Raw genomic sequence first — 121896 nt, forward strand, 5'->3', positions numbered from 1 at the left:
TACACTTTACTGTAGAAAAATAATGATAATAAGGTTTCATGTACACTTTACTGTAGAAATAATAATGATAATAAGGTTTCATGTACACTTTACTGTAGAAAAAATAATGATAATAAGGTTTCATGTACACTTTACTGTAGAAAAAATAATGATAATAAGGTTTCATGTACACTTTACTGTAGAAATAATAATGATAATAAGGTTTCATTTACTGTACATGTACACTTTACTTACTGTAGAAAAAATAATGATAATAAGGTTTCATGTACACTTTACTGTAGAAATAATAATGATAATAAGGTTTCATGTACACTTTACTGTAGAAATAATAATGATAATAAGGTTTCATGTACACTTTACTGTAGAAATAATAATGATAATAAGGTTTCATGTACACTTTACTGTAGAAATAATAATGATAATAAGGTTTCATGTACACTTTACTGTAGAAATAATAATGATAATAAAGTTTCATGTACACTTTATTGTAGAAAAATAATGATAATAAGGTTTCATGTACACTTTACTGTAGAAATAATAATGATAATAAGGTTTCATGTACACTTTACTGTAAAAATAATAATGATAATAAGGTTTCATGTACACTTTACTGTAGAAAATAATAATGATAATAAGGTTTCATGTACACTTTACTGTAGAAATAATAATGATAATAAGGTTTCATGTACACTTTACTGTAGAAATAATAATGATAATAAGGTTTCATGTACACTTTACTGTAGAAATAATAATGATAATAAGGTTTCATGTACACTTTACTGTAGAAATAATAATGATAATAAGGTTTCATGTACACTTTACTGTAGAAAAAATAATGATAATAAGGTTTCATGTACACTTTACTGTAGAAATAATAATGATAATAAGGTTTCATGTACACTTTACTGTAGAAATAATAATGATAATAAGGTTTCATGTACACTTTACTGTAGAAAAAATGATAATGATAACAAGGAAATTTCATAAGTACACTTTACTGTAGAAATAATAATGATAATAAGGTTTCATGTACACTTTACTGTAGAAAAAATAATGATAATAAGGTTTCATGTACACTTTACTGTAGAAATAATAATGATAATAAGGTTTCATGTACACTTTACTGTAGAAACTTTAATAAGGTTTCATGTACACTTTATAATAATGATAATAAGGTTTCATGTACACTTTACTGTAGAAAAAATGATAATAATGATAATAAGGTTTCATGTACACTTTACTGTAGAAATAATAATGATAATAAGGTTTCATGTACACTTTACTGTAGAAATAATAATGATAATAAGGTTTCATTTACTACACTTTACTGTAGACACTTTACTGTAGAAATAATAATGATAATAAGGTTTCATGTACACTTTACTGTAGAAATAATAATGATAATAAGGTTTCATGTACACTTTACTGTAGAAATAATAATGATAATAAGGTTTCATGTACACTTTACTGTAGAAAAAATAATGATAATAAGGTTTCATGTACACTTTACTGTAGAAAAAATAATGGTTTCATACACTTTACTGTAGATGTACACTTTACTGTAGAAATAATAATGATAATAAGGTTTCATGTACACTTTACTGTAGAAAAATAATGATAATAAGGTTTCATGTACACTTTACTGTAGAAAAGATAATGATAATAAGGTTTCATGTACACTTTACTGTAGAAAAATAATGATTATAAGGTTTCATGTACACTTTACTGTAGAAAAATAATGATAATAAGGTTTCATGTTCATTTTACTGTAGAAATAATAATGATAATAAGGTTTCATGTACACTTTACTGTAGAAATAATAATGATAATAAAGTTTCATGTACACTTTACTGTAGAAAAATAATGATAATAAGGTTTCATGTACACTTTACTGTAGAAAAATAATGATAATAAGGTTTTATGTACACTTTACTGTAGAAAAATAATGATTATAAGGTTTCATGTACACTTTACTGTAGAAATAATAATGATAATAAGGTTTCATGTACACTTTACTGTAGAAATAATAATGATAATAAGGTTTCATGTACACTTTACTGTAGAAATAATAATGATAATAAGGTTTCATGTACACTTTACTGTAGAAAAGATAATGATAATAAGGTTTCATGTACACTTTACTGTAGAAATAATAATGATAATAAGGTTTCATGTACACTTTACTGTAGAAATAATAATGATAATAAGGTTTCATGTACACTTTACTGTAGAAATAATAATGATAATAAGGTTTCATGTACACTTTACTGTAGAAATAATAATGATAATAAGGTTTCATGTACACTTTACTGTAGAAATAATAATGATAATAAGGTTTCATGTACACTTTACTATTAGAAATAATAATGATAATAAAGTTTCATACTGTAGAAATAATAATGATAATAAGGTTTCATGTACACTTTACTGTAGAAAAAATAATGATAATAAGGTTTCATGTACACTTTACTGTAGAAAAAATAATGATAATAAGGTTTCATGTACACTTTACTGTAGAAATAATAAGGTTTCTTTACTGTAGAAAAGAATAATGTACACTTTACTGTAGAAATAATAATGATAATAAGGTTTCATGTACACTTTACTGTAGAAAAATAATGATAATAAGGTTTCATGTACACTTTACTGTAGAAAAGATAATGATAATAAGGTTTCATGTACACTTTACTGTAGAAATAATAATGATAATAAGATTTTATGTACACTTTACTGTAGAAAAAATAATGATAATAAGGTTTCATGTACACTTTACTGTAGAAAAAATAATGATAATAAGGTTTCATGTACACTTTACTGCAGAAATAATAATGATAGTTAGGTTTCATGTACACTTTACTCTAGAAAAAATAATGATAATAAGGTTTCATGTACACTTTACTGTAGAAATAATAATGATAATAAGGTTTCATGTACACTTTACTGTAGAAATAATAATGATAATAAGGTTTCGTGTACACTTTACTGTAGAAAAGATAATGATAATAAGGTTTCATGTACACTTTACTGTAGAAATAATAATGATAATAAGGTTTCGTGTACACTTTATTGTAGAAAAATAATGATAATAAGGTTTCATGTACACTTTACTGTAGAAATAATAATGATAATAAGGTTTCATATACACTTTACTGTAGAAATAATAATGATATTAAGGTTTTATGTACACTTCACTTCAGTCCGTATCTCAGAAACAGCTTGAGAGAAATAATACACTTCAACTCGCTGAGTTGACAAAACCTGATGTATTATGATAATTTAGTTCTTACCTCAGAAGTCATTCCAAACAAATAGACTTTAATTAACTAGCCGAAATGATAAAACCCGAAATAACATAAAACTCCTGTTCTTAACCAACTGCGTAATATGGTTTTTATCCCATTTTACATTACAAGTTACAAAAGCTAAAAAATGAAGTGAATGGAAGCACAAAGCTACTCGAGGGCTATCTGTGCTAGCCGTTTCTAATTTAGCAGTGTAAGACTACAGGGAAAGCAGCTAGTCATCACCACCTACCTCTAACTCTTGGGCTACTCTTTTACCAACGAATAGTGGGATTAATCGTCACATTATAACGCCCCCATGGCTGAAAGGGCGAGCGTGTTTGGTGCAACCGGGACTCGAACCCGCGACTTTCGAATTACGAGTCAAACGCCTTAACACGCTTGGCCATGCCGGGCCACTGATTAGAGAGTTTAGAATATTTGTTTTTCTAATATGCTATACGCCAAAGTTATTGTTAGTGTCTATGGAAACAGATAGTATTCAATCCACTGCCATCTAGATTTTGTTAACACGTTGTGGTAAAACATTTCATCTTTGTCCTAATGTATCAATCATTTGCAACATTTACTGTTTATTATAGCAATGAACACTTTTCGTTTTAACTACGTGAAATGTTCCTTTGAAATATTTCTAAGTAAATAAAAATAAAAACCTTAGTAACATTTTCAGATGACGTATTCACAAATGTTTATATCAGGTTTTTACATCAGCCTGAATATTTTCTTCGTGAAAAACACTGAAACGCAACAACTCAAATTATATGAAATGTATGGTATCTAAATCACAAAGAATATAAATAAAAAAGAGCACATGTTAAGAACAAAATCAAAGGTTTGTTTTGCCATTATATCAAGCATTACTATTACGTTTAGTACGATGGGCTACACGGTAGGCCATCGGTGTTTTCGACCTCGAGTATCGAAACCTGGATGCTAGCGTTGTGATTCTGCGGACACACCGCTGTGCCACTGGGGGGGGGGGGGTGAGCTTATCTTGATAGACTTAGAGATTTCCTACCTCCCCTGTCGTTTTCTATTATATATTCTTTATCGGAAGAGGAGGGTATCTGTTCTACCACGTAACTGTCAACTCATGAGGAGTAAAATAAGCTCTATATTCCCCAAGCGTCTACTCAGCTCAGATTGATTTCGTTAGTTTTGAAGTTCGTGCAAAGCTACTCGATGGCTGTTTGTGCTAACTGTTTTTAATTTTTCAGTGATATACAAGAGGGAAGTCATCACCATCCAGCACTTGTGCAGCCCTTTTATCAAAGAATAGTGAGACTGACAATCCCAATATAACGCCCCCACAGTGGAGAGGGCACAAATGTTCGGTTAAGTGGATTCCAATGTACAACTTTCATATTGCCAATCATATGCCGTAATCATCTGGCTAGATTTCAGCTTTCAAAGCTGGTAGATGTTCGTGACGTCATGAAACACACTGGTGCCTCCTGATGCCAAAAATATTTGGTTTAAGGTAAGTAAAGTGAAAGCGAGCAAACTGTAGAAAGTCAGAATATCAAACTGTGTTTAAAATATAATCATTCTGCGTGTATAAAGTAGGTATACCTCAAATATAATTTATTATGAATATACCGCATATATAATAATAATAATACCATCTGAAGAGGTTAAGTTTTTTCTTCTAAACTGGTTACTGAGAGAAACCTTACTCTAGCAAGAACGACATTTTTTTATCAACAAAACTACTATTCCTGAAATAATTCAAAATACAACCATTTATATTTTCATGACCTTTTGTAAAATTCAAGATTTCGTTATTTTCTACTGCAAACTTTTTATTCTGATGTTTTAACTTCCAGTGTATTGGCAACTAGACCCACTGTTGAGCCAGAACATGAAAAAGGGCAGTACTAAACTAATAAACAATTTAATTTGACCAATCATAAACTACTATATCCACGTGGATCTAACGTGGTCTCATTCAAGAAGAAGCTCAAGAACGCCCTCTATAGCTATATAATAATAAGAAGAAATCGAGAAGTAGATCTAGCTTGCGTTGTTATATGCATTTAGACTCAATCATTCGACTCAATCATACGAGTTAGATTGAATAAATACCATTGAACTGACATGATTCTGTGGAATTGCTGAACCATTTCATCATTATTGGTCAGATTAATTATATGACATTCTGTCTGATGTAGCGTTTCACCCCACATGCAACAAAATGCTGTGGACAACAGTCTGTATTAGAAAACTAACAGAAAGATAGACAGTCTTTCTCTTTTAGCACCAGTGACATTTCTTTACCTATGTGTGGAGAATCTTAACTCAAAATGACCTCCCTACATTACACCTTATATGTTTGCATACTCACTGAGAACAATTTGTACTAGACAAGCAAGAATTCTCAACTCTATAAACAAATGTAATTCAAATATTACATTAATGTTTTGTTCAATTGTTCCCCACAATTTTTCTCCCCAAAATCATGCATTTGGGTTTTTTTATAAAATTTTGAAAGCTACACGAGGGCTATCTGCGCTAGCCGTCCCTAATTTAGCAGTGTGAGACTAGAGGGAAGGCAGCTAGTCATCACCACCCAAGGCCATCCCTTGGGCTACTCTTTTATCAACGAATAGCGGAATTGACCGTCACATATAACGCCCCCACTGCTGAGAGGGCCAGCAAGTTTGGTGTGACGGGAGTCGAACCTAGACCCTCGGATTACTGATCGGTTGCCTTAACCACCTGGCATGTATCATGCATTTAAAGTGGTGATATGCTTTCATTTATCATATCAATAGTTTCCCTGATATACTTCAACTATTTTAAGCTGTCTCGTGCCATGATTGGGCAGATTTGTTTGAAATTATAGACAAAACGTTTTTCGGCAGTTATATGACAGAAGTATTCAACAACTGGATAACTTTGGATGTTTCTTGGCAAAATACTGGAGAATATTTTTACAAAGAATTTTGGAAAAAGGTCTATCATGATACTTTGACATATATCAGCACAAAGTAATTAGTAACCCTTTTGCTGAAACAAAATTTACTTTCCAAACCCATAATTCAGCATACGGCCTGTTACAGTAACCCAAGAATTGGCTGCAGGTGGTGTTGATATGCAACTTTCACTCTTAAGTTAGTGAATGGTCTATTAGAAGTAACCACGCAACGAGTGAATATGATAAACTACCTTCACTTTTAAATTAGTGAGTGATAGCGTAGATAACCCTAGAGGAAGTTTTTACGACGTTAAACAAGACACGACCTGACATGGCCAGGTGGTTTGTACGCTCAACTCCTAATCTCAGGGTTTCAGGTTCGAGTCCACGTCACATCAAACATGCTCACCCTTTCAGCAATATCGGCATTATAATGTGACAATCAATCCTACTATTCGTTGATAAAAGAGTAGCCCAAGAGATGGTGGTGATGACTAGCCGCCTTCCCTCTAGTCTTACACTACTAAATTGTGGACGTCTAGCGCAGGTAGCCCTCGTGAAGCCTTGGGCGAAATTCAAATCAAACAATAAGCGCAGATTTGTGGAGATATGCAAGAAAATTTTTCAAACAACAGAGACGAACATTCTAGTATTTAAAGTGTGGTAACGAAAATGAAGTTACGGTTTATGTCTCTCGTGGCTAAGTCTATGTGAAAACGTTAATTCAAAAAGCACTGTCTATTTTGATTTCCGTTTTCATTTGGAGTGTAAGCCTTGTTTGGGAGACAGAGAGAAAAGCTGTGATAACGAATGAACACATTAATAACATTTCTGGCTGATGTCACCATCCGATGGGCCCGGCATGGCCAAGCGCGTTAAGGCGTGAGACTCGTAATCTAAGGGTCACGGGTTCATATCTCCGTCGCGCCAAACATGCTCGCCCTCCCAGCCATGGGGGCGTTATAATTTGACGGTCAATCCCACTTTTCGTTGGTAAAAGAATAACCCAAGAGTTGGCAGTGGGTGGTGATGACTAGCTGCCTTCCTCTAGTCTTACACTGCTAAATTAGGGACGGCTGGCACAAATAGCCCTCGAGTAGCTTTGTGCGAAATTCAAAACAAACAAATAAACAAGTCACCATCCGCTGAAATTTTAAATGTAGACCTTACAATATAGATGAGTAAATGAAAGTGAAGGGTGGGAAGTTAGGAAGTGCTCTAAGACGGACGAGCTGCCATAAAATAATGGTGTCGTTATTTACTTAAATTCAAGCTGTGTTTAGAATACTGTTATTGCTTGTCCTTGGTATTAATACTGTAACTGACCTGAAACCTAGCCGAATTTTGAAAATGACACATAATGATAATACGAATTAAACTTTATGAAACATTTCAAAACTACAAATAACAAATATTTTTTTGTGTTTAACGTCGGTGACTCTAGAACACATGGAAGCAATATATGTTATGTAGGGTACCTGTAAAAATTACGTAATTTACTGTGTCAGATAAACCTATTTCCCTACTAATGCATAACTACTTCAATTACCACATACAGCTTATCAACTAAATATAATTATGACCTGTAGAGGGAGCAGTACGGAATGATAATCGGTTTTCAATTCTTTCGGGGCAGCAGGATGTGTTTTATATGTGCATCTTATTATATTTAAATTATGTTGAAATATTTCATGTTTTCACTGATGAATTAATATGTCTAAAAACATTGCAGCGTATTAAATATCTTCAAAGATTTGTTTTTGTTTGATAATACACTTTCAACGAAAGTTCACGTCCGACTGAACGTTCTTTAATAATAAACTGACATAGAAATTTCATGACTTACTAAACTTTTCACAATAATACATTAACAATGAAACTTCATGGTATACTAAACTTTTCTTGATAATACACTAACAATGAAACTTCATGGTACACTAAACTGTTCTTGATAATACACTAACAATGAAACTTCATGTATACTAAACTTTTCTTGATAATACACTAACAATGAAACTTCATGTATACTAAACTTTTCTTGATAATACACTAACAATGAAACTTCATGTATGCTAAACTTTTCTTGATAATACACTAACAATGAAACATCATGTATACTAAACTTTTCTTGATAATACACTAACAATGAAACTTCATGGTATACTAAACTTTTCTTGATAATACACTAACAATGAAACTTCATGGTATACTAAACTTTTCTTGATAATACACTAACAATGAAACTTCATGTATACTAAACTTTTCTTGATAATACACTAACAATGAAACTTCATGGTATACTAAACTTTTCTTGATAATACACTAACAATGAAACTTCATGGTATACTAAACTTTTCTTGATAATACACTAACAATGAAACTTCATGGTATACTAAACTTTTCTTGATAATACACTAACAATGAAACTTCATGTATACTAAACTTTTCTTGATAATACACTAACAATGAAACTTCATGTATACTAAACTTTTCTTGATAATACACTAACAATGAAACTTCATGTATACTAAACTTTTCTTGATAATACACTAACAATGAAACTTCATGTATACTAAACTTTTCTTGATAATACACTAACAATGAAACTTCATGTATGCTAAACTTTTCTTGATAATACACTAACAATGAAACATCGTGTACACTAAACTTTTCTTGATAATACACTAACAATGAAACTTCATGGTATACCAAACTTTTCTTGATAATACACTAACAATGAAACATCGTGTATACCAAACTTTTCTTGATAATACACTAACAATGAAACTTCATGTATACTAAACTTTTCTTGATAATACACTAACAATGAAACATCATGTATACTAAACTTTTTTTGATAATACACTAACAATGAAACTTCATGTATACTAAACTTTTCTTGACAATACACTAACAATGAAACTTCATGGTATACCAAACTTTTCTTGATAATACACTAACAATGAAACATCATGTATACTAAACTTTTCTTGATAATACACTAATAATGAAACTTCATGTATACTAAACTTTTCTTGACAATACACTAACAATGAAACTTCATGGTATACCAAACTTTTCTTGATAATACACTAACAATGAAACATCATGTATACTAAACTTTTCTTGATAATACACTAACAATGAACTTCATGGTATACTAAACTTTTCTTGATAATACACTAACAATGAAACTTCATGTATACTAAACTTTTCTTGACAATACACTAACAATGAAACTTTATGGTATACTAAACTTTTCTTGATAATACACTAACAATGAAACTTCATTGTATTCTAAACTTTTCTTGATAATACACTAACAATGAAACTTCATGGTATACTAAACTTTTCTTGATAATACACTAACAATGAAACTTCATGGTATACTAAACTTTTCTTGATAATACACTAACAATAAAACTTCATGGTATACTAAACTTTTCTTGATAATACACTAACAATGAAACTTCATGGTATACTAAACTTTTCTTGATAATACACTAACAATGAAACTTCATGGTATACTAAACTTTTCTTGATAATACACTAAAAATGAAACTTCATGGTAGACTAAACTTTTCTTGATAATACACTAACAATGAAACTTCATGGTATCCTACACTTTTCTTGATAATACACTAACAATGAAACTTCATGTATACTAAACTTTTCTTGATAATACACTAACAATGAAACTTCATGTATACTAAACTTTTCTTGATAATACACTAACAATGAAACTTCATGTATACTAAACTTTTCTTGATAATACACTAACAATGAAACCTCATGGTATACTAAACTTTTCTTGATAATACACTAACAATGAAACTTCCTGGTATACTAAACTTTTCTTGATAATACACTAACAATGAAACTTCGTGGTATACTAAACTTTTCTTGATAATACACTAACAATGAAACTTCATGTATACTAAACTTTTCTTGATAATACACTAACAATGAAACTTCATGTATACTAAACTTTTCTTAATAATACACTAACAATGAAACTTCATGTATACTAAACTTTTCTTGATAATACACTAACAATGAAACATCATGTATACTAAACTTTTCTTGATAATACACTAACAATGAAACTTCATGTATACTAAACTTTTCTTGACAATACACTAACAATGAAACTTCATGGTATACCAAACTTTTCTTGATAATACACTAACAATGAAACATCGTGTATACTAAACTTTTCTTGATAATACACTAACAATGAAACTTCATGTATACTAAACTTTTCTTGACAATACACTAACAATGAAACTTTATGGTATACTAAACTTTTCTTGATAATACACTAACAATGAAACTTCATTGTATTCTAAAGTTTTCTTGATAATACACTAAAAATGAAACTTCATGGTAGACTAAACTTTTCTTGATAATACACTAACAATGAAACTTCATGGTATACTAAACTTTTCTTGATAATACACTAACAATAAAACCCCGTGGTATAATAAACTTTTCTTGATAATACACTAACAATGAAACTTCATGGTATACTACACTTTTCTTGATAATACACTAACAATGAAACTTCATGGTGTACTAAACTTTTCTTGATAATACACTAAAAATGAAACTTCATGGTAGACTAAACTTTTCTTGATAATACACTAACAATGAAACTTCATGGTATCCTACACTTTTCTTGATAATACACTAACAATGAAACTTCATAGCCTACTAAACTTTGCTTAATAATACATTGACAATGAAACTTCATGGTATACTAAACTTTTCTTGATAATACACTAACAATGAAACCCCGTGGTATACTAAACTTTTCTTGATAATACACTAACAATGAAACTTCCTGGTATACTAAACTTTTCTTGATAATACACTAACAATGAAACTTCATGGTATACTAAACTTTTCTTGATAATACATTAACAATGAAACTTCATGGTATACTAAACTTTTCTTGATAATACACTAATAATCAAACTTTGTGGTATACTAAACTTTTCTTGATAATACACTAGCAATGAAACTTCATGTGTACTAAACTTTTTTTGATAATACACTAACAATGAAACTTCATGGTATACTAAACTTTTCTTGATAATACACTAACAATGAAACCCCGTGGTATACTAAACTTTTTTTGATAATACACTAACAATGAAACTTCATGGTATACTAAACTTTTCTTGATAATACACTAACAATGAAACCCCGTGGTATACTAAACTTTTCTTGATAATACACCAACAATGAAACTTCCTGGTATACTAAACTTTTCTTGATAATACACTAACAATGAAACTTCATGGTATACTAAACTTTTCTTGATAATACATTAACAATGAAACTTCATGGTATACTAAACTTTTCTTGATAATACACTAATAATCAAACTTTGTGGTATACTAAACTTTTCTTGATAATACACTAGCAATGAAACTTCGTGGTATACTAAACTTTTCTTGATAATACACTAGCAATGAAACTTCGTGGTATAATAAACTTTTCTTGATAATACACTAACAATGAAACTTCATGGTATACTACACTTTTCTTGATAATACACTAACAATGAAACTTCATGGTGTACTAAACTTTTCTTGATAATACACTAAAAATGAAACTTCATGGTAGACTAAACTTTTCTTGATAATACACTAACAATGAAACTTCATGGTATCCTACACTTTTCTTGATAATACACTAACAATGAAACTTCATAGCCTACTAAACTTTGCTTAATAATACATTGACAATGAAACTTCATGGTATACTAAACTTTTCTTGATAATACACTAACAATGAAACCCCGTGGTATACTAAACTTTTCTTGATAATACACTAACAATGAAACTTCCTGGTATACTAAACTTTTCTTGATAATACACTAACAATGAAACTTCATGGTATACTAAACTTTTCTTGATAATACATTAACAATGAAACTTCATGGTATACTAAACTTTTCTTGATAATACACTAATAATCAAACTTTGTGGTATACTAAACTTTTCTTGATAATACACTAGCAATGAAACTTCATGTGTACTAAACTTTTTTGATAATACACTAACAATGAAACTTCATGGTATACTAAACTTTTCTTGATAATACACTAACAATGAAACCCCGTGGTATACTAAACTTTTCTTGATAATACACTAACAATGAAACCCCGTGGTATACTAAACTTTTCTTGATAATACACCAACAATGAAACTTCCTGGTATACTAAACTTTTCTTGATAATACACTAACAATGAAACTTCATGGTATACTAAACTTTTCTTGATAATACATTAACAATGAAACTTCATGGTATACTAAACTTTTCTTGATAATACACTAATAATCAAACTTTGTGGTATACTAAACTTTTCTTGATAATACACTAGCAATGAAACCCCGTGGTATACTAAACTTTTCTTGATAATACACCAACAATGAAACTTCCTGGTATACTAAACTTTTCTTGATAATACACTAACAATGAAACTTCATGGTATACTAAACTTTTCTTGATAATACATTAACAATGAAACTTCATGGTATACTAAACTTTTCTTGATAATACACTAATAATCAAACTTTGTGGTATACTAAACTTTTCTTGATAATACACTAGCAATGAAACTTCGTGGTATACTAAACTTTTCTTGATAATACACTAACAATGAAACTTCATGGTATACTAAACTTTTCTTGATAATACATTAACAATGAAACTTCATGGTATACTAAACTTTTCTTGATAATACACTAATAATCAAACTTTGTGGTATACTAAACTTTTCTTGATAATACACTAGCAATGAAACTTCATGTGTACTAAACTTTTTTTGATAATACACTAACAATGAAACTTCATGGTATACTAAACTTTTCTTGATAATACACTAACAATGAAACCCCGTGGTATACTAAACTTTTCTTGATAATACACTAACAATGAAACCCCGTGGTATACTAAACTTTTCTTGATAATACACCAACAATGAAACTTCCTGGTATACTAAACTTTTCTTGATAATACACTAACAATGAAACTTCATGGTATACTAAACTTTTCTTGATAATACATTAACAATGAAACTTCATGGTATACTAAACTTTTCTTGATAATACACTAATAATCAAACTTTGTGGTATACTAAACTTTTCTTGATAATACACTAGCAATGAAACCCCGTGGTATACTAAACTTTTCTTGATAATACACCAACAATGAAACTTCCTGGTATACTAAACTTTTCTTGATAATACACTAACAATGAAACTTCATGGTATACTAAACTTTTCTTGATAATACATTAACAATGAAACTTCATGGTATACTAAACTTTTCTTGATAATACACTAATAATCAAACTTTGTGGTATACTAAACTTTTCTTGATAATACACTAGCAATGAAACTTCGTGGTATACTAAACTTTTCTTGATAATACACTAGCAATGAAACTTCGTGGTATACTAAACTTTTCTTGATAATACAATAACAATGAAACTTCGTGGTACACTAAACTTTTCTTCATAATACACTAACAATGAAACTTCATAGCCTACTAAACTTTGCTTAATAATACACTGACAATGAAACTTCGGCCCGGCATCGGCATGGACAGGTGGTTAAGGCATTCAACTCGTACTCCAAGAGACAAGGGTTCGAATCCCTGTCACACCAAACATGCTCGATCCTCTTAGCCGTGAGGGCGTTATAATATGACGGTCACTCCTACAATTCGTTCGTAAAAGAGTAGCCCAAGAGCTGGTGGTGAGCGGTGATGACTAGCTGTTCTCCATGTAGTCTTACACTGCTACATTAGGGACGGCTAGCTCAGGTAGCTCATGTGTAGCTTTGTGCGAAATTCAAAAGCAACCAAACAAAACGCCATAACCTAGAAAACGTTGATTGATAATACACTAACAACGAAACTTCATTATACTAAACTTTTCTTGATGATACACCAACAATGAAACTTCATGTATACTAAACTTTTCTTGATAATACACTAACAATGAGACTTCATGTATACTAAACTTTGCTTGATAATACACTAACAATGAAACTTCATGGTATACTAAACTTTTCTTGATAATACACTAACAATGAAACTTCATGGTATACTAAACTTTTCTTGATAATACACTAACAATGAAACTTTATGGTATACTAAACTTTTCTTGATAATACACCAACAATGAAACTTCATGGTATACTAAACTTTTCTTGATAATACACTAACAATGAAACTTCATGTATACTAAACTTTTCTAGACAATACACTAACAATGAAACTTCATGTATACTAAACTTTTCTTGATAATACACTAACAATGAAACTTCATTGTATTCTAAACTTTTCTTGACAATACACTAACAATGAAACTTCATGGTATACTAAACTTTTCTTGATAATACAGTAACAAGGAAACTTCATGGTATGCGAAACTTTTCTTGATAATACAGTAACAAGGAAACTTCATGGTATGCGAAACTTTTCTTGATAATACAGTAACAAGAAAACTTCATGGTATGCGAAACTTTTCATGATAATACACTAACAATGAAATTCATGGTATACTAAACTTTTCTTGATAATACACTAACAATGAAACTTCATGTATACTAATCTTTTCTTGATAATACACTAACAATGAAACTTCATGTATACTAAACTTTTCTTGACAATACACTAACAATGAAACTTCATGGTATACTAAACTTTTCTTGACAATACACTAACAATGAAACTTCATGGTATACTAAACTTTTCTTGATAATACACTAACAATGAGACCCCGTGGTATACTAAACTTTTCTTGATAATACACTAACAATGAAACTTCATGGTATACTAAACTTTTCTTGATAATACACTAACAATGAAACTTCATGGTATACTAAACTTTTCTTGATAATACACTAACAATGAAACTTCATGTATACTAAACTTTGCTTGATGATACACTAATAATCAAACTTTGTGGTATACTAAACTTTTCTTGATAATACACTAGCAATGAAACTTTGTGGTATACTAAACTTTTCTTGATAATACACTAACAATGAAACTTCGTGGTATACTAAACTTTTCTTGATAATACACTAACAATGAAACTTCGTGGTATACTAAACTTTTCTTGATAATACACTAATAATCAAACATTGTGGTATACTAAACTTTTCTTGATAATACACTAGCAATGAAACTTCGTGGTATACTAAACTTTTCTTGATAATACACTAACAATGAAACTTCGTGGTATACTAAACTTTTCTTGATAATACACTAGCAATGAAACTTCGTGGTATACTAAACTTTTCTTGATAATACACTAACAATGAAACTTCGTGGTATACAAAACTTTTCTTGATAATACACTAACAATGAAACTTCGTGGTATACAAAACTTTTCTTGATAATACACTAACAATGAAACTTCATAGCCTACTAAACTTTTCTTAATAATACACTGACAATGAAACTTCATGGTATACTAAACTTTTCTTGATAATACACTAACAATGAAACCCCGTGGTATACTAAACTTTTCTTGATAATACACTAACAATGAAACTTCCTGGTATACTAAACTTTTCTTGATAATACACTAACAATGAAACTTCATGTATACTAAACTTTTCTTGATAATACACTAACAATGAAACTTCATGTATACTAAACTTTTCTTAATAATACACTAACAATGAAACTTCATGTATACTAAACTTTTCTTGATAATACACTAACAATGAAACATCATGGTATACTAAACTTTTCTTGATAATACACTAACAATGAAACTTCATGTATACTAAACTTTTCTTGACAATACACTAACAATGAAACTTCATGGTATACCAAACTTTTCTTGATAATACACTAACAATGAAACTTCATGGTATACTAAACTTTTCTTGATAATACACTAATAATCAAACTTTGTGGTATACTAAACTTTTCTTGATAATACACTAATAATCAAACTTTGTGGTTTTACTAAACTTTTCTTGATAATACACTAACAATGAAACTTCATGTATACTAAACTTTGCTTGATAATACACTAACAATGAAACTTCATGGTATACTAAACTTTTCTTGATAATACACTATCAATGAAACTTCATGGTATACTAAACTTTTCTTGATAATACACTAAAAATGAAACTTCATGGTGTACTAAACTTTGATTGATAATACACTAACAACGAAACATCATGCTCTACTATTTGTTTGTTAAATATATGCTGTAATGAGGAAATGTGTGGAGAATGTGAAGGAATCGTTTGAATAGTATTTTTAACGCGTGCACTTTGGAGCCTGCATTGAGCACCATTCAATTTTGCCATACTTTATTCTAGTAGTTCCCAAACAGGGGTGCGAAATTACATTTGTTTTGGCCACCTTCACCTTTATTCTTAAATAAATAATTACTGTGAGATGTGCGAGAACATTTTAAAAGTTTTTAGAGGTGCGGAGCGTAAAAAAGGTTGGGAACCATTGCCTTATTCTTACAAAAATGTATTTATGAATTCATTAAAGAATGCATTTTTTATGTTTTTGAGCGTGCTGGGTGACAGAAACCATTTACTTTATAAAATGTTATAATTTGCACATGAAAGCAGCCGCGACAAATATTTGAATATGACTTATGTTTACAAATAGAAAGTGAATTAAAATGTCATCTTATCCTTAGACATATATGTTAAAATAGCCCAAATTAAATGGATATAAATTAAAATCACTCAGAATCGATATTTGAGATCACTCGAAAATATTCTGAACTTTTCGAAATTTAAACATAAAAATGAGAATCCAACGATAGGATTTCCTGAATATATTTTCACAAATTTATTGCCAATCTCAAAAATCACTGGTGCACTTTATTGAATCTCTCATCAATTTCACATCCTCGCTCTACTTCAAAGCTTTTTTTCGCTCCAATAGGATCACTGCTTCTTCACTTCTTCCTAGTTTATAATACTCACTTCATTTAAATTCCTTTTGTTATATCATCATTCTTACACTATCTTCTATTCTTCGGCTCGCCCTTCTCAAGTCTTCACTACCTTTATTTTTAACAACCACACTACTGAAAACACTTAATGCTTGTCTATTTTTGGAAGGGTTTCTCAAGTTTATTCTTGTTGGCTCTTTGAGAGTTTTGTCGTGTTACTCTAGTCTTAACGATTTCAAGTAATTCGAATGTTTGTTTTCTTGAGATGAACTGAACTTTCCGTATTAATTTAATATTGCACAAATTGAAAATCTTTTGTTCTTCCCCAATCAATATTTGCTCTGAACAGCCAAAGATTGTCTTTCTTTAATTAAATATTGACATTTTCCAGGAACAAACAGTTTCACTTCTAAAATCATAGGACATTAAACACACCAGTGGAATATGCTCATTACCATAAGAACAATGAATTTTAGTGAATACCATTTTACATAAGAATAAAAGATCTGGAGTCATTATAACTTTATATAAAACAAATGATCTGAAGTCATTACCATTTTATTTTATAAATGATCTGAAGTCATTACAATTTTACATAAGAACAAATAATCTGGAGTCATTATCAGTTTACATAATATAAATAATCTGAAGTCATTACCATTTTACGTAAAACAAATGATCTGGAGTCATTGTTATTTTTTATATAAGAACAAGTGATCTGAAATCATTACCATTTCACATAAAACAAATGATCTGGAATCACGACCGTTTTTACATAAGAACAAATGATCTCGAGTTACTACCATTTTACTTAAAACAAATGATCTGGAGTCACTACTGTTTTACATAAGAACAGTGATTTGTTTTCTATTTTAAAATACAAAATGTCAGTATCTGCGCATTTCATATTCTCCGATATACTTGTCTTATTCCTTTCCACTCTCACTGCGTCTAAAATTACAGTAATCATCCATAACTGTTTCTCTTTGACAATCACAAATATTCGAGCTTTTAACACGATCTCTTGTAGTCGTTCAGTTTCTTAATTACACCAGTGGCTTTTATTAAAATCATTTACTACACGTTCAAACAACATCTTTAAACCTTAAGCAGGGGGAATGTTAAATTGACGGATAACAGCCGCCGCTTAAGGGTTAACCTTTCTTTGGTATCTGTTGAATGTCTTATGGTTAACCTTTCTTTGGTATCTGTTGGATGTCTTATGGTTAACCTTTCTTTGGTATCTGTTGGATACCTTATGGTTAACCTTTCTTTGGTATCTGTTGGATGTCTGATGGTTAACCTTTCTTTGGTATCTGCTGGATGTCTTGCGGTTAATCTTTCTTTGGTATCTGCTGGATATCTTACGGTTAACCTTTCTTTGGTATCTGTTGGATGTCTTATGGTTAACCTTTCTTTGGTATCTGTTGGATGTCTTATGGTTAACCTTTCTTTGGTATCTGCTGGATGTCTTACGGTTAACCTTTCTTTGGTATCTGCTGGATGTCTTACGGTTAATCTTTCTTTGGTATCTGTTGAATGTCTTATGGTTAACCTTTCTTTGGTATCTGTTGGATGTCTTATGGTTAACCTTTCTTTGGTATCTGTTGGATGTCTTATGGTTAACCTTTCTTAGGTATCTGTTGGATGTCTGATGGTTAACCTTTCTTTGGTATCTGCTGGATGTCTTACGGTTAACCTTTCTTTGGTATCTGCTGGATGTCTTACGGTTAATCTTTCTTTGGTATCTGCTGGATGTCTTACGGTTAACCTTTCTTTGGTATCTGTTGGATGTCTTATGGTTAACCTTTCTTTGGTATCTGTTGGATGTCTTATGGTTAACCTTTCTTTGGTATCTGCTGGATGTCTTACGGTTAACCTTTCTTTGGTATCTGATGGATGTCTTACGGTTAATCTTTCTTGGGTATCTGCTGGATATCTTACGGTTAACCTTTCTTTGGTATCTGTTGGATGTCTTATGGTTAACCTTTCTTTGGTATCTGTTGGATGTCTTATGGTTAACCTTTCTTTGGTATCTGCTGGATGTCTTACGGTTAACCTTTCTTTGGTATCTGCTGGATGTCTTATGGTTAACCTTTCTTTGGTATCTGTTGGATACCTTATGGTTAACCTTTCTTTGTTATCTGTTTTTTATATGTCTGATGGTTAACCTTTCTTTGGTATCTGTTGGATATCTGATGGTTAACCTTTCTTTGGTATCTGCTGGATGTCTTACGGTTAACCTTTCTTTGGTATCTGCTGGATGTCTTACGGTTAATCTTTCTTTGGTATCTGCTGGATGTCTTATGGTTAACCTTTCTTTGGTATCTGTTGGATGTCTTATGGTTAACCTTTCTTTGGTATCTGTTGGATGTCTTATGGTTAATCTTTCTTTGGTATCTGCTGGATGTCTTACGGTTAACCTTTCTTTGGTATCTGCTGGATGTCTTACGGTTAATCTTTCTTTGGTATCTGCTGGATGTCTTACGGTTAACCTTTCTTTGGTATCTGCTGGATGTCTTACGGTTAATCTTTCTTTGGTATCTGCTGGATGTCTTACGGTTAACCTTTCTTTGGTATCTGCTAGATGTCTTACGGTTAACCTTTCTTTGGTATCTGCTGGATGTCTTACGGTTAATCTTTCTTTGGTATCTGTTGGATGTCTTATGGTTAACCTTTATTTTGTATCTGTTGGATGTCTGATGGTTAACGTTTCTTTGGTATCTGCTGGATGTCTTACGGTTAACCTTTCTTTGGTATCTGCTGGATGTCTTACGGTTAATCTTTCTTTGGTATCTGCTGGATGTCTTACGGTTAACCTTTCTTTGGTATCTGCTAGATGTCTTACGGTTAACCTTTCTTTGGTATCTGCTGGATGTCTTACGGTTAATCTTTCTTTGGTATCTGCTGGATGTCTTACGGTTAACCTTTCTTTGGTATTTGCTGGATATCTTACGGTTAACCTTTCTTTGGTATCTGCTAGATGTCTTACGGTTAACCTTTCTTTGGTATCTGCTGGATGTCTTACGGTTAACCTTTCTTTGGTATCTGTTGGATGTCTGATGGTTAACGTTTCTTTGGTATCTGCTGGATGTCTTACGGTTAACCTTTCTTTGGTATCTGCTGGATGTCTTACGGTTAATCTTTCTTTGGTATCTGCTGGATGTCTTACGGTTAACCTTTCTTTGGTATCTGCTAGATGTCTTACGGTTAACCTTTCTTTGGTATCTGCTGGATGTCTTACGGTTAATCTTTCTTTGGTATCTGCTGGATGTCTTACGGTTAACCTTTCTTTGGTATTTGCTGGATGTCTTACGGTTAACCTTTCTTTGGTATCTGTTATATGTCTGATCGAAACATATTCAAAACATGATTTAACTGAAATGATGATTCCTATCGATATACCAAAAGACATTTTAATCTACAAAATATTTATTTAACTATTTTTAATAGATTTGTATACCAATACGATAAAATCCGTCCAAACAATATTAAATAGTAAATATACGCGTTACAACCCATACTGACGAAGATATTGTTGTACATTTAAAATTTAAACGAAAAATACTGCAAAATCCGGCTATTTCTAACAGTTTTACAACGTGAATAGATAAGAGTAGATTTGTTAAGTCCGTACCTACGCTCTCTCAGTGCTGTGCTCACCACGGGTATCGAAACCCGCTGTCTAGCATTTTCATTTCACAGACTTAGCGCTGTTCTATTGGGGTGGAGTAAAGAGTGGATGTTATATTTAAAAAAAAAAGTTAACAATAATAGAGTCAAATAGAAAACAGATTCAAACATTACAAAGTTGTTTGTTTGTTTTCTGAATTTTGCGCAAAGCTAATCGAGGGCTATCTGCGCTAGCCGTTCCTAATTTAGTAGTGTAAGACTAGAGGGAAGGCAGCTAGTCATCACCACCCACTGCCAATGCTTGGGCTACTCTTTCACCAGCGAATAATGGGATTGACCGTTACATTATAACGACCCCACGGCTTAAAGGGCGAGCATGTTTGGTGCGACTGAAATTCGAACCCGCGACGTTCGGATTACGAGTCAAACGGCTTAACCCACTTGGCCATGCCGAGCCCATTACAAATTTAAAATATATTAAATGTGCAGATAGCATTGTGTTTACAGATACGTTGAATAAACAGCGCTAAGCTAATAATGAACGGATTTTACCACGAAGTACCTAAGATATTCCACTCGTTATTTATGTAGTTACTGAACATAAACTACCGTTTAAAACCCATGTTAACTTGTGTGTTTTCTTATAGCAAAGCCACATTGGGCTATGTGATGGGTCCACCGAGGGGAATCGAGGCGCTGATTTTAGCGTTGTACAAGGGGGGGAACTCGTGTTAACGTACAAACAATACATATTTGTGTGGTACCTATCAAAAGCATGGATTAAACGAAGGACGTTTGGTATCTCAAGCGACTTCAGAAGATGTGGTTTTCAACGTATTTCCTAAGGAAAAAGAAACTTGCGAAGAACATTCGAGTTTTCAGGTATCTTTAATTGTAGTTTATCTACCTTTTGATCGAGCGTATCTTCTCAAGTATCTTGATATAAGTAGTTATATGAGACAGGGAAGTATCAATGACAAAGATTGGCTATAAAATGGCATTATTTCATCAAGATAGACTGAGGTCTGAAAATACCCAGATAATCATGGATTATATTCGATTACCCATTTTTGTTTGTTTGTTTGTTTGTTTTGGAATTTCTCACAAAGCTACTCGAGGGCTATCTGTGCTAGCCGTCCCTAATTTAGTAGTGTAAGACTAGAGGGAAGGCAGCTAGTCATCACCACCCACTGCCAATGCTTGGGCTACTCTTTTACCAACGAATAGTGGGATTGACGGTCACATTATACGCCCCCACGACTGGGAGGGCGAGCATGTTTAGCGAGACGCGGGCGCGAACCCGCGACCCTCGGATTACGAGTCGCACGCCTTACGCGCTTGGCCATGCCAGGCCCACCCATTTTTGATTGTTTGTTTTAAATTTCGCGCAAAGCTACACGAGGGCTATCTGCGCTAGCCATCCCTAATTTAGCAGTGTAAGAGTAGAGGGATGGTGGCTATTCATCACCACCCACCGCCAACTCTTGGACTACTCTTTAACCAACGAATAGTCGGATTGACCGTCACGTTAGAACACTCCCACTGCTGAGAGGAAGAGCAAGTTTGGTGTGACGAGGACTCGAACCCGTGACCCTCAGATTACAAGTCGAGCTCCAAAACACCCTATCCATGACAATTGACATAATTCGGAATTTATTTGTCAGCCATAGAAAAACACAAATTACACCGAGCCGATGTCAAACTGTCCAGATTATTTGTTAAAGTTGTTAAAACACTTTACGACGTTAATTACTGTTTAGGCGTTTGGAATGGCAGTTTGATTAATATTTGTGTGCAATATTGAATCGTTTGAAATCAGAAAAAATATGTATGGATTATCTACAACGTCGATGTTTATGTATTCCGGAAGTAAACTGCATGATTAGAGTATAGTATAGAACAGATCGTTCTGAAGGTTAGATGAAAATATTCTATCAAATTTTATAAAAGCCTCTGATTGGGCATTTACTTCTAAAACCGGGTTTCAAAGTAAACCTTCGTAATGAACATAATCTTAGAAAATTACATCACTTTTATGAATCGACAATTGGACATAATGTATAGTGATAGAAAACGTTTGGTTTCGTTGCTTCTATACTCATATATGGAAAACGTCAGTGAGAAACAAAACATAAAATAGAAGTTAAATTTTCTTTAAATGCATGAAATGGAACATAAAACAGCTTAAGATGAAATGCAAGGTTTTCTAAGTGAACCATGTCGCCATCAGACACAGATGTTACTAGAAGTTTACAGTTCTTGTTATAAGTGAAAACATCAAGGTTGACACTGGTACACACTGGTACATGCTTTAAATGTGCACGTCTCCTCAGGCCAAAAAGATAAAACAACTGGTATTTCTTGTGGTGCTATAAATACACCAGTGTTCAATTCTCCAACAATTCAGCGGCCTTCTGTGAAAGCAAGAAGATTGATATATCAAAGGAAAACAGGGATTTTTTTCCATAAAATAAAGGCAGAATATATTGAATTATCTAAAAGAGTCAATAATGTCAAGTTAACGTTCCAACTGATAAAGTGGTTCTTATTTTCTTTAATGCAATGAGTAACTTTAGAATAGTAAAAGTAATAGAATAGTAAAAGGAGAAAAAAATAAGCCAACAAAGCTATTCAACTTTCGTCTGGTTACAGTATTTCAAGGAAGCTGTTGTAAGGTATACTGTGTGTTTTACCTTTTGGTAACGTCTGCATTTGAAGGTACTGAAGTAGAACATTTCTTTAATAAAACATTTTGTTGTAGTGTAACTAAGCAGGAGATTCTTATTGTTTTTGGCAACTTTATGAATCCTTCCCATGAGGACAAATGTTACTAGTTGTGGTGAAGAAGGTGTATATTTTACATGAAAGAAAAACAAAATGTTACATATATCCTGGAAAGGAGTTAGAGAAAAAATAATACGTTCGTATTTATGACGCTATGTGTCGCCACCTTTAAAGGCACACAATTCCCACATTCCCATCTCCATTTCTGTTAAAGGATTGACTTTCACTCTTATAACCCACCCACAGCGTAATGTGAGGAGAATATTTTGTACTATCGCCTGTATTCGAAGCAGGGTTCGAAACCTGGAATTATATCCTGGAGCGAACCCGCTCTCTATTCGAAGATAAAAACATCGTAGAAAGAGCGAATCATCATGATATAAATACATATTTGGAGAAGTAAACGTGTCTATACAAGCACAACGTGTTTCTATTCAGTCAAACTATAAACATCTTACAAAGAAAATTCAGTATTCTACCGAGCTTAGGGTAAAGAACAGTTATACAAATTTTTCTAAACTAAACTGAAAATGGAGATTTATGATCAGATAACGTTTAAAATTGTATTTGGTTTGAAGGTTAGTTTTATGGAGACAGTTTTAAGATGGTTCGATCCAGTTTACCCTTAAAATCCCAAGTTTTCCTCTTTCTAATTGGTGCTGGGGGTATAAATAAAACTAGTGGAGAAAATATGGACGTGGTTCGGTGTGAAAACTTGGTTGAAGTGAAACATGTACTTTGGTTACAAAAAATCAAACTGTTGTACAGAGAGCTTTTACGGTTGTTTCATTTGTGCATTCAATATTGAAGGAAAATCAGCTGTCTCTTAGAAGCACATGAACAGTTTGTGTGTTAGAACAAATGTTCATTTTTTTTAAATTTTATTTTATTCTGAGCAAATCCATAGTAGTCATCGGTCCTTGTGACCTTTCCTTATCCGTCATGTGTTATGTACACAAACGTCACAGCTAGGTTGTTGATAAAACCTTATGACGTCAATGGCTCGACGGTTGAGCTTACTCAGTGGGAAAACAGCCAGTTGTCGCTATAGAAAACCCGTTTGCTTTATACAAATTAGCTTCCAAATCAGGCACAGATTCGAACATACAAAATCCGTATTCAACAATTCGCTTCCTTTTTTTTGTCTTGATTTTTCTAAACACATCGTTGTTCTCCCTGAAAAAAAATAAAAAACAAATGTACGCAACAACTGGAGGTGTATCCTAAATTCTATAATGTTTACTCAAGTCTTCACTTATTCTGTATAACGTCTATAGAATTTTTGTCTAGTTAGTTTCCGTTTAAAGTGTGATAAATACAAATCTGCTTGTTTTTTGTTGTTGTTTTTTTGTAAATCGAAGAGGAAAACATGCACAATATTTCTGTTTTTCTGATAATATATGTTTTCTCTTTTTTTACAGTATCTTTATTATGAAGCTACCTACTCTAAATATAAATTGTATTGATCAGTGAGTAGCTTCTACGAAGTTTATTTTTGAATCACAATAAACGATTGCTTCAGTTTTATTTCTATAGTGTTCAGTGTATGGATAAACACACTCGTATATAAATAAAACTTATTCTGGTTTGTATTAATACACTAAGCACTAAGCCTGATGTGGCTTTATTATAAGAAAACACACACATAGTTGCGTTAACATTGAAAACAACGTAACACAGAAGTAGCTCCCTCTACCTCGATTTATTATATTTTATTTTTCGGACAGTAGGTTTTGATTTTTTTTTTAACTTCGCGCAGAGCTACACGAGGGTTATCTATGCTTGCCGTTCGTAATTAAGCAGTGTAAGACTGGAGGAAAGGCAACTAGTCATCACCACCCACCGCCAACTCTTGGGTTACTCTTTTACCAAAGAATAATGGGATTGATTATAACATTATAACATTTCTACAGCTGAAAGGGCGAGCATGTTTGGTTGACGGGAATTCGAACCTGTGACTCTCAGATTACGAGTCGAGTGCCTTAACCACCTGGCCATGCCGGGGCCCTAGACAGTAGGCCAAAGACGTACAGAATATTCGTGTTGAAACTGGAGTGAAAAAACAAAAGATTCGGAAAAAGTATTCAGGACAAGGTATTATCTGCAATGATGGAGATACACTGCCTATCATATTTATTTGCTATTCGAAAGTTTCACACGTAAGTTGAAATTTGATACTAAAAAAACATTAGAGAGAGACTTACGAGCCCTTATTCTTTCTTGTCTAAGTTGTGAAAAGACAGTTTACTTTGGTAAAATAAAAAAATGTTGTATAGTGTAAACTAATAAAAATAACACTACTAGTGGTAATAAAAAAACTCTTCTATGTATCGCTGACAAAAATATCAGATTTTTAAAAATGAATATACAGTATTAGTCGCAAAACAAAAACCATTATGGATAGTTTTCATGCCCTTAGCTCGAATTTTCCTTATTCTATCATTATGATGCACGTTCTTTTAAGCTGCACTTTCTTGTAGGCTTAATGTGTTATGCCTATACATCCTGGTCTATTTGAAAACAAATTTACGCAGTCAAATAAACAAACTCAAGTAGACTTAACTTTATATAATAAAACTGCACGTACAGTAAACAATATAGCATATTAGTGGCATTTATAATAGTGTACGTAATGTGAAACACTTATGAGCATTCAGTGTGTGACACAATTTTAAAAGCTGAAATAAAACATTCACACAAACGAAGAATAAAACTTAAATTAACCAAAAAGTAGCTAAAAGATATTTTATAGCATTATATGAAACGAACCGAGACTAAGTTACTGCAAAGTAACGTAAATATAAAGTTGTAATAAAGGCAAACATAACTGAATATGCAGAAGCGTCTGTATCTGTGTTCAAAAAAAGATAAGCATACTTTAGAACGTAAGTCGAGAAAACTCATAGCAATTGTATTTAGTGTAAATTTCATTTTTTTTGTACAAAATTACACGTGGGTTAAGTGTTATTTGCAAATAAAAACAGGAGGGGAATCCTCAATAGCCGCGGCTGTAAATGGATCTCAAAACGGTCAAGAGATGAAGGTATGAAAAAAGGTTTGTAACTTAAAAAAAAAAAACAATAAAGAAAACAACTCAGAGCCATCTTATGAGTCGCTAAAGCTGAAATCAAAGCCATTTGAAGCCAGTCGTCGCGTGATGAAAGCAATCTCGTGCCGTCGAGCAACATATTGGTTGCATTAAAAAGTTTAACTAAACTAAAAAAAGCCAATTTGCAAACCAAACTCCCCTCACATTGGTCTTTCTAACGATGTAAGAGTTGTAGCGAGAAATTTGCGAGAAAAGTTCCGGACACACAAACAGAAGCATATTATCTATATAAGTTTTTTATAGAAGTATTTCCCAAGTGTGAGGGCTTGAGAGAATACGAGTAGAGTATTGACTCTCAATAGAGTGAACATGCAAAATTAAGTCTTTTGAAATATTGATTTCAATAACGAAAATAATAACTCATTACTGCAATACATAGTGTTTTAATGTGTTTGCTTATTTGAAGTTAAGCACAAAGCAACACAACGGGATATTTGTGCTATGATCAAAAACGAGGATCGAAATCCGGGTTATAGCGTTGTACGTCCACACATATACCACCGTACCACTGGGCACGGAAGCATTGTAATGTGTATCCTGTATTGTATTTTGTCATTAACTAATATTTTCACTCATAAAAAAAATTGAGAGAGAGAGAGAAAAGCGGGCTTAAGAAACTGTGTTTATTAAAGGAGATCAAGGGTTACAAATGTTGGGGATACATCAGTATAAAAAAGTACATATATCCTCTTTTATACCACATTGCATTATTACATTCAGGGGCGTAGGTCCTTGGGAGGATGGGTGATACATCCCCCTTTATTTTAGGTGGTGGGTATGGTGCATACAATCATCCCCTCCTACAGTTTGGTCTGTTGAATTGTTTTATTGCATCATAAGCCTACAAATTGTATGTTTGTTCTTGTGATTCTCGTGTTCTTACCAATCGAATTACATAATTAGGCCTAGATGTAGGCTTTTTCAGTAGCCGAAATGTACATTTTTAATATAGGCGTACTTCTAAGCTTTTCGATCTAAGCGATAGTTCGTAAGTATCAGTCAGTAGGCCTAAGTATGCATGCAAGGCTTGCAAGCACTATCACAGAATCTACCTACGTCTTGTACGTAGTGTAAGATTAAGTAAAATTTTCATCACAACACATTAAACAGAACATGAAATTCGAAAATATTACTCCCAAGCGTATACTCCTGTGATCTAGATCTGGCAGGCCATTTGTAGCTTGTAGCTGCATCAATCTTACGTGTATATTGTGCGGTTTTCTTACGCCATTTGTTCTTATGCATGTCTAGCCGGTTTTATTGTCAAACGCCACCGGTTTTTGCAACTGGAAAAAGGCAAAACAGAAATTCAATGAACACCAATCTTCCTCTCAGCACAGATTCGTTATATCTCCAGAAAGTTCACTTGATGTAACTCCAGTGACTGTCCAGCTACATGATGGTAAAAAGAAGCAGCAGGAAGAATACAAAAGAAGTCTAGCAAAAATATTCAAAATTTTACCTTTCTTACGGCGTCGAGGTTTAGGATTACGTGGACATACTGATACGGAGGGGAACTTTCTGCAGTTATTGAAGTTCCTGGAAGAGGAAGATCCTGAGTTGACGGCCTACTTGTCAAAGAAAACCACATTCACATCACCCCAGGCTCAAAATGAAATAATGGAGATGTTCAGCCATCAAATACTGAGGAACATAGCACACAAAGTGCAGCAAAGTAAAATCTTTGCATTAATGGTTGATGGAACTCAAGATGTTATAGGTGTCGAACAGGAAGCAATATGTGTACGATACGTAGATGAGAACCTTGACGTCCATGAGACATTTCTTGGTTTGTACAGTGTTTCCAATACAACTGGTGAAACAATATCCTCGACCATACTTGATGTACTGACTAGACTCAATTTACCACCGTCAGGATTAAGAGCACAAACTTATGATGGAGCCTCTAACATGAGTGGTGCGTACAGTGGATGTCAGGCAAAAATAAAAGATAAGTAACCGTTAGCTTTGTTTTTTCACTGCGGAGCACACAAGGCTAATTTAATAATGGAACATGCAGTTGAAGCTTGTGAATGTGTTCGAGATTCTATCCAGTGGGTACATGAACTTGGTGTCTTGCTTCAGAAGTCAGGCAAATACAAGACGATCTTTGAAAATATTGTATCGTCAGACAGCCACAATGGTCCAGTTAAATATATCCACCCACTGTGTCCAACACGTTGGTTGTGCCGCCTATCTGCAATTGCATGTTCTAATGATCACTACAGTGACATTGTTGATTCTTTATCTGAATTAGCAAATGAAAATTTAGATGTAACAGTGAAAGCACGAGGTCTGCTGGACAGATTTGACAAAGGAAAGACAGTTTTAGGATTGTTGATGGCTCAGCATCCATCAGTTCCATTAAAGGAACTAAACCGTGCATTCCAAGCAAAATCAGCGACAGTATCTGGCATGATTGAAGCATCTGCAATGACAGTTGAGCAATTGCGGGTATTGCGAACAGAGAAAAATTACAACAAGATATTTGATGAAGCTGAGAAAAAGGTATTGCCTATTGAACTATCACGCATTCGCAGACACCCCAGATGGATAACAGATGATGGCTCAGCACACCATTCTGCAACAGCTAGAGATTACTACAGAAGCCAATATTTTGAATTTGTGGACACAGTCATAGAACATCTGACCACTAGATTCAATGCAGACAACAATGACTCGAAGCAATATCTGGCACTTGAGAACATGATCACATCTGGCAAGATTGAGAACTCGGTTATAAACTTCTATCCAGAAATCTCTGTACAACGGCTCGAGTTTCAGTTGCCCATGTTCAAAGGAACAACAAAAGCAGTGTCTCTGAAAGGTGCGAAGGATGCTTACTGTAAAATGCATGAAACACGCCAGCAGATGTTTGGTGAAGTGTTTCTTCTCATGAAAAATTTGCTTGTATGTCCAGTATCCAACTGCGAATGTGAACGCAGCTTTTCTGCATTAAGACAGTTGAAGACGTGGAGGTCAACTATGTCTCAGTGTCACCTCAACCATGTGGCAGTTTGTCACACTCACAAAGATGAAGTTGACAAGATAAATATAGAAGAGCTTATGAAAGAATTCATAAACAGATCATCACAAAGGAGGTCTACGTTTGGGAACATGTAGACTAGAGGACTAAATGAATCTTACTTTGATGAAAAGTATGAATAATTATGTGCTACATTGTATTGATGTGTAATTTTCAAGAGTTTGCAAAGACATTTTAATTATTTTTATCAAACAACATGAACAGTTTTTCAGTAGATATAAACTTATCAAGAATAATTACTAATTTTATTAATGTTTGAAAACATAATTCATGCAATGAAAGTTATTAGTAGCTTTGTCAAGTATAATGGCCATCTTTTATACTGTGTAGTGTGCAGGAATAAATTCGTGTAGCAGTTAATTTGTGACACATTTGTTTTTATTATACTAACATTTTGAAAACTGTTCACAACACCTCACTTATACAAACCTACATGGAAACCTTGAAGGTTTTGTGAACCTTGAATAGCATCAAATCGTGGCAACAAGATTACTCTGTGACTGCATGTTTACAGCTTTCAGATTTACCTAATAAGAAATTACCAATTTGCAAACTGAAGAGTCCACATAAGTGGTTATAAAAATCACCCTCCCCCCATCGGGTGTAAAAAATCTACGCCCCTGGTTACATTCACGTACGTCATGGGATTTGGAAGATCATTCATTGTGTTGGCCATCTGTACCTGCTTTTAATGTTTGAAATAATAAAACATTACTTCAATTTCGAAAGTTTAAATCTGATAGACGGTTTATCCTTACTGCTTAGTGACTACTGCTTCATTTCTCTCTAGGATACATTTTATGAATAGCATCAAATGGACACCCCAGTAGCACATTGGTGTGTCTGTTGACTTTTACTGCTAGAAACCGGATTTCGATACCCGAGATGGGCAGAGCACAAAGCTACACAAAAGAATATCTTTCGAATTAATGTATTATGTCGTAATTTTAGTAGTTTTTTTTCCTTGATGTTCTGAGGGTCGCGGGTTCGCGCCCGAGTCGCGCCAAACATGCTCGCCCTCCCAGCTGTGGGGGCGTTATAATGTGACGGTCAATCCCACTTTTCGTTGGTAAAAGAGTAGCCCAAGAGTTGGCGGTGGGTGGTGATGACTAGCTGCCTTCCCTCTAGTCTTACACTGCTAAATTAGGGACGGCGAGCACAGATAGCCCGTGAGTAGCTTTGTGCGAAATTAAAAACAAAACAAAACAAACCTTGATGTTATGTAAAACAAGCCGGTAGATTCCTATAGTTTCAGACTAGTTGCATCCATAAAACAAGTTTACAACTTCGTAGAAAGAAAGAAATATTTTGTATGTTTGTTTCTTTCACAAAACAATATTTGTGTTTTCGACGTAGTTACGGTACTGTTGAGTCTTCCACCACCATTTGGGTAACAGTTAGCTGTATATTTGATGGAAACATTTCTGTTACGACTAACCGATCCCTGTCGGAAGTAGACATCCGGTGGTTCAGTAGTAAGTTTACTTGCTTTCAACGCCGAAATCCGAAGTTTAATTTCCTACGATAGACAGAACATAGACAGTGTGACTTTACAATAGAAGAAACAAATAAACCTATACCTGGGGTAATCTTTCCGCTTGCGACTGAAAGTCCAATAGAATAAATTATCTGGTTGTGATTTAAGACACTAAAGAGCTGATTATTTACTAATTATAAACCATCATTAATTGTGTTTAAAAGGAAAAATGTTAAATTATAAACAAAAAGTGTGGAAAGAAACATAATAACACAAATAATGAAAATAAATTTATTTTCATTGAAAAATTCGTAAACAGGATCTCTCAAAAAGGTAGTAACTGTTTTCAAACGAGACCCAAAACTCGAGCACCTTCGAATAGTTCACTATTCTTCAGTAGAATAACGTAAAAAGAACAGTGAGCTATTCGAAAGTGCTCGAGTTTTGGGTCTCGTTCGAAAACAAATAAAATATTCCAATAATCATTTGTGTTTCGGCATTTAATCATATTTAAACATCTTGTAGAGTCGAAGCTTAGAGGAGGACTTGTCCAAGAGCTAAGGTGAATTTTCGCAACTGACTAATATTTCCACGTAATTTTTTTTTTTACTTTTATGTTGGTATGTACGTCAGAATGACACCTAAATACAATATCCATTGCTTTTTGTAGATCCAAGTAACACCTAAATACAATATCCACTTGCTTTTTGTAGATCCAAGTAACACCTAAATACAATATCCATTGCTTTTTGTAGATCCAAGTAACACCTAAATACAATATCCACTTGCTTTTTGTAGATCCAAGTAACACCTAAATACAATATCCATTGCTTTTTGTAGATCCAAGTAACACCTAAATACAATATCCATTGCTTTTTGTAGATCCAAGTAACACCTAAATACAATATCCATTGCTTTTGTAGATCAAGTAACACCTAAATACAATATCCATTGCTTTTTGTAGATACAAGTAACACCTAAATACAATATCCATTGCTTTTTGTAGATACAAGTAACACCTAAATACAATATCCATTGCTTTTTGTAGATACAAGTAACACCTAAATACAATATCCATTGCTTTTTGTAGATCCAAGTAACACCTAAATACAATATCCATTGCTTTTTCTAGATCCAAGTAACACCTAAATACAATATCCATTGCTTTTTGTAGATACAAGTAACACCTAAATACAATATCCATTGCTTTTTGTAGATCCAAGTAACACCTAAATACAATATCCATTGCTTTTTATAGATCCAAGTAACACCTAAATACAATATCCATTGTTTTTTGTAGATACAAGTAACACCGGCACGACACTACTGATGCTGTTGACGGAAGCCTCAGCTAATGGAAAATGGATAAATAAGTCATTATTCTATATCATTCAGAAAACTAACGCTATTTTTAGTAGTTTCTGATGATAGAAGAGCTAAAGAAATAAAAACAAAATAGACCATTTCTTGTTACGCATGTGACTCCTTCCTTACTGTAGGGTCGTGATAATTGTATATAGAGAAACTGAAGGAATAAAAACATTATACTTTGTTGTGTATGCGACCCATTCGTCATTATGGGTATGAATCTGAATAGACGGTAGATAAGTTGGTGTTTTGGATCACAACGTGTATTTTAGGTAAAGTAATCTAAAAGCATAAGGCTTCCTATTGTCAAATAAATGACCAGTACGATGGTGTTGGTTTTCAAAACATGAATTTTAGGTAATGTAACCTGACGAAAGCACAAAACGTTCCTCCATGTCAAGTATATGACCTGGTCTGTGGTAGTGATGGTTACAGCATGAACTTTAGGTAACGTACTTGATGAAAGCAAAAGACATTCTTGCATGTCAAGAATATGACCCGTACTTTAGTATTGATGGTTATAGCGTGAACTTTAAATAATGTAACTGATGAAAACACAAGACATTCCTCCTTATCAGGTTTAGTAGGTTTGGAATTTAATTTTGGTTAAAAATCGTAAGAGTTGATTCATTTGGTCTGCAACCTAATATTGGTAATTTAGTTATAAACCCACATGATATAATTGTCACACTACTGAGAATGATATAAAAAATAAAGTTTACTATGGGATGCTGGTTGAGGAACACTTATTGAATACGTTTACTACTTAATACTGGTTGAGGAACACTTCTTTGAATACGTTTATTACTTAATACTGGCTGAGGAACACTTCTTTAAATACGTTTACTACTTAATACTGGTTGAGGAACACTTCTTTGAATACGTTTATTACTTAATACTGGCTGAGGAACACTTCTTTAAATACGTTTACTACTTAACACTGATTGAAGAACACTTCTTTAAATACGTTTACTACTTAATACTGGTTGAGGAACACTTCTTTAAATACGTTTACTACTTAATACTGGTTGAGGAACACTTCTTTGAATACGTTTATTACTTAATACTGGTTGAGGAACACTTCTTTAAATACGTTTACTACTTAATACTGATTGAAGAACACTTCTTTAAATACGTTTACTACTTAATACTGGTTGAGGAACACTTCTTTGAATACGTTTATTACTTAATACTGGCTGAGGAACACTTCTTTAAATACGTTTACTACTTAACACTGATTGAAGAACACTTCTTTAAATACGTTTACTACTTAATACTGGTTGAGGAACACTTCTTTAAATACGTTTACTACTTAATACTGGTTGAGGAACACTTCTTTGAATACGTTTATTACTTAATACTGGTTGAGGAACACTTCTTTAAATACGTTTACTACTTAATACTGATTGAAGAACACTTCTTTAAATACGTTTATTACTTAATACTGGTTGAGGAACACTTCTTTAAATACGTTTACTACTTAATACTGGTTGAGGAACACTTCTTTAAATACGTTTATTACTTGATACTGGTTGAGGAATAATTCTTTAAATACGTTTACTACTTGATTCTGGTTGAGGAACACTTCTTTAAATACGTTTATTACTTGATACTGGTTGAGGAACACTTCTTTAAATACGTTTACTACTTAATACTGATTGAAGAACACTTCTTTAAATACGTTTATTACTTAATACTGGTTGAGGAACACTTCTTTAAATACGTTTACTACTTAATACTGATTGAAGAACACTTCTTTAAATACGTTTATTACTTAATACTGGTTGAGGAACACTTCTTTAAATACGTTTATTACTTAATACTGGTTGAGGAACACTTCTTTAAATACGTTTATTACTTAATACTGGTTGAGGAACACTTCTTTGAATACGTTTACTACTTAATACTGATTGAAGAACACTTCTTTAAATACGTTTATTACTTAATACTGGTTGAGGAACACTTCTTTAAATACGTTTATTACTTAATACTGGTTGAGGAACACTTCTTTAAATACGTTTACTACTTAATACTGATTGAAGAACACTTCTTTAAATACGTTTACTACTTAATACTGGTTGAGGAACACTTCTTTAAATACGTTTACTACTTAATACTGGTTGAGGAACACTTCTTTGAATACGTTTATTACTTAATACTGGTTGAGGAACACTTCTTTAAATACGTTTACTACTTAATACTGATTGAAGAACACTTCTTTAAATACGTTTATTACTTAATACTGGTTGAGGAACACTTCTTTAAATACGTTTACTACTTAATACTGGTTGAGGAACACTTCTTTAAATACGTTTATTACTTGATACTGGTTGAGGAATAATTCTTTAAATACGTTTACTACTTGATTCTGGTTGAGGAACACTTCTTTAAATACGTTTATTACTTGATACTGGTTGAGGAACACTTCTTTAAATACGTTTACTACTTAATACTGATTGAAGAACACTTCTTTAAATACGTTTATTACTTAATACTGGTTGAGGAACACTTCTTTAAATACGTTTACTACTTAATACTGATTGAAGAACACTTCTTTAAATACGTTTATTACTTAATACTGGTTGAGGAACACTTCTTTAAATACGTTTATTACTTAATACTGGTTGAGGAACACTTCTTTAAATACGTTTATTACTTAATACTGGTTGAGGAACACTTCTTTAAATACGTTTATTACTTAATACTGGTTGAGGAACACTTCTTTAAATACGTTTACTACTTGATTCTGGTTGAGGAACACTACTTTAAATACGTTTACTACATGATACTGGTTGAGAAACACTTCTTTAAATACGTTCACTATGGGATGCTGGTTGAGGAACACTTTCTTAAATACGTTAAATATGCCAGTAACTAATTACTTATATTGAAAATTGAATATACTAAACCAGAACTATTGTTGGAGCCTACATTTAGATTTAGAGATAAGTCATAATTCAAATTATGGATAAATTCGATGGTAGAATCCAAACAACTGATTGATAATTAAAACTGGTCGTCTGTTTGTAAAGTCACTGTTGTCCTAAGACAAATCTCTGCTCACTAGCGTTTTAGTTTGACTCTCTAGAATCATTAGAGTAATTTCGATATTATTTACAAGACTTTTTGAAGAGGCGCCTTTAGTGCAAAGCGTTTTGATGTTTTATTTGTGGAATAATCACACGAACTGTTATTTTGTAAACTAGATGAATTAATACACGAACTGTTATTTTGTAAACTAGATGAATTAATACACGAACTGTTATTTTGTAAACTAGATGAATTAATACACGAACTGTTATTTTGTAAACTAGATGAATTAATACACGAACTGTTATTTTGTAAACTAGATGAATTAATACACGAACTGTTATTTTGTAAACTAGATGAATTAACACACGAACTGTTATTTTGTAAACTAGATGAATTAATACACGAACTGTTATTTTGTAAACTAGATGAATTAATACACGAACTGTTATTTTGTAAACTAGATGAATTAATACACGAACTGTTATTTTGTAAACTAGATGAAATAATACACGAACTGTTATTTTGTAAACTAGATGAATTAATACACGAACTGTTATTTTGTAAACTAGATGAATTAATACACGAACTGTTATTTCTAAACTAGATGAATTAATACACGAACTGTTATTTTGTAAACTAGATGAATTAATACACGAACTGTTATTTTGTAAACTAGATGAATTAATACACGAACTGTTATTTTGTAAACTAGATGAATTAATACACGAACTGTTATTTTGTAAACTAGATGAATTAATACTTTTACCAAGTTGTTCTTAAAATAAATTGTCACATATCTATCCCAATTCAGATAGAAACTGTTACGATACTGTTGGCTAGTGACTGTGAAATATTACCGCTGCTAATAAGTGACTGTGAAATATTACCGCTGCTAATAAGTGACTGTGAAATAATACCGCTGCTAATAAGTGACTGTGAAATATTACCTCTGCTAATAAGTGACTGTGAAATAATACCGCTGCTAATAAGTGACTGTGCACTATTCATTAATGATCCTCTTTAGTGACTCTACAATATCTGGCCAGTGGTTGTATCATACCAATGCTAGTGAGGCTGGGAAACTAGTGTTAGTTAAAAGACACTAGTAACACTGTCTGACGTTTTAATCATATCTGAGATACAATCAATCAAACTGAACATTCATCTGGATGTTTACATTCTGTGTGGTGGATTTAAAAAGTACTCAAACATATTTTATAAAGTTATTCTGATCGAACGTAACAAATCGACTTATGTGAATCTTTGATTTGAAACGATGGGCCAGCTCTACCGATAAATACACTGATTAGCTGATTATTTTTTACTTTACGACGAAATTAAAAAATAAATCAGGACTAACTTTTTTTTTGTTTAAATAATTCCTAAAGTTGAGATAACATTTGGTATACGTACACCTGGAATACAAATCAAAACTAACGTAACTAGTTTTCACCACAGATATATGTAATATCACTATAAATATTAGATCCCAATAATACATTGCGTCTTTTCACGAAGACGAAACAATCTGATTTGTGTCACGAATGATAATATATTTAGTTCTCTATGGTTTCTCTCCCAACCGTCTCTTTACGCGAACTGAAGACTTTTCATTTGTCTGTAAGATTGGACTTATCGACCCAGGGTTTGCTTCAAAAACCACCCTATAAGTTTTAAAACACGAGTCATCTTAGCTGTCACTTTCTAAATAACCACTTAACTAGAAATATCAAGCTTATTTCCTTTAGTGCTCTGTTTCCTAAAATAGAACTTATTTTTAAACTGTTATCTCTCAGTATAACAAATTACATGCCAGTTGTACCAAATAAAAATATACCCAAAGAAATTAAAGACCCATCAAATATATATATGTGTGTGAATGTATAAAAATATTTATGAAAACAAGTATTTGACGTTACAAGTATTTTTCTTGGGCAGATCACATGCACTTTACAGTGTAAGTCTACGACAATACAAGCAATATTAAAAAAACAACCTGATATATCAAATTTAGCACGTGCATTGCACCTCGTGTGTACTGCAAATATGTAATAACAGTTAAATGAGAACCAACGAAAAAATAAAACTAACTGAAACTGCTGAGTTTTTAGTTGAACGGAATTTATTTAAGTGCTTTCAACTTTATGTGGTGTATGTATAAAACTATGTATGTTAGATATTGTTAGAACTCAACTGAACACACAGTAAATTATATATCTGGAACCACATCTATTAACAGACGTAAGAAAGACTTATCTGAGATAAACCTCTTTCATAAAGATTTAGATTTAAGTTTGTCTAGTTCATAATTAAAAGTGTATACGTGATCAACTAATCACATAAAACCTTAATTTAGTCGTTAGCACTTCGCCACTGTCTTCATCAGGAGAACACGATAACTTGATTCCAAGAAACCAGACAATTGCATGCTCAGACATGCTTAAACGCAATAATCATGTCGTCCTCTGGAAACAGCAAATGGACGAAATGCTCAGAAAACTAAAATAAGGTAAGTTTCTTTTCTCGTAAAATTAATCGAAATTAACAAATTTCAAACTATGATGAAAGAGTTTGCAATGAGACAAAAACAGATGGATGGACGGTTACACAAAATTCACGACAAAAAACTTGCACGAAGAGAAATTTCAAGCCTAGAACTGTAACTGTTTGTTTTGAATTTCACACAAAGCTACTCGAGGGTTGTCTGTGCTAGCCGTCCCTAATTTAGCAGTGTAAGACTAGAGGGAAGGAAGCTAGTCATCACCACCCACCGCCAACTCTTGGGCTACTCTTTTACCAACGAATAGTGGGATTGACCGTAACATTATAACGCCCCCACGACTGAAAGGGCGAGCATGTTTGGCGCGACGGGGATGCGAACCCGCGACCCTCAGATTACGAGCCGAAAGAACTGTTACTAAAGTAGGGATAGATAAATAGTCTCTCGTCTTATTATGAGAACTAATAAAAAAAATAAGTATTTGGTCCTGAAATGGGCTGAAATAAGCAGCTGAACACTCGTTTGAAAATAATAAATAACATAAATTTACATATATATTTGAAATATGTAATGGCGCTATTGCGTATTCATTAGTTAAATATAAAAAAAGCTGGTGCCAACAAAAGATTTTTTGTAAAGGATACGTTCGTCAAGAAAGCATTGGACTGTTTGTCCGTAACTTCAAAATAATGAAAAATACACTTGATGTGTTGCTTGTCCAAGTCATGATGTAAACAACTGTCTTAAACTAAGATTGCTTGATTACCATGTAACCTATATGTATGTTACTCAGGTTGACACATAAACTCTTCTCGAGATGCTGTTTGTTTTATTCATGACACAAACAGCAGCCTTAAACTAGAAATGCATGATGAAACAAATCCAATGTTGTTTCATACCTAAAAAAATCCGCAGGTTATGCTTTAAGATTCATTTTCAAACTTTTCGGAAGAGTAAAATTGTCTGTTTTTAAGTTCGGCGTTTCGTTGTATGTCAGCAGTAAGTTTGCGGATTTGCAAAGCCACAATCCTGGGTTCGAGTCTCCACGGTGGCGAGAGCAAAAAAATAGTCCGTTGTGTAGCTTTGCGCTAACCACAATATTATGCACTGATAATTTAATAATTTTCGAAGGTTTAAATGTGGAAAATTTTCTTTTCAGTGACTGAGATAGGGGTTACCACTTTCGAATTCCAAAGTTTATGTTAGTACAGGTCCGTGGGGACATTACAGTTTGATAACAGGAGCCGAAGTGCGGAGAATATTGAGGTAGCCTTCCTCTAGTCTATCACTTCAAAATTAGATTGTCCTTTGTGCGAAGCCGATCAAATAAACAGCGATACCGGCTTGACGTCACAGATACGCTATTTATAGACAAACCACATAACGTTTCATTCGATAATAACTTTATGACGTAGCTACAGGGTCCACAATGGTATATCATGAAAGAAATTGGACTTTCACGCCACGTTTTTATTCCGCGAGCGCGGCGTCTTTTTAATGGAAGCCCACAAGAATTAGACAGCTAAGCCTAAAAACACTTTTCAATGGAAGCTAAGCCTAAAAACACAATCATGCTGTGATTTAGGAAACAAAGACACCATGCTGAATACGTTAACGTTAAATGTAGGACTAATATAACTGTATATTAGTCTGACTATATGAAACTGACTAATATATAACCGTGGTATAATAATTTAGGCTTATTGTCTTGAGCTGTCTCATAGTGTCGTAGGCTCAAATACAATGGCTTTAGCCAATCTAAAATATCTCTAAAATATTCAAAAAATCTATGCGCTAAAGCAAAAAAGAGTGATTTATATCACATGAAACACACCACATCCGTCATATCTTGTGCATATGAAGCACTTGTTCATCAGGCCGGATGGGACAGGACAGACATATCAGTGGTCGATACGCCGTACACAATATTCATTTAGTTGAGTTTAGAGAACATTAGGATGTTATATATATAATATTCCTACGTGTACACTAGGGGATGTAGTAGAACAAAATATGTCGCCTTTTAAAAATATAGATTATTCTAAAACATTTTCAGTTATAAGGGACTTATTCGTTCAAAGGAAAATAAAAAAAATATTGATACGAAAACGAATCACGAACCGATCGTGATACAAATAACAACCAATAGGATGGGCGTCGAAGTTGTTTGTTTGTTTAAACAGTTCTCGTCTTTCTTGGCAGTAAAGAACATTTATACTTGACGAGAAACAGTCTCCGATCAGTTCTTTTTAAAATGTGTATAAGTTTAATATATTTTTTTACTGAATCTATTACTTCGTTTACAAATGAGATATATTATTATTTTATACGTTATCAATATGTAGCCTGAAACCTATAACGGTCTGAGAATACGAATACGAAGTTATAGACATTGAGTGAAATGATATTATTACGTGTTTCTTAACACGTACAGAACTCTTTGAAATACCTTAAATCACAGAGAATCGAAATAAGAAAAAAATGAAGTGAATCTCTTCCACAAATCAGAATTCCTTTAGAGAGATTTGTAGAAAAAAAACAACCATAACAAATCACATTGTTATGAGCATTTATAGAATATGTAGACATGAAATGAAACAAATTAGTGTGGTTTGTTTGTTTTTTTAATTTCGCGCAAAGCTACACGAGGGGTATCTGCGCAACCCGTCCCTACTTTAGCAGTGTAACACTAATCATTACCACCCACCGTCAACTCTTGGGCTACTCTTTTCTAACCAACGAATAATGAGACTGATCGTAACATTATAACGCTCTCAAGGCTGAAGGGGCGAACATATTCGGTGTGACAGGGATCCGAACCCTCAGATTACAAGTCGAGCGTCTTGACCACCTGATCATGCCGGGCCTCAAATTAGCGTGAAAGAGTAGTTACGTTTACATAAGGTCAGACAAACTTGTTTCTACAATTTGCAAAGTGGAACAAACTGTGTTCCAAACATTTGATGTATGGATGTAAAATACATTTTTATGAACACTTATAGAATATGTGGATATGAAGTGTAACAAATCAATGTGGAAGAACATTCACGTTCACATGATGTCGGACAGACTTGTTTTTACAATAGACAAAAACCCTTCGTGTGAATGTTTGAACATCAAATATAGACAAATAAATCGTGTTCCGAACACTTAATATGTCGACGAGAAACAAATTGTTATGAACACTAGTGCTAATGTCAAATATGTTTTTAATCTATAAAAATAGCGTGTACATCTTAACCATAATTCTAAATACGTCTTGTCTACCATTTAACACAATTAGTCTGAACATGTTTGACTCCTATGTATGCTGATTATTAAACATGTTGAATACATAAACATAGCATGTTTAATTCTAACCACTTTTAGACTGAATATATAAACATACTTACACTCTAACCATGTTTAGACTAAATATATAAACTTACCTACACTCTAACCACGCTTAGACTGAGTATATAAACATACTTACACTCTAACCATGTTTAGACTAAATATATAAACATACTTACACTCTAACCACGTTTAGACTAAATATATAAACTTACCTACACTCTAACCACGCTTAGAGTGAATATATAAACTTACTTACACTCTAACCACGTTTAGACTAAATATATAAACTTACTCACACTCACACCACGCTTAGACTGAATATATAAACATACTTACACTCTAACCATGTTTAGACTGAATATATAAACTTACCTACACTCTAACCACGCAGAGACTGAATATATAAACATACTTACACTCTAACCACGCTTAGAGTGAATATATAAACATACTTACACTCTAACCACGTTTAGACTAAATATATAAACTTACCTACACTCTAACCACGCTTAGACTGAATATATAAACATACTTACACTCTAACCATGTTTAGACTGAATATATAAACTTACCTACACTCTAACCACGCAGAGACTGAATATATAAACGTACTTAAACTCTAACCATGTTTAGACTGAATATATAAACTTACCTACACTCTAACCACGCAGAGACTGAATATATAAACATACTTACACTCTAACCACGCTTAGAGTGAATATATAAACATACTTACACTCTAACCACGTTTAGACTAAATATATAAACTTACCTACACTCTAACCACGCTTAGACTGAATATATAAACATACTTACACTCTAACCATGTTTAGACTGAATATATAAACTTACCTACACTCTAACCACGCAGAGACTGAATATATAAACGTACTTAAACTCTAACCATGTTTAGACTGAATATATAAACTTACTTACACTCTAACCATGTTTAGACTGAATATATAAACATACTTACAGTCTAACCATGTTTAGACTGAACATATAAACACACTTACACTCTAACCACGTTTAGACTGAATATATAAACATACCTACACTCTAACCATGTTTAGACTGAATATATAAACATACTTACACTCTAACCATGTTTAGACTGAACATATTAACATATAAACATACTTACACTCTAACCATGTGTAGACTAAATATATAAACTTACTTACACTCTAACCATGTTTAGACTAAATATATAAACATACTTACAGTCTAACCATGTTTAGACTGAATATATAAACATACTTACACTCTAACGATGTTTAGACTGAATATCTAAACACACTTACACTCTTACCATGTTTAGACTGAACATATTAACATATAAACATACTTACACTCTAACCATGTTTAGACTGAATATATAAACTTACTTACACTCTAACCATGTTTAGACTAAATATATAAACATACTTACAGTCTAACCATGTTTAGACTGAATATATAAACATACTTACACTCTAACGATGTTTAGACTGAATATCTAAACACACTTACACTCTTACCATGTTTAGACTGAACATATTAACATATAAACATACTTACACTCTAACCACGTTTAGACTAAATATATAAACTTACCTACACTCTAACAACGTTTAGACTGAATGAATAAACCAACTTGCATTCTAACCATGTTTAGATTGCATATATAAATATACCATCTAACCATGTTTAGACTCTAAATTGCATATATGAACATACTTACCCTCTAACCATGTTTAGACTCTAAGCACGTTGAATGTATAAACACATTTTATAATCTAAATCTGTTTAGTATTTAAACATGCTCAGAACCTAAACACGTTGAATGTATAAACATACGTGACATTCAAATAGTGTTACATGCTTGAACATATTTATAATCTAAAACTTTAACTCTGCGTGATCAATCTGTAAGGATGTCAGAATCAATATGACAAAAATAAATATAAAACATACCACTAGAATAACTAGTTTTTATCCCACGTTTTGACTACTAATGTGCTGCCATTTTCAGGAAAGTCCCAATAAGGACCATTTTCTATATTAGTCGATATCAAAATTCGATCAGATTGCTGTCCACTCGGCTAAAGTATCCCCAATTACAGTTTGAAACAAATAACTATTTGAATGTTTTCAATAAGGGTATTCAGTTTTTTCTGGCTTCTATGGTTGTTTGACTGAATGGTTTATGAGTAAGGTGGATGTGGAACATTTTTTTTCTCCTGTTTGATTTATATATCCTATTATTTCAGTATTATTCCAATTTCTTGTACGGTATTGTTCTATGGAATGAAGGACTATTACAGATAGATGAATATTACATAGTTTTTTATGTCTATTATGCTCTTGAATTACAAGTTTTGTTGGTCTTTTTTGATCTACCAATATACCGATGTTGACATTGACAGCGAATGTAGTAAACGAGTTTTTTTGTTTTTTCTCTCGTTGGATTTTAGTTAGTTTGATGCGTACTAATCGCTATTATACTGTGTTGTGGTTTCGAAATAGTGTTCCAGTTTTATATTGTTTACGTATCGTTTTACATAACGACCTTTGACATATTGGCATATGACTAAAAGTATGTAATATTTGTTTCCAGTTTTTGTTTCGTTTATCAGACGTTCTGACATCCACTGTTATGTATGGTTGAAGTGGCGTGCTTTGATGTCATATTCTTAGCTTCATCAGTACTACATATCTTGTTAATGTTTGAAACTGGCACTGTTGAAGATGGTTTTATTTGACGTCGAGATATTTACCTTTGTTTTCAGGTTTTCTGTAACTTCCTGTTGTGTATAAGTTAGCAACCATCTCGACAAGGAATGGGAGATTCTCGCTGTTTTCTGTTTCCAAACGTAGCTGTTTGGAAGCGTAGCTGCTTCTTGTAGCCATCTACAAGTCTCTGACGTCGGTCTGAAGAAAGTTTGCCCCACTCCTCAATGCAGAATTCTTTCAGCTGTGAGATGTTTGAGGGGTTTCTTGCATGTATAACCCGTTTCAAGTCACCCCACAGCATCTCAATAGGATCAAGATCTGAACTTTGAGTCGGCCATTCCAGGACTCTCCATTTCTTAGTTTTCAGCCAGTCCTTGGTGGATTTACTAGCATGTTTTGAGTCATTGTCGTGTTGCAGGTCGAGTTCCGCTTCAGTTTTAATGTTCGTACAGATGGTCTCACATAATCCTCAAGCACCCTCTGATACACAGTAGAATTCATGGTAGATTCTATGATTGTGAGCTGTCCAGGTCACAGTTGGTATGAGGTTCTTTTCCTGGAATGCTGTATTTGATCACACCAAATATGTCCTCTGTTCTGGTGTTCAAATAATTCAATTTTGGACTCATCTGTCCAAAGAGCATTATTCCAGAAGTCCTGGTCTTTGTCTACATTCTCTCTAGCAAATTTCAGTCTGGCCTTAATGTTTCTCTTAGAAAGCAAAGGTTTCTTCCTTGCACACCTCCCATGCAAGTTAAACTTGTGCAGTCTCTTTCTTATTGTAAAGGCACGCACTTTCACATCAACAGTAGCCAGAGCCTGCTGTAGGTCCCGTGATGACATGTTAGGGTATTTGGAGACCTCTTTTAGCATCTTGCGGTCTGCTCTCGGGGTGAACTTGCTTGGATGACCAGACCTGGGCATGTTGGCAGTTGTTTTGAAAGCCCTCCACTTGTTGACTATTTTCCGGACAGTCGAATGGCTGATTTCAAAATCTTTTGAGATCTTTTTAGATCCCTTACCAGACTCATAAACTGCTACAATTTTCTTTGTGAAGGCCTCAGACAGCTCTTTTTCTCTCACCATGGTGCTCACTCTCACTTCAACAGTCAGGAGCACATCAAACTAAATGTCTCAGGTTTAAATAGGGCAAGCCTCATTCAAAATGTTGAGTAACGATCTTCTAATCATGTGCACCTGGTGTGATACACCTGTGTGTGAGTTGAGCCATTTTAAGTGGGTATAAATGTAGGGGTGTCCTAACTTTTTCCTCATTTAGAATATGCATTTTTGTAGAATTACATTTACAGAAGATCTTTAAAAGTCTTTTTTTCAGTTTAAATTGTTTAGTTATATCCCTATCATCTCTCAGTATTGTTAAAATTGAGATTAAATATGTATATATCCAAAAATACACAGGCTTTCATAGAAGGTTCTAACGTTTTCACATGACTGTAGAACTCTCCTCCTTCAGCCATCTTTTAGTATCAATAACTAAATAAAGTTACAGATCACGCTCTATCCAACCATCTTTTAGTACGAACACCCACAGAACTTACACTCACTGTCCAACCATCTCTTAGCACGAACAGCTACAGAACTCACACTCACTGTCCAACCATCTCTTAGCACGAACAGCTACAGAACTCACACTCACTGTCCAACCATCTCTTAGTACGAACAGCTAAAGAACTCACACTCACTGTCCAACCATCTCTTAGTACGAACAGCTAAAGAACTCACACTCACTGTCCAACTATCTCTTAGTACTAACAGCTACAGAACTCACACTCACTGTCCAACCATCTCTTAGCACGAACAGCTACAGAACTCACACTCACTGTCCAACCATCTCTTAGTACGAACAGCTAAAGAACTCACACTCACTGTCCAACTATCTCTTAGTACTAACAGCTACAGAACTCACACTCACTGTCCAACCATCTCTTAGTACGAACAGCTAAAGAACTCACACTCACTGTCCAACTATCTCTTAGTACTAACAGCTACAGAACTCACACTCACTGTCCAACCATCTCTTAGCACGAACAGCTACAGAGCTCACACTCACTGTCCAACCATCTCTTAGTACGAACAGCTACAGAACTCACACTCACTGTCCAACTATCTCTTAGTACTAACAGCTACAGAACTCACACTCACTGTCCAACCATCTCTTAGTACGAACAGCTACAGAACTTACACTCACTGTCCAACCATCTCTTGGTACAGACAGCTAAAGAACTCACACTCACTGTCCAACTATCTCTTGGTACAGAACAGCTACAGAACTTACACTCACTGTCCAACCATCTCTTGGTACAGAACAGCTACAGAACTCACACTCACTGTCCAACCATCTCTTGGTACGAGACAGCTACAGAACTCACACTCACTGTCCAACCATCTCTTAGTACGAACAGCTACAGAACTCACACTCACTGTCCAACCATCTCTTAGCACGAACAGCTACAGAACTCACACTCACTGTCCAACCATCTCTTAGTACGAACAGCTACAGAACTCACACTCACTGTCCAACCATCTCTTAGTACTAACAGCTACAGAACTCACACTCACTGTCCAACCATCTCTTAGTACGAACAGCTACAGAACTCACACTCACTGTCCAACCATCTCTTAGTACGAACAGCTACAGAACTCACACTCACTGTCCAACCATCTCTTAGTACGAACAGCTACAGAACTCACACTCACTGTCCAACTATCTGTTAGTACGAACAGCTACAGAACTCACACTCACTGTCCAACCATCTCTTAGTACTAACAGCTACAGAACTCACACTCACTGTCCAACCATCTCTTAGTACGAACAGCTACAGAACTCACACTCACTGTCCAACTATCTGTTAGTACGAACAGCTACAGAACTCACACTCACTGTCCAACTATCTGTTACTAACAACAGCAACAACAACTTACAGACCTTAAACACTTTCATTATTTAGTATGTTAAAAAAAATTATATTTTTAATAAAAATTAATTTCTATATGCTATTTATATATTGTGAATATATCGTTACATGATCAATACAGATTCAATAAGGTTCATCTAGCTTTTCATACCTGATTTGTTAGGAGTTAAAATATCTTGAACTTTTTTAATAATTCAGAATATACAATGTTTCAGTTGCTAGTCTTACCTGCCTGTTTTCTTTCAAACCCAGTAATCGATTCTTATACTAAATAAATAAAGATTTGTTTTATCTTGAAGTAATGTATTCATCCTATTGGTATGAATAAATATACCATTCACTGATGTATATTTGGTACTAATACACTTCGTTGTATAATAATTGTCAATACATACTCAACTTCATTATTAAATTATGTTGTTAGTGGAACTTTATAATAAGAAGGACATTTTCCTTCACTAATCAAGGTTAGGGGATATAATCCCACTTGAAAAAGACCAGACGTGGCCTACTAGTTAGAGTATCCACCGGCAGGTAAAGAAGTCCAGTGTTCGAGACACTGAATATATTCACCCGTAATCACGTTTTGACAGTGAGTGTCAATTTCATTACTTTTTACAACAAATCAAACAAAGTATTTTAGAGGCAGATGGACTGCGGTCAGTAGTTCAAGATAAAGAAGGGTTTGTTTGAGCCAGAGGAGTTTTTGATCTGGCAATTCAATCCACGTGAGCATAAGGTGGAATACAGCTTCAAAACTGTAATTCTGTGCTCACAAAAAATGGTTCAGAGAAAAAAAAATTATCTATACAGAACTCAGTAAACGACAGGAAGGCTTTTACACGTCTTTAATTTGGAAGAAACGTAAGAGACCTCAAAAGATCATTCAACACATTTTAGCTTATAACGCTAAAAATCGAGTTTCGATACCTGCGGTGAGCGCAGCACAGCTAGTCTGTTATGTAGCTTTGCGTTTAACAACAAAGAAACCGTGGAAACCAAATACAGTTCTCCCAACTCCTGCCTGTAACGAGGTAACGGCAGGTCAATATGAGCTCGTGAAAGAGACCCAATCAGTGAAACAATAGCCCCAGCTTCATCGTTTTGATGTTGTATGGATCAATGGAAAGCTCGATACACAGTCATCCTATTGGTATGTATTTCCGTTTCCAGTGGTTCTCACTTGCACGAAGTTTGATGACTCAACTGCGCCACGTAGTATAATTTTCGTTACTAAAAAAAAAACCAACTAAATATGGAAAGAAAAAAAGGTCATAATAACAAGAACTTTTTGTCAATCATAACAATTTTGTATGAAGTAAAAATTTTAGCGTAATATATGTGTATATGAAGAACACGTAATTGCACAGAATAATTTTCTTCGCAAACATCAACACATCACAGTTCATTTTCCATTTTGATTCGGTTGTTCAGAGATACTTGATAAATATACCATACATAATATTAATTGAAAGCGACCAAAGGCAGCCTGGAGGGGTGTGTTTTCTTATAGCAAAGCCACATCGGGCTATCTGCTGAGCCTACCGAGGGGAATCGAACCCCTGATTTTGCGTTGTAAATCCGAAGACATACCGCTGTACTAGCGGGGGACCAGCGTGGATGGATCAACTGTTTGAACACTGACATCACTATACAATAGCGCGTTGTTTGTTAGTCAGTCAGTAGACACTAAAATGACGTCACGTATGGGACGCTTAAAGCCGCAATTTGTACAGCTTTGACGTGAATAAATCGTGCGCATGGCATAAATCACGAGAAGAATTATACACTTAGTAAGCTACAATACAGCAAGACATGAGCTTCAAAAGCAAAAATAAAAACATTTGTTACTTTTAATTTTGGTTTCATTTACTCATGAAGCAGAACAATTTCGAGAACGTTGCTGAAGAACATATAGTATAAATAATTACATACAAAGTGTAACAGTAAAATAAGCTCCATGTTGCGAGGTAAAAGTATGGCAGAATAACTATTTTAGCAGTTTTAAGCTGTTGCTTTATTCGTGTGGTTTATTTTGTCAGTTGCTGGTTTTTTGAGTTCGCGCAAAGCTACACGTGGCTATCTGCGCTAGCCGTCCCTAATTTAGCAGTGTAAGACTATAGGAAAGGCAGCTAATGATCACCACATACCGCCAATTTTTGGGCTGCTCTTTTATCAACGAATAGGGGGATTCACCGTAACGTTACAATGCTCCACGGATAAAAATGGGCGAGCATGTTTGGTAGGAGAAGGATTCGAACCCACGACCCTCGAATTACGAGTCGAGTGCCTTTAACCATCTGGCCATGCCGGAGCCTATTCATGTGAAGTTAGTCATAAAACAACCAATGTTTTTATATTATTTTCAGCTTCATCCATGTTTCTTTTTTATTTTGCTTTAAGAATTGCAGTTCCGAAATTAAAGTTTGTTCCAAAAAGGTAAAAGTCAAATAGTGTGTTTATAATTACATAAATGTTTTAGTTCTTTATGTCTTATAGGTCTGACAAAAAAAAATCCGATATATTTCAAAAGTTTCGCAGACAGGCAAAGAGATAATGTATTTCTTTTGTAAATAACTTTAAAATATAACGTATAAATACAAATCATAATAGAGTTTCGTTTTTATAAATTTAAATTCGGAAAAATATAGACCGTGTAAAAAAATAACTTGTTATGGAAAACAACAAAACTGAAACCTTCGTTATGTGTTGATTTTTTTAATTTTTTTTTTCTCCAGCCAATCACAAAAAGCCATTAGTAGCTCTGTACGTTTCGGAATTTTTGATGTAACTCATACTTGAAGACATGATTCTATATGAGAAATAGTTACTAGAGTTTCCGCACGGTTATCGATGTAAGTTCTTAGATAAAGATCTACCATTCATATAGCGCGAAGTAAAGAAATGACATCTGACTTTTTTGGCTTTGATTTAAAAAAAAAAGAACATTTGCTGATTCTTTCAGTCATACGGGTTATAAAAGAGGAAACACGTCAGTCGGACCAAAAAAATAATAGTTTACATTTACTTACAATCATAACAGCTTCTTTATAAAGGTTATTCAAGGTTAATGACCATTTGACATGCGCACAATGCACTTGGCTCGTTATTCCGTTCGTGTTCATGGCCAGGTGGTTAAGGCACTCGACTAGTAATCCGAGGGTCGTGGCTTCGAATTCCCGTCACACTAAACATGCTCGCCCTTTCAGCCGTGGGGGCGTTATATAGTGACAGTCAATCCCACTATTCATATATATCAGAACGGCTGGTATGGGTATTAACACCTTTATAGATAGGTAATCCCACTATTCGTTGGTGAAAGAGTAGCTTAAGAGTTGGCGGTGGGTGGCGATAACTAGTTGCCTTCCCTCTAGTCTTACACTACTAAATTAGAGACGGCTAGCACAGAAAGCCCTCGAGTAGATTTGCGCGAAATTCAAAACAAACAAACAATCGGTGGCCATGTTAAATATTACATTTCAGAGTCCGTTAAGTCAATCTACTATAATATCAATGTGTTACATACGCTATCATATATTCTGGCAATGGCTGACTTACTATTGTTTTAAAATTGGGTTGATCAATTATGGTGAGTTTTCTGTTCCAAATGAACGGTTGACTTAGTATTGTTTTTAGGTCGCTTTGATTAATTATGGCGAGACTTGTGTTCCTAGTGTATGGTTGACTAAATATTGTTTTAATATTGCTTTGATTAATCAACCTGCTTAAGAATACGTTCATCCATCGAAGTCCTAAACTTTAGATATTTCGTTAGATTTGTCGGTCTCCACTAAGAAATTCATATTGGAAATTAGTGAATTAGGTTTACCAATTGTTGATTCCGTTTTGCTTTATATGTTTGTCAATTGATACTCACAAATATATATGTTTGAGCTCCCTAGTACCGCAGCGGTATTTCTTCAGACTCACAACGTGAGAAACCGGGTTTTAATACCCGTTTTTTGCAGAGCCCCGATGGTCCATTGTGTAGCTTTGTGCTTAAAAACAAACAAACACAATCTCTTAACGAGTAGAAACTTCAATGACCAAATATACGTAGCTGACAACTCTACACAATTACCAGTTGCATAACGATTTTGTTTTTGCATCGTTTCAAAGACTCTCTCCAGTAACCAGCAGTCTGTATGCAGACTTACCATGCTAAAAATCGGGTTTCGGTACCCGTTGTGAGCAGAGCTCGGATGACTCACTGTGTCGCTTTGTACTTAACTACAGAACAAGCAAACAAAACGTAAAGTTCGATGACGCCGGTCTCATAAAACGTGTTGTGCAAAATCAGTTTTCTTTGCAATGTATTTTTTTTTTTTTTTTATAAATTTGTGAAATTTGTTGTCTAATAAAAATTCACTAGTACGTACCTAAATGGTGAACCGCTGATGTTCAACTGATGTAGCTGACTTCAGGCCCTTTAACTGCTACCACTGAGAAACAAATAATCTGATTTCTATATATTATCCAGTCTTTTTAGATTAAATATAAAACACTTTCTTAGCTTACCAACCGATGCAACTTTGATACACATTTAGGAATTCAAAGTGACTACCAATACCTTAAAAAAACCCAAAAAAAAAACACGCACACACTCATCTGATCTTCCATTTATTTTGTATTCTATGCGATTTAAAATTAATTTCAAATACCAATGATAGACAAATATTAAGTAAAATGATGTTTGAGGTTTGTTATGTCGATCATCCCAACCACGAGTGTCTCGCCTACTTGACCACGTGCTCAGTTCAGGCTAAGAGTAAATCGATCACTGAACACATACATCTAACTTACGATTAGTGCTGAATTTTCAAGATGGCCGATTGACTGTAACTTAACTCGAAGAAAACTGATAACACTTTGGTCGATTCTACTTATCCAAGTTAAATTTTTAATGAACTTCCTAATAAAACAAAAGTAAATGAATAACAAAAGAATCACTGTCATCACAGATTGGGTGCACCGAGGATAAAGCAATTAGGCTAATAACTAGGCCTAAATCTGATATGTCTCGGCTTACCAAATATTAACGTCTATTTTGGTTCGCTGAAGAATATGTAAGAATGTTACATTTTAGTTTAGGTATACAGTGCTGAAAACAACGTGAGCTCTTCCTATTGATCAGCATCAGACCACTCGTTTAATAACTCTTAAAAATTTGGTTTCACTCACACTGGTTTCTTCGAAGAACGAATTCATGTTATTAAGTTATTTGTATGTTTTGATCATCAACAAAAAACTTTTTTTTTTTCTAGCAATCTTCTATGTGATTCATATTGACCCTTCCTGGTCAACATTGACCCTACCTGGCCTAATACTTAGTCTGTCAGACTGCTGATTGGAAGTTACAAGGGTCAACTCTCACTGGATATTCTCGTAATTTTAGTTGTAGGGGTGTCGTTATAACAACTGAAAGTGAATTGTAGTTACAGAAGCGTCGTTGCAACAAGTGACTGTCAATCGTAGCTGTAAGGGCGTCGTTATAAGTGACAGTCTATTCCGTGGGCCGGTTAAGAGTAGCCATGCCGATGGCAGGCACAGCTTGCTGGTTGCTCACTCTGTGAACAGTAGTTGTATGTGTGTGTATGTTTTCTTATAACAAGGCCACATTCGGCTATTTGCTGAGTCCACCGAGGGGAATCGAATCCCATATTTTAGCGTTGTAAATCCGTAGACCTACCGCTGTACCACTGGAGGACCCAGTGGCTGTAAAATAGGAATGTTAATGTTAGAACTGTGTAGCTACTGATATGTTTAGCTCATATGTCGCGTAAACTACCATTCCAGTTTTAAAAAAAGGCATGCTTTATAAATATTTGTTTTTTAAATAATCACAACAAACCTTTCCAGCGGATCAGAGATAAATCTTTGGGCCGATGACGTACTAAAAACAGGTTTTCGATACCCGCGATGGGCACTGCACCAATAGCCAATTCTGTAGCTTTATATTTTACGACAAACAAAAATATAATTTTATTTATGTTGAACATTATTTCAGAAATAAAACTTTTCAAATTTATTATTTGTAAAAATAAAACCTACTTATCTATAGTTCTAGAAGATTTGTTCGAAAAACTTCATTGGTTTACTGAGTTTTTATATCTAGTTTGCCTGTAAAAATACAGTTTGATATTGTTTATGGGTCCGGGAATCCGAGGGTTACAGGTTCGAATCCCCGTCACACCACACATGCTCGTCCTTTCAGCCGTCAGGCGTTATTATTTGACGATCAATTCCACTACTCGTTTGTAAAAGAGTTGCCCAAGAGTTGACGGTGGGTGGTGATGATTAACTTACACTACTAAATTAGGGACGGCAAGCGCAGATAGCCTTGGTGTAGCTTTGCGCGAAATTCAAACCAAACCTTTTCTTATATCATGGGTGGCCTGGCATGACCTAGCGCGTAAGGCGTGCGACTCGTAATCCGAGGTTTGGGGTTCGCACCCGCGTCGCGCCAAACATGCTCGCCCTCCCAGCCGTGAGGGCGTTATATGTGACGGTCAATCCCACTATTCGTTGGTAAAAGAGTAGCCCAAGAGTTGGCGGTGGGTGGTGATAACTAGCTGTCTTCCCTCTAGTCTTACACTGCTAAATTAGGGACGGCTAGCACAGATAGCCCTCGTGTAGCTTTGTGTGAAATTAAAAAAAACAAACAAAACATCTTATATCATGGGAACGTAACTTTCAAAGTGGTATAGTGATTTTTTTTATTATAAAATATAAAAAGAACAGTATTCAGTTACATAATATCGACCCATGTCATTGCGTTCACATCACTTCAGAGTTTTAACTTAAACGGTTTTACTGTGAACTGCTTATAAGTGGTTATGTAATATATTTACAATGCATTTTCTTCGTTAAGTTATAATCTTTCTTCGACTCAGAACAAAGCTTTTAGTTTTGAAACACGAAACTTAACCTAATGTGGGGCATTTCGAGAATATTATTACAGCTTTTCAATCATCGTATTATAATTTGTCATTAGTTCGTATTGCAACATAATCTCCCAGAATAATATGCAATTGCCAACAGTAAAATATTTTGAGTATCGAATGTGCTTCAGTGTAATATATGTATGTGTGTGAAAGAGAAATGGTGTGTGGAAAATCACACAAAGTCTACACTCTTCGGCTCTTGTAATAAATGCACTGGGCCGCATACAAATCTTAATGAGCTGATCACTTTCATAGGGTGGTTCGATCCCAGCACGTTATCTGACAAACAACTTTCCACGACAAACAAACGGCTCATTTAACCTGGAATTCTTGGGGTAATTTATTGTTGCGTGATTTATAATGACATTTCTGACTGTTACCAGCTTCATTAAGAATATTATTGCTCTCCTAAAAGCTTATGCTAGATTTTGAGTGTATGGTAATTTACTTTGAGACATCAAATCTGAAAAAAAATGTTTCGCAGGCAAAAGTGTTCTATTCCTCAGAGTGTTGGACTTGTCCATAAACACAAGGCCTTGTCCATAAACTGGCCTCATTAGACATTATAATATTCACTTTAAATCTACGGCCAGTAGAATGATAGTACTTTTGTTTTGTTTTTGAACTTCGCACAAAGCTACTCGAGGGCTATCTGCGCTAACCGTCCCTAATGTAGCAGTGTAAGATTAGAGGAAAGACAGCTAGTTATCATCAGCCACCGCCAACTCTTGGGCTACTCTTTTACCAACGAATAGTGGGATTGAGCGTAACATTATAACGCCCCCACGGCTGAAAGGGCGAGCATGTTTGGCGCGACAGGGATGCGAACCCGCGACCCTCAGATTACGAGTCGCACGCCTTAACACTCTTGGCCGTGCCGGGCCCAATGCTGGTACTTACCAAGTTCGGTTACAGTTAGCTTTCCGTCTGTTTAACTGTATATTTTATACAATGTTGGATCCTCAAGGCATGTCATACCCGTATTCCTAAAAAAAAGGTATACTTGTTTTAGCCGTATTGGAGTATGTTAATTTGTAGCATAGACGATGTAAGTGATATGGAGAAACATGTCCTCAAAATTTTGTGGACGATTTGAGTGATGGAAACAAACATGTCCTCAAAAACCTATAACGAATGTAAATGGTGCGAACGAACATGTTCTGAAAAAGCTATAGACACTCAAGATGAAATGTGTTGTGCAGGAAGAGAACAAATGGTAAAACTTGTGGTAAGTATTTGTGAAATAGGTTAACACTGTGTTTCTAAACCTCCTTCCAGCAGTAATGGATGATATTCGTGTCCCATATCGTTGTGTCCTGTTTTCTAGTTTCATAAAAACCTATCCGCTTTGAATATAAAGGAAGTGTTCTGTCTGGTGCATTATACACATATTATATTATATGTAAAAACCTACACCGTACTGACTCTAATTAACGCTCCACCAGCAATCAACCAAGGGGGGAGGTAATTATAGTATATGTGCAATTAAAGATTCTATTTTTCACACATGATTTATCGATTTCAATACTAACAAGTCTGGGCGTTTGTTATTCTTTTATTTTATCTTCAAATCAGACTTATGGTGACAAAAGTATTTTACACGATGGATTACTATTGCTGTCACACGAGGTAAACCTTACAAAAATAAGGGGGCGCTACGATAGTCAGGTGCAATGCGATACTCAGAAACATGCATTTCCATGTATGTATTCGGTTTCTATGAACTTGCGATTTTATGAGACTGACTTAAAATGAACTCCTCGCAGAGGCAACGCATCATTGTCACGTGACACGAGTTCGAACCCCTATGGTTCTCTCTCACAAAACAATTTAAAAAGAACTAAAATTAGGTGTTGTTGGAAACGTGTTGCAATTAAGCAAAAAGCTACACAGTGGACTATTTGTGCTCTGTCCAGCACGGGTATCAAAACCCGGTTTTCGAGCAGTGAAGTCCACAGACACCGCTGTATCTTTGGGAAACAAATTTGATTGTAAGGTTTTTTCGTTATTTTATCACGATGTTGATTGTTTGGTCATGTTTTTGACCATTGTATTTAATTCATAAAGGTTACGTGTGGAAAACAGAGGTGAAATTATCCCTGGCCAGTTGTTAGCGGAATAGTTTAGCACTGGCCTATTATCTGGACTCTGACTTCATCGGCTCCCCAGTGGCTCCTCTTTGTGTAGTTTTGTGCGTAACAACAATCAACCAACCGATTTAAAGTCTAAAAACTAAATATGTATATATATATGTATGTATGTGTGTGTATATTTATTTATATAAATTGCTTTATATCTCTTCGAAAAATTTAAATGTTTGAATAAGGCAGAGGAATTGAAATAATGCATTGTTCAAAACACCTCTATTATTCATGTAACGTATAGGATTTCATTTTAAGATTTTAATTTAAGAATTCTAACAGTTAGGCTTACATGAAATAACCGTTACATCCACCATCGGCCTGGCATGGCCTAGCGCGTTAAGGCGTGCGCTTCGTAATCTGAGGGTCGCGGGTTCGCCCCCGAGTCGTGCCAAAACATGCTCGCCCTCCCAGCCGTGGGGGCGTTATAATGTGACAGTCAATCCCACTATTCGTTGGTAAAAGAGTAGCCCAAGAGTTGGCGGTGGGTGGTGATGACTAGCTGCCTTCCCTCTAGTCTTACACTGCTAAATTAGGGACGGCTAGCACAGATAGCCCTCGAGTTGCTTTGTGCGAAATTCCAAAACAAACAAACATCCATCATTTTTAAAATCAGAAACAAAATATGCAACAAAAATAAGTTCAACTTAAAATCTCGCTCACTAAATTAGAACATGACTTTTATCGTAAGCGTGTTACAAAATCGACAACATATATATATATATATATTAAATACTGCGAAAAAATCGAAAATTTTCACAGGCTTGTTGCTGTTAAGTGATATTAACGAAAGTTTAAAGTACGGATATAAATATTACCCTTATAGCAACACTATAATAGTGAATTATTCCTAGAAATTCTAAATTGAATTCAGTAATTTTTGAAGTACTGATAGCTAAAGGTTTTTAATCGCACGAAAGTAATTTTAAGTTGCGTAGGGTTATTACAGTATAGTAGCAACGCTTTATTTCGAATGCACGAAGCAGAAAGCGCTTTTATCCTAATGAAATATCGAAAAACTGCATAACTTTCTTACGATGGTCACATTAAAATTATCTAAATATATTACGTAATATCTTAAAAGGCTATAAACACGAAACAGCTGTTTAATATCGTGAATAATTGATCACGACCTTTTCAATCCGACTTTCCTCGTAATAAAGTCTTTGACTAATGTAGAATTTATTTGAAACCTATTCAATTCCAAACGTTTTTCAAAACCTTGACGATAATTACGCGTGAGATTTCTTTCCACTGACTAAGAAACAAAGATTTATAATGTGACACTACAACTGCGAGAACTGAGAATTCTATCACGGCATTGACTGTTTTATAATTTTATAAGTCATTTCTATAAAGTTTGAAACGTAATTTAATAAAATAAATACAATTATTTAGTGTTTTTCTGTTTAGCAGTCAGCTCTTGAGTGTGGAATAGTTGTTGAAATAACCGGATATAATGGTAGAACTTCATCAGTAAGTACACTGTGGCCTCTGTGAATCATTTCTAACCTCCCAGTAGAAGTGTGGGGGAGGGGTACATGATGTAAGTGTTGATGTAGGATGTAGCAATCATGAAACAGATTGAAACAAGATTAAATAACTAATGTTTAAATTTGTTATTTCTCATGTAAAATTCCAATGTCAAAGTCATTAATCAAATTTTGCATCATCTCATACTGGAAGTAACCGGTTTAATTTCGTAAGACACAGTCATGCTATATGATAGCCAACAATGCTTGTATACAGTTTGTTTACTGTTAAGTGCAAAACTGCACGATGATCTGCACATGTGCTCTTTCCACCGCGGGTATCGAAACCCGATATTTAGCTTCGTATGCCCTCAGAGTTACCACTGAATCACTAGTGAAGTGTGCATAGAGAGATATAACATAAAAGATGACATTAAACCAACCTAGTTGGAAAGATAGTTAGCTGCAAAGTTCGAAATTGTGTTAATTATTAAGATAGACCAGAATGAACTCAGGTGATGTCTACCCATGCAATAAATAAACTTATTTTTTAAGATTAAAAAAGCAGCTGTTTTTTTCTGTTTTGTCGCCACAAGTTATATTCAAACACAAGTTTTACTTTACTTGTTTGTTTGTTTGGGAATTTCGCACAAAGCTACTCGAGGGCTATCTGTGCTAGCCGTCCCTAATTTAGCAGTGTAAGACTAGAGGGAAGGCAGCTAGTCATCACCCCCCACCGCCAACTCTTGGGCTACTCTTTTACCAACGAATAGTGGGATTGACCGTACATTATACACCCCCACGGCTGGGAGGGCGAGCATGTTTAGCGCGACGCGGGCGCGAACCCGCGAATTACGAGTCGCACGCCTTACGCGCTTGGCCCTGCTTTACTTTACTTTCTGTGATGAAATAACGAACATATGTCTAATTTGGTAAAATGAAAATTAAGAGGTTTTGAATTCCACGTAAAGTTACACGAGAGCTATCTGTACTAGCTTTCCCTAATTTAACAGTGTAAGACAAAAGGGAAGGCAGCTAGTCATCACCACCCACCGCCAACTCTTTGGCTACTCTTTTACCAACGAATAGTGGGATTGGTCGTCACTTTATAATGCTTATAGGATTAAAAAAAATGGCGAGCATGTTTGATGGAATCGGGATTCGAATCTACATCCGTCAGGTAGCGCTTAGAGCGCCCTAACCACCTGACCTGTGTACGAGAGAAAAGTAAACTTCTTTACCCCAAACTGAGAATGCATCAGTAAAAGCCACGTCAACCAGCAACTATAGACAATGTACCTACTACTCAGTGTTGGGCAGCCACGTGTTTTTCTGAGGTTTGATATCTGTACTTAGATTCAGTTTTATTCTGCACAATAATATTTTTATTTCAGCTTCAAAAGAGGAATGGATATTTTCTGGTTCACTTAATTAGCCATCGTTTAGCTCTTTCCAAGCTACTGAAATGTTATTTAAATGTTTCGTCAAAGAGCACGTGGTTGAGTATTCAATTTCGTTTTTTCTTGCATCACAACTTTTCAATAACGATTTGAAGGCCTCAAGTAGAATGTTACGATCAAGTTGTCCAGAAATAAATGGAATAATCTGAATTTTTTTGTGGTTATCTTTGCTGTCAAAGTAGTGTGTAAAGTGTTTAAATTAAACGTGTTGTTACTATTAAATTTGACACTGAATCAATCATAAGATCTTGGTCTGTTACATTCTCCAATGAAAGAGTCGTTATAAAAGCTAAAGGTCAAAATATCTGTGTCATCGATTCTAATACGTCAAAAGTCGAAATACCTATGACGGGATTCGAGGCGTTCATCACATTAATATATTGGATTTGTGACCAACAGTCCACAAATTTGCTAGCACTTTGAATCTTGAGGACTTTATAACGTGTCAGTCAATCCATTATTCAGTAGTAAAGAAAAGTAAAGAACCAGTGACGAATAATGTGGACTATCATGAACTATCATATGAGAATTAAAGACGGTTAGTGCAAATATATGTCAAGTGGTTTTGAAAAAAATTCAACAAATGAATTCTTAGTTGAAAGTTACTCAACTAAATATCTCATTGAGTTCAAAGGTTAAACTCTTCAGGATAGTTACAATTTGATCACAAGGCTGTTACAACACATTTCACCACTGTCTCTTCATTGTCTGCTTAAATCGTCTATAAAATAAATTTTGAGTGGATTACTGATCAGCCTTAGAATACGTTATGAACTACAATGGTTCTCCAAACTTTGATCGTGTCAGGCTCTTATGGAGTCGCAAGCTTGACGGGAGAAAAAAAATATTAAATGGGTCGGTTCGAATACATTTCGAAATATATCCTAGTTTTTTTTATTTTGTTTTACTAGTAAAATCATCTTTTAAAACATTGTCTTAACACTACACCCATTATTATGTTTCCCGTTCGGTTTCCTTTTAAGCGATTACCCTTTCTATATTTGAAACGCTTGGACCAATTTTATTTTTTACAATAATATTATCATACTTTCATTTTATTATAAATGTGTGTATTTTCTCACAGTAAAGCCACATCAGGCTATCCGCTATGCCTACCGAGAGGAATCGAACCTATGATTTTAGCATTGTAAATCCGAATACTTAACATTGTCTCACCGTAGGACGAGCACAACACAAATAGTTCCTTGTGTAGCTTTGTAATCAACTGCAAACTTTATATGTTTTTTTTTCTTATTTCATACCATCAACATCACTGAGGCTAGAAATGTTTTATCTCTTTATAAAGAATGAAAAATTAGTCACTCAAAATCTAAACCACACAACGAAACATGTGAAGATTTGTTTTGAAATTTGGCACAAGTGCTATCTGCACTAGCCGTCCCTAATTTAGCGGTGTAAGACGAGAGGGAAGGCACCTCGTCATCATCACCCACCGCCAACTCTTGGGCTACTCTTTTACTAACGAATAGTGGGATTGACTGTAACATTATAACGCCCCCACGGCTGAAAGGGCGAGCGGGTTTGGTGCGACGGGGACTCGAACCCGCGACCCTCGGATTACGAGTCGAACGCCTTAACCCATCTGGCCATGCAGTGCCACATACCAAGGACACCTTGATTATAATAACAACTTGTAACACGTATCTGACAATCATATATCTACTTCAACGTGTGTACAATATACATTGTGTATTTCCTCTTTAGTTGTCTGCTCCTTCATTAGGTTCTCTTAGATAGATTTGATAATAAAATTTTGTGAACATTTGATTTGTTATAACAATAAATTACTAATGGAACCTATGAAGCATGAACACTCAGTATTGACCGCGTTCCTTTAAATTAATGTTTTCTTGAAACTAACAGTTGACGTATAATCGTTTCGATTGAAACCTTTACACACGTAAAAGACCCTTAGACATAAAATAGACGAGTTGCATTACATTGTAGGCCCTATTCTACAAACTGCTTGTGTACTATTAGTATATATAGTGAGATAGCCCCCAAGTGGCGTTCATTTCTAATCCATTGCAAACCAGAATATATCACCCAGAAACTTGAGTCATAATATACGTAACAAATTGTCATGGTTTCCATGTATCGTCTCAGGAAAAGGGTGACATATATACATATACTGTCTTATGGCAAATATATATACATATATATTTGTTCATTTAAGTTACTTTCCCCCAAATGGTAATACCCTATTTTTATTTTTCAATTTAAGTGTTTTCCTTTTTTTTACTTTGGAGAGCAGTCACTTTCCCAGAACTGTTTGCAGGCAGTGGAGGGTGGTATAGATGTGGGACGTTGTGGGCTTGAGCGCCCACATTTCGTTCTCTTAATTTCTATATATATGTATGTATTAAGTTTAATTTCTGTTGCTTTTCTTTTACTTTTTTTACTTCCTGTAAGATTGGAGAATAGAGAATAAGATTGATAGACGGTGTATCCCCACCGAAATGTGGGTTTTACTTCCATAGTCACCTCTGAAACCTAGAATACATTTTATATCCCATAGTATAGATTTTACTCTGGGATCCTTTTAATTAGTAAAACATTTTCTATGTTTTATTTTATTTTTCATTCGGCTTGATTTTGGTTATAACAAACTATTATAATTAGTCAGAGGTTTGGATTTGCTTTGGATTAACGCAGTCCTTCCTTTAGATTTGTTTTGATTTACTTAACTCTATCGGGATTAAAATTTTATAAAAATATATATTTGTTATAAATATGTACATATTTTCTTATGACAAGTGTATCATATATATATATATTTGTCTTACGACAAGTGTTATATATATTGTCGAACGTCGAATGTTACATATTTATATTTATACACACACGTTTTATAAATTTAGTAAATAGCTAATTATTTCAAGAAATATTAATTTATATTCTGATATGATTTAATAACTCATTTTTCTGGCTAAATATGACTAATTTATAGTAGTATGGATATATATATATACATAAATGTTGTTCAAAATTAGTGACTCATAACCAACTTAGTCATGCAAGCGAATTAAACAACAACTAGTTGTTCAATTTGGGCAAAACTGACGTGGAATAGGTGTTTATTTAATTGGTAATAAACACTATACAGGCCGTATTTAAACAGGTTAATATGATCTCTGAGCAAGTTCTTTCTCTGTTTGAATGTGTTTAGAAACCGTAAACATATTATGATTGTTCTAAGTCTCGCACTGAAGTTTGCTGTTAGTGTGATTAACTTGGCTTTATCGACTTTAAATCAATGAAACCAGTTTGGTTTAACAACTCGCTATGTTTAAGAACTTGAATGAGATGAAACGGTGGAACGAAACTGGTAAATAAGAAATCAAATTCTGCAGTTTATTTATTACCTGTGTTGTGCTAATAATTAACATGACATACTAAGTTAGGCCTAACATATAGAACAATGTATGTGCTGTGCTAATAATTAGGATGATATATAAAGTGAGGCCCAAGCATATACAATGTTATTTAGTCTTTGAAATCAAACACCCTGAGAATGAGACACAATATATGCATATCATAAAGCTCTAAAGAATGTGATATAAGTAACAAATAAATTATATCCTTAACACCTTAAGTACTTTCCAAGTTATAGATTATTGTGGATATATAGTAATTGTTTGTTTTGAATTTCGCGCAAAGCTACTTGAGGGCTATATGCGCTAGCCGTCCCTAATTTCACAGTGCAAGACTAGAGGGAAATCAGCTAGTCATCACCACTCACCGTCAACTCTTGGGCTACTCTTTTACCAAAGAATATTGGGATTGACCGACATATTATAACGCCCCCACAGCTGAAAGGGCGAGCATGTTTGGTGCGATGCGACCGGGATTCGAACCCGCGACCGTCGGATTACGAGTCAAACGCCTTAACACATTTGGCCATGCACGGTCTTATATAGTAATTGAGCTCACGCATATAATTTTCATTTTCTCTTGGACTTAGATATGACATGTGGAAGAAATACATGATATAATAAATTATAAAGGTGAAGTCATTCCTAATAAGAGATGTACAGAGAACCTAGATTTAATTTGGGGAAATATTTCATCATTCTAACGACTCTGTGGTCACGTGTGACCGTTGGTACAAACGGTTACATGAGAACTGTATTGGTGTTTATATCAGTCATGTGAAATATACTGCATCACAGTTGCACATTTTGTTGTGATTTTGTGCAACGTCCATCACTACACATGTGGTCATCAACTTAGTTCCATGCAGACGGAGAGTCAAAAGGAACCTGGTCGAGATTACTCGCATCTCACGGTGTTATTATTATAGCTTACAGCACAATATATTATCTAATTATACAACCAAAGGCACGTAATATAGTTTGTTTTGGCTTGTTTTGCACTTCGAAAGTTACATGAGGACTGTATCAGCTGGCCGTACCTAATTTAGCAACAAAATGCAAGAGGGAAATCAGCTACTTTTTTATAAACGAATAGTAGGATTAACCATACATCATAACATCATTTCAGCCAAAAGAGAGAGAGAGATTCGAACCTGCAACTACTAGACTGCGAGTCGAGCATTTTAACCGCCAGGTCATGCCAGGGTCCAGTGAATACATATTTTATGTTTCATATCGGGCCATAAAATAGCAAATAAAGAAACTTTGTGGATCTTTGTGTGTAAACTTTATTAAACCATAAATGGACTAATACCATTCAGGGTGTCATTTTAGAAAATGAAGATAAAACCTATAGTGACGTACCAACTAAAGCTGCTAAGAGACACGGATCAGTTATTGTTTTCGTTAGTAGTTGGAAATAAAATAATATTGAGTACATGAGCCAATAAAAGAATTTGAAAGCCATGTTGCTACGGTCAACAGAAAAGACCCGATAAAGTTATATCAGTCACAGCAAATGTCTCTGACATGTTGTTAACCTGCATTAACTCTCACAAATCAACAATGACAGGAGATATAAAGCTGATAGTCAGAAAACTCGCCAGATTGTAAGACGAGGAAAGGATAATGTTTGGATACGATTCTCAGGAAGTGTCTCGCTTTCAGATATCCACTGAAAAACTGAAAACATCTGAGAGATTATAAAAAAAAATTCAACAACTGGACTATAGATGAACATATGATGAAACAATTGGACTATAAATGAGCATATGATAAAACAACTGCACTATAGACGAACATATGATGAAACAACTGGACTATAGATGAACATGAGATGAAACAGCTGGACTATAGATGAACATGAGATGAAACAACTGGACTATAGATGAACAAGAGACGAAACAACTGGACTATAGATGAAAGTGAGATGAAACAACTGTAATATAGATGAACATGAGATGAAACAACTGGACTATAAATGAACATATGATGAAACAACTGGACTATAGTTGAACATAAGATGAAATAACTGGACTATAAATGAGCATAAGATGAAACAACTGGACTATAGACGAACATATGATGAAACAACTGGACTATAGATGAACATGAGATGAAACAACTGGGCTACAGATGAGCATAAGATGAAACAATTGGACGATAGATGAGCATATGATGAAACAATGTGTTTCAAAAAATATGATGGAAATTCAAATATTATATAAAAAAGTTAACCAAAAAATTATATCAGAGGTGAACGTTTTGTGGACATTGGAGTCAAAGGATCAGACATTGCTAGGACAAAAAACACCGAGAAGCAAACTAAAACCTTAGACATTTATATGCCAACTATATTTCCCCAAGAATGCATAAAAAATGTTTTATGAGAAGCATCTAATTTTTGTAACTTGATAGAATATTCCAAGATACGAAACCTTAACAGTAAATATCTTCAGAAACCCAACTAATAGTCATCAAGCATTTATGAAGAAATTATTCTGGCAGGGCAGACATTGTTGGACATGATTTGGTTTGTTTTGAACTTCGCGCAAAGCTACACGAGTGCTATCTGCCTAGCCGTTCCTAATTTAGCAGCATAAGACTAAAGGGAAGGCAGCTATTCATCATCACCCACCACTAACTCTTGGGCTACTCTTTTACCAAAGAATAGTGGGACTAAACGTCACTTTATAAAGCCCTCAGCTGAAAGGGCGAACATGTTTGGTGTGATGGGGATTAGAACTCGCGACCCACAGATTACGAGTCGAGTGCCTTAACCACCTGGCCGTGCCGGGCTTGATAGACATGAAAGGTGAGGGTTTAAGGTAAGTATAGGTATATATATTGAAAATGCTTATAACTATGTATTCAAGATAGGTATATATTCATGTATACAGTGAAAGTCAATTTGTTTAATACGAGCTCTGTGCTTCTTAGTTCAAGACACTTTGTTTTAAATTCTACAGGCTTGGTTCTCATGGTAATATCGGTCACAAATGGGTACATCTCTATGTAACATGTGAAATTCTCAAATAAGGGCAATTATCATCTTATGATTTCTTTGAAGTAACAAAGAAAGTAGGCCCCGGCATGGCCAGATGGTTGAAGTACTCGATTCGTAATCCGAGGATCGCGGGTTCGAAACCCCATCACACAAAACATGCTTGGCCTTTCGGCCGTGAGAGCGTTATAATGTGACGGTCAATCCCACTATTCATTAGTAAAAGAGTAGTCCAAGAGTTAGCGGTGAATGGTAATGTCTAGCTGCCTTTTCTCTAGTCTTACACTGCTAAATTAGGGACGGCTAGCGCAGATAGTCATCGTGTAGCTTTGCGCGAAATTTATAACAAACCAAACAAAGAAAATTTTCAGATCTAATGTATTATCGGAGATTTCAAACAATAATTCAAACATGTGTTAAGACCTTTCTTATCCGAACCCTTAATGGATGTCTGTACCTTTGCTTGAGTTTCAATGAAGTTAGAAATACGGAGTCATAGAACATATGTTATGTTCATGCTGTTAACATAATTAATAAACAAACTGACAAACATTGCAAATCGAAGACCATATTATTTCCTATCATGTTGTGTTTGGCTACTACATACATATTAGAAACGTCTATATCACGTTGTGTTTTGCTATTTCACAAATACCATAAACGTCTGTATCACGTTGTGTTTGGCTACTATACAAATACGAGAAACGTCTGTATCACGTTGTGTTTGGCTACTATACAAATACGAGAAACGTCTGTATCACGTTGTGTTTTGTTACTATACACATACCAGAAACGTCTGTATCACGTTGTGTTTTGCTACTATACAAATACTAGAAACGTCTGTATCACGTTGTGTTTTGTTACTATACACATACCAGAAACGTCTGTATCACATCATGTTTGGCTACTATACAAATACGAGAAACGTCTGTATCACGTTGTGTTTTGCTACTATACAAATACTAGAATCGTCTGTATCACGTTGTGTTTTGTTACTATACACATACCAGAAACGCCTGAGAAAACAACAATTAAGGAACAAAATATCATTTTATTTTGATGTATTTAAAGAACTGTCACACGTTGCTTTCATGAAACACACTCGGTAATAAACGAACAATATGTTTTCAAGTATTGTGATGCGGAGGTTAAAGTAGTACATTTCAGGCAAGAAAAAAACACATTCGCACAGAAGTCGTTGTGAAGGAAAGTTAAACTTCAACAATTTTAATTTGTAACCTTGAAGAAACATAATCAGAAACAGGTCTCTCCCAGTGCTTGAAATGTGGAGCACAGCTGTTGTTGTAATCACAAACAGGTCTTTCCCAGTGCTTGAAATGTGGAGCACAGCTGTTGTTTTAATCACAAACAGGTCTCTCCCAGTGCTTGAAATGTGGAGCACAGTTGTTGTTTTAATCACAAACAGGTCTCTCCCAGTGCTTGAAATGTGGAGCACAGCTGTTGTTTTAATCACAAACAGGTCTCTCCCAGTGCTTGAAATGTGGAGCACAGCTGTTGTTTTAATCACAAACAGGTCTCTCCCAGTGCTTGAAATGTGGAGCACAGTTGTTGTTTTAATCACAAACAGGTCTTTCCCAGTGCTTGAAATGTGGAGCACAGCTGTTGTTTTAATCACAAACAGGTCTCTCCCAGTGCTTGAAATGTGGAGCACAGCTGTTGTTTTAATCACAAACAGGTCTTTCCCAGTGCTTGAAATGTGGAGCACAGCTGTTGTTTTAATCACAAACAGGTCTCTCCCAGTGCTTGAAATGTGGAGCACAGCTGTTGTTTTAATCACAAACAGGTCTCTCCCAGTGCTTGAAATGTGGAGCACAGTTGTTGTTTTAATCACAAACAGGTCTCTCCCAGTGCTTGAAATGTGGAGCACAGCTGTTGTTTTAATCACAAACAGGTCTCTCCCAGTGCTTGAAATGTGGAGCACAGCTGTTGTTTTAATCACAAACAGGTCTCTCCCAGTGCTTGAAATGTGGAGCACAGCTGTTGTTTTAATCACAAACAGGTCTCTCCCAGTGCTTGAAATGTGGAGCACAGCTGTTGTTTTAATCACAAACAGGTCTCTCCCAGTGCTTGAAATGTGGAGCACAGTTGTTGTTTTAATCACAAACAGGTCTCTCCCAGTACTTGAAATGTGGAGCACAGCTGTTGTTTTAATCACAAACAGGTCTCTCCCAGTGCTTGAAATGTGGAGCACAGCTGTTGTTTTAATCACAATCAGGTCTCTCCCAGTGCTTGAAATGTGGAGCACAGCTGTTGTTTTAATCACAAACAGGTCTCTCCCAGTGCTTGAAATGTGGAGCACAGCTGTTGTTTTAATCACAAACAGGTCTCTCCCAGTGCTTGAAATGTGGAGCACAGCTGTTGTTTTAATCACAAACAGGTCTCTCCCAGTGCTTGAAATGTGGAGCACAGTTGTTGTTCTAGTGGATAACGCAGAAAACAAAAATAGAGTTAATGAATAAGTTTGTTATTAGAAAATAGAGACACGCAATCCTAGAAAGAGCAAATAGGTGAGCCTATCAAAGGAAACCGTTCATACAGGGGAAACGTTTTGAGTATATACTTCCTTTTCTGATACCCGCTCCAGGGTAAAGCAATGGATCCTGCAAGTGGCAGCTCTGTACAACAAACAGTCATTTCACAACTCCAACATTTCTGTTGGAGATCTAAGTGTCAGCTACACCATATCTGCGCAGGTGTTGAATTAGCATGTGTCTCGATAGGAAAAGGAACACTGGATGAAGAAAAACGTGCAGTGGTTATCCTTTGTTCCAGCTCTGCCGAAGGGCATATCGACTTATATGAAAGGGAAGGAGCAGAGTTTGTGGACGGACTTAAGTAGGATTATTGTGAACACAATGAAGAGCTTTTGTAACGCAGACAGCCGTCACTTGGTCCAAATCAGTGCGAAAATAAGTATCAGTTATATTATTGTTTTCAATATCGTTAGAAAACTCATCAGAGATGAGACGTTTGAAACAAAACCAACACTTCAGTTCCGTCTATATAATGTTGAACTATTGAGATGTGTGGGACGTAGCATCAAGTTAGAATCAGCAAGATAAAATCAATATTAAGTACAATCATGGTTCATGAAAATTCGTATATTATCCAGGTGAATGTCTTTGATGAGACTGCATGTTTGCATTTCTTGTTTTGAGCTTGTAGTGGTGTGTTGATTAGAGCACTGGACTTGCAAGGTGCGGGTGCGATTGATCAAATCACCATCTCCAAACACGCTAGCCTTTTTAGCCGTGGGGACATTATAATCTGACAATTAAGAGAATGTTTTGCAACGACTGTGTAATGATTATAGCGCAGGAAAACGGTTTTCAACTCTTAAAGCAATTAACTTAATTAAGAGTAACTTGTTTAATTAATGAAAGTTCCAATAGTCATTAGTGTTTACGAAAATGTTATGTAACGGTGTTCGATATCACAAAATATACGTTCATTTTCGTGAAACATTTTCCTGTGCTTGCATACAAAATTGAACTAGATAAATTATTTTTGATGCTGGTTTGACAAAAAAATAAGTGTAAATGTAAGTTCTGTTTTGAATTGAGAGTCACTGTGGCATCCGAAATAAATATTTGTTTTTAATATTTATTGTCTACTTCAGATCCCACTGAGGTCATGCAAACTAAGGAGAAAATGCTCCTAAAATACTCACCTGTTGTTGTTTTCCAAGTGAAATACAAAGAATACCAGATCTTTGCTGTGCATCTCTCCTGAAAAGATATCGATTCATGATGAACGTAACAACTTTACAACACTTCATAAACTCCGCGATTCGGAAACCTATTGACAGCCCAGTAATTCAGAACCTGAGAGCTATAAGGAAAATAATTGTCAGTTGAACGGAACGAAATATTATGTACTATCCTGTCACAATTATAATGAATCCATCCAAGGTTATGCCCCTCGGCAGTGTTGGTATTATGCATCATACATCAAACTCGGCAAAGAAGAGAACAATAGTAAATGAAACATTTCTAAGTGGAAATGACGTAAATCGATTCACAGCAACAGACTTTACGCACGGATGAGGTAAGTATCCTAAATTAATATTGAGAAGCGGTAGGAAGCAATCAATAAGAGTATTTAGGTTGGTGCCCATCCAGGAACAATCTATCTCCCACGGATAACGTTTCCATTTTCCAGCTGCATCACGTTAAGCCTTAAAATGCCATTGTAATTCGTCAGCATCATAGGAAATAATTGGATTTAACGTTTCTTTATATAACGACATCGAAAAGAAATCCCGTAAATTACGAACAGCTCCATCAAAACCTTGTGTTGCATCATCATTACGTTGTAACTACAGTATTCAGCCTGTCATGAGATGTATTAATCGTAAAATATAAAACTGTTCTATAGTGGGATTACAGATACAAGCCTGTTAAGCAAATGGTCGTGGAACACACCACATTTATATCAATTTGTATTTGTTGACCAGCTTCTCTGGCCCAGTGTGGCTCTGTACAGATGTCATCACGACTACGTTTGGCTTGGTGGTGAAGAACCCTAAATTCCATTCAATTCTTATCGTAAACTCATAGCTCACACACATCACAATGATTTCTTGAAATGTGTCCTCATAATAGTTAATTCATGTACAAAGAGTACATGAAAAAAAAACCTCTTTCACTTAAGCATTCTTAAAAAGGGCAAATTTATTAACACCACGAAAAAGAGAGATATGGCAAATTCTGGTATATGGATTTTCTATGATCAATATTAACGTTTCAATATCGTCTTCTGTCGCATCATCTTGTGACCGTTATGGTCGAATTTACACTTAATGTTATTTGAGATATTCAAATCGGACAATGTCCAGATTATGCCAACATTTGATGCTACCTCTATAACTTTTTTTTTTGAGTAACTTTTAATACGGTCCAATTTCTGTCTTTTGTCAAACAGAACCATCTATGGAGTGCTTATGGTAACCTTTTCGCTTCAGGTGTTCCCCTTTTTATTATTTTTCACATTAATCACTGAAACTTTTGTGGTACGTTCCAACATCTTCGGCTCGGCATGGCCAGGTGGTTATGGTAGTCGACTCGTAATCCAAGGGTCGTGGGTTCGAATCCCCGTTGCACCAAACGTGCTCGCTCTTTCAGCCGTGGGGCCATTATAATGAGACGGTTAATCTCACTATTCGTTTGTCAAAGAGAAGCCCAAACGTTGGCGGTAGGTGGTGATGATTAGTTCCCTTCTCTCTAGCCTTACACTGCTAAATTAGGGACGGCTAGCGCAGATAGCACTCGTGTAGCTTTGCGCGAAATTAAAAAATAAAAAACAATCCAACACCTTCCGCCATTTGAGCTAATCTTCCTTAACGAATAGTGGGCGTTGACTGTTACTTTTATAACATGTCAACAGCTGAAAAGCGTGAGCAGGTTTGGTAGTAACCGGCTTTCGATCGCAAGACGAAGGTCGTAAGCATTGGATATGCTAGGACTACTTGTATGTGAAAGGTCTCCATAGAAGTAGAACATTATAAATATATAACAAACTCACAGTTTCCAGGATGGCAGCTTATCACCATGATAATCACATCTGTGGCACATGTGAGCACTGGTGAATTGTTTTTGACAGGGACGTTTGTTTTACGGCAAAATCAAACATTAAAGCAATGAACTAAATTTCTAAATTAGAAAACAACCAGATCATGAAAATAGATTCATTTTTAGGCGCGGCATAACGGCTCATAGAACGACTCCAAAGTATTCTGTTCTTGTTTTTCTCAAGTACAAACTTTCAGCTGATAGCTCTGTCATTCTATGACCGGTGTGGGACTTAGAAATTCAAACCCTTTTGACTTATATATCTGACCCCGTCTAAAGTCTCTCAGATTAATTATTCTAATCCTACCTAAAAGAATTTCAATTTAGGGTAGGCTGGTAAAGACCCTAATGAGTAATAAAACTGAATTAGGTATACACGCCCCTTGCCTAGGATGCTGGTGAAAAAAAACAGGGTTAATAAAAGGAAAAACAAAAGGTGTCATAGACTACTTTAGTCTAATACTGTCTAAAAAAATTTAAAGAACCACGTATATTGAGGGTTCCTACTTGATTGACAGTGTTTGTTTGTTTGTTTTGAATTTCGCGCAAAGCTACTCGAGGGCTATCTGCGCTAGCCATCCCTAAATTAGCAGTGTAAGACTAGAGGTAAGGTAGCCAGTCATCAACACCCACCGCCAACCCTTGAACAACTCTATTCAGTGGGATTGACCGTAACCTTATAACGCCCTCACGGCTGAAAGGCCGAGCATGTTTGGTGCGACCGGGATTCGAACCCGACATCCTCGGATTACGAGTCAAACGCTTGGCCATGCCGGGCCTATTGACAGTGAAGCTGAGTTAATGCAAATAGTTGTTTCATGAAGAGGCAGAATTTAAAAGGCCAGGTATGGTCGGGTGGTTAAGGCACTCGACTCGTAATATGAGGATCACGGGTCCGAATACCCGTCAGAGCTAACATGCTCCCCTTTCAGTCGTGAGGCGTTATACTGTGACGGTCAATCCCACCATTCGTTTGTAAAAGAGTAGCGAAGAGTTGGCGATGGATGGGGATGACTAGCTGCCCTTACTCTAGTCTTACATTGCTAAAGTAGGGAGGGGTAGCGCAGATAGCCCCCGTGTAACATTGAGCGAAATTCGAAACAATATAAACCAAAATTTAGAATACTGCCCCAATATCAATTTCAGTTTTTATTGTAAACGGTAGGATAATATGTTAATATACATATATATATATATATATTAAAGAATATTATATTACGTTTTTCATGTTTCATTACGCTTTAGTATAAATTTCATTCTTAAAAAATTGTCTGAGGAAGTACAATATTTATTACTTTAAATTGCAGTATGTATTTCCCGAAATCATTATGAGATAATTCGCTAAAAAAGAACTGTATTGATCAAACAGTGTGAAAGAAATCAAATCTGGTAAATAGCAATTTTTACAAATTTGTGTTTAAGGTGCTCTACAATACACATTTGTGTTTAAGGTGCTCTACAATACACACTTGTGTTTAAGGTGCTCTACAATACACACTTGTGTTTAAGGTGCTCTACAATACACATTTGTGTTTAAGGTTCTTCACAATACACACTTGTGTTTAAGGTGCTCTACAATACACATTTGTGTTTAAGGTGCTTTATAATATACATTTGTGTTTAATGTGCTCTACAATACACATTTGTGTTTAAAATGTAGGTGTTTTCTTATAGCAACGTCATATCAGGCTATCTGCTGAGTCCACAGTGGGGAATCGAACTCCCTGATTCTAGTGTTGTAAATACGTAGACTTACCACTGTACCAACGGAAGGCAAGCTTATACGTAGACTTACCACTGTTCCAACGGAGGGCAAGCTTATACGTAGACTTACCACTGTACCAACGGAGGGCAAGCTTATACGTAGACTTACCACTGTACCAACGGAAGGCAAGCTTATACGTAGACTTACCACTGTACCAACGGAGGGCAAGCTTATACGTAGACTTACCACTGTACCAACGGAAGGCAAGCTTATACGTAGACTTACCACTGTACCAACGGAGGGCAAGCTTATACGTAGACTTACCACTGTACCAACGGAAGGCAAGCTTATACGTAGACTTACCACTGTACCAACGGAAGGCAAGCTTATACGTAGACTTACCACTGTACCAACGGAGGGCAAGCTTATACGTAGACTTACCACTGTACCAACGGAAGGCAAGCTTATACGTAGACTTACCACTGTACCAACGGAGGGCAAGCTTATTGAGAAAACGTTTCTTTTATTTGCATGCGTAAATTGCTTACATGAAAATAAATGTACAAAACATTGGACAGAGAACTGTTTAACTAAAACTATAATAAATTATTCATGATGAAATATAAGTGTTCTCAAAATACGTGTCTTTTTAAAACAAAGTTAAATATCTTGCACAGGTTCATAGTGATCTGTAAATTCAGTTATATGTTTGTTTTTTTCCAAGGGTGAAATTTGTTTATCCTACTTGCTAGAAGACCACTGGCCCAAACAGTTTTTTTTATAGAATTTTAAAGGTGAATTTTGAGAACTAAAAGTCATAGTAAATATATTATACATCCACTGAGATCTCAAAATTGATAGTAGGCTAACAGAATAGATAGACGCAAAATTATCACCATTTCACGTATTTAATCAACACAATTATTTGTCATATGCAAAGTTTATTGGGGAAGAAAATCATGTATTTGTTTGTTTTTCGTGAAGTGTTTAATTGATAGCAATAATTTCTTTTTACATACATTGTAATTATGATTTTAGGCGCAAAGTTTATAAATAACATGCATTATTTTACCTATGTTGGTAAGCTATACGTTTCACAATGGTATGAGGTAATAACTACGTCGCAATTCTGGGAGTTCTGTAAAAAAAAAAGCTTATTTTTCCAAACGCAAAATGTCATTTTATTTTTTTTTGAGTCGACATAAAACATACACACAGTGAAGTCCGACTTCGTCAGCTGGTCGACTAGCTCGTCATTGCCCTATTAACCTGAGGTAATACTGAACTCCATTACGAACCAAGTTTCAGTTTGACCGTTAGTGTATTTTCTGCTCTTATAAAATTATCATTTAAGATGCGAACTAAATTAAAATATCAGTGTAGTAAGCAGTGAGTTAGAACGAAGTTTGTTTGGTAATAAACAATCTTTATCACTAACTATTCCAAGTATTAGGCCCATCTTCATTTTTCTTTGATGCAAGAAGTAAGTGATATTCTGTGTTCGTTTTGTTAATGCAGTAAATATGTTCCTTGTTGTTGTTTTTTTTGCTTTTATTATAAATTCTGTCTACTTGTTTTCACGTGAACTTCCTTAAGTTAACACTTCCTACTATTTTGAATCAACACTGTCGGTAACTTGCTACACCAAAAGCTCATTGTTAACGTTTCTAAAGTAAGACTAACCTATGTATCGCATTGCACAAAGCAGTCTACAACTAGCTATAAAATTGAAACTGAAACCTACATTCAACGTGTATGAAAAGGAAAGAGGATTTAGCAGTGTAATCAATTTAACGAAACCCGAAAAGATTTTGAGTAAATCACGTCTCACCTTGTAGTTTAACTAGAATCATCACAACAGTTTCAAGATTAAATAAAAATACTGAAACTCAATTTCTAAAGGATTCTATATTTCATTATTTTTTTTACAAGTCGATGCTTTGGTTTTCATTCATTTTAGGGTAAACAGTTTTATTTCTGGAAGTAATTTCATTCAGCTGTTGTTAATGTTTATTAATAACATATTCTGTGACTTATTTACACGACCTTTCGCCCCCCGCTAGTACAGCGGTAGGTTTACAGATTTACAACGCTAAAATCAGGAGTTCGATTCCACTCGGTGGGCTCAGCAGATAGCCCGATGTGGCTTTTTTAAAAGAAAACACACACACAAGACCTTTCTATAGGCGAAAAATGTTTAACTGCAAGTACTTTACTTCCAAATGCTGTTTAATATTCGAAGATAACGAATTTTCGTGAACTAAAAATCATATCAGAGTTTTAGTTGCTTAGCAGCCAGGTGGCCAAGGTTTGGCTTGTTTCGAATTTCGAGCAAAACTACACAAGGGCTACCTGCCCTAGCCTTCCCTAATTTTGCAGTGTAAGACTAGAGGGAAGACAGCTAGTCATCACCACTCACCGCCGACCCTTGGGACACTCTTTTACCAACGAATAGTGGGATTGACCGTTACATTATAACGCCCCACGGCTGGGAGGGCGAGCATGTTTGGAGCGACGGGGATTCGAACCCGCAATCCTCGGATTACGAGTCGAACGCCTTAACCCAACTGGCCATGCCGGGCTTCTCTTAGGTTACTTTTTACTAATGAATAGTGGGATTGACCGTCACATTATAACGACCCCACGGATGAAAGGGCGAGCATGTTTGGTGTGACGAAAACACGAACCCGATACCTTCGGATTACGAATCGAGTGCCTTAACCATGTGCCCACGCTGGGCCGTGAATAAAGACTTTACAAAACGGTCGAATTGAAATTTTACGCTTTACGTATCTATAAAGTTTAACGTGCCGAGTTGCAATCTTAAGATCCAAGGTTCGCCCTACGATGCCTTTTAACACAATCACTTGCGCTGTTTTTATTTTGTAAAAAAAATATACTCCTCTCATATCTGGAGCATAACTTGACCTATGAGTTGAAAACAATAACAAGAAATAATGAAACTAATTGCTTAAAAGATTTGAAGTTTTAACTTTAGCTATTAAAAATGTTAAAAAATAAAATAAAATATTTAACTTTTTTTTTTCTTTTGAGATTTAGCTTATACAGGCAGAAGGAAATTTTATTTAGTCAAAGAATACTTCGATAAGTCGCCGGCGTGATTTTCATTTTATCATATGCTATCTAATTATTGTCAAAGTTCTGTTCCTCAGTCTGCCTCTAGTTAGCCTGGAAATTAATTTAACGCATGAACGATAAACATAGTTTGTAAGATTGCCATTTAACCTTTAGAACCAAATTACTTTTTTTTTTATTCGATCGATTCAAGAGAAAGTCGAAACGAAAGCATGTCCGTCGTTTACTGTAAATACAGTTACAAGCTTTGATCTTTCACAAATTTTAAGAGAAAAAACAGTTAAGCCTAAAAGTTTAGTTGTTATTACACGCAGGTGATTAGTAAGAAACCTATTACATTAGCTAGGAACGTTAACTTAAGTGAGAATCGGATGTTCTTGAGTGAATATACAAAGATCGAGAGATTAATAACACTGGACACTGGTATCCAAGTTCGAAGAAGTAAAACAGTTTCTCAAGCAGAATATCACGTAGAAATCTAAGACTAAAACTAGCATTCGGTAAAACAACTTCAGATGTTCTAAGATAACAAAACAGCTTGCTTTATTCTTTTAAGAAACCCACCAGTAACTGACCACCCAGTTCAGAACTTATCCATTAGTTAAACACCAGACTCAAAAACTCACTAATAGGAAAAGTAAACGCAGGATTTAGAGTCCACCGATAGGTTTTTTTCCCTTTAAAAGAGGATTATAACGTTTTTAACCTTTGTAATGACCTTGACCTTTTCAACTTGATTTGTAAGTTTGCTACGTAACATGAGATGGTCAAAAACTACAAGAATAATACAGCATCTTTAACCGCAACCCTCTGATTATGAGTCGAGCGCCCTAACCACTTGATCATGCCGGGTAAAGGTGGTTAAGGAATTCGACTCGCAATTTGCAGGTCGAGGGTTAGAGTCTCTCTTACCAAAACAATTCGTCGATTTTAGACAAGAGCAATATAGCCCTTTTAACTTCGGTAATAACATTAACTTTTTGAAACTGACTTAGAAATCTACAACACAAAAGGGTTAGATGTGTTTCTTTAAACTGGTGTTATAAATGCGATTGTTGCTTGCAAGTCTAAATCTAACCAACCAAAAAAGTACAATGCTTTACTTGCCAACAAACAATTATATTCTGAAAGAACAATAAAATAACATTGGTGGAATTTCTTCTACAATTGTCATTATACATATTTTTTTATTTCTCGAGAAATTTATTTTTTTAAACCTTCCTTGCTTTTGAAATGATAAAAAAGAGACATGGAGTTTTATAGTTGTCATATTATCTTTATTGTACGGTATTTTATTAACTATTAGTGGGTTACTACTGTAGTTCTGTGTTTCGAGAACTCCAAGGTTCGCTTGTAAATGTTAATAAACACCAACCACATTTTCAGCTACCTACTTATGCGTTGTAAGAGTGAGAGTCAATATCATTTTTCGTTTAAAAATCAGACAAAGCCCCTGTGGCGACGGATGCTCGCCACTGCTTGTTTTCCCTTTAGTCAATAGTTTAAAAGAGACAGCTATACCTAAATCCTATGGACTCCTTTCCCTCTGATAAGTACTTCCAAAGAGACAACTAAACCTAACCCTAAATGTCCTTATCCTGGCAGTCTACTCCACTTGTGAGTAAAGGTGCCGTTAGTATTAAATTTAAACATTAAGCGCCTTTTTTTTCACACAAAAACACGTCACTGTTCATGTTTTTCATGCTAGCGGTTTTATAAACGTACTTGATAGCTTTCATGACAACAGAGCCAGAAGTGTTAACATGCTGATGAAGGGTTATCTCAGAAGACGTTTTTTGCCAGATGTTGTTTTCGCTGCTGAGATAAATCATATATTGTCACAGTACAGATTACAGATAAAGTACTTCGATGTTAATTAAGTTAAAGTTATATCATATAAAAATAAAACAAAAGATAAACTATAAGTAATGACAATAAAAAATTATAAACCAATTACAATTAAATAGTTCCACGTGAAAGCTCAATAAAAGTTTCGTCCAACTAAGAATATTCTAGATACAATCTCTTCCTTGAATTATATGGCGTACTTTATACACAGAAAACGTAACAATAATTCTTCCAGAATTAACAACCTTTTAGGCTACTGCGACTTATGAATTACTGGTACAGCTAATTTACTTTCTACAGGTTTGAAATTACCCTTGTTCTCAATTTGGGGTCCGTAAATAATCTTTGACATTTCAATTACTGTTTTCAGCGTATATGTATATATTATACGTTGTTTTTAGTACAGTAGCAATAGATTAAATATAATGACGTCCTATTTTTATCCAACGATAAGAAAGTTTAAGGATATATTTGGAACCTGTTCGCTTAATAACCCTCCTTGTTAAACTACATTGTACTCTGGTGTGTATTTATAGTTATTAATAAATTATCTGTGCTGTGGGAAGCGAAATGACTTTATTTTGTATTCATTGTTCTTATAAATAACGAAAAACTGATATGAATTGGTTCAAGGTAAAATTTAGGTTTTTGTAATACATTGTATTCGTTCATCATTGACAAATAAAAACATAAGATTCGATAGCAATTAAACTTTACTCGTACGTTATTAATAAATCTTCATACTTTTTTATTGCAATAGAGTGTTTAATCTTTTAACCTTTCACAGGTAGTGTTAACCTTTTAACCTTTCACAGACAGTGTTCAACCTTTTAACCTTTCACAGATAGTATTTAACCTCTTAACCTTTCACAGGTAGTGTTTAACCATTTAACCTTTCACAGATAGTGTTCAACCTTTTAACCTTTCACAGATAGTGTTTAATCTTTTCCCCTTTCACAGATAGTGTTTAACCTTTTAACCTTTTACAGGTAGTGTTTAACCTTTTAACCTTTCACAGATAGTGTTTAACCTTTTAACCTTTCACAGATTGCTAATAAACTGAAAACAACAACAACAGAGTGTTATTTTGGTGTTATTAAAATCACTAAAGCTGATAAATTACTATAACATGCGATAAGTCAGAGTTAAGTCTGAGAACTTGTAACGTTACAAATTCGGATTGGATACCTGCGATGGGTAGAACACACACAGTCCGCTGTGTTGCTTTGTACAACAAACAAAACTTAGCTTTAGTAAGCAGCAACGAAAGGACCCAATCTGAAAGAATAAATTTTATATAGGAGCATAAAGTGGTTCTGTAGGCCCTGTAAAACGTACAATGTACCCTTATTTATTGTCTGGGAAGCTCTCATGAAGAAAATAATATCACTGTGAATCGAACTGTATTACAGTAGACGTGAGGAAACTTCACTGTTCAGCATTTGTGATTATATGTAGTTCCGATAAATCAATACGCTTACTAACTACCACTAATAACAACAAAAAACTTCTTGCTATCGAACTAGGCTTCCTAGAGATGTTGTAACTACAGTCTCATTAATGTTGTTGTTATACTTGATACAAACTTGGAAGTGTTAAGACGAACTCAGTTTTCCTCCGCTCGTAACGAACTTATTAAATGCTGACTCGTCTAAGTGATATTTTTACGCCCACAAAAGTACTCTTTTTCAAGAATTTCAATATTTTCTGAAACATGTTTTAAATATGTTGCCTTTCCTTTAATTTTTAACACTTTAATCTTTAGATCGCTATCAAAATCACACTAGCATATTTGTCAGTTTTATTTTTCTACAGTTCGAACTCTTTCACTGCCATAAACACACGTATACCTCTCTACAACACTGCTATTGGCCCATGTGCCCATTTCTACAACACTGCCACAGACACACGTGTTAACCTCTTCAACATTTCCATGTACACATGTGTCCATTTCTACAAGATTGCCCGTAATCCAAGAGTCGCAGATTAAAATTCCTGTCACACCAAACACGCTCGCCATTTCAGCCGTGGGAGCATTGTAATGTCATGGTCAATCCCACTATTCCTTGGTAAAAGAGTAGCCCAAGAGTTGGCGGTGGATGGTGATGACTAGCTGCCTTCCCTGTAGTCTTACAGTGCTAAATTAGGGACAGCTAGCACGGATAGCCATCGAGCAGCCTTGTGTGAATTTCAAAACAAAAACAAACCAAGCCTGTTTCCAAATTAACTAGCTGCTCCCCAGTGGCACAATGATATATTTGCAACCTCTCAGTTCTAGAAACCTGGTTTCGATACTTGTGGTGGGAAAGGAACAGATAGCTCATTGTGTAGCATTGTGCTTAACTCCATTCAACTAACGAGCTCGTTTCGTATAAATTTCTACAAAAAACATCGGTTTCGAGAGTGTTAATTTTAGTTACACAATATAACGTAGTTACACAATATAACGCTTATACCAAAGAATAATCACTTTTATGACTTGAAAACATGTTATTGGGAATTATGTAATATTTGATAAATTCTAAAAACCTTTTCACGATAGATGTCAAAATTTCTTATGCGTGATCACCTTTCTACGATGGTTGACTTTACAATATCAGTTTTGTTAGAGACAATTACTAAGACCTGAAATGTTATACCATATCATCTATATATCTGCACAAAATGTAGGCTTCGAACATCACTTATCGGACAAGATATGCAATTATGTCTAAATAATTCTTATTGCGGGAAATATAGATAAAATAATATTATTTGTTTGTTAGTTCTCAGCTAAAAAGTTAAACAATATGCTATCTGTACTCTCGCACCGCCTGTATCGAGCCCTAATATCTGACGTTATAAGCCTCGGAGTTATCCCTGAGCCAAGAGGAGGACATGACAGAGTATTTGTAATGCACGTTATGATAGAATATATTCAGAAAGATTAATAATCAATAATGTAATTGTAAAGTATATGCTGATTAGATTGATATTTTACAAAGTATATATATTTTTCATATCTTTGATTTGTTTCTATTTTATTCAAAATAAAACCAAACTAACTATTTGCTGTGTTCACCGCAGGGAATCTAATCCTGAATTTTAGCGTTGTAATTCCAAAAGCTTATTTTGAAAGAATTATTTCAGTGTTATATAAATTATTTAATATTTTATCTATTTCTTTAGTTGTTGGTTTTAGAACATAATGATTTGTTTAGTTCCTACAAAATATATTTTTGATGCTAAGAAGCTTAGCAACAACCAAGGACGACATATTCAACCCAAAATTAATAGCATTGAACTCACGAAAAAAAAATTAAACAATATATTGAAGGCCTCTACGGAGAGAAGAGAATTAGCGTGACTTCATACAATTGTATCCGAACTCTGAGTGGAATCAGGTGAACTTCTTGGAAATGTCTTATTTCATATCTAAATCCTTTTATTTTATTAACTTGTTCAGTTTTACTACAGTTTATCTCATACCACTCCTGATTATGAATAAAACTTGTAAAATAAAAATAATTCAATAAGTGTATTTTTATACGGATTGGCAGGATCCACTCAAGCTTTAAACAATATAAAACCAGCTCCATCCGAAACGTTCAACAGCCACCTTCATCCAAACGTTCAACATTCAGCTGCATCCAAACGTTCAACATCTAGCTTCATTCAAACATGCAACACCTTGCTCCATCCAAACATCGAACAGCTATCCAACAGTAAGCTTCATCCAAACGTTCAACAGTTAGTTCCATTCAAACGTTCAACAGCCATCTTCATCCAAACATTCAATAGTAAGCCCCAACCAAACGTTCAACAGCCATCTTCATCCAAACATTCAATAGTAAGCTCCAACCAAACGTTCAACACCCATCTTCATCCAAACATTCAATAGTAAGCTCCAACCAAACGCTCAACAGCCATCTTCATCCAAACATTCAATAGTAAGCTCCAACCAAACGTTCAACAGCCATCTTCATCCAAACATTCAATAGTAAGCTCCAACCAAACGTTCAACAGCCATCTTCATCCAAAGATTCAATAGTAAGCTCCAACCAAACGTTCAACACCCATCTTCATCCAAACATTCAATAGTAAGCTCCAACCAAACGCTCAACAGCCATCTTTATCCAAACATTCAATAGTAAGCTCCAACGAAACGTTCAACAGCCATCTTCATCCAAACATTCAGCAGTCAGATCCATCCAAACGTTCAACATCTAAACATTTGAAAAAATATTAGTTACAGTTTATAGGTCTTGGAGTCCTTTATAGGAGGCATACTTTCCAAAACTGGCTGAGTTCAATCACTATATGATAAATATTCATAACGAATACTTTTTATCGTTTTCAACTAATACAGAAAACAGAAATGCTCTTTAAATAAACTATAAATTACTTTAACTCCAAAGCTTGGAAATCTTCAATAATTATTTAACATTTTCATAGAAATATGATCCTAATGAGATCAGGCAAACACTGTATGAACCTAGTGAGATCGAGCAAACACAATGTGAACTTAGTGAGATCAGACAAACACAGTATGAACCTAGTGAGATCAGGAAAACACAATGTGAACCTAGTGAGATCAGGCAAAGAAAATGTGAACCTAGTGAGATCGAGCAAACACAGTGTGAACCTAGTGAGATCCAGGAAACACAATGTGAACCTAGTGAGATCAGACAAACACAATGTGAGCCTAGTGAGATCAGACAAACACAGTATGAACCTAGTGAGATCAGGCAAACACAGATGAACCTAGTGAGATCAGGCAAACACAGTATGAACCTAGTGCGATCGAGCAAACACAATGTGAACCTTGTGAAATCGAGCAAACACAGTGTGAACCTAGTGAGATCAGGGAAAACACAATGTGAACCTAGTGAGATCGAGCAAACAGTGTGAACCTAGTGAGATCAGGCAAACACAATGTGAACCTAGTGAGATCAGGCAAACACAATGTGAACCTAGTGAGATCAGACAAACAGAGTGTGAACCTAGTGAGATCGAGCAAACACAGTGTGAACCTAGTGAGATCAGGCAAACACAATGTGAACCTAGTGAGATCAGGCAAACACGGTGTGAACCTAGTGAGATCAAGCAAACACAATGTGAACCTAGTGAGATCAGGCAAACACAATGTGAGCCTAGTGAGATCAGACAAACACAATGTGAACCTAGTGAGATCAGACAAACACAATGTGAGCCTAGTGAGATCAGACAAATACAGTATGAACCTAGTGAGATCAGGCAAACACAGATGAACCTAGTGAGATCAGGCAAACACAGTATGAACCTAGTGCGATCGAGCAAACACAATGTGAACCTAGTGAGATCAGGCAAACACAGTATGAACCTAGTGAGATCAGACAAACACAGAGTGGACCTAGTGAGATCAGACAAACACAATGTGAACCTAGTGAGATCAGGCAAACACAATGTGAACCTAGTGAGATCGAGCAAACACAATGTGAACCTAGTGAGATCGAGCAAACACAGTGTGAACCTAGTGAGATCATGCAAACACAATGTGAACCTAGTGAGAACGAGCAAACACAGTGTGAACCTAGTGAGATCAGGCAAACACAGTATGAACCTAGTGAGATCAGACAAACACAATGTGAACCTAGTGAGATCAGGAAAACACAATGTGAACCTAGTGAGATCAAACAAACACAATGTGAACCTAGTGAGATCAGGCAAACACAGATGAACCTAGTGAGATCAGGCAAACACAATGTGAACCTAGTGAGATCGAGCAAACACAGTGTGAACCTAGTGAGATCAGACAAACACAATGTGAACCTAGTGAGATCAGGAAAACACAATGTGAACCTAGTGAGATCAAACAAACACAATGTGAACCTAGTGAGATCAGGCAAACACAATGTGAACCTAGTGAGATCAGGCAAACACAGTATGAACCTAGTGAGATCGAGCAAACACAATGTGAAATTAGTGAGATCAGACAAACACAGTATGAACCTAGTGAGATCGAACAAACAGTGTGAATTTAATGAGATCGAGCAAACACAATGTGAACCTAGTGAGATCAGACAAACACAATGTGAACCTAGTGAGATCAGGCAAACACAGTATGAACCTAGTGAGATCGAGCAAACACACTGTGAACCTAGTGAGATCGAGCAAACACAATGTGAACTTAGTGAGATCAGACAAACACAGTGTGAACCTAGTGAGATCAGGAAAACACAATGTGAACCTAGTGAGATCAGGCAAACACAATGTGAACCTAGTGACATCAGGCAAACACAGTATGAACCTAGTGAGATCGAACAAACAGTGTGAACCTAGTGAGATCAGGCAAACACAGTGTGAACCTAGTGAGATCGAGCAAACAGTGTGAACCTAGTGAGATCAGACAATCACAATGTGAGCCTAGTGAGATCAGGCAAACACCATATGAACCTAGTGAGATCAGAGAAACACAGTATGAACCTAGTGAGATCAGGCAAACACAGTATGAACCGAGTGAGATCGAGCAAACACAGTGTGAGCCTAGTGAGATCAGGCAAACACGGTGTGAACCTAGTGAGATCAAGCAAACACAATGTGAACCTAGTGAGATCAGGCAAACACAATGTGAGCCTAGTGAGATCAGACAAACACAATGTGAACCTAGTGAGATCAGACAAACACAGTGTGAGTTTAGTGAGATCAGACAAACACAATGTGAGCCTAGTGAGATCAGGCAAACACCATATGAACCTAGTGAGATCAGACAAACACAGTATGAACCTAGTGAGATCGAGCAAACACAGTGTGAGCCTAGTAAGATCAGACAAACACTATGTGAACCTAGTGAGACCAGACAAACACAATGTGAGCCTAGTGAGATCAGACAAACACAATGAGAGCCTAGTGAGATCAGACAAACACTATGTGAGCCTAGTGAGATCAGGCAAGCACAATGTGAACCTAGTGAGATCAGGCAAACACAATGTGAACCTAGTGAGATCAGACAAACACCATGTGAGCCTCGTGAGATCAGGCAAGCACAATGTGAACCTAGTTAGATCAGGCAAACACAATGTGTGCCTCATGAGATCAGACAAACACAAAGATCTGATCTCATTTGTAGGAACATAATAAAGTTAATGTAACGGTAACTCACTTGCATCACCTGAGACTCAGACACTTATTTTCATCGTTTCTCTTTTTTATTCGTTAATCAAAGTGTTCAGTGTCCTCATTACCTTATTTTAAAGACAGATATGAATCCACATAATATTTGCACATTTAAATTGTTTTTTTTTCCTTTCTACATCAACGTTTATTGATATCCACCATCTGTTGCTGATGATGTATTTCAAGGAAGAGAAGGCGTTTCGATAAAGGACAGTGACACTTACTATTGTTGCATTATGCATGATGCATATTAGTTTTGGAACATGGGGTACATCTGTTTCACGTAGAATAAAAACATCACATTAATATACATTTCATTACACTGAATCGCTGGTGCTTAAGGTAAGGTACATCACTGGTATTTGGCAATTTCTTTAAACTGTTTCTTTTCATTAAAACATTCCAAAGCAAGCAAAGGATGATCTGTGTAATTTAGATATTAGGTAAGCAAAGGACGATCTGTGTAATTTAGATATTAGGTGCTAGAGTTAGCTTCAGTCATTTATTTAAGACCAAAACGTCTAATCTCTTCAAAAATAACTATCAATAAATTGTTTTGTTTGTGAATTTCGCACAAAGTTACTCAAGGGCTATCTGTGCTAGCCTTCCCTAATTTAGCAGTGTAAGACTACAAGGAAAGCAGCTAGTCATCACCACCCACCGCCAACTCTTGGGCTACTCTTTTACCAACGAATAGTGGGAGTGACCGTCACATTATAACGCCCCCACGGCTGAAAGGGCGAACATGTTTGGCACGACGGGGATGCGAACCCTCAGATTACGAGTCGCACGCCTTAACACGCTTGGCCATGCCGGGTCAACTATCAACAATATACTTGTCTATTAGTAAGACTAATAGCTTTGCAGTATTAATTTACAAAGGTACGTGGGCTAAGAAACCTCGCTCTATATACACTTCCAGATTTAAGGTCACCTATTTTAGGTAATTACATTTAATTTCGTAAGATACGTTTGATTTAAAAAACAAACAAACATGTATTGATATTTAGCAAATATACGATATACATTCAAAAATTATAAAATTACTTTCGATATTGGTTTCACTGTTATTTGTAAAGTAATTTGAAAATAGGGGCTTGGTTGATATTGGCTTAGGAATATTTGTGCAAAGCTTTATCTTCCTATAAGGAGAGCATATTCGGTTTTTTCAAATACGGTAAACTATTCGTTTTGTTTTAATAGTATCTCATAAATTGTTAAACGTTTGTTTTAACATAATAGAAGAAATTACCTTAGTCATCTAAATGAAACACGACATCTGCTTTATATCTCGAATTTAGAGGAAAGCGTGAGAGATAAGTGATAGAGTTGATTATATGGTTTCTTCAAGGGGGCCTGGCATGGCATGGCATGACTAAGCGTTTTAAGGCGTGCGGCTCGTAATCTAAGGGTCGCGGGTTCGCAAACATGCCCAGCCGTGGGGCGTGTTACGCAATCCAAAAAAGAGTAGCCCAAGAGTTAGCGGTTGGCGGTGATGACTAGCTGCCTTTCCTCTAGTCCTACACTGCTAAATTAGGGACGGCTAGCACAGATAACCCTCGAGTAGCTTTGTGCGAAGTTCCAAAACAAACAATTCTTCAAAGGACGATTTAGTTTCATTTTGGATTCTTTAAATAACTTTAGGAAACATCACTTTTTATAAAAGTAATTAATCAGAAAGACTGTTTAGAAGTAACTCACCTATCTAGAAGAGAACTAAAGAGTAAGTATCCGGCATGGCCAGGTGGTTAAGGCACTCGACTCGTGATCCGAGGGTCGCGGGTTTGAATTCTCATCACACCAAACATGCTCGCCCTTTCAGCCAGGGGGAACGTTATAATGTGACAGTCAATCTTACTATTCGTTGCTAAAAGAGTACCCCAAACGTTTACGGTGGGTGGTGATTATTAGCAGCCTTCCCTCTAGTCTTACACTGCTAAATTCGGAACGGACAGCGCAGATAGCACTCTTGTAGCTCTGTGCGAAATTAAAAAAAACAAACAAACAATCTAACAAATTAATCAATGTAACCAATAATATATTTATATATACTTGGAGGTGACTAGAAACATTTAAAGTCAGGACACAGATAACGGGTACCTCTAGTGATTACGGTCACATTGAGACACAGGTTAAGTGCTATCTCTATTTTGTACGTTTGTGCTTAAGTCAAAAATAGCAATAACAAAAACCACTAAAAATATTTCTAAATATATCTCGTTCTTTCTATGTCTTTTGTCTACTACTTTTTTTTTCACCAACATTAAAAGATATTTGTTGACATTCGTTATCAATTTAAGTTGCAAACATTCTGTGCGAGTATGTTTAATTATTTGTTATAAATTTTGTTATTAAGATGTTTTTTTATGAGTTTTCATTCTAGTATACTAAATTTAGTGAATTGTTGAAAATATAAACATTTGCCACAGGGGTCCGATTTTAGGGAAATTACTTACAGATATTTACCTTCAGGATCAGGCAAAAAGAGAACTAATAATAGATATTTACTTTAGGGAATCGACGTGAGGGGAACCACTGATATATGTATACCTTAAGGATTCGACTTAAAACGAACTACTTATAAGAATTTGCCTTAAGGATCCGACTTTAGGATGACCACTTAGCTGACGAAGAGATGTTATTATATTTTGTTTTAGAGTTATAAGGAAAAACATTAGTCAGTCAAAGCTAACACTAATATATATAACAAGTCTTTCATATTGTTGTCATTATTATCTGGTTATCGCTTATTTTCTTGATATTATGTTTTATATCCTCTAAACAATTTAAAACCATGAAATATGTCTCATTCAATGGTAAAATGACAGTATTGTTGGAGCTTACAATATTTTTAATATAAACATTATATGAAATTTAAAGGAAGTTCACATAAAATATTAATTCATGTAAAGCTGACATTTCTCAAGTTGTCAATAATTAATGACACATTCTCTATTTGAATAACAGTTCATGATTTCAACAAAAACAAAAATATACAAACATTACGTTCATTATAAAAACACAACTGACAAACATTATATGTACGTTTCAAATCTGACAAGTTTCACTCGGTCTGTAAAAATGAAAAGGAAAATCATCACTTTCTTCATTATGTTTCTGTAAATATCCATCACTTCCTTCATTATGTTACTGTAAATTGCCATCACTTCCTTCATTATGTTTCTGTAAATATCCATCACTTCCTTCATTATGTTTCTGTAAATATCCATCACTTCTTTCATTATGTTTCTGTAAATATCCATCACTTCTTTCATTATGTTTCTGTAAATAGCCATCACTTTCCTTGTTATTTATTAACAGATAACCATCACTTCCGTTGTTATTTATCAACAGATAACCATCACTTTCCTTGTTATTTATGATTTCCGTTGTTAATTAGCCATCACTTTCCTTGTTATTTATCAACAGATAACCATCACTTTCCTTGTTACGTATCAAGAGATAACCATCACTTTTCTTGTTATTTATCAACAGATAACCATCACTTTTCTTGTTATTTATCAACAGATAACCATCACTTTTCTTGTTAATTATCAACAGATTATCAATATTTCCTTTATTACGTTTCAATACATAATCCATATTTGTTTTTATGTATAAATAAATAACCACCATTTTCCTTGTTACGTATAGTACTATCGATCTGTCTGATTATTTTAGTGTTCGAAACGTATTTCAATAGTACACAACAGTTGTAATATTATTTTTGTATGTATTTACTTTAGTATGACGCTGGTTTAAGAGTATTTGTGTGCATGACAGCGGAGGTACATGTTAATATTTCAGTAAAATGTTATTTAATGTTTTTGTCTACTCCTTAGAGACCAAATACATGAATATATGAACTTCATACGTATACATAGAGTGAGAAAAAAGTGAATGGCTCGTTAATAGGTTGCTAGATAAACTCAATTGTTAGCCTTCGAAGAATGATTCATACCATTCATATATGTACAGGGAGGAGCTAGGAGCAAGTACTTAATGGAATCTCGCCAGGGATATTTGAGTAAACTATTCCAATCGATGAGAGACCTTGGACTCGTAAAAATGGAAGAGGTTTAAAATACAGGTAAAGCTAGCAAAATAAAACACAAACTTATTTGATTCGTATTACGAAATATTTTAAACTGTGCTCGTTTTGGTGTCTTATTTTATTAAAATACGCATAAGAAACTACCAGTTAGCAATGTTCCCTCTAAGGATATTTATTTACAAGGTGTAGCCTGTAAATGTTCTGCATGAACATTTCCTTTCCCAGTGGCACAGCCGTATTGTCTGCGAACTTACAACGGTAGACATCGGGTTTTTTGATACCCGTGATGGTCAGAGCACAGATAGTTTTTTTGTGTAGCTTTGTGCTTAATTACAAACAATAAAAATGCAAAGAATATATTTATCTTACAGAAATATAGTTTACAGGTCAAACCTGTTTCGCTGCAAACGAGAGAAACAAACACGTCACCATATCCTTTTTTTTTGTCGTTTATTATCATAGCATTTTCTGAACGGTATCTCAAATATAAAATTTGAAATAACCTATGTAATACTAATCTATGGACAGAGAAATTATTATTGTATTTTATGACGAATGAGAATTACATGTCCGTGATCATTTTCTTAAATATGTTTCCTCGCTAGGACAGCGGTAAGCCTCCGAACTTACAACGCTAAAATCAGGGGTTCGATTCTCCTCGATAAACACAGCAGAAAAAGAAAACTCATATATGCGTTCCTACAAATATGAATAATTACATTATTTGCAAATATATCGCTTTGCTTCAAAAACATACTTCTAGTTATTGGGGTCCACAGAAATTATTTTTCGGTTGAATATAGTTCTAAAATATTAATGTTTTTTTTCAATTAATTAAGTGTAGAGCGATTCAGTTATTAGATCGTTTTTAAGACTTAAATTACTTATATCCAAAAAAATTATTATATTTTTCTGACCTAAGTTGAAGCTTGTTTTTGATTAAGTACAAATTTATACAATGGACTGTCTGGGCTGTGTTCGTCGTGTGTACTGAAGCCTGGTTTTTAGGGTTATAAGTTCTCACACTTACTGCCGAGACACTGAAAGGTCTGTTTTAAAACGTGCAGAATCTTGCCGTATTATTTTATTTATAATACTTTAATAATAAAAATTTAATAATACTTACAGTATAACTTTGTGTACCTTGTAGTCGGTCGTTTGCTTGTTTATGAAAGCTGTTATTCAGGTTTATGGTCCGCTTGTAGCGAGGGAGTTGATATAAAACTGTTTATTACTAAGTGGCTTCAATATTTTGATAAGACTGTTTATTTTTTAAATAAGCTTCTTTGCTTCCGCTGAACAAAAGGAAGATGAAACCATCCGCACTTTCAAAGCAAAAAATCAAACAATACGGCCTTTAAATAGCTTGTAATCTTCTGGAATTTCAGCGGAAGCTTTACGGAATGACATTCTATCTTGAAGCCGAATAATCAAACAGTCAGACAAATTTGTTTTTATTTAAGCGCAAAACTACAGAATGAACTCTCTTAGCTCTGCTCACTAAGGGTATCGAAACCCGATTTCTAGCGTTGTAAGTTTGCAGACATACCGCTGTTCCACTCGATCAATAACACACTGAGCACCATCTTTAACATCTTACAACAACAACAATAAAAACTTGTATGAACTAATATTTGTGAAACATATTTGTACTTTCCTTGTTTGTCACCCGCGAGTACAGCGGTAAGTATACGGATTTACAACGCTAAAATCAGGGATTCGATTCCTCTCGGTGGACTCAGCAGATGTGGATTTGCTATAAGAAAACGCACATATACTTTCCTTGTAAAATTTGTTGTTGTCTACATTTAATAAATAAGACACTGAGTTGTATTTTGATCAATATAGAATAAGCAGAAAATTTTAGTTTAGTATTAGAACTTTGAATAAATGAGTGTCTTATTTGATTTTCTACTGATACATTTCGTAATAGATTTTATTTATAGAAAACTAGCTGGCTTTCGTAAGCTTTTCATCTTGATCTCATTAATAGAGAAGTTTTATTTTGTTTTGTTTGTTTGTTCTTGAATTTCGCGCAAAGCTGCACAAGGGCTATCTGTGCTAGCCGTCCCTAATTTTGCAGTGTAAGACTAGAGGGAAGGCAGCTAGTCATCACCACCCACCACCAACTCTTGGGCTACTTTTCATCAACGAATAGTGGGATTGACTGTCACGTTATAATGCCCCCACGGCTAAAAGGGCGAGCATGTTTGGTGCGATTCGAACCCGCGACCCTCGACTTACGAGTCAAACGCCTTAACCCACCTGACCATGCTGGGCCAACTAGAGAAGTGCACACATCATTACGTTGGAGTATATAGGAACGAATGAACAAATAAATTACACTAAACAAATACTTCTGTAATACGTAACGAGATGATCAACACCAAATTCAAGAATCACTTTCTTGAACATTAGAAATAATTTAGCTTGTATGTTCAGGGTTTAACTATGATTGAATAAACAACACTAAAAAGCAATACACATGTATTTAGCTGTGCAGTCGTGCACCTATGTATGTTGTGCATCTTTCTTTTTATGATTTAGTCCTTAATGTCCTACAGCCTTCATCTAGTGCACACATGTTTAATATGGATACTGAATATGTTATATTAAAACGTAGTGTAGTTTACATTGCAAAAGGCTATGTCATAAAACTGTCATGTCGAAAGCACATCACTCCTCTCTACTGCTTTCCATAGTCCATATAATTTAATATACAGAATGTTACCAGTACTCTCTTCAACTGTTCTATCGCATTTCAGTCTCCATTTGTTTGAGATATGTCAAGAGTTAATTGGAGGTATGACAGTTAAAGATCCGTTTTTATTACGCTGTATACTGTATAGCAGCTGTATACTGCTGCTTGTGAAAGGTGTATGCCTTTTGTTACTCACATTTGTTTAGTAGATTTTCATTTATTACAAGATTTTGCACTTTATTTACCACTGCTAGGGTATGAGTTGCTGCAGGTATCTTCCCGCGGTGTCCTTGAGTCCCAAGTCGACCCATATTCTTTGTTTTACAAGGAATATCTTCTACTTGGAAGTTTTAAATTTCCAATGTAAACACATATTTGTAGTCTATGTCAACTTTTGGCATCACACTACCTACAAACGCTGGACAATGTCATTATGTGGCCCTGATACATTATTTTCCACTGTGACTTTAGAATAGCTATGGTTGTCACCTACCTTGCTGATTTTGATATTAACATTACGTACTCGAAGTATGTATACAATCGTGACTAGTTGTTAAACCTTATTGGCTGGTTTATATTTTACTTCATCAGGTAGTGTCTTCTGTTTATCCATTGTTTCCGGAATTGGAACTCTCAAAGAAATAATATTCTGTACAAACGTGTCAAAGAACGGCTGGTATGGGTATTAACACTTTTATTGGTAAGGAGAGAAAACGTTTCGACCTTCCTAGGTCATCCTCAGGTTAAGAAAGAAAGAGTTGGAAAGCGATTGTTACCGAACACATGTCTTAAGGACGAGAGTATAAACGGGTACAGGATTGTAGGGGGCGTTGCAGTTGGATGTTAGATTATATATAGATATATAGATATAGAAGTGTTCCTTTAAATTGGTTGTTGTTGTTTTGAATTAAACACAAACCTACACAATGGGCTATCTGTGCTCTGCCCACCACAGGTATCGAAACCCGGTTTTTAGCGTTATAAGTCCGCAGCCATAAGGCTGAGCCACTGGGCGATATATTGGTTGAATTTTGATTTTTGTTGCTGTATAACTAGGGCTTCTTTGATTTTGCGTTTGTTTATATTTATATTTGTTTCCCTACTTAATATCTGGGTGTTTTATATGGTTACGTTGTGTTTATTTGATTTGCAGTGTTCAAAATCGTGTGATGGTGTGTTTGGGTTCTTTGAATCTAGTGTCAATTTTTTTGCTTGTTTTTCCAATGTAGAAGTCGTGGCAGTTGTTGCATTATATTTTATCAATTATGTTGGTGTGGTGTTTGTAAGCATAGTTTTTACGTTGTATGGACTTTAGTTTTTTACCTGGTTTTTGAATTAATTCGGTGTTCACTGGAATGTTGTGTTTTGTTATAAGTTTTTTTCCAAATGTTGGTTATTTTTTCGCTTACGTCGGAAACATATGGTATACAGCAGTATAAGGTTTTGTAGCTTGTTGTATCTTGTGATTTATTGTTGTTTGTTTGTTGTGGGTCTACAAACAAATTTCCTCTTAAATCCGTGGAAAAGTTATACGCACACACCTTGACCTATTACCTCAGATCTCAAGAAGCAGATTTTGAAAATATATACATCTTTATCGAATATTGTTAATATTTTAATAATTAATACTAATTGGCATGCATCAGAAGTTTTTTAAGCAATGTTTTCTTTAGTTCGACTACCAACCTCGATGATAAACTGGTCTATAATAAAATTCTGTACAAAAAGAGAGTTAATAATTAAAAAAAGAAATATTTCCGTTTTAGAAATCTTAAGAAAAAAATCACCTTTTTATTCTTTTGGTAACTACGTGCAGCATACTGATTGGTTTGCTGGGATGCGGACTGGAAGTCGCTGTGGTACTGATGAACAAGTCTTTGCATTTTCAACTTTGAATGCGTTATAAAAGTGATAAACAATTACGTTATTCGGCTCAACATAGAACAATGTTCCTGTAGTAATGGGTGCTGCTGATAGTTGTTCAAATTATGGACAACTAAACCAACACCAGAGGGAACTCTAATCTGGTCGTTTAGCCCTTGTACAATATAGGGTTCCGCCGATTAGGTTGAAATGTCTGCATTTTATGTCGGTTTCGTTTGTTTAGAATTTCGCGCAAAGCTACTAGAGAGCTATCTTCGCTAGTCTTCAACAATTTATCAGTGTAAAGCTAGAGGGAAGTAGTCATCACAACCCACTGCCAATTCTTGGGCTACTCTTTACCAAAAAATAATGAGATTGACTATACATTATAACGCTACCACGGCTGAACGGACGAACATGTTTGATACATGATAGAATTGTAACGTAAGTGTACAAACACTATCATATTTTGACATGACAATCCAATATGTTTAAAGCTTAATTAATTAACTTTTAATTAAGATGATTAAAGTAATTCGTTAATGAATATCCTGTTTAAGATTTTTACCAAACAAAACTAACTTAGCGAAAAAAAATTCTAGGGTAGTTTCGATTCAGCATAAAAAAAAAAGTTACTTGGATAAATTCTTGATTATCCAGTAAAATGAAAGAAAATGAAAACAACCGCCAGTTTCAGAATTATTATTCTCAACATAAACACGTGCTCTAAATGAACTCATATTTTACACGAAACGAAAATAAATGCATGTAATAATTTGAGATGATTGGATTCTAAGTAATTCATTTTCTAATGTGGGAACCAGCAACGTGATTTAAATGAACTCTATCTCAGTAAGTCTTTTTTTATGTATCTTTATTAAATGTTACTTCTACCCTTAAAATAACCCACGAATTGAGCCTCTACGTTGTTTATTAGTCACGCGCTCTCGTCATGATAAATTAATTACATTTCATAACAGTGTATCAACGTTGTGCTTTATAGCATCAAAATAGAAACAAGACTTATGTTAGCGCCACACCTGTCTACGATGCTTAGTAGACAATTTTTAGTCACGAATTTGTTCAACAGTTAGGCTAAACTAGCAAACTACAGGAGAGGTAGTTTTTTATATTGCTTGTTTTTAATGTTAAAGTCACAAATGTGAAGAAACAAAAAAAAGTGTTCTTCTTGCGTACATGTGTTGTGCCGTGTTGCGTGCGCAGAATAAAAGTTATGATCGCCAAAAGCAAAGGCCCGGCATGGCCAGGTGGTTAAGCTACTCTGAGGATCAAGGGTTCGAATCCCCGTCACACCAATCATGCTCGCTCTTTCGGCCGTGGGGGCATTATAATGTGACGGTCAATCCCACTATTCGTTGGTAAAAGAGTAACCCTAGAATTGGCGGTGGGTGGTGATGACTGACTCTCTTTCCGCTCGTCTTACACTGCTAAATTAGGGACGAATGGCGCAGATAGCTCTCGTGTAGCTTTGCGCGAAGTTCAAAACAAACGAAAAGGAACCTATCTTTCTAAATAGCCTAAACATAATTCCTGATTTTGTTAAATAGATAACTAAAAACTGTTTGAAATTGAAGAGAACTCGCAAGCCTGCACTCCTATCCGTCTGTCCACACCTCGAAATTAACCCTCGTTTTATCGGAATTTTGTATCATAAATATGATACACATTTGTGCCTTCTCTTCTAAAGTGAAATCGTATTTTTTGCACCGTATTTCTATCGAAAAATGATAATATTATCAAAGTTCATTGAGTCATCAAAGCTATTGCGGCATGAGAGAGTTTAACTCGCAACTTTAGAATAATTATAACATCGTGTAGAGTTTGTGATAAAAACACTTCAACACGTGCTCACAAGTAAGTTGTGTGTGTTTTCTTACAGCAAAGCCATATTGAGTTATCTGCTGAGTCCACCGAGGGGAATCAAACCCCTGATTGTAGCGTTTTAAATCCGTAGACTTACCACTGTGCCAGCTAGGGGGCGCAAGTAAGGTGATATGTTAGTTTTCACTTTTGTGATATATGAATAAGTCACCTCAATAACAGTAGATTCTTATAGCTTTAAAAGATTATATTCCAATGAACTTGATAAATATAGTTTAAGCAACAACAAAACATTGCTATTTTTATCGCTTAACGTGTTAATTAATTTGTTTATTTTTGAATTTTCGCGTAAAGCTACACGAGAGCTATCTGCGCTAGCCTTTCCTAATTTTACAGTGTAAGACTAGAGGAAAGCAACTCGTCGTCAACTGGGATTACTCTTTTATCAACGAATAGTAGGATTGACTATCATATTATAATGCCCCCATGTTTGAAAGGGCGAGCATGTTTGGTGTGACAAGGATTTAAACCCGCGACCCTAAGATTACGAGTCGAAGGTTACAAACCACCTGGCCATGCCGGGCCCCTAATGAACTTGGTATTTGTGTTTTGGAAAATATCTTTCGTTTGTATACAATACTTAATTGAAAGTATCTTAAATAGTTTAAAATTAACTGGATATATATATATATGCGCCATGTGGATGAAACGTAATTTTATAACACACAGTTTTATTTCAATTGAGCATGATTTGTAGAAATCGATACTAGAAGAATTGTTCGCCTTATATGGGATCTTAGTTACAGCTTGAACAACTTATTTCCATTTATTACATATGTATATATTTATCAATATACCACAATCATTTGCGCTAGCCGTCCCTAATTTAGCAGTGTAAGACTAGAGGGAAGCCAGCTAGTCATCATCATCCACCGCCAACTCTTGAGCTACTATTTTACCAACGAATAGTGGGATTGACTGTCACATTATAATGCACCCACGGCTGAAAGGGCGAAGATGTTTGGTGCAACCGGGATTCGAACCCGCGACCCTCGGATTTCGAGTCGAACGCCTTAACACGCTTGGCCATGCCGGGCCTCGTTTTGGTTTGTTGTCACGACGTTCTTTGCGAAGTGGTAAGTACTGCTTTATCAACGTGATCATTCCGAGCCTGTTAACAGGTGACAACGAATAATTTTTTTTTATCTTTATAAAAGGCCCGGTAGAGCCAGGTGGTAAAGGAACTCGATTCGTTCGTAATCTGAGGGCGGAGGGCTCGAATCCTTGCCACATCAAACATGCTTGCCCTTTCAGCCGTGGGGGCGTTATAATTCGACGATCAATCCCACTATTTGTTGGTAAAAGAGTAGCCCAAGAGTTGACGGTGGGTGGTGAGTACTAGTTGCCTTCCCTCTAATCTTACACTGCTAAATTAGAGACGGTAGTGCAGATAGCCCTCGTGTAGTTTTGGGCGAAATTCAAAAACAAAAGAAACCTCCGTAAGAAGTGTTTGTCACGTAGGTTATGTCTCACAGAAATCACATCATCAACATTCACTTGCACAGTTTACTGTTCCTAACAATGACATTTAATTATACCAATGACTGTCATTGTTAAGTTTAGTAGTTTCTGGTTTGTTTTTACTTACTTGTTGATGAAATCCGCGTAACAGCCAAAAGCTTTGATCACTAGTTCAAAGTTCAAACGTCTATTTTCTAACTGTATAAATACACTTAAAATATATTTATACAATACTCATAAGTACAGAATGTACGAGTATACACTGTTGAGATATTGCGCTTAATAGGAGTTAAAGAAATTCTGAGTATACACAAAGATACCACAAGAATAACTCGTATAGCAGGAACAAAAGTTCTTTATGAATATATCCCTTGTAATAAACACGTTAAGAACCTAGTAATGATGTTGTTACTTCTTAATAAGTCGTTAGGTGCAAAGACCTTTCAGTATTGACTCTTTATATTGCTAACCAGAAATCTACACTATGGTATATCTCAGTTGTACCCACTGCGTATCGAAACCCGGCATTTAGCGTTATAAGCGTTCATAATTTCTGTTGAGCCAATTGGAAAGGGACGTTTAATATAACACCATAGGAACATGGGTTCATTTTCTTAACTTACATCAGGTATTTAAATGCCCGTGAAACACCTGTAGCAGGTATTCTGTTACCGTGTAACTATTCGCAAACAGAAGTATGAGACACTTTGGGGTCAAACTTAATTCAATGATTAACGTACCGGATTATGACCACCGTGACGTACAAATGTAAAACAAATCAATGCAAGACCTCGCTCTGCACTCAGGAGAAGCGGGTGTGTTATAAGAGCTACAATTAAACCCCACTGTTCTGTCTGACAAAAGTAGCCCAAGAACTGGTGGTGAGTGCTGTTGGCTAGCAGCCTGTCTTGTAGTCGATTTGTTCAAAAATAGGGACGACTAGCTCAGATAGTGTGAAAATATAAAAAAAAACAAAATAAATGTAAACCACTTGTGACTAACTCGTAAGGATTATTTATATATATATATATAATATTATTGAAGATAACTCATAACTTCTGCCAGGATCCCTCCCACCAAGTGGCACAGCGAAATGTCCACGGACTTTTGTTGCTATGAACCGGCTTTCCTTACCAAATGCGCAGACAGCTCTTTGTGCATCTTTGAGTTTAATAACATGCTAGAACAACAACAATTTTTAAGTCGTAAAATCAACTTACTGATCAACAAAGATACCAGAGATATATGTGTCTATTATTTCTATGTCTATCATTTCTCTGCGAGTCGATTTATAATTTCATCTGAATGCATAATGAATCGCAGTTTAATAATGAAAATATGTTAATGTTTTCAGGAAGGAAAAACGAAAGCACTTAACACTTAATGTTTACATTTGTTTAAAAGTTACGAGAATTCCACAAACAATTTATTTGTTTCGGATGTTCGCTACTAAAGATCCATGCGCGTGATCCGTCTCTAATTTTGAAGCGACAGTCTAGAGGAAAGACAACTACTCCATGACGTACACCGCCAACTGTGAGGTTATTGTAATCATTCTGAAGAAACATTAAACGGAAATACAAGCGAGTATCTTTGAGGATTCTAAAATGGATAGAAAAATAAAATATTCCATTTATCTACTGGAATATACTATATACTAGTATTATATACTACTTATATAAAGGTTAAATTTTTGTTGGTTTCTAAAGATAAATTTACTTTAATAAAGGAATTGAAGGTTTAAGTTCTGGTTTCTCGGCTCGAACCTTGGATCTTACGTGCTTATACCACCACACTGACGTCATATAGGTGGGCCGAACAGGACATGTGATGTACAAGCGTGTGTTTGTTTTCTTATAGCAAAGCCACATCGGGCTAACCGCTGATTCTACCGACGGACATCGAACCCCTGAATTTAGCGTTGCAAACCCGCAGACTTACCGTTGTACCACCAGGGCACGAGATGTTGAAAATATAAACGCGTTTACCATTTTATGTATATGTCAAAGGATTGCTGTTTTAAACAGTCAAAAGTGTTGTATTTCATTGTAAAAGTATAGCTCCCCCATATATATATAAAAATAGTTCGTAGAGATTCTTAATTAGACGTTACTTACATGACCTTTGCTATTTACAATTGTGTAGCTTAAGCATACGGGCTCGGCATGGTCAGGTGAATTGAGGCGATCGACTCGTAATTCGTGGGTCGCGAGTTCGAATCCCCGTCGCACCAAATATGTTCGCCCTTCAAGCCGTGGGGACGTTATAATGTGACGGTCAATCTCACTATTTGTTGCTAAAAGAGTAGCCCAAGAGTTGTCCGGTGGGTGGTGATGACTAGCTGTCTTCCCTCTTGTCTTACACTGCTAAACGAGGGACGACTAGCGCAGATAGCCCTCGTGTGGCTTTGCGCGAAATTCAAAAACAAACAATTCTCATAAGTAAAGAAACGGCAATATTGATAGACAATATCATAAGTAATAACACTACAACATTTAGATACAATATCATAAGTAAGAACACTACAACATTTAGATACAATATCATAAGTAAGAACACTACAACATTTAGATACAATATCATAAGTAAGAACACTACAACATTTAGATACAATATCATAAGTAAGAACACTACAACATTTACATACAATATCATAAGTAATAACACTACAACATTTACATACAATATCATAACTAAGAACACTATAACATTTAGATACAATATCATAAGTAAGAACACTACAACATTTAAACATTGTCTCATATGTAAGAATAATGTAATATTTAGATCGTAAGTTAAGATTAGAAGCTCTATATTTTTCTTTGTGATACGACACCAATAAAAACACTGACATATTTTGTTTTAGTTAGTCAGCGTGTGAAGTCAAGTTCCACAAAAGATCCAGCAAGATGCTAGTTTGGTAGAGTTTGGATTTGTTTTTTAATTGATCTTGTAAGGAATGTTAATGCAAGAAATGTAAGTAGAAGTGAATAAAACTATGATGATTGTATCTCTTGCTATGATACAAGTGATTGGCTTCTCTGTCACCACGTTAACGTTTATTTCCAAATAACCGATAATGTTACTCATTTAACTTTTAGATGCATGAAAAGTTTATATTATATCACACGTGACCTTTCAATCATAGACGAAACAAAAGCACATATTCCCTTGAGATTTTTTAGAAATCATGGTAAATTGGGCCTCAGTTACATGTGGATAAAATTATGTAGGTGTTTATTTTTAATGTACCAATATCTTATAGAAGGAACCTATAACCAGTTGGAAGTTGATGCATCACGTGTAAAATTGTTGGAAATCGATTAGAATTACATTTTTCTTGGACTTATGTAACTATTCCACCCTTTCATATCTCTTCTGATTCAGAGAACAAGACAATCATGAAGTTTAGTCCAATAAATTGCTTCAGAAGTCAACCTACCTAAGCCTTTTTCTTTATTTTTTGCAATCAAATCTATAATATTTTTACTCTATTTTGCTCTTAAGAAACAGCCATTTATAAAAGTACGAGAAAGAAGATGTAAATAAAAATGTATAATATTATTCAGAAAAGCCATTTTGTGTCAACGGTCATACAAAAAACATTGAGTAGTTTTTCAAGCATATTCACCAATAACAGCTTAATTAAAATTTTCTTATAAAATACGCGTTACTTATAATTAATTACCACGTCATGTTTCTGAAGGTGAAATCAAAATAATAAATGCTAATGTGCTGTTTATTATTTACAGCTGCCGTTTTCTCCTACGTGACACTCTCTTGTTATAAACAAGTTTCTAATATTGCAGCCTAAGTCCCCGTTGTCATTAGATTTATAACATCCTTAGGGTTAATGTATTTCAAACAAAACTAACCGAAGATTGTATAACACCATAAACATTCCACAGCATCTGTCTTTTTCCACCAAGGAGTGCAAAACAGTAATGGAGCTATAAAAATTGGCTACATAATTCAAAAGACATTTAAACTACAGCTATTTTGTACGTGAGAACTATATTAAGTAAATATGTATATGGCGTGTGTTTTGACTTGTACTTTATTTACCACAATGAACCTATGTTTATATAAGGTTTAAGAATATGGGACATAGATACTATTATATCGCTCTTCTGAAGTATTTATCAAACAAGTTTTTTAAAATATTAAAAACAAATTGGACTTCATACCTATTTCAATGTTTTAAATATAGTAATATGTTTAGAATATTATATATTAATATATTATATTACATTTATTATTTTAAAAATAGTTAACTTCTACTGATGCATATTATTCCACAAGTTCTACACAAATATGACACAAAATAATGTTTGAAGACAACATGGGACTTAACTGTCCATCACCATCCTCCGATCGAAACTAAAAGATAAATAAGTTATAAAACTTATATCTAACTTCCATATACTGATCAAGCATTCTCTTAAACTAATATAAATTTACCGCATCTACAACATCTGAAGGCAACCCATTCCAAAGGTCAACCAACCACCATGTTAGAAAATAAAACTGTCTTAGCTAAAGATGACTCTTACACTACCAAAATATATATTTGTGTCCCTTAGTCCTAGTATTCTAAGTAATAAGTATGAACAAGTATGGTGTAGCAACACTATCAATCCCTTTGACAATCTTAAACACCTCAATAAAATCCCCATTAACTCTTATTTTTCAAGAGAAAACAAGACGAGAGATTTCAGCCTCCCCTCTTATGATAAACCCCCATTCTAGGCACCCGCAGTTCAACAATTCAATGTCCTTTATAAGATAAAAAACCAAAAAATGAACACAAGACTCCAAATGTGATCTAACCAGTGATCCATACAATGAAATTATAGCCTCATTAGACTTGTATTCAATATATCTGTAAATTCAACCTGAAATCCTCTTTGCCGCACAGCTAGCAACAGCACATGCTTGGATGTCTTAAGAGTCTTATCGACTATTGCATCAAGATTCATTTTTTCATAACAATGTTTAGGTTATTCCCATCCAAATTGTATTTATAATTCAAATTAAGATAATCCACAAGTATTAACTTACATTTATTATAACTAAAACCCATCTGCCATTTATCTGCCCAACTCACTAAATGATCTAAATCCTTTTGCAAACCAGCAGCATCTTTTTTACAGCCAGCAACACCCAAGACCTTAATATCATCTGAAAATATAAGTAGTTTATTGGCCATTCCTTCATCTATGTTATTGTTGTAAGTAAAATAGAGTAAAGGTCCTAAGACTGAACCTTGAGGTACCCTACTTGTCACATTAATCCAGTTTGACTAGACTTCATTAATAACAACTTTCTGGTTTCGTCCATTGACTCTTCTACCTAACTTGCTAGCTTATCCTCCATACCTACAAAGATAGTTTTCGAAGATTTTTACGTGTCACTTTGTTAAATGCTTTCTGAAAATCCAGATACAACAAATGTACACCATAATCTACATAAGAAGTAACATTTCCAAAAAAATGTCAAAATATTTTATGAATATTTTTCCCTAGTGAAACTATACCCATTATCCGATAAAATTATAAACTTTGTTAAATGACTTTCCAAATCATCTTTTAATAGACTTTTCAAAACTTTTGCCGAAACTCATGTAAGACAAGTAGGCCTATAATTACTTATTTTTGTCCTATAATTCTTGGATAATTTTCGTCATCTCTAGGTGAAAAGAGTAGCGACATTAGCTAACTTCCAATCTTCTAGTATCTACCCATACTCAAGGACGTTGAAAAACTGAATAAGGTCGTTCACATATCAGATTATTAACGTTCTTCAAAACCCTCGGGTTGTTCTGGAGACTTATCTTTCTGTAAACTTCACAGTTTTTATCTTAACAAAATCTGAAAACTCTAAATATTCTATGTATAATATACACTCTATCACCATAAGAAGTCACCCTGCGGAACATTGGTACGTCTAGAGAAGCATAACCTGGTTCCGATACTCGTAGTGGTCAAAGCACAGATAGCCCATTATACAGCTTTGTGTTTAACTAGAAACAATTAGTTATAAGAAACTTAGACCTGTTTTTTTTCCTCGATATTTCCTTGTTCAGAGTTTCCAATAAAGAGTGAGATTTTCTGAATCCGGCATAATTTAGTAACAAGTGATAAACTGAACACTGCTTTGTGTTTCATGCTCATTTTGAAATTAATTCTGTTTATGTAAACGTTAAATCGACTGGAAATAATGACTATGCATCACTATTCAAATACAAAACAAACCATAAAACTATGGTCCAACCTGCAAAAATAATTGTGCTTACTACAGTTCGACAATGGTAGTTTCTTTACCACCATTCGATAGCTTCCATAAAATAGTTTGAAAGTGTTTAAAGATGTCTATATTTTATCAGCATATGGAAGTAATAATTTTTTAAGTTTGAAAGTTCAGGTAATCAAATTTGTAGTGGATATTAAACAAATATCAAATGGAGATAATCGTACAGTCAATCCTCACTAATACGGAATTTCACCAATGGTGTTTCATACTTATATGTTAGGTTCAAGATTACCATAAAATTACCATATAAATACATATTGTAAATATTAAAGTAAATCCCGTGTAAACAATATCAGATATTTTATCTTTTATCAATTTTGCATCTTTGATTTTTGTGTATAGCGCTGAACAGTGTTATTAAGGACTAGAAAAGGGCGTTTACTACAACTGAACAAGATGACATTATCCCTAGCTCTGAACAGTGTTATTAAGGACTAAAAAAGGGCGTTTACTACAACTGAACAAGATGACATTATCCCTAGCTCTGAACAGTGTTATTAAGGACTAGAAAAGGGCGTTTACTACAACTGAACAAAATGACATTATCCCTAGCTCTAAACAGTGTTATTAAGGACTAGAAAAGGGCGTTTACTACAACTGAACAAAATGACATTATCCCTAGCTCTGAACAATGTTATTAAGGACTAGAAAAGAGCGTTTACTACAACTGAACAAGATGACATTATCCCTAGCTCTGAACAGTGTTATTAAGGACTAAAAAAGGCGTTTACTACAACTGAACAAAATGACATTATCCCTAGCTCTGAACAATGTTATTAAGAACTAGAAAAGGGCGTTTACTACAACTGAACAAGATGACATTATCCCTAGCTCTGAAAAGTGTTATTAAGGACTAGAAAAGGGCGTTTACTACAACTGAACAAGATGACATTATCCCTAGCTCTAAACAGTGTTATTAAGGACTAGAAAAGGGCGTTTATACAACTGAACAAGATGACATTATCCCTAGCTCTGAACAGTGTTATTAAGGACTAGAAAAGGGCGTTTACTACAACTGAACAAGATGACATTATCCCTAGCTCTGAACAGTGTTATCAAGGACTAGAAAAGGGCGTTTACTACAACTGAACAAGATGACATTATCCCTAGCTCTAAAGAGTGTTATTAAGGACTAAAAAAGGGCGTTTACTACAACTGAACAAGATGACATTATCCCTAACTCTGAACAGTGTTATTAAGGACTAGAAAAGGGCGTTTACTACAACTGAACAAAATGACATTATCCCTAGCTCTGAACAGTGTTATTAAGGACTAGAAAAGAGCGTTTACTACAACTGAACAAGATGACATTATCCCTAGCTCTGAACAGTGTTATTAAGGACTAGAAAAGGGCGTTTACTACAACTGAACAAGACGACATTATTTCTAGTTCTGAACAGTGCTATTAAGGACTAGAAAAGGGCGTTTACTACAATTGAACAAGAAGATGGCATTATCCTTAGCTCTGAACAGTGTTATAAGGGCGTTTACTCCAACTGAAGCAGTAGATGTGTTTCTTACTATATAATACTTTCACTGAGAAGTACATTTACAAGTAACCCGAAAATACTCACTAACTTACTGTGTTTTGTGTCGACACAAAAAGTATTTACCCCGCATCGAATGAATTTTTATTATATAATATATTTTCAACAAAAATAATTTTTTTAAAAAAACGACATCTGCTACGGCTTGTTGTAAAGTTCGGGGGGAGTGTTTCATCATAAACTGTTTGAAGTTGCAACTGACCAAGGTGAATTCGTCTGATATGTTAAAGGAAAGCAAACAAAGCAAGTAAATACGAAGCCAGAAACGTTTTCAACGTGTTTACAAAAACATATAACGAAATCGTCTTCAAGAACATTCTGGAAACATAGAAAACTTGAATCAATACGAATTTCACACTAACTGGCTTTGTCTTTAATAAGCGCTATACTGTTTAAAACTTGCTTTTTATATCATGGCCAACTTTCAACTTTAAAAAAATGGTAAACTATACCTAGAATATTTGGAATTAGCCCCTCAACTAATTTTTGTTTTCTTATCAAATGAAAATGGCCGAACTCTTACAAATCGGTTTAGGCCTGACATGCCCAGGTGGTTAAGGTACTCGACTCTTACTCCGAGAGTCGCGGGTTCGAATCCTCATCACATCAAATATGCTCTCCCCTTCAGCCGTGGGGGCATTACAATATGATGGTCAATCCCACTATTCGTTGTTAATAGAGAAGCCCAAAAGTTGGCAGTAGGTGGTGATGACTAACTGCTTTCCCTCTAGTCTTACACTGCTAAATTTGGAGGGATAGTGCAGATAGCCCTCGTGTAGCTTTGATAGAAATTCAAAAACAATAAAATGGAAAGACAATATGTGTATGCTGAGAAGTGACATGCCACATTCATGGAAAATTCTGAGAAAATGTTATACTATATTCAGGGGAACGTGTGTAGAGAAAGAATCTCACATCTTATCCCTTCATAAAAGTAATCCTACTAAGGAGAAATGTCACGTCATATCTAAAGAAAATTTGTGTACTGAGAAGAAATGTTATGTCAAATTTACAGGAAAATCTAGTTCAATATTGACAGATATTTAAATTATTCTGGTGTGATAGCCAGTGGTTCCATATAAGTGCAATTATATCAATATTTTGTATTTATTGCAAAGTTAACCAATGTCACCTGTCCAGTTCATCTAAAACTAAAACTCATCATCCGTGCTAAGGGAGTAACTGTTACACTTCTAACACACAAACAATTTAAAGTGCGAGGAATATTTTATGGTAGTCCTAGGATTCAAACCCGTTTCGCCAGCTCCGAAATCCAGAGTTACATCAGAGAGCCAACTTTCCACCCCTCGAGTGTAATTGTCAACTAAAGCAGTACGAAAACCCTCAGATTGATAGGAAACCTGTTTAGCTTACTAATTGGGCATAGAACGAGCATGTCATGTAAATAATCTATTTGTTGTAAACAAACTGTTCGTCTCAAATGGTTTCACATCTGTTTACAGTTTATCTCTTTGCACGTGTGTTACGCGTGCTGATGTTTCAAAACAAGTTTCGTTTTCCATAAATACCACGTGAGTTGATCTGCTCTCTCAGCTAGTCACGCCTGAACATATGGCGCTGTTTACAAAACTGACTAACGTATTTCAAAGAGGTTTGTTTGTTTTCTGAATATTGCGCAAAGCTACACGAGGGCTATCTGCGCTAGCTCTCTTTAATTTAGCACTGTAAGACTAAAGGGAAGGCAGCTAGTCATCACTTACCACCGCCGCCTCTTTGGTTACTCTTTTACCAACGAATAGTGGGATTGACTGTCAAATTATAACGCCCCCACGGCTGAAAGAGCGAGTGTGTTTGGTGCGACCGCGATTCGACCCCACCACTCTCAGATTGCGAATCGAACGCCCTAGCCACTTGGCCATGCAGGGGCCTTTTTCAAAGAGAGAGAGAGGTCAGGAAAATACAGAACCGTTACAGGAAAAATAAGACACGGCGACGTATTTGGCTAGTCCAATAAGGATAAGAACAGTATTATACGAATAGCAATAAAAGCGTTTTTGGTGAAATAGACAGATCTATTTTAACCCTTACATGGATTTTGTGTCGTGAGTGATCGAGAATGCATCACGTGGTATAAAACATTTTATATGTTGCCTTGGAAGCCTAATCAACAGATTGCATTATTGTTTTCAAGGCTCTAGTCATGCATGTCACAGCAGAGCTTTACAGACGACAGCTGTGTTTTTGCAGTGCAATAAAATCACGATGATTCACTTAGGCCTAGTTTATAAACAACGCTCAAAACATAGGCAGCATACAAATTACAATCAAATTCATATGATGAAGGTTGGCATGTTGGTATCGAACGTGGCTAGAACAACAGAACAATAAACATATTAGAAACAGTCTGTCGGAACATTGAACTTTTGAACAACTTTAAATAAAATAATTCTAGTTTGAGTCAGAACTTGGTTAAGCTAAAGATATGGCATTATTTGACCAATCGAACATAACAACGAGGTAAGCACCAATTGTTAACAAGTGAGATCAGTACGATATCTAACTTGCTAAACAACTAAGTAACGGGCCAAGCACGTTAAGGGGTGCGATTCATAATCTGAGGGTCGCGGGTTCGCATCCCCGTCGCGCCAAACATATTCGCCCTCCCAGCCGTGGGGGCGTATAATGTGACGGTCAATCCCACTATTCGTTGGTAAAAGAGCAGCCCAAGAGTTGGCGGTGGGCGGTGATGACTAGCTGCCTTCCCTCTAGTCTTACACTACTATATTAGGGACGGCTAGCGCAGATAGCCCTCGTGTAGTTTTGCGCGAAATTCAAAAACAAACAAATTAATTAACACGTTAAGCGATAAAAATAGCAATGTTTTGTTGTTGCTTAAACTATCTTTATCAATCTCTTTCAAGCTGTGACCGATGAAGATTTTTAGATAAAACTTCATATTATAATACCCCTCTTCCTTTGTTACTTTAGGATTCTCACCTGTCTTTCCTTAAGTGATTATTTCCTTCTACAAGTTCTTAATTTTCGTTATTGGTTTTGTGTTTTAGTTGAAAGCTACAAAATAGGCTACATGTACTATGCCCATTACGAGTGATCGATCCCTGGATTCCAATCCTTACAATTAACATTCAACCACAGGGAAGGACGGTTGAAACAAAGATCTTGCGCTATTTATTCAAAGTAAATATTTTTGGTTGAACTCCGTTTCTATTTTCTTAAAAGATTTTATTGGTCATATTTTATGTTCTTGTTTGTTTGTTTGTTTGCTTTTAATTTTGCGCACAGCTACTCAAGGGTTATCTGTGATAGCCGTCCCTAATTTAACAGTGTAAGACTAAAGGGAAGGCAGCTAGTCATCACCACCCACCGCCATCTCTTGGGCTACTCTTTTACCAACGAATAGTGGGATTGACCGGCACATTATAACGCCCCTACGACTGAAAAGGCGAGCATGTTTGGTGCGACGGTGATGCAAACCCGCGACCCTCAGATTACGAATCGAACGCCTTAACCCATCTGGCCATGCCAGGTCCACCTACCTCGAATCGAATATTGAAACTTGGTTTTTAATGGTGCGAACCCTCACGTTAGCCGATGAGCCACTCGCAACCATTTTGTAATGTAATATTAAAGTTGTACATATGTAGTCATAGTAGAATTGACTAAAATATACTCTAGAACAGAAGAAAAGTACAACAAGAGAACAGGGATTTGTGGTTTTGTGATTGCAGGTGTTATTTGCAGTACTACTTTTTTGAAGTTTCCATTGTACTCTATTAGTACAGAGACATTTCCTGGATATTGCAACGAGGAACTAAAACAATGAAACGATTACTCACTTGCCTAATGATTCATTGCTACTTTCTAAAGTAATTATTCAAACGTGGCCGAACAGGAATTTCCAAGTAAAGTCATACGTTGATCATAGCATAGAAATGGATTCCACCAGCTTCACCAGTTATTAATGTATGTCAAGATAACCTAGCACTGTAAAATCGATATAAGTGGTTTATTGTGCATTTGTAAGCTGCCTTGGCTGTTTTCAGATACATAACACATCAAGGCTTAAAGTCGAAGACGTTTGCCGCCTTGCAATAATTTATTACAAACACTTTTGACGAGAACTTGAACAATCTGTGTATTTTTAGGACGAGATCGAAATATTTTGATGCGTCTTTGTAAAAATAAAAAACAATGGTTTTTTAATTATCATTCTCTAAATATTATGCAGGAGGAATTTTTCCTACTGAGCATAAATTTACGCGAAGGGCTATATGTTTTCTGCCCACCACGGGTATCGAAACTCGGTTTCGCGCAATGTGAGTCCGTAAGTTATAACACTGTACCACTTGGGGGAAGGGAGAATATATAGAAAGGCCAAATGTCACAGGAAATGGAATAGTTATTTTTACTGTGCAAAACTGATTTGGTGTGTTTTGAATTTCGCTCAAAGCTACACGAGGGTAATCTGCGCTAGCCGTTCCTAATTTAGCAGTGTAAGACTAGAGAGGAAGAAGGCTAGTCATCACTACCCGCCACCAACTCTTGGGGTACTCTTTTACCAACGAATAGTGGGATTGACCGTCACAACAGTGACATTATAACTCCCCCACGGCTGAAAGTGCGAACATATTTGGTGTGATGGGGATTCGAACCCGCGACCTTCGGAATACGAGTCGAGTGCCTTAACTACGTGACCATGCCCGGTCAACTGTGCAGCAGAAGCATTGAAATTATTTTGAGTAAAAAATTAAACAGAGTATTTTGGAAAGAAAGTTATCAACTTTCGAGGCTGTCGTCTGAGTGTACACAATTTATATCATCCGATTGCATTTTTCGAAGTGGTTATGGTATTAAACGTCTTTTTTATGTTCAAAAAGTAAAGTTTTAAAGATTAAAACGAACAAATGAAAGCAAGCAATGAGAGCAAAGTTCAAATCTCTATCAGCTTCGAATTTGTTTGTAGATCAACACAAAATTACACAATGAGCTATTTGTATTCTACTCATAATAGTTATCAAAACCCGGTTTCCACCGCAGTAAGTCCACAGACATACTGCTGGGCCACTGGTGGGCTTGCTCAAAGCTACACGAGAGCTACCTGCGATAGCTGTCTTTAATTTGACAATGAAAAACTAGAGGGAAGGCAGCTAGTCATCACCACCCACCGCCAACTCTTGGGCTACTGTTTCACTAACCAATAGTGGGATTGACCGTTAGGTTATAACGTCCCTACGGCTGGAAGAGCGAGCATGTTTGGTGCAGCAGGGATTCAACCCCGCGACCCTCAGATTACGAGTCAAGTTTATTAACCACCAGGCCATGCCGGGCCAAAAGCAATGGACTGGTAATAAATTTAACCCTAAAATTCACTATATACATAAATTCATTTGCAAAAAACAACAACAAACAAAACAGAATAATAATAGTAAAGAAACGTCGACACATTAGAAACGTTTTAGTAAAAAGGAAATAATCACCTAATTCGTTGTATAGGGACATAATTACCACCATCCATGAGCACATGGAGTGAGGATTCTAACACACAATTCGCAGACTAAGAGTCATATGTTCTGGAAAGTTCTAAATAACAGAGAAGTATTTCAGTTTCATCACATAAAGGAAACTGGTATATTCTACGAATTGGAAAATTTACCTTTCCTGTTTACTAATCTATGAACAAGCAACAGAAATTATCCGCAACAGACTATCTTCATGCAGTAAGTGTTGCCGGATTGAAAAATATGTAGATAAGGACGTCAGACTGAAACGGATTTAATACCCTTTGGGGGCCTGGCATGCCCTAGCGCGTTAAGGCGTACGCTTCGTAATCTGAGGATCGCGGGTTCGCATCCTCATTGCGCCAAACATGCTCGCCCTCCCAGCCGTGGGGGCGTTATAATGTGACGGTCAATCCCACTATTCGTTGGTAAAAGAGTAGCCCAAGAGTTGGCGGTGATGACTAGCTGCCTTCCCTCTAGTTTTACACTGCTAAATTAGGGACGGCTAGCACAGATAGCCCTCGTGTAGCTTTGTGCGAAATTCCAAAACCAAACCAAATACCCTTTGTGTTAAGCCTATTAAACTGAATGCACCCATCCGCATCCATCACTGTCTTTTCTAACCGTCGTCTTTCTTAATACAACAAGTTCCAATCTACTTTTTATTAACCCTATCTCCCCATAAAAAAGTATAATGCACGTTGTTTTTTTTAGCTTTTCCATGTGTCAAGATGTAACCATTCACAATATGTTCGCGAATTATTAATTAAGATATAAAAATGGAGACCTCTGGTGATGAAAAGTATCAGCTCATCAAATTATATTTGCCTAAAATAATTATTGAAATATTCAGATATGATTTTCTTTAAATAAGAAATATTTTATTAAAAATATTTCTTCTCATTAAGTGTGGAAATTATGGAGCTCTCAAATTAAGCAAGAACGTGATTATTATTAAATACAAAGCTATACAATGGGTTGCTTATGCTCTGCCCATCACGGGTATCGAAACCTAATTTTTAGCGTAATAAGTCCTCAAAATTAATGCGAAGTCATCGGAAGACAAAGCTATATCTAGAAATTACAATCGCTTTTGTCGATATGATAACATATTAAATACACATTCACATAGGGCCGGCATGGCCAGATAGTTAGGGGCGCTTGACTCGTAATCTGAGGGTCGCGGGTTCGAATTCCCGTTACACCAAACATACTAGCCCTTTCAGCCGTGGAGACCTAATAATGTGACGATCAATCCAATTATTCGTTGGACGGTATGTGGTGGTGATGACTAGCTACCTTCCCTCAAGCCTTACACTGCTAAATTAAGGGTAGCTAGCGCAGATAACCCTGGCGTAGCTTTGCACAAAACACAAACATACTATCACATTGATGTATATAGCATTTAAAATGAAGTGGACACAAATGTACAAACTCGTATTAATTCATGTTCCTTTGTGTGTGTGTTTTTTATACCGATAGTATATAAGCCTTCGCTCAAAATTAGTCGATACAGATAAAGCATTAAAAGGTCTCTGATACTAATAACTTCTTTAACTAACTTATTGTATGAAAATCTAAAGACTGGCTCAATATGCAAGTATATAATTCATACAAATATAAAGTATATTTTTCTCATGATTATCCTTATTATTTTTTCTACAGGCTTTTGATTAATTTAAAGAGAAAATATAATTTTGATAACTAAATCTATTTATGTAGTTCGGCATTCATGAAAAGTGGACGATTCAATTACTTTGACTCTAAACGAATTAGCAGTCTTATGACGAATCTTTCTCTCTATTAAAGAATCTTTAGGCAGGTAAATTATATTAGATTTGAAGCGTTTGTGGACTGTATCGGTCTGGATGAAGGGGCGAAAAACAATTCTATTGATCAACGTCTCGCAGGTACAACTGGACCAAAGTTTATATGCAAATACGGTTCGTTTGGGTTGAGAAAATATTTTACGTAGAGGAGCGAACAACGTTTCGACCTTCTTCGGTCATCGTCAGGTTCCCAAAGAAAGAAAGAGGTAACTGACCGGAAGCTGACCACATGTTTAGAAGGGGTTGTGTAACTGAGTGTCGAAATGTAGAGGGCAGTGCTAGATGTTGGATTATATAATTTAATTTATTATATTTATTATAGGTATAAAGGCCACGACTTCTATATTGGAGAAACAAGTAGAAAAATGGAAACCAGATTTAAAGAACATAAAAAGTCACCTTCACACGTTTTCGAACACTGCAAGTCAAATAAACACAACATAACCATAGAAAACACTCAAATACTAAATAAAGAAACAAACATAAACAAACGCAAAATTAAAGAAGCCTTACTTATACAACAACTTAAACCCAAAATAAACCAATATAAAGGAACGCCTTTATACCTATATTAAAAATAATAAAATAAAATAATATATTCAAACATCTAACACCGCCCTCTACATTCCGACACTCAGTTACACAGCCCCTTCCTAACATGTGGTCAGCTTCCGGTCAGTTACCTTCTTTCTTTGTGAACCTGACGGTGGTCGAAGAAGGTCGAAACGTTGTTCGTTCTTCTATGTAAAATGTTTTCTCAACCCAAACGAGCCGTTTTTACATAAATATTTCTCTACAAGTGGGTTTCTCGACATCACTGGACCAAAGTAGTTTGTTCTGATGCAAGATAATGCTAGCGTCATACTGACAGAAATGTAATAGATTACTCCAAATCAGAAATCTTAGAGATCACGGATTGGCTATCAAGAAATTCTAATTTATATTCCTTGAATATATCTAGTACCATGTACGTCAACGCTTTAATCCGCAGCTCTATATCAGAGAATCCGGCATTAAACTGATTGAAGAATGGGGAACCTCCGTAACGATGTTAGATCTCAGATGTGATGGCCAGATATAGGCGTTGTTAGATTTCTGGAGGAATATTCTATACGAAACTAGTGTTTTATTAGCCGAATTCAGTGAGAAAATTATAAACACACACACACATATATATACCGTCGTTTCTGCTATGTCGACTTCGAGAACAACTCTACCCTTAACACATTTTGTTTAACAATATTTTTATACTCTTCTGGTTGTTGTTGTTTTTGAATTAAGCACAAAGCTGCACAATGGGCTATCTGTGATCTGCCCACTACGGGTATCGAAACACGGATTTTAGCGTCGTAAGTCCGCAGACATACCGCTGAACCACTGAGGGGGAGGCTACTCTTCTGGTATCATTAAAACTTGAAAACGAGAACAGAAGAGAAAGTAGAACAACTAGTACTCGTATCCTAGTTTCGTTTGGTTTGGGTTGTTTTCCGTTTCTTGATGTTTTGTTGTATTGTCTTATTTCTTATCCATAAATGTTAATACGCTTACATGAATACATATATACATGTATTTATGATTGTTTTAAACTTAGACAAATGGTTAAACTTTTGTTCTCATTCGGCCTTTTACACACAGAGCGATATTTTTCGATATTTAACGAGAAGTTATGTATTTGGTGTCAGGTAGAGGAGAGTAGATATCGGATATGGTACGCAGATTTAGTGACAGTTTGTAGTAGAGGAGAGGATATACTGGATACGATACGCAGGTGTAACAAAGAAACTTGTAAACATGTATTTGATATAACTTACACAAAAGTAATATGAGAATTTTATGATTTATGTTTATTTTTCCAAATAAACATCATCTTGCATTCCAACTAAATAAAGCTGATACCATCAATTCACAGACATAGTTTGAATACGTATACTTTTGTGGGACATCTGTTATTTTGTGCACAAAAGAGTTGTCTATTTTACTCAGAAAGTTCTCATAAGTCATGTAAATACACAATTGGTAATTATGCTGCACTAATAATGTGCACAGTGGATAATAACAACGTTGACAGTTTTTGTTTATTTGATAAAATCCTAACTCTGTGTAGTAAATAACTATTAAAATGCATAAAATGCTGATTTAAATGAAGTCGTTTATTATCACATAAGTATACAAGTTGATTTTGCTCTTGAAATAATTACAAGAAATTTGCCTCAAAATTTAAACAAGTAGTTCTCAAAAGTTTCAGGCTCATGTACCACTTTTTGTTTAGTATTTAAAAGTTACAAACCTGGGCCTAATTTTTAAAAATAAAAGATAAAAAAATCTAGTAAGTGTCTAATCTTGGCATGGCCAAGTGGGCTAAGACGTTCGACTCGTAGTCTGAGGATTGCGGGTTCGAATCCCCATCACACCAAACATGCTCGCATTTTCAGCCGTGGGGTGTTATAATGTCATGGTCAATCCCAGTATTCGTTGGTAAAAGAGTAGCCCAAGAGTTGGCAATGGGTGGTGATAACTAGCTGCCTTGCCTCTTGTCTTACACTGCTAAATTAGAGACGGCTAGCTCAGAATGCCCTCGTGTAGCTTTGCACGAAATTCAAAAACAAACAAAAACAAACTTATAATTTCGATGTTTCGTCTTGATAGATGACGGACATTCTAATAATTTTTATTAAAAGGATGACAATATTAAGGAGAGAATACAAAGCCATGCAACTTTCCATCATTAAGAAAGTCGTATGAAGCCATAAAACTTAAATAAAACAAACTCCACCGTGAGAAACCAAACGGAGTTTGCAAACAAAAACGACCTCAAACTAAAAAATTCTGACAAAAGCCCAGAGATGACTTCGTCGATATGTGAAGCCACATAACTTTCACAGAACTGTTTTTAAACGTTTTCAGTTACCACTGCAAGGAAAAAAGACAGATAGATAGATATTTTGATAGATATATGTTTCATCATAAGAAAAAGAACAGTGAAAGTTCTTGGACGTTAAAGTTTCTTAATGTATCTAAGCGTTTTTGATATATTTTGATGATTTATTATATATCCCTAAACGCTTGGAAGTACATTGCGTATTGAGAAAAAGATTCAACTTAGAAAACTGTCAGTTGCTTTGAGAAAATATTTCAATACGTATATTTATAAGTATCTTAAGCCTAAAACATACGCAAACGATCATCAGGGTATGGAAAAAAACAACCAGTCTAGTTTATGTAGCTAATGTATTGGTTTAAGAAATTTTGTAATATATTTTTAATCAATATGTCCTGGGTTGTTTTTACTAAAGTGTAATTTTGTTTTTTCTTGGTAAAGATAATATAGACTGTTAGAAGTGCAGTTCATCTCCGAAACACATTTTTTTATAATAAACGGGTTCTCGCTCATTCAGTCATTGCTTAGCAACGTATTTGAAATATATTTTATTTTTACATGTAAACATTGCCTACGTCTTTGTGATTGAGGTGTATTTAGTATGCGTTCACACTTACTGTTTCTATCAAACGATACATTCTTCATAAAAAATACACGTTAAATGATTACTTCTGGCAAACTGTCACACTTATTTTAATATAAATATATTTACCACAGTCGAAAGTGTGTGTGTATGCTTCTTATAGCAAAACCACCTTAGACTATCTGCTGAGTCCACCGAGGGGAATCGAACAGCTGATATTAGCGTTGTAAATCCGTCGACTTTCCGCTGAACCAGCGAGGGATTGTTGAAAATGTAAAAAAAAAAAAAAAAAAACAAAAACATAATGGATTTAATTTATTAAAATATGCCTTGCCGGTCTATTATTTTATCATATCTACACATTTCTTCTTTTATAAGCCAGGCATGGTCAGGTAATTACGGCGCTCGACTCGTAATCCGAGGGTCGTGGATTCGAATCCCCGTCACACCAAACATGCTCGCTCTTTCAGCCGTGGGGGCGTTATAATGTGATGGTCAATCCCACTATTCGTTGGTAAAAGAGTAGCCCAAGAGATGGCGGTGAGTGGTGATGACTAGCTGCCTTGCCTCTAGTCATACACTGCTAAATTAGGGACGGCTAGTGCAGATAGCCCTCGTGTAGCTTTGCGCGAAATTAAAAAAAAACAAACCTTCTTTTATACTTTTGACCAAACTGACTTAAAATCCAAATGTTTATGTTAAATAAAAGCACCCGTCTATGATGAAACAGTTGTCATAGCTACCCCTTAACCATAGGGTTCCTATACCTATTTTACTAGAACAATGAGTTTTCATTTTTGACCTTAAACAACTCTCTACGCCTGTACAGTCACATAGCTGTAAATCGGGTTTCGATACCAGTGATAGATAGAACACAACTAGCTCATTGTGTAGCTTTGCGCTTAATTCTGAACAAACAAACAAATCAAACAAACAGTTACCGTAACTACTGTTATAGTTACCATAGCTACTCTAAAAACAAACAGTTACCGTAACTACTGTTATGGTTACCATAGCTACTCTAAAAACAATCAGTTACCGTAACTACTGTTATGGTTACCATAGCTACTCTAAAAACAAACAGTTACCGTAACTACTGTTATGGTTACCATAGCTACTCTAAAAACAAACGGTTACCGTAACTACTGTTATAGTCACCATAGCTACTCTAAAAACAAAGTTACCGTAACTACTGTTATAGTTACTATAGCTAGTCTAAAAACAAACGGTTACCGTAACTACTGTTATAGTTACCATAGCTACTCTAAAAACAAACGGTTACCGTAACTACTGTTATAGTTACCATAGCTACTCTAAAAACAAAGTTACCGTAACTACTGTTATAGTTACTATAGCTACTCTAAAAACAAACGGTTACCGTAACTACTGTTATAGTTACCATAGCTACTCTAAAAACAAACGGTTACCGTAACTACTGTTATAGTTACCATAGCTACTCTAAAAACAATCAGTTACCGTAACTACTGTTATAGTTACCATAGCTACTCTAAAAACAAACAGTTATCGTAACTGCTGTTTTAGTTACCATAGTTACTCTAAAAACAAACAGACGTGATTTCTCTACTGCGAACGGTACAAAATTATTTTGATTTGCATCGAACTTTAGAAGTAATCTCAATGTTGTGTTGTTAACTCAACGAACCAAATGCATAATTAATATTTATGTATTGTTACTATTAGTAACAAAGTAGTAACTAATATATAAAAGTAATAATAAGACAACAACACGAAACAGGTCTTCTTAACTTTAGCAGTTTATACCAGAAACGGTGTATCTAATAAGCTATGGATCGCTTACCAAAAGGGAAATAAAAGAACACACAGATATGCCACTTAGCTCAATGCCAGACAGAAGCACGTGGGGGTAATTCATGTTAAAATAACAAACATTTTCGTACCATCTGAAAAAATAAATAAATCGTATGTTTTAATCTTAACTTTGCATAAAACTCTAGGACTATTTTTGATCAGTGAAAAGCTACAAGAGTTAAAAACCATCATAAATGCTTTTCGTAACACGACCATGAAACCAGTTTGAGCTTGTTAAGTTTATAAGTCTACGTTCGAATTCCTAACAAAGTATCTATGGAAACTATCTTAGAATTTTATTGTACAGGATTAGCATTCCTTATGATAATAGGCGTATTCTGATTACTGGTGCAGAGCAAATACGTGTAACGTAAGGCCACCTGCAAGCTTATTACATCCTGCCATTTTTCCATAATACTTTGTAGGTTTCCTTTGAATCGAAAAAGTTCAACATATTTAACTATAAGAGTTTATTTCTAAACACTTATTATAGGCTCATTTTGAGGAGTAGCTGATCTTAATTCACAATTTGTGGAAATAAAAATACGGATTTACCAGTTAAATCTGGTTACAGGTAAAAACAATGAAACCGAACTTTCACTAGAATGTCGAAAATGTGAGGTGAACGTGGTTATTTTATCAGAATGCTGTACTGTATGACAAAACCAATATATTAAATTTGCAGAGCGCCTTGCGACACGTGTTGTAAGAACTGCTTACACTAGACGTTCCTAATTTGCCAGTTGTAGTTCACAGGAAAGAGAGCTTGTGAACACCATCCACTGACAAATGTTGAGTTACACTTGTCGAGCCGAATACTAGAATTTAACTGTCACTCTTATAACACTCTCATAGTCCCAACGTGAGCAGCCAGATGTCGTTCTTGTTTTCTTCAGATAATAGGACTCTTAGGCCTCGTATCTATTTGACTGTGCTCGTTCAACATGTTTTGATATGCAAAACGTAGAGACTGATGGCTTAATTAATAGAAAAACTTCAACATTTCCAAGTAATGTTCCAGTAAAGGACGATTAAAAGAGATAGCGTTTCTTTCTTTTATCTTTATAATGTTCGTGCATTAAAAGTTTCACATTTCAACTTGATTATATCAGATAATGTGAACTCGTTTTGCTGGTAATCAGTTCTATGTGACCTACTTGTCTCTCCGGTTGCACTTATTTTAATTTATTAAGCTGTGAACGTAACGTTCTGTAATTCCCCTTGAAATAATGCGAACGTGATTCATACAAAGAGGATCGGCTTAATTTTTACGCAATAAACACGAAAATAAAAAAGAACCCATAAACACATAGAAATAATCACAGGCTTTGTATTCTTACCTCGGCTCGCAACCTGAGGGTCACGAGTTTAAATCCCTGTCACACCAAACATGCTCGCCCTTTCAGCTGTGGGGACGTTATAATGGGACGGCCAGTCTCACTATTCGTTGGTAAAAGAGTAGACCAAGAGTTGGTGATGACAAACTGCCTTCCATTTAGTCTTATGCTACTAAAGTAGGGACGGCTAGCACAGATAGCCCGCGAGTAGCTTTGGGCGAAATTCAAAATAAACCAAACCTACGTATTCTTATATTATTTCTTGGTAAGTATTATTTATAGTTATTTATTAATTTCCAGGTGTAAAATGGTATCATATAAGGGATGACAGATCTTACATGTTCATAAAAGCAGACGAAAATTTTGCGTAGCTTGTTTTGAGGCCCAGCGTGGCCAAGTGGTTAGGAAGCTCCACTCGCATTCTTTGGGTCGCGGATTCGAATCTCCGTCCCTCAAAACATGCTCGCCCTTTCAACCATAAGAGTGTTAAAAAGTGAGGGTCAAGTTCACTATTTATTGGTAAAAGAGTAGCCCAAGAGTTGGCGGTGAGTGGTGATGACTAGCTGCCTTCCCTCTAGTCTTTCGCTGCTATATTTAGGGACGGCTGATGCAAATATGTCTCGTGTAGTTTTCTGAGAAATATAAAACCAGCTTGTTAAGACTCGTCAGATGAGGGTTCGGCCTGTTGTATAGAGCTGGGATTGAAACTGACGAACCGGGTGTGATACCACAAAATATTAAGTTGTAGATGTGTTATAAGAATTACAATCAAATCCTCAGTATGGAACATAGGATGGTACTATTTGATGCCTTTCCTCAGGGGAGAAGCTCTAAATAATGGACGCTAGCAGATATAATTAAAATTTTACTTCAAATAACGATAAAGTTTTCTTCTCAACAGCCAGCCAACTTAATAAACTAACGTTGGCCGACAGTCATAACCTAAAGATCGCGGGTTCGAATCCCTGTCACACCAAAACATACTCGTTATAAATGTGACGATCAGTACCACTATTCGTTGGTTAAAGAGTAGCCTAGGAATTGGTGGTGGGTGGTGGTGACTAGCTGCCTTCCCTCTAATCTTAAACTGCTGAATTAGGGAGCGCTAATGCAGAAAAAAAGCTCACGTGCAACTTTGCGCGAAATTCCAAAAACAAACAGTCATAACCTTAGGTGATAGACGACCGGTTCATATCATGTTGCACATTAAACTCTTAATGAGTTACAACAAAATTGCTGTGTGATTCAATAAGCAATAGTAACTAATTTATTACTTACCCATGTGTCCGAATATTGAGTTTTTGTTGGTTGCTCTAATTCACGCATGCGTAAAGAGAAGTTCGTTGATCGTTCGATTTAAGAATTCGTATAACTCATTCAGTGTGAACCTTAGTCTCTGAGCCTTTTGGGAAATTCTGGTCTCGTAGAGATGCATCATAATAACACACATACACTAAAAAAATAATGTAGAAGTATTATCGTACGTTTATTAACCTTTAAGAAAAACATGTTACATCAGACTTCCTGCAGTACTAACTCCCCTTTACGTTGAGTTTTGTCCTTATTTCTTCTTCTGAGTTGTTTTTTTGTCCTCGATCACGGTTTGAATGTTTTTTTAACACAATGTAATATCTGTTCTAACAATGAACGATAGGAACATGCGACCTGTGGCAACTTAAAAAACACTGTAATACGAAGGATTTTCAGATGAAGAATGTACGCGTCTAACCATTCCGCGATAAAGTAAACACGACGTTTGTTTTCATTATAAAAAAAATCACTGTCTTTGTCGTTTAATTTTCTAAGTATGTAGAAGTTTTTATGTCTGAAACTTTAATGTATTTTTTAAAGTGTTTCTCAATTTTCTTAAAATGCGAAACGTTCACTGAAAGTTACATTATTTCACCAGAATCTATGATTTAACGAATATAAATGGGAATCTAATTTTGAAAAATTCACCTGTCTACACAGCACATTTCCTTGTGCTAATCTACTTCTTTTATTTCAACCTCAACGGAGGTTGTGTGTAGACAAGTGGTTAGCATGATCTAACTCTAAATCCGAGACATCACGGTTCGAGGTCTGTCGCGGCAGAAAAGCAAACCTATAAATTGAAGCCCTGATAAAATAAATCTCAGAGTTGGTGACTAATAGTTGTGAAGCTCTCTGGCTTCCCGTTACATCAGCGATAAGTCTAAAGACTCATAACGCTAAAATTCGGGTTTCGATACCTTTAATGGAAACAATATATTCCAGTGCTTATCCAAAACCTGATATAAGAAATCAACCTTTAGAGAAAATTCGACAACAGACAAACTTGATGTGTACAGTGCGTACGTTGCAGAAAACGTAGTAGTTTTCTAGTAGTTTAAAAACATTCAAACCGTGATTGGGGAATAAAAAAACTCAGGAAAACAAATTTTTAACCTCAAGAGGAAACTTCCGCAAAACAAATACACAATCAGAGCTCCACAAATTGCTCAGTTTTTTTCACGAGAAATAAAACATCCAAAAATACCTATTTAACTCATCTAGAAAGTATCGTGTTCCGACAAAAAAAAAACCTATGAAAAGCAGGTCCATTTTCTGTTATCTTGGGATGATGGACTCCTTTGTTGATGTCAAGTTATGGGAGTTGACTAATGCTAATTTAGTTATTTAGGAGATGCATTAGTTTTTATGTGCGCCGTTTCTATTGGTCAATGCAGGCAACGAATGTTGTCGAGTAATTATCTTTTTTGTCTGGTCTAACACTTCAAAATGGTCAGAAAAATTAAGCCCTCGAGCCGCTTTGCGCGAAAATCGACGATAAACAAGTAGTATAACGTTAACCCTGCCTTTCTGCACGTGCGATTCAATTAATTCCAAAAGCGCTTTAACAACAAGAACAACAAGTAAAATGAAAAGAGTGTTCAGGAGAAAAGATATGGAACATGTTCATATTCCGTTCTTCTCACTTTTCCACTTGTCGTTTTTGTCTCTCCCAAAATGTAGTCCAGGTACATTATAATTTACAATGAATCAAATTAGTTAAACCTGAGCTGTTGTCGGCCATCCCTACCGGGCAGTATGTAACAATATAACTCAACCAAAAGTGAGAAAAATAAAGACACCTAGTTTGAGAAATCAACAATCAACCGAGTCATTTTTAGAACCCGCAAATTACTGAACGAAGCACGTTTCACTTCTGTTTTGTCTGTTTCATCACCAGC

At 35.1% G+C, this 121896-nt stretch overlaps 1 long non-coding RNA gene across 1 annotated transcript; it reads right to left on the bottom strand.

Annotated features, from left to right (window-relative positions):
- Positions 1-47696: 47696 nt before the first annotated feature.
- LOC143231453 (uncharacterized) lies at positions 47697-120073 on the bottom strand. Its single transcript, XR_013016929.1, has 4 exons — positions 119963-120073; positions 99006-99293; positions 51497-51559; positions 47697-48350 (listed from the first exon to the last, which is right to left on the bottom strand). It is a non-coding gene; the product is annotated as an uncharacterized LOC143231453 (long non-coding RNA).
- Between the last annotated feature and the right edge of the window lie 1823 nt (positions 120074-121896).

The sequence above is a fragment of the Tachypleus tridentatus genome, chromosome 11 (genome assembly GCF_004210375.1).
Source record: "Tachypleus tridentatus isolate NWPU-2018 chromosome 11, ASM421037v1, whole genome shotgun sequence".
Classification (NCBI taxonomy): Eukaryota; Metazoa; Arthropoda; class Merostomata; order Xiphosura; family Limulidae; genus Tachypleus; species Tachypleus tridentatus.